The 110,036-nt window shown below is 43.2% G+C and overlaps 3 protein-coding genes across 4 annotated transcripts; 1 reads left to right on the top strand and 2 right to left on the bottom strand.

The window, feature by feature from the left end:
• Positions 1 to 12,091: 12,091 nt before the first annotated feature.
• LOC110125170 (uncharacterized) lies at positions 12,092 to 15,464 on the bottom strand. Of its 2 annotated transcripts, XM_070464225.1 has the most exons (3): positions 15,390 to 15,464; positions 13,451 to 13,550; positions 12,092 to 12,701 (listed from the first exon to the last, which is right to left on the bottom strand). In XM_070464225.1, exons 1-3 carry the CDS (start codon positions 15,433 to 15,435, stop codon positions 12,584 to 12,586), a joined length of 264 nt encoding a protein of 87 aa, XP_070320326.1. In that variant the 5' UTR covers positions 15,436 to 15,464; the 3' UTR covers positions 12,092 to 12,583. The 2 variants fall into 2 exon arrangements, 1 of the variants encoding a protein (XP_070320326.1); XR_011486517.1 differs by lacking the exon at positions 15,390 to 15,464 and having other exon boundaries at positions 13,451 to 14,243.
• Positions 15,465 to 31,882: 16,418 nt separating this feature from the next.
• Positions 31,883 to 68,362, bottom strand: PLAC1 (placenta enriched 1). The gene is made up of 2 exons (XM_020874063.2): positions 68,236 to 68,362; positions 31,883 to 32,620 (listed from the first exon to the last, which is right to left on the bottom strand). The coding sequence occupies exon 2, from the start codon at positions 32,560 to 32,562 to the stop codon at positions 32,011 to 32,013; it is 552 nt and encodes a 183-aa protein (XP_020729722.1). The 5' UTR covers positions 32,563 to 32,620; positions 68,236 to 68,362; the 3' UTR covers positions 31,883 to 32,010.
• LOC139034044 (SAP domain-containing ribonucleoprotein) lies at positions 34,068 to 35,005 on the top strand. Its single transcript, XM_070464236.1, has one exon. The coding sequence runs from the start codon at positions 34,099 to 34,101 to the stop codon at positions 34,729 to 34,731; it is 633 nt and encodes a 210-aa protein (XP_070320337.1). The 5' UTR covers positions 34,068 to 34,098; the 3' UTR covers positions 34,732 to 35,005.
• Positions 68,363 to 110,036: the final 41,674 nt, after the last annotated feature.

Here is a 110,036-nt window from a genome sequence, read left to right as displayed (position 1 = left end):
TTTTCATTCTGGTGTCTTCAAATGGAGACTATTTTAATTTGCATTCCCTCAAAAGCAGAGGCTCAGAAAAAAAATTGAGAGCAGGTAGTTTATTTGGGTGTTGATCTCGGGAAGTTGGAATGAGGGAGCTAAGAGAGTGACACAGGGCAAGAGGAGAAGCCAATATAACCAAGTGTTACTGAGGTCACCCTTGTGGGAAACATGAGTTTTATTCCACCCAGGGCCTCCCTAGAAGCTTTCAGAGACCTTCCAGAATTGACCACTGAAGAACAGGAAGCTACAGCCTTTAAACACCAGCTCCCATCTCCCTGTTGGGTGAGGGTAAAGCCTTATTAACCCTGGGGTGTTAATTGACCACACTTACAAGCTACTTTTATAAGTAGCTCCTACAGCCTCCTAGTCCACTGGGGCTGCTATAACAAAATACCACAAACTGAGGGGCTTTTCAAAAATGGACATTCTTTGCTCACCATTCTAAGGGGCTGGGAAGTGCAGCATCATGGTGTCTGCCTCCTGATTCATAGACTGGCCTCTTCCCACTGTGTCCTCAGCTGGCAGAAGGGGGAAGGACTCTTTCTCCAGCCTCTTCCAAGAGGTTTAGTTCAGTTGCTCAGTCGTGTCCAACTCTTTGCGACCCCAAGGACTGCAGCATGCCAGGCTTCCCTGCCCATCACCAACTCCCAGAACTTGCTCAAACTCATGTCCATCGAGTTGGTGATGCCATCCAACCATCTCATCCTCTGTCGTCCCCTTCTCCTCCTGCCCTCAATCTTTTCCAGCATCAGGGTCTTTTCCAATGAGTCGGTTCTTCGCATCAGGTGGCTAAAGTATTGGAGCTTCAGCTTCAGCATCAGTCCTTCTGATGAATATTCAGGACTGATTTCCTTTAGGATGGACTGGTTTGATCTCTTTGCAGTCCAAGGGACTTTCAAGAGTCTTCTCCAACACTACAGTTCGAAAGCATCAATTCTTCGGTGCTCAGCTTTCTTTATGAGGTTACTACTCCCATTCCTGAGGACAGCTTCACCCTCAGGACCTAATCGCCTCCTACCCTGACCTAATCAGCCCCATTCCCCAATACCATCACCTTGAAGGTTAGGTTTCAACGTATAAATTTTCAGGAGTGGAGACATAAACATTCACACCGTAACACACACAGCATTAGAGAAGGCCTTGGAGCTGAAAGCAAAGAGAGACATAATACTCTCTGAAGGTCAAATGACGCCAATATGAGGTGAGTCTGATCTACAAAACAGTGCACTTACGCAGCTGAAATCAGAGGTGCCCCAAGGGGAAGGGACAAGAGGTACCAGAGGTGTCTACTACATAGAATAAAATCCCACCTGCTGTCTAAAGGACATAAGCCCAGTTGCCAGCATTCTGGAAGATCAGTTGGAAAGACGGGTTTGGGTGATTGTAATATAGTTCTCATTCGTTTGGACTTTCAGTTAATCCTTTCCATTTTGGTTTGGTGAATATCTCCCGTTCTCAGTTGTGTCAAGTGTTACCAAGGGCAGATCTTCTAGAATTCACCCCTACCCCCCATATTGATGCCTTCCTTAACCCCCTTGGGCCAAGATTCCCCACATGTGTCAGGTTACCCCTCCGAATGGATGTGTGCTTACAGGTCGGCAGCGCTGCACTGAGGTTTGTGTCCTGGGGGAGGTCGCAGACAGAGCTTCCAGTTCCAGTGTCCCACGTCCCCGTCCAAGTACCGTCCAAGTACCAAAGAGCATCGGGGGCGGAAGCTTAAACACCCTTGGGCGCTCCTCAGGCAGCCTTGGGTCCTGGTGGTTGACCCTGGGGGAGCTGGGAGGCTGGACCTTTCGCCCCCAGACTCCACCGCCAGGTATACTGGAGTGATACAAGCGGGCCCATCCCCGAGTCTTCTGGGAGGGAGTCCATCAGAGTCGTGGGGCAGAGCACATCCCCACCATTATTGGGGGAGGTGGGGACCCCCCGGGCGCCTGCAGGATGTCCCAGCAGGTCCAACGCCTTGTGGTTAATTCTGACCTGTCCAGAGTCTGATCTCTTACTGGAGGTCTAGAGACACTCTCCCACGATGTGCTGTGCCAGAGGGGCTCCCCCGCTGCCGGGACCCCGGGAATAAAACCGGGAAGACTCTTAACTGTGGGTGACTCTGCTGCTGAGCCCTTGAAGAATGTGGCTAGCTGCCAGAATTAACGTCTGTATGAGTTTGATTACTCATAAAAGCATATAACTCATATAAGTAGACTCATACAATATTTGTCCTTTTGTGTCTGGCTTGTTTCACTTAGCATAATGGCTTCAAGGTTCATCCATGTTGTAGCCTGTGTTAGAATTTCCTTTCTTTTAAAGGCTGAACAGTGGCTTAGTCACTAAGTCATGTCTGACTCTTTGCGACCCCATGGACTGTAGCCCACCAGTCTCCTCTGTCCATGAGATTTTCCAGGCAAGAATACTGGAGTGGGTTGCCATTTCCTTCTCCAGGGGATCTTCCCAACCCAGGGATTGAACCTGCATCTCCTGCATTACAGGCAGATTCTTTGCCAACTGAGCTACCAGAGAAGCCCAAATAATATTCCATTAAAGGCTGAATAATATTCTATTATATGGATATATCACATTTTCTTTAGGCATCTGTAGATGGATATTTGTATTCTGTACACGTTTTGGCTATTATGAATAATGCTGCTATGAACACAGACTGGTGTACACATATCTATTTGAATCTCTGCTTTCTTTTATATATATATGCAGAGGTGGAATTGCTGGATAACATGGTAATTCTATGTTTAATTTTGAGGAACTGCCAGGTGGTTGTCCACAGCAGCTGTACCATTTTATAAGAAATGCACAAGGGTTCCAATTTCTCCATATCCTTGCCAACACTAATTATTTTGTTTTTTTTTCCACAGTAGCCATCCTAATGGGTGTGACATACATTTATTTTTTAAGTATAATTTGATTTCACTATGGTAAACACATGAAATTAAAAGACATTAGATCCTTGGAAGGAAAGCTATGACAAATCTAGACAACATATTAAAAAGCAGAGACATCACTTTGTTGACAAAGGTCCGTATAGTCAAAGCTATTGTTTTTCCAGTAGTCATCTATGGATGTGAGAGTTGGACTGTAAAGAAGAATGAGCACTGAAGAATTGATGCCTTCGAATTGTGGTACTGGAGAAGACTCTTGAGAGTCCCTTGGACAACAAGGAGATCAAACCAGTCAATCCTAAAGGAAATCAACCCTGAATATTCATTGGAAGGACTGATGCTGAAGCTGAAGCTCCAATACTTTGGCCACCTGATGCAAAGAGCTGACTCATTGGAAAAGACCCTGATGCTGGGAAAGATTGAAGGCAAAAGGAGAAGGGGGCAGCAGAGGATGAGATGGTTAGATAGCATCACTGACTCAATGGACATGAGTTTGAGCAAACTCTGGGAGATAGTGAAGGACAGGGAAGCCTGGCGTGCTGCAGTCCATGGGGTCACAAAGAATCGGACATGACTTAGCGACTGAACAGCAACAACAATAGCAACATGGTAAACACAAAACCATTTCTGCTTGCCATAAAAAAAGAAGCTAAAAACAATCATAGTACTAAATTTAAAAAAATTCCTCTTTACTGTCTAACCATTCTGTCACCTACCCCTAGCTGTGCTCACAGGTTACTGAACCAGGAATGCAGCAGTGTGGGTTTCCCTCTTCCTCTCACCCCTGGGTCCTTCCCCATCCTCACATTTGGTCCTAGAGCTGAACAGTGCGCCAGACTTATGCTACCAGAATTGATAAATCAATATTGCCAAGCGGGAGTACCCTGCTTATGGGTTGCTAGAGAACAAACCACCCCAAAACTTAGTCTCTTAAGACAATGAAAATCATTGATTTTGCTCAGGAATCTGCAGTTTGGCAGAGATGACTTGTGATATCCAGGGACTTGGCTGGGGTGACCTAAACTGCTGGAACAATTAGGGGTAGCCTTGGCATCTCTTTCTCTCCTTATTGGAGTCTCGGGGCCTCTGCATGGCATCTCTTCACATGGTTTCTCCAGAGTAACCAGAGCATGCTCCTCAGAGCAACTGGACTCATACGTGGAAGCACAAGGCTCCAAGAGGCCCAGGTGGAAGCTGCAAGGCCACTTCTGCCACCCGGGGCAGCAAGGCACTGAGGGTAGCCCAGATTTGAGGGGAGAGGACATACACCTCACATCCCAGTGGGAGCCATGTGTCAAAGAATTAGTGGCCCTCTTTAATCCATCCAAGGGAGAAATGTTTGTCTCACAGCGCCTCTACACCAAAGCCAGTGAGTATGGCGCAGTGGCAAAATGATGCTGTAACCCTGGGGAGACAGAGGTAGAGAGGGAGATGGGAGGGTGACGGGGTGAGGCTGTTTTTTTCTTTTTTGGTTGCCCCTGGGAGGCAGATTCTCACAAGCTAAGAGCTGAAAAGAATCATCAAGCAGCAGTTTGCCCCATCTGCTGGATTTCTGGTGAGTTCATGTTTGCCTTTGAACTCTTTCTGCTTCTGGACTGAGTTCCAGTGCCTTTTCAGTCTTCGTGGGGTGTAACAGCACTATTTTATATACCCATGGCATGAAATAAATAAGGCAATACCAGGATGTTGTGACAGGCTGGACTGTGGCTTTAATGCTTCATGTGCTTGAGCAAGTGTGGGAACCAGATGCAGCCTAGCAGGCAAGTCTCTCTGGAGCTTTATAAGGAGCATGTTGAGTTCCAAGTAACCAGAGCACAGAATTGCAATATAAGGCTGCTTTGATTTTATAAGTATTTTGTCTTATATCAGGAGCCCTTTCAACTTGGCTGTGACAACAGCTCCTTTGGTGCCCTCCAGACAAGTAGGTAACAGTGTATTTTATAACAAGATACTTTTGAAAGTGGGACGATGCTGCTGATGATTATGGCAATAACATAGGCTGAAACCAGGGCTGTCCCAGGAAAAGGATTTCAGATCATTACCCCTCAGTCATCTCCACAATCAGTCTCATCAACTAACTGGGGTGGAGCACCCTCTCTGTGCCCTCTCAGGCACAGGGCTAGGCTCTGTGGAGGGAAGTAGCATAGGGGAGCCTGGCTCTGGTCTTCAGACAGCTTCCTACTGAATTGTAGGAGGATCACCTGAAAAAAAAAAAAGCCACCTCTGCTATGAGCAAGTGCACGGATACGAGAGTGGCAGGAGCCCAAAGGAGGTTCTACCTGGGTGGGGCAGTCAAAGGAGTCTTCTAGAGAATGAAGCACTTGGGATGGATCTTAGGTGGGTGGGTTGGGGCAGGGAGAGTTAGCCTAGATGGCAGCTCCTGTGGGCCTTCCCTTCAGCTACTACGTTCTGGTCAGTGGTATCTGCACTTCACGTGCAGACAGCTGTCATTGTACTGCACATGGGCAAAGGGCAGGAAAATGGAACAGACCAGGGAAGCCAGAGCCACACAACCAGAGGAAGTGGGGGTGGTGGGAGGGCCAGACGAACTGGGCCTGAAACACTTCCTGGATGCATTTTATTTTCCTTTGAAGTTGACTTTCATTGCAGGAACCATGACATTCTCTTCATGCAAGTGTCTCAAAAATGGAGCAAATTGGAGCCCCAGCCATTCCAGTCTTTTCATAGTCACTGCTTCCAACCAAACCCTGCAGTGAAAGATCACATGAGTCCCCTGCTCAAGAAATTTCAGCCTCCTTTGTTTATAGTATAGACTCTCTCTCTCTGGTCCTTATCCTTAGCATGTACATTCTTCCGCAATCTGTTGCAAGTGACAGAAGCACAGCTCAATCTAGAATGTAGATTCCATGAGAGCATTGTTTACTGCTCTATGTCCAGGCCCTAGGTTGGTGCCTGGCACCTAGAAGGTGCTCAGGAAGGATTTTCCTAACAAATCAAATGAAACCAGCTTAAACAAAAAAGGAACAGACCAAAAGTGCTCCCAACCTGGGCTCGGACTAAAGTTAGGTCACTTGCCTCCCTCCCCTACCCCACTGCTCCTCCCCTTTCTGCTGTGTCTCTAAGTGTTTCTAGGTGCATGCTGCTCATTCTGTCCTGCTGAAGATGGACTTCCTCCCAGTGATGGACATGGAAGAGCAAGGTGGGTGAGGGCATAGCCACATACAGCCCCAAGCTTAGAAACTGCAAGAAAGACTCCCCATTTCAGGATTAACCCACCCTTACCCCCACCAATCAGAGAAGTATTCTCATTGATGAGGCTGGGGTCACATGAGATTTTTAGAGTGTAATTGATGTTTATGTAAAGGGACATGGGGTACTATGGGACTGGCCTGACCTGGGTCCTGTGCCTGACATGGGGCTCTAGCAGTTTCCTAGGGTGAGCAGCAGTCACCTTAAAGGGCAGAGCAGGGCAGCTGTTAGCAGAAGTCAAGGATCCTGGAACTGGCAGGAAAAACAAGTAGAAAGCCAAATGTCTAGCGACAAATGCATAAATCCTCCCTCAGGATATGACTGGGATGGAAGATGTGGGGCAGCCCACGGGGGCCTGCGACAAACTTGAAATGATTTTGAGATCTCAGTTTTATCTTCCTGAATCTGTACTTAACAGAAAAACAGTGCTTTAAATGACCCACTTGAATCAAGTCTTTCTCTTGGAAGTGTGTCATCTGTATTCCTTGGCTTTTTGCACCCCTTGAGACAATGTCTTTATCCCCTCTAGGGTCTGCATAGCCCACGTTGAGAATCTGGACTTGACCTTAGTGATTTCCTCCAGACCTGCCTCCTGACTGCCCTAGTGCCGCAGCACGCCCACCCTGCCTGTGCCTGCGCCGGGTCATTGTCCCCACCTAGAGTGTCCTCACGTGCCTCTCTGCCTCTTCTGGCTCCATCTACCTTTGCAGATGTTCATCAAGCCCCACATCCTATCTAGCATCTTCCTGAGTCCCTCTCTGTCCTTTAGACGCAATAAATTACAGTGGAAAGAGCCTGGAAGATCAAGGTTCAAGTTCTAACGTCACTACCAATTCTTTGCAAGTTGCGACCTCTCTGCAAGTTATTTCCTCTCTCTCAGCAACTAGGTTTCCTCTTCTGTAAAATGAGGGATTGCACTGACCCTGCTAGCAAAGGGCAGCTCCCAGCTCCTGTGCCGGCCCCCTGCCCCCCACCGCCCTGCCCCTCTTGGCACATTCCCAACTAGGAGTACTCTCTTTAGTGGCCAAATTCTAGGACACTTCATTGGTTCAGAAAATCAGGAGTTGGGGTTTTTTTCTCTGGTAATGAAGAGTTTATGGTCAGTGCTTATGCTAAGAGTTTTCTCTCTCCTTCCCCCACTCCCCACCTCTCTCTCTCTCTCTCTCAGCTGTAAAGGAAAGCTTCCACTGAGGAAGGGGGCCCTCCCACACCCTTCTCCCATTCCATGCTCTGGATCTAGGCGAAAAGGAAGATGCTGGATAATTCAGCTGAGCAAAGCAGATTCTCCATATGGTCTGCCCTGTCTCAGAAGGTCAGAGCCACAGCTCTGTACCCAGTGGCAGACAGAGGACAGGATTGGTGTGTTCAAGGGCACTCTGGCTTAGTATCACATTCACCCGCTTCTCTCCTGTCCTCTCCTCCCCGCAAAAGTAAGTAGCACAGGGCTAGGTATCCTGAAAATGTGCTCAGATTGCTAAAACGCGGCAGAGAAAAGTGCGTATGAAAGATTAAAGAGGAGCACAACCATTTACGCAAAAGGACATGTTTGGTTATATGACAATTGTCCTTAAGCAGAAAAAGGGCATGGCACCAGGAAATTGGAAGGCTGTCCTCAAAGTCTTATTTTGAAAGTAATGTCTAATAATATGGACTTGCTACAGGGTGTGAATGATTCTTTGAGGGGAAACAATTTCCCCAGAGTGCTTCTTAAAGGATGGGGGTGGAGCCTAGTCCTCTTCTGATAAAGTGTCTCTGTTCAAATCAGTGCAACTGAGGAGTGTTCGACTCTGGGTGGCTGTCTTGTCAGGCTGTGAGCCTGATGTATCTCCAAATGCCTCTGTCTGTCTGTCTCTCTTTTTTAAATTCTAGCTGCAGTCCTCATGCTTGACCTTGGGTAGGTTATTTTGATTCCTATTTTTTTAATTATTTATTTTTTACAATGTTATTAGTTTCTACTGTACAACAATGTGAATCAGCTATAAGTATATATATCTCCCTCCCTCTAGAGCCTCACTCTCACCACCCCCCATCCTACCCCTCTAGGTCTCTGTCTCTCCTAAAAGGACAGGGAAAGCTTAAATTTCGGGTGGCACATGTGTTTTTCACCACCAGGGTCGCTATGAAGTGCAGCAGAATTATGGGGGGATGCAGGGGGTTTATCTGCATCTGCAAAAAGTTAGCTAAGTGGAATTAGACTTTCTGTAAGGTGTTTTCCTGACTCAGGCCTGTCCCAAGCTGGCCAATGTGTCTTGAGGCCCTGGGCAACAATCCAAGTCCCGCCAGCCTCAATTGCTCATGGGGAACAGCAGTCTGTTTCAACTTTCTATGCTTCTTAAAGTGTTACTCTGATTAGACAGGAAGATAGCAGTCTGGTTAGCCCTATTACTATTATTACTCTGTCATGGTTATATTTTAAAATTATACTTTCTCTTTCCTTTGCCAAGAGTAAATGATAACATACATTTGCAACACATAGCCAACCAAAGCTGTGTAGGTTTTGCTCAGACAGGTTTGAAAATGTATTCTAGGCCCATTGCTGCCCAAATAGGAAGTCTTCCCCCATCCCCGGGTCAAAGGACCATGGTTTTTTTTTTTTAAATAAGTACAAACTCTTTAAAAACATAAAATAAGTTTTATTATCGCTATAAAAGTAATGAATCTTGTTGTTTATACAAGTATTACTTGGAAAATACATAAAACTATAAAGAGAAAGACAGATATCATCTATAATACTAAAACCAAGAAATAACTACTATTAAATTTGGGTATATTTCTTTCTAGCCTTTTTTCTAAATACTGATACAAAACTATGGATGCAAAATGTTCCCAATATACTTATATTAAATATTCAGGAACATATTGCAAAAATAATTTTGCATCTTACTTTTATCACTTTATGATATCATAACCCACAGATAACCATGATATAATTTTTGGTTTCTTCCTGCCAGTCTTTTATCTGTATATTGATACAAAACCATGCATGCAAAATGCTCCCAATATATTTATACTGCATATTAGGAACACATCGCAAAAATAGTTTAGCATCTTTCTTTGATGGACTTTTGGTATCCGTCCTCCTAGCCTTCTTTCCATATAATAATATGACTATTGATACAAAACTATGAATGCAAAATGTTCCCAATACATTTAGATTACATATTAGGAACACATCGCAAAAATAGTTTAGCATCTTTCTTTGAACACTTTTTATACCACAGTTCATAGATAACCACTTTTAAAGTTTTGATACATTTCCTCCCAGCCTTTAATCTGTATATTGAAACAAAACTACATACAGAATGCCCCCTGTATGCTCAGATTGCATAGATGGGAAAGGTGCGAAAATTTGCTCATTTCTTTTATTGCTAAATACTTCAGCAGGAGCATATTCTCTTGCCACATATTAGAGGCACCATCTTTTATTTACCCAATTCTTTTTCATTGGTCATCAAGATGTTTCTAATTTCTATTCTTAAAAATACTGAAATGAGGGACTTCCCTGGCAGTCCAGTGGTTAAGACTCCACGCTTCCAATGCAGGGGGTGCAGGTTCCATCCCTGGTCAGGGAACTAAGATCCCACATGCAGCATGGCGTGGACAAAAAAAAAAAAAAGTACTGAAATAAGCATCTTTTATGTATTCTTCTTCTGTGAGTTTTTGTTCATGGAGTTTTTATGCCTTTTCTTGACAACGTATATCAACAACATACTAAGGATGACCCTGTGTCTGTAGCGCTTATGGTTCGTGTTTTTTCAGTTGTTCGCTTGAGCATAAATTCTTTAACATTCTAGCATGAATATAAAATCTTATGCCTTAAATGAATGGCAATTCATTACAAGGAACTTAAAACAACAACTAAAGACACAAAGGCTGACTCCCCCCACCTCCCATTAAACTGTAAAGTACAGCTTGTCCCATTCCTTCCACCTCAGCAACCTCTTTCTTCCTCGCTCAAAACCCACTTTTTGATCTTTTCATCAACGGGTCTTGTAATACTTACCAGTTGTATTGCTGTGAAGATGAGCGGCTCCCAGACCTTTCAGTTATCAATCTGTCACAAGTGCACAGTGGTATCTCGTGACATGATGATCCCCGAGATGTCTGAGGTCTGTGCATCCTTGACTCAAAACTGCTGTATCGTCTGTGACCCCTAAAGACTTTTTAGAGAATTATGTTTGACAATGTAACAAAAAACACAGTATAACAAAAAACACATGGAAAAGCAGAGAAAGAACTTCGGCTGGAATCCCACCATCTTAAGCAACAAGTATGTTTGTTTTGATGTTCTTTCCAGTTTCTGCTCCTACATAGACCCCCCCTTGTCAATTGTGGTGTCCACATGATTCTATGTCTGTGATTTCTAAAACTTGATATCATAAGTGTTTTCCAGGTTTCAACACAGTCTTTAAAATTATTATTTGAAATGGCTCAAAGAGGTTCCACTGAGCGAGTGACTACATTAAGTTAACTCTTATGGTTGGACATTCCATCTCTTTAAGATTAATTTGGTTGAATCTTTAGAAAGTATCCAATAAAGGTCAGAGACTTTAAATGATTTTCAATCACACTTTTTTTTGGCTTGTGCGTACTTATGTGTATACACCCAGGTTATTTATTGTCACTATTTAGCCATCCAGGGGCCAATCTTGGGCCTCAAGCAGGAATTGTCCAGGGCAGAGGGAAAAGCTCATCAGACAACTAATCAGTTTCACCTCTAATTTTTCTAAACAAGCAAATTCAACTCCATTTCCTGCTCTAGTCACTACTGTGTAGTTGGTTCTGATTAACAGGTAATGAAACAAGACGGACAACATGAGCTCATGAGGAAGAGGCCCCAGACTAGCCTCAGACCCCCATAAAAGCCTCAATCTCCATAAGCCCCAGGCTTCTTGGCAGCAATTGCTTTTCTTGATGTTTTATCCTATCTATTTCTTGGGGTTGTTGCAAGTAGAAAATATGAAAACTTTTGAAAAAGCATGTAAAAGCACAATTTTTTTTTAAAAAACAGGAAAAATGTTAGGATTATTGTGTTTCTGATTATTGCAGTTTTTGTGGCCAGGACTTTAAAATGTCTGGCCTTGGGACAACAGTCTGGTTTGGAGGGCAGGTCAGGATGGGTTAGGGGACAGGTGAGGGAGCTGCTTTGAGAGAGGCATGCTTCAAAGACTTCGGACCTCATGGACACTGCTCTGTTCTCAGCTCCTTGACTAACAGCAGCGGCCAAGCCAGGGCCGCTGACCCCCACTGGCTGCTCAGACTCTAGAGCTCACTGGCCTAAGTGCAGCACTCCAAGGCTGAGCAGCTGCCTGGAAATGGAGGTCTTGTCAGGGCTCCTCCCCAATGGTTTAATTTACTATCCCTACAGGGGTCTATGTCTTTTTAAACTTGCCAAAGAGATCACTTTTGGAGCAGGGGAGGGAGGTAAGGCTGTAGGTAGGTGAGATATTATGAAAGAGCTAGCAGATTTTTGTTCATTTACTGAGCAGTAACTAATGGGAAGGATGACTGGGGTGTAGAATAGCAGGGAGATACACATTTGCTATAATTGGTGCATAGATCGATTTTCTTTTAGGAGTAATGTAATCATTCTAAACACAAATGCATATCAAGTTTTAGGGTTATGAGGATAAGTTACACTGTAGGCCAATGGGAAAACAGGTCTCTAAAAATTTACTCCAACTTGGATATAGCCCCCAACTCTAGTCTTTAATTCCTATTTATAAACTTTCATTGATTTTCAAAAAAATGCTTTTTGGACCTATTTTTATTTCCATCTTGTGCAGTTTCTCAGGAAAGTTGCCTAGAAGTTAGCTCACACCTGTGTAGGATGACTTTTTCTCCAAGTGTTGCCCTGAGCCTGTTCCAGGATTGGGTGAACAAACCCAGTCCCTTGCTGCCCCATCTGCCTTGATGATTTGATTGGTATCGTGTTTTTAAAACAATCAGCAAAATCATTTGCACTGCAGAGTCCTTAGTAGGTCTTTTTAATTGGACAGTTATTCATATTAATAAAAATCAAAAGCAGCATACAATCATTTAATGTCCCAGCACTGGAGTATATCCAACTGTTTTCCTCTTTGGGGTTCCACTTTAGTCACTGTCTGTATGCATGCATAAATTTTTACATAGTTGCAACCACTGCTTTTTTTTTTGTAGCTGTGGTTATTGGCATCTAGTTTTCCAAGTAACATTGACACACATCTGTTCAAATCAATTGACGTTCCCATCATGACTGACTCATTTGGCGGGGAAAACAAGTTTACATGCCAATTGGAACAAAGAAGCATGGGTATCAGGGAGCAGCAGGGAGAAAGAAATGGTGGGAGAGGGTTATTTTGACTTACAGATCATAAAACATTTTCCAATAACATTTTTAAAGGATGTATAATATTACACTGAGTGATTGATTATATTTTATCCCATGTTGTGGGACATTTGGGTGGTTTTCAATACCTAGTGAGTTTAGAATGCATATAAATTACAGGATTTGAGAGATGACTGTATTTTCTTGAAACAGAAGTCTTCTGTGTCCAGATCCGGGCCAAGAGTGTTGATGCAGTGTTCCTTTGTTGGAAAAAAAGTCATTACTGCTAACTGGAAATGCTGGATGCCTTCAAAAAATATCCTTGTGATTAAAATAGTTTAAGTTATGTTCAGTTCTAGCTTATAAATGTAACCTATATATCTTGTCCCACAACTTACAGAAATGTGGAATTTTAAATTTAGAGCCTGACTAAACTTTTCCTAGTTTATGGGCCACATCTGTCTAATAAACTTAATACAAGGCTGTGTGCACGCAGCTTCCTAACAAATAACATGTGCTGGGAAAAGATGAGAAAACAATGGAAAGGTGCCTCCTTGAAGGTGGTAACATTGAATCAATTGATCTGCTGACTATAAGTGGATTCCTTTCACACTCCCACACATTATGATGCATATTTAGCAACGTTGAAAAACAATTTGAATGAATACCTTAGAGAGTTAAAGAGAATTTATAGTCTGGAACGAATTGCCATCTTCTTAATTGACACGGAAATGTTTGGCTAAAATATTGCTTTATTCACATTTTTGTCCTTGGAGGAAAATCTAGGCACACTGCAACTTCGACTGTGTGAATAATGGTGTAAGATGACTGCTTTAAGTCAGAAAAAGGGCACTACGCAGTCCGAAGGCTGTGTGGACGCCCTCAAGCTCGATGCCTCTTGGGGGCCTGGGGCCAAGGGCCACAGCGCATCTGGAAGGCAATGCCCCCAATCCGGATCGTGGCTCCCACCCTCCGCCACTTGCAGTCCCCAACCGGCCGGGTCTCTCACCTGGGTCTCGCTGGAGGGAGCCGGAGGGCGCGGGCACGGTCCTCCCGTGGGATGGGCGCTGGCTGCTGCCAGGCCTCCTTCTGGCTCGAGGGGACCCGTCCTGCGCAGGGAGAGAGGGAGAAGATGAGAGGCGCGGGGGCAGTCTCGAGGTGCCTTTCCCACCCTAAGCGCAAAGCCAGGCGGGAGCGGGAACCTGTTCGCCGTTCAGGCCTCGGGATTGCGGGCCTGCGGGGCCCTGGGCCGGCCGCGAGCCAACTCTCAGGGTTCGTGGTCCGGGATCGAGGCCGGGGCGGGACAGCGGCGGCCGTGGGGAGCCGGGTTGGCCCCAAGCAGCCGGCTGGCGGCGCCCCCGGAGCCCGAGGGTCCTCGGCGGCCGGAAGGGCCCCGACCCGCCCGCGCCGGCCTCAGCGCAAGGGAGTCTGGGAGAGCGCGCGTGGGGGCGGCGGGAGCCTGAGCCCCGGCTGGGGCTGCCTGGAACCCCGGGCTCCCCAAACCCGACCTCCTCCTGCTCCTCCTCCAGGGGTCCCACTCCCGGCCCCCAGGAAGACAGTTCCAGGCAGCCCGTACAGACCAGAGGGGTTTTCACGTCTTTGGTTTCTTTTAGGATGACAGAAAGCGTGGCAAAGATTCCACACCTCTCTCTGTCTTTGCCAAGAGTCCTTGACCTGCCCATGCGCTGGATCAAACCAAAAACCTAAAGTGATTTTCACAGGCAAAGTGTGACCTCAGCCAGAGAATGAGTCTTCTCTTTTCTAGGCCGGCTCTCAAGCTCCTAGCCTAGACTGGGGGGGGGGGGGGGGGGGGGGGCCCGCAGAGTTCGGGGTGGAGAAGGCTTTCGAGGCCCACTGGCAACAGTGCCCAGAGTTCGGCAGGCACAGAGGGCCCCAGAGTCGACAGCTCAGGGGCTGCCATTTTCTCAGGAGCTGTCCAGCCAGTGCCCTGCCGGCGGGCCAATCCCTTGTGGGCGACCGCGGTGGCCTTGGGGCAGCGCCTCCAGAGTGGAATTCTGGTACCCGATTTTGGGAGATAGGGCAAGAAGCAGCTTGAAACGCTGAGCCTCATTCCATAGCCACCCCCTCGGGTAACCTCGCTCCCTGCAGGCCTCAGAACACTCAGGTCAGCGCCTGTCCACGAGGCAGCCTGGGATTCACCGGCGGGCCAGGCCCTGCGCCTCGCCAGATCTCGACAGAAGCTCCCCTCAACAGAGACAGGGAGAAGAGTGGGGAAGGTGTCGAGAAGGGGCCAGAAACACTCTCTTTCCTGGACTTCAGTGTCCCTTCCACATGCAGGACGTGAGTCATTTACCAGGAGCTGCACTGCGGCCTGGCGACTGCTTGCAATGGGTCACCTTAAGGCTTCCCCTTATTTCTTTTCCAACTACTCCCCTCCTCGCTGCCCCACATCATTTAGTTGCTGAGACTTGAAGGTAGTCTTTCTTCGTTTTTTGTCCCGTGAGTGGTAGCCTAGGTGATCAGGAGGGTTCTCCGCCCCCCCCCCCCCCCCCATCCTCGTTTAAATTTTACCCGGACAGGGAAAGGAGTGCTAAAATGCAGTTTCTTTCACATCGATTCAAAGGCGGGCAAAGGTTGGAGCGAGGACAAACGCGCCTCACCCGGGTCTCGCTGCCGGAGCAGACAAGGCGGGCACCGGACTAGGACTTACCTGGTGGGTGCGCTCGTGCAGGAGTCCCAGCCTTGCCCGGGCAGCAGAAACAATACTCCAGATCACCGATCGCCCACTGCAGTACTGTTCCCGCTGCTAGGGCACGGCTGAGTGTTTGCACAGCAACCCCTTTCTCGGTGCTCGCGTGGCCCCGACCATCCCCAGCCCCCAGCCCCCCGGGCGAGCAGTAGCGCTCTCCTTGGATTCTGTCGGAGCCTCGTGGGAGATGAAAGGGCCGAGAGAAGAGGAAGAGGGATGCAAGCCTCCGCTCACCTACCTGTTCCAGAGCTGGCCTGAGGAGCCGGTGCTCCGCGGGAACGCATGCACGTCTAGCAAAACCCCACCTTCCTACTTCCTCGCAAGGGGGTATAGCAGCGCCTCACGTTTTGAACCATTTAAAGCACTTCAAAACATGAATTGCTGCTGCATCCCCTCGGAGTCAACGAAGGAGGATCGCTCTGGGGTACCTGCAGGTGGAGAAAGACAAGGTGACTGGAAGGAAGACCCCCCGCCCGCCCGACGGCGAGGAATAAAGCAAAACGTCAGTCCAAATCGACATACTTTTTAGAAATTTGATTTCCAGGATCAGCAGGTGGAGTGAAGAATGTTACTCGATTTCTTCTTTTTTTCCCTCAGAGGATGAATCTTGGAAAAGTGTAGTGGTGAAAGGCAGAGGGCTGAGGGAGAGAGGAATTAGGGTGGGAAAGAATCTTACTTCTGAAGGAAAGAATAGTAAGAAAAGAAATTGAGGCAGTTTGGCAACATCTGGATCACTCTTGCCTGCTTCAAAGTCTTCCTGAAACTTCTTCCTGGTGTATGTTATAAATAAGCCTCACTCAGTGTCCCCACTAAAAAAACAATAATTTTTCGTTTATTGACTTAAAAAAGATCACCAAAATGTCTCGTGGCTTCAGCTGATTTTAACATATATGATGGTTGGGAAATACAGATCCATCCCTAGAAGCATGAGATGTCCTCTTGAACTCACCAGTGCTTCCTTATTACAACAAACACCCTGCCTTGACTTCTCTTTAAAGGTATTAAAGAATGAGCGATAACTGTTCTGAGATGAAATATCTGGATGTTTACATATGAAACTAACTCAAACTTATTCATAAATAATTTGTCCCTTTTAATATCAGCTATCAAAACACAAGTCAAAAAGTTTAAATACTTGATGTCAGATCAGTCCTTCTTGTCTCAAGCAGTTCCCCAGAAATGCTTTCCCGTTCTGAAATGGCCGGCACTGTGCATACTCCCTAATGATTAACTCATTACATACCGCTTTTTCCTTTTTAAAACGGACACACATTAGCAATAAGTTACACGCATCCTTTCCCACAGTGTTTAAACGGAATAGTCAAGTAGAAGGAAATAAATCTGTAACTCTCAATCACAAACCTGTAAGTTAAAACAACACAACTAGTACAAAATGCTAATGGTTTTGAAAGTTAAAATACGTTTTGATACAAGTAATAGACACGACAAGTATTCACGTCTGTTGAGTGTTTTGGTTCATTTAAAATTTACATCGGTTTTTTAAAACAAGTATAATGGATGCTGTGTCCTGTTTATTAGATGATAAAACGTTCAGAGTATTCAGTGAGACTAATTACAAAATTCATAACACCAGACTGAGAACCAGTGTTACCAAACGCACTACTTATGGTAAACTAATTTATTAATAACTCGTTCCCTAAATTGGGACATACATTTAAGTGTCTGTAAATTCCATCTTGTTTTGGCTATGCTATTTACAAACAACTCTCACTTTTGGGATTAATGGAGATAAACGTCCTTGGATGGCCTTAAAAAGAAAGAAAAAAAAAAACATGTTTAGCAAATGTACAGTTTTACTTTAAAACTCCACAACCTTCTCCCAATGAAATATTTATGCCCCACACAAATATGAGAACCCTCACATCAGATATTAAAGTCATCCCTCATTTAACATTTCCTTAGTTGACTACTTAGAAAAACAAAAGTTCATTCGAAATAGCAATGGTGTCAAAGGCGAAGGTCCCTTCCAGATTGCTCTGCCAGCTCACTGGAATCGAATTCATTTGTACCTGTCATTTAACCCATTTTTTCTCTCCCAGTGACAGTACAACGACTTACATTCCTAAAAAGCCACTTCACTCCCCTAGTTTATGGATTTCCCCTTAGATTAAAGTTTACTTACGAAAAGAGATTACAAAGAGGCGTCTTGTCACTTCAGAAGAGAGTCAGTCGCTGATACAATAGACAAAGAATCGATACTTTCGAGTTGCCCATGGCCCCACCCACCCCTTCTGAACTGAACTGTGTTGGGCCAAATCATTTAAGAGCCAAAGAACGCGCCTCTTCCACTGTTCATATTTTACAACGTTTTGTCTTAACTTTGCAGATGCCTTCTTCCCCCCCCCCCCCCCACCACAAACACCATGTACCTTCCCTTGGCTCATTCATGCCGACTTTCCCAACGTCCTGTTTCCTACAGGGAAAACTAAACAACCTTGAAAGTTTTAGTTGGGAAAAGACAGTGCAAAACTAATCACCCATTTATTTCCAAGACATATTTTACGGCTTACAAATAATAGCCACGAAAAATTCATGTACAGTCCGTCAAACCCAGTGGATCCCGACTCTAGCGAGGCTGACAAGTGGTCACAGCCCCTTACTCGATTTTCTCCCCCCACCCCTCCATCTTAGCTTTTTCCAGCCCGTTTCCTAAGAATTCTCCCAGCCCACTCATGTGTCTGTTTCGTCCGCACCCCGGCCCCCCAACATGCTTTACAATCCCAAAGCAGAACATAACTTTTTCAGCGTGGTAACTCGCTTTTTTTTTCAGTCTGGCGTAACCAACGTGATTAAAGGGAGAAATACCAGCCAACAAGTCCCTTTTAAAAAAATCGCATGTCACCTCTCGATCCACTCGAAAATGGCGCCGAAATCGAAGAATTTCTTAAATTTCATTGTCAGCTTTTTGCAAAGGTTTCTGGGATTTTCCTGCGAAGCTGCTTCGCCGCGTCTGAGAGCTAGCGAACGAGCAAGCAAGCAAAAGAGAGAGGAATGGAGGGGGTGCGGAGGGGTGAGACAGACAGCGAGAGAGCGGGGCCCGGGAGGGGAGCGGGGTCGGGGCTTGAGGTGGGCGAGGGCGCGGGGAGCGAGGGACCGGGTCCCGAGCCATAGGGACCGGAGCCGGGCGCGGAGAGGCGGGAGCCCGGGGCCGGGGTTCAGGGTGGCGGCGCGGGAGGGCGCGCTCCTGCGTTGGCTGCAGCCGAAGCTCGGAGAGCGGCGTGGCGGAGGCGGAGCGGAGCGGAGCGCGGGACCGGAGCCGCGCGCACCCTGGGAGGCAAGCTGGGCGGCCGGCGGAGAGCCTCCAGCAGCGGCTCTAGAAAAAGCCGGCTCCGGGGGCGTGGCCACGCGGCGCCCACGCCCCCCCCTTCGGCGCGCAGCTCCCGGCCCGGGGGCGGAAAGGGGGAGGGGAGGTGGGGAGGGCTGGGGGGGGGCGGTGTGTGTGTGTGTGTGTGTGTGTGTGTGTGTGTGTGTGTGTCGGCTCTCCACGCCTCAACCTTGGCCCGCAGCCGGGATGGGGCCGAGAAGGGCACGGGGCATCCAGTAGAGCCGCTACAGAGTCGAAGAGCCGGGGTTCAGGGAGAAAAAAGAATGGGACACGGCAAAGCCACGGGCACAGGGTCGCGCGGCGCGCACCCAGATGTGCAGGACGGACGCCACCCCGCGCCCACTGGTCCCCTCGCGGTACCCCCTGAGCTGCCCGTAGGGAGCGAGGTGACTGAGCAACGCCCCTGGCGCTGTGCCGGCTGGGGGTGCCTGACTTGTTGGGAGAGGAAACGGGGGGGGGGGGGGTGCTTCGGGCCGCGTGAGCGTAGCGCTTTACCCAAGAGTTTGAGGCCAGCCCAGTGGGGACTCCCCTGCCCACGCCACCCCTCCAAGCCCTCGGGGAGAGCGGCCCCGGGGCGGGCCCCGTACTTGCAGGCCGTCCGCTGGGGGCACGGAGCCCGGAGGATGGAACAACTGTCTGCACACGTCCCGGTCCAAGAAGGGGAAACAGTTTTAGGACTGACCCGGGGCAACAGGAGGGAAATGAGCCCTTATTGTAAATGCTAACGGCTGTTAGGGACGGAGAGTTGATTTTCTTCGGTGAGAATAGTGAGAATAGTATTGAAGGTAAGTAGGAGGATGCACTTAGAAGATGAAGGCTGGAGTGGAGAGGTGAAATGTCACCGTGTCTGCAGTTTTCAGATGATACAGCCTACACACGCACACATTGTGCCAGACAGAGGAAGCGAGTGTTATAGTGTGTTAAGTTGTTACATCCAGGTGGGGGATAAGTGGACGTTTGTTGTACTGTTCTTTCAACTTTCCTGTCTACTTGCAAAATGTCATAATAAAAAATTTGCGAGAACTCGCTCTCCTCGTTAAAAAAAAAACAAAACAAAACAGCGCCTGAATGCTGTCTAGGAAAAGGAGCGCGACTCCTTTCTCCCTCCCTGTCCCGGGTGGGACAAATCTGTCAGCACACAGGGCTCAGACCAGCGAGTTCTGGACGGGAAGGGCAATGGGTAGCGCTGGCCGGCAGCGGCCACCGCCCGGGACACGGGACGCAGGCCCGGAGGCACCTGGGGGCCTCGGGGCAGGTGGGCGGCCGGGGGCACAGCGGAGGAGCTGCCGAGCGCGCCGGTCTGGGCAGGGGGCTCCGCGGGCGACTCAGCCAGGCCGGGTGCGACTCCGACTCGCTGGGCTCAGCTCTGCCCAGCCGCCCGCGCGGCGGACGGACTAGAAAACGGATGCCGCGGAGAGCTGGAGCCGCGCGCCTGACGCCGCTGCCGCGGCCCGGGTCCCCCACGTTCACCGAGGGTGGCCAGGGCTGTAGCGGCCTGCGCCCTGCGCTCGGGGTGGTGGGGAATCGCGCGCTGCACTGGAAAAAAAATCAGGTGCTGAAAAAAAAAGAGCAACACATACACCACACACACACACACACACACACACACACACACACACGAAATCAGTATACAAAAATAAAACCAAGGATTCTGCCTTACTCGGCGCTCAAGTTTCTTGAGCTACTTAACTCTCGCATGCATTTTCCTGAGGTTTCTGGAGCGCCGATGTCAACTCTTTAATTTCTTTGCAAGGGCGATCTCGCAGACCCGAGGCGCTGCAAGTGCTGCGCGGCCTGTCCCTTGCCTCTGCGGCTGTTTTCTTTATTTTTTTAGAGGTGGGGGGCGGGAGGGAGAGTAGACTCTTCCAGGGTTTGCAAAACTATTTTCAAAAATTAACCAAAAAGATTTTACAGGCCGAGGTTTGATTTTCAGGAAAGGTTTTAAGACTGCAGTGACGTGTAAGGGTTTGGTGGGTGCTAAGAAGTTATTTCTAAACGATAATTTCCCTCTGAAAGTTTTCAGAATGCTTCGTGGACAGGGCTGAAAGTTTGTCGGGCTGTCAGACGTGACTGAACAAGCTTCTAAATCCTCAGATAGATCATTTAAAAAGCTCCAGTGTCCTTGGGGTGAAGACTTTTTCTGGGCTTTTAAGGCTCGGCTTCGTGGGTAATTTGCTTGGGTTGATCTAACTGCGCGCAAGCGTGTATTCCCCTCCTTGGATTAGCAGAAGGGCAGACGATTCCAGCACTATAAGATAAAAGTGGAGTTTGTGGCACGTCCTCCAAAGGGGGGAAAAAAAGCAAGTTTCCTTTATTAAGCTCTTCTTGCTACATCAGCAAATTAGAGAGCCAGTTGAATATTGATGAATGCTTTGAGGGTGAGTAATATGGCTACAGGCCGCAGAAAGTGAGGGCGGGCAAGCTAAGTATTTACTCAAGTGAACAATCTTCGAGTATTTTTCAAATATGATGTCTTAAGGATTTCCTTAGGTTTTCTTAGGACCTCTGAAACAAACCCTGATTCTGCAAATGGCTTCTTATTTTAGTAGGCCCTTCCCAACCTCACAAAACAGAAGTTGCTCTAAGAGTCGCTTAGAAACTCAGCCTGGCATTAAAACCCAGCCGCAGCCCACCAACCCCCCGATGTCAAGGAGGGAACTTCTCGCTGGGCAACCTGGGACCCCCAAATGAAGTGGACACCATTCTTTTTTTTTTTTTTTTTTTTGGTCGTTTCTGAAATTCAGCTTCAAAGCAGGTATTTTCAGGAAAATAGCACATATTTTTTTTCCTCTCTGAAACGTTCAGAAATTACCTTGATAAGAAATAATTCTAGTCAGCCGTGGGAGGAGAGTTTTAAAAAAGCTTTGAAGGTTCTGAAGGTGCAGCTGAGGAAAATAAATTAGCCCTAGACTGGAGAAATTCAGCAAGGAAGTAACCCATAACAAGGTATTTAGAAGAATTTTTGGAAAGTGTTTTCTGAAAAGCAATTGCAAATAAATCTTTGGAATTAGATACTAGGAAAAGGAGTTGAATTGAAAATCTTTTTTACACTGTAAACAAAATGTCTAGAAGTTAGCATTTTCATTTTAACTAGAAGTGTCTTTTATGATTATGTTTTTCACGAAGGCCTTGAGTTAGGGGAACAATATTTTCCTTATGTTGTAAATATCCAGAAGTCTTCAGAGAGATAAAATCAGGATAGAGTTACAGATTTAACAGAAAGAAAACAACTGGAATTGTGTTATGAAGCTTCTACTGTGTTATTTGTAAAAGCTTTTTTTTTTCAGGGTTCAAGAAAAGGCTAGTAGTGAGCAGAAATTATAGACTCATGCCTGCCCTACTGTCAGATTTAACAAAAAAGATAGTGCACCTTAGTTATTTTTATTTTATTTTGAGAAATTGGTTGTGATAAAAAATAGCTCTTTGCAAAACTTAGAACTTTGGGGGGGGGGGGGTGGGTGGGAAATGTCAAATCTTAACTTCTCCCAACCCCATGATCTCACCAGGAAAAAGTAGAATAAATTAGTAAATTTTTCCTTTCTGCCAAGGAGGAGCTTAGTAAGTCCTTGATGGCTGTTGCTTTTGATTTCGAAGTCTCTTTTCAAAGATGCAAAATCACTGCCTTCAATGCTGCTGGGATTTCTTCTTTAAACAGGGCATGTTTTTCTTGTTGGGTGTGCACTATTATTGTCTTAATTATTCCTGGATTTTGGCCCATGAAATCAAAGACTCTCTCAGATGACAGAAATGATCGGATCTTTGCACAAAGGAAGGCCACAGTGGAGGGGTGGAGGGTGACTTCAGTCTCTACACTGTGCTGGCCCTACAGGGTCCTCATCCTGTAAGCCAGCTGGACTCTCCTTTGCACCAGGGTGAGCTCACAGCACAGTATAATGACAGGGGCATGGAGATGAAAGCCCACCTCCTGGACAAGATTTGGTCACTTGCTTTCACCGTAAACATTATGATCAATTTCTAATCTTACACTTCTAGCACTTTCTTTGAGCCTTATTACCTAATTATACAGAAGAAATAAAAACAAAAACTCAGTATAGAGCAATGTCAACATGTCAAATGCAATTGGATTCAGGGAAGCTGAAGTGCATTTGGACAGTTGGTTACTCCTTTTATATCAAAAAAATTTCTTTTAAAGCTCCAAATTGGCCAGCACCAAGGAGGTGCTGTCAAAAGCACAGAGCTCCCCAATTCGGAACAACTTCACTTTTAGGATCTTGCTACTCCTGGGGGAAAATAATATCTCGCTGGGCAGAGATAGGAGGAGGGGACAGGAAAGTGAACAGTGCTAAGGGATGCTATCTTTGTTTGAAACCAAGATGTATTTTCCAAACCATGAAATATTTGTTGAAATAGGAAAGGAAGGAAAGTCAGTGTGTATAACTGAAGCATTAATATTAAAGCTATTAATGCCAAAATATCCAGAACTTCTTCTTCTTGTGTCCATAACATAGCTGTTTGCATTAAAAAAATATTTAAAAGACTTAATATGTAGAGTTTCTAGGACTGGTGGGAAATGTCATTTCTTTTACCTCTTGTCTCTTAAAATAATTCTTGGGTTTAAAATCAGGTGGGATTTCACAGTAGCTAATGATCAGGGTGAGCTCCATCCATTGGCAGGAAATGGAGCTGGAGATTTGGGTCCAGTTTTCCATTTTAGCATGTGCCCTAAACCCAGGGCTTCAGCAGCTTCCTTAGCTCAGCGTCCCCAAGGAATGCTTAGGCCTCAGGCAAGGAAAGAGGAGGGAGGCAGAGAATAAGGGCAAGGACAAAAAAGAGAAAGGAGGAAGGTGGAGGAAGGTGAAAGAAGAAAAAGAAAATCAAGTCCTTCCCCTCATTCCTTCTCTGTCTTCTAATGCAAACCCTTAACTTGCCACCCCTAGGTCACCAAGGTAGCCTTCTCAGGCTCCCTGTTCATCTCCCAGCTTAGTTTGGCCCCTCTCACTCTAGTTCCTTAAGTTCAACTCTAAAAACACAATTCTGATCATATTGATCCTTGGCACTAAAAAATCACACAACCAAAGTGTAGTCCTTGAATGTGGCCTTCAAGGCTGTCTCCAGCCTGGCTCTGATCTGCCCCTCTAGTTGTACCCCTCCACCCTCCAGCCACAGCTTCCTTTTTATCCTTCCATGCAGGAGATTTTTGCTCTTCTCATTTCCTCATCCCTCAAGGCTCAGCCCAAATGCCATCTCCTCCCTGAAGCCTTCTCAGATGATCTCAGGTTGGAGTTAACTGCCTCTGGCCTGTCCCGTCACAGCACATTAATAAAGCTAGTCATTCTAAGTCTCTTCCTAGCAGATAGGAAGCCCCTAGAAGGTAAGGACATGCCCATCTATGGATCTCTTCTCAGAACTTTGCACAATTCCTTGTGTCAGTTGGTGTCCAATGCAGATTTTCAAATACATGCTACCTGAGAAGGGAAAAGAGATGGAGGGAGTGAGGGGAATGTCGTGTTGTGTCGGTGGTGAAGCTTGTGGCCAATATCCTCAACAGTTGGCTTAGGTGCCCTTTGGTACCCTTGGTGCCAAGGATTGTCTAACCCAAAGCCAACATGGTTGCTTAACAAGTTGGTCTGATATTGACATTTGAAACTCATCCCCTTTAGTAATATGGAATTAGTTTATTTTAAATTAGCTACTCAGGACTAGAAACCCTCTCCTGAAAAACTACCTCCATCATTTGATTTATTCTTATTTTTTATTTTTTTGTCTGTGAGGCACAGTGTATGGGATCTTAGTTCCCTGACCAGGGATCAAACCCATGTTCCCTGCATTGGAAGTGTGGAATCTTAACCCCTGGCCCACCAGGGTAGTCCCCCACCATCATTTCATACTTTTAAGTTTCAAGCTGATTTTTGAAGGGAAATTGCAATTTGAATGGAATGGGGAAAACAGTATGTTCAGGGACCTGCAGATAGAGAAGAGTAAAAGGGGAGAGACTCAGAAAAACAGAGGCTATCTTGTGGGGAATTAGTTGGAGGTTGAACTGGACAAATAACGTCTGCCCCTCCAGGACAAATAGATTAGAGGGGTGTGGAAGTAAGCAGAGAAGTCTTGATTTAATTATGGGACCTGAGGAGTCTTTGAAGGGCCTTGAGGAGTGTGATGTAATGAAAACTGTTTGCAATAGATTCATTGGGCTTACCTGGTAACTCTACAAACTAAAACTGTGATAAACCTAGGACGATCAGAACCATTGGAATATCCTCGTCTTCATGCACACAGGAGTGAGTTTTCTTACTGGAGAAGAGAGCAGATGGAAAAATACTGCTTCATATATGCCTACTGTGTATCAGGTGATGTGCTAGACTTTTTTCCCCCAGCAGCTTTTCTTTTTCGTCCTCTCCCTACCCCCCTTCCTTCCCTTTTCTCTATTTCTCAGACAACTGCATAGGCCCCCACCAAAATATACACCCCTGCCCCTGACTAGGACTTGACTGGCCTTTAAGGATAATCAATTTCCTGTGACATTAGTCATAAAAATATGTTTTAAAATGCCAGTAAATATCAGGCAAAAAAAAAAATTCACCAAAAGAATACAGAAATTAAAAAAAAAAAGAATACAGAAATTTAACCTCATGTGCTGATTTGATGGAACAGAGGAATGGAAACACACCTTCTGGACTGAGGCTAATCATTTTGGAGTGATGGCAGAGCTTCAAACTGAAGAATGTTTTTTTTCATGGGCAGCTAAAAAATTGCCATTAAATATTTTCAAGAAGTTAAGACAACACTGAAAGCAACTTGGGCAACTTAAATATTCATTGTAGTTTCTGTAACCAAATATCCCAACATATTTGAGCTTAGGTGCTTCAATAGAATCAGAAAAGTGTGATTTCTCTATAGCTTGGTATAGCAAAAATTAAGCAGATGAAATATGAAATGAACATGAGAATTAATTTGTAGCTTGGATCATAAAAACCAGATTTTTGAAGAGATAATTTTATTTTGATTGCAGACTGTAAATTATTATAGGGAGTTAGTGTAGGAATGACATTGAGGCTTACTTTTGGGTCAATTTGTTCCCAACTTGACCCTCTGTTGGTAGTGGGGAGGGCTGAGGTTTCTCTAACCCCAAAGAAACCAGTCTCACTATGGCTTTAGGACTTGGCTTTAGGACTTACTTCTCTTCTCCTCACACTGGCTTTCTTTCAGTATGTTGTCATGTAAATGCAGTTTAGAAAACAGAATAAATATTCTATGGGCATTACTTGGAAAATAAACTTTTAAAGATGTGTATGTATTTAAGTTGTAGAGTTACAACTCAAAAGAATTCTTGCTAGAAAGAAATACGTATTTGGCTAAAAGTCAAAAATTTTGAAGTAACTTTAAAAGGTGAATAATTTACATTAGCCTGGTGTTTATATAATAGGGTGTGTGTGACAAAGTTAAAATAACATTGAAAATAACTTGAGTCATTTAAATATTCCTCCTGGTAACTGTAGAATATAAGTGCTTTTGAAGGGGGGAGTGGTAAGTTTTTAGACAGCTGGCAGGGATTTTTTTGTGTGTTCCTTTACATTTGAAAACTGGTATTAGCATTTAATTCTCTGACTCAGAGCAATTCCCCCTTGCCTGTCAGAGAACATCTACAAATGAAGGCTGACGGAGCTAGGCAGGGAAGGGCAAGCCTGTCATTTCATTTCCGGGAACTTGTTTATGAAGCCTCCTGCAATCCCCCACCTGCTCAGACCCTGTTAGCCCCTCTCAGTTCCTGCTGTTTAATAATTCTGGGAGCTACTCTGATTTCATTGTATTACCCTTCAGATAAGTTACAGGAACTTCATCATTGGCCAAGCCAGATGGTTGTGGATTGGATAGGAACAAAGCAAAAAAAAAAAAAAAGAAAGAAAGAAAGTAGTAATGGGAAGATTGATGGTGGGAAGCATTGTGTTAGTATATATATATATATATATATATATATGTCCCCTGCCTCTCAATTTTGAAGCTGGCTAGTGCTATATATATATATATATATATATATATATATATATATATATAGTGTGTGTGTGTGTGTGTGTGTGTGTGTGTGTGTGTGGCTCAGTCGCTCATTGTGTCCCACGTTTTGCGACCCCAGGGACTGTAGCTTTCCAGGTTCCACTGTCCATGGAATTTTCCAGGCAAGAATACTGGAGTGGGTTGACATTTCCTTCTCGAGGGATATATAAAAAATATGTGCATACACATATATATGACTCAGATTCCCCCATCTCCCCACTCCCACTGAGTTGCATTAGGACATCGTTGGTCTGATCTGAACTAGCATCATCATTTATGTTATTTGATTTACCTTTTACACTTTTCCCCTTTCGCTTTAAATGTCTTCAGCAATGTCGTCTTAGAAAAATAAATAGAAGCTTCCTCTGGAATACTTTTCACCAGTCAGTCGGGCTTGTAATTTGCAGCTGGTAGGACTTATTTTCCCCAGAGAAGGAAAATAGAACCGACAGAGGCAAGGGTACAGCAGTGACTTATCATGTATTTTTCCACACAGGCTGTGTCCTGCCATTGATTGTAAATTGATTATATATATACAGATAAATTGAAGAATGTCTCATTTGTGGAGTTAAGGTCATCACTAGAATGGTCCCCAGTGATCCCACCTCCTGGTGCTCCCACCTTTGTGTAATCCCCTCCCCTCATGTAGGGGCTGGACCTCCAGAGTCACTTCCCTAACAAATAGAACATGGCAGAAGTGGCGAGATGTCACTTCTGAGACTGGGTTACAAAAAGCCTGTGGCTTCCAACTTGGACTCTGTCCCTCCTCTCCTCCCCTCCCCCTTCTCCCACTTCCTATCTTTGTTGTCATTATCATCTTCCATACCATGAGAATACTCAGGCAGCCTATGGAGAGGCTCACAGAGAGGAAATGAGGCCTCCTGCCAACAGCCCCTTGTGTGAGCTTGGAAGTGGAATCTCCAACCCCAGTTGCATCTTGAAATGACAATTTGATGGCATCTCCTCAGAGATCTTGAGTCAGAGGCACTTGGCTACATTGTGCCCAGGTTCTTGATCTGCAGAAACCATGAGAGAATAACTAGTTGTTGTTCTGGGGTAAATTTTTTTGTTTTTTGGCTGCACCAAATGGCCTGTGTGATCTTAGTTCCCTGACCAGGAATTGAGCCCCCTGGATCACCAGGAAAGTCCTGTTTCGGGGTAATTTGTTATTCAGCAAGGACTTCCCAAGTGGCGCTAGTGGTAAAGAACCAATCTGCCAATGCAGGAGACATAGGAGACACGAGTTTGATCCCTGGGTCGGGAAGATCCCCTGGAGGAGGAAATGGCAACTCACTCCAGTATTCTTGCCTGAAGAATCCCATGGACAGAGGAGTCTGGTGGGCTACACAGTCTGTAGAGTCAAAAAGAGTCGGACATGACTGAAGCAACTTGGCATGCATGCACATTGTTCAGCAATAGATAACTAATACAGAAAGTTTTATAATTGTATAATCAGTGTATAAGTTTATAAGCTGAAATCTGATCAAATCATTTGTTTTCTTCTGAAAAAGTTGTAGAAAGTCACAAGACTGAAAGTCTTCTCCATATGTCTCTCTCTGTCTCTGTCTCTCTCCCTGTCCTCTCTTTCTCTCTTTTATGGGAATAAACAACTATAATTACACTTTAAGCAATATATCATAAAGATCAACCATAGGGATTGCAATGCTAATTCGATTTAAAGAAAACAGAGAGAAAGAATTAAAAGATGTTACTTCATAAATTAGGCTTTCTTTAAACATTTGATCTTTGATGATGTATTTCATTTTTTTTGGACAGTGTATTTCTTATAAACATGGTGTGTGTGTGTGCCTCTGTCTGCGTGCGCATGTGTGTGTGTGTGTGTGAACATGCTGTGTTTAGTTTAATGCTTGGTCAGGCTTTCATTCTTGATGGAGGAATGGAGGGATGGGAGTATTGACATGCGGCTCCAAAATGGCCTATTAGTTAAATTTAGGGATAAAAGACTTTTTGCCCTTGACATTTATATATACTTTATACTGTTTTTTTAAAAATCTGGTTTGCTGTTTTATAAATAGTATTATAACACCCTGTTTTCAGGGTATAGGAATTAAAATTTAAGTGTTACTTTGATTCTCCTTCTATCAGTGAAATATTTTAAAATATTTGACAAGCAATTATCATAACATATGGTTTCAAACATTTTTGGCTTTCCCAGAGAGTGAACAGAATGTGAAAATGCTCATTTCTTTTGAGGGCAATAAAGCATTTCTTATTATTATCACAAATATGATTAAAACTATGTGGTAGATTTTTATAAAATCATGTCACTTTAAAGGTGAAATGGACATTACCACAATAAGGGAAGAAAATACCCTTTCAGTGTGGCATGTCAAAAGGTAAATAAATTAGCCAACTCAAAATGTGGTTTTTTCTTAAAGCATTTTTATCTTCCCATCTTTTGAGTGGTTTCTATGCTTATGAACTTCCAGGCCCTTTCTCAGTAACAGTCAGCAAACAGGCTTGAGCACCTACTGAATACCTTCACCAAGTACTACATAAGAGAAAAGCAACACAAACAAACAAACAAATAGGACAGGGTCTCCCATGCTCAAGAAGCCCATGATCAAGCAGAAAAGATCAAACATGGAACTGAAATGGTTGAAGTTTGCTTTTCTTGAGTAATGATGACATGCGCGAGTAAACAAGTGCAGATTACTCTTGAATTCTGAAAAAAATTACACCTAATTATACAGAGATTTTTACCCAGGTAAAATATGATTCTTGATACAATATTGCTTTGCATCTTTGTTCTTGCTATTTCCTTTGCCTAGAATACCTTCGCCCTCCATCTTCACCTGATGAAATTCTCTCTCACTTAAGGCCTAGTTCGAATGCCCCTAATTCCATGAGGCCTAGGCTTATTCCATCTTGACTTATCTGTTGCACTGGAAGAACTAACTCACCCAGGTCTCTGGTCTAGAATCCCATGAGTCACACTTCTTTCATCTCTTGATCACTTCTCTTTGGTATCCTTTGTTGTCTCTATCTCTTTTTTGCAACTGTGCCTTGAAGATTGAATGTTAGGGAGTTTTCATTCTCTGATCCTAATCGCCTAGATTCATGTCATCTTCCCAAGGCTTTATCTCCCAGTAATTACCTCTTATACCCTTTTCTTGAGCTCTAGTTCAAGGAAGCTCAATTTCTTGAACTAATTCCTGGACATGTTCCCTTGGATATCACTATCATCTCCAACTCAACCTGTCCAACCCGGACTCATCTTCACCCCTATCCTCTACCCTCATTCCAGTTTCCTTGCTTAAAGCCAGAACTGACCATGTCTTCTGAGCTTCCAGGGCTCTAAAAGATGACATCTTCTTTGATTCAGTCTCTTCTTTTTCACCTATATCCTGTCAGACAATCAGGGTTTAGCTCCAATCTCATGGCCTCCATGAAGCCTGTCTTTTCTGCTCCAGGGTCTGGAGTCTGTCACACTCCAAATTTGCCTGCACAGCTCAATTTCTCTCTTGATCAGGAATGGGGCTTCTATGGACATTTAACTGTTTCATAGGCTAAAATGAATGAAGTCTTGTTGTTCTTCACTTGAAATCATTCTCATTTTCATCTCTTCCTACACCTTCTCCTGTTTGTTCTTCTCATGTCCTGTCACCTAACTTACAGCCCTAACCCACTACGTGTCTTCCCATCAACAGTGCACTTAATTGCCCTGTGCCAGTTCTTAGGCTCATAAAGGATGCCCCTTGTCCTACTTTCTGCTTAGCCAACTCCTCCTTATCTTCTAAGAGTGAGATCACTGCCGGTCTCAACCAGGAAATCTTCCTGGATCTTTCAACCCAACTGGAAGCTTCTCCTCTCTGGGAGGGAGTGTTAAGTGTAGGGGAGGAAAATGCATTTCGGAGCTAGTCCAACCTGGGTTTGAATCCCAGTGATGTTACATATTAACTGTCTAGCCTCAATTTCTCTGAGACTCAGGTTCCTCATCTAGAAAACAGAGAAAATAATTTTTATCTTGCAGAGCAGTTGGGAGGATTAGATAAGGTCATGTGTATAATGTATCAGGCATATGGTAACAACTGTTATTAGCAAGTAGGTCTTGAGTGTCCTCCAAGGCTGATACATTGCACAGCCCCAGGGGGTGTCTCCACAAATACTGTCCCTTGAGGTTGTCAAGTGCACATGTAGTCCAGGCCTACTATATCTAGTACTGACAGTTTGCTATGTTATTTATAGGTGTTTTAGTGTTTAATAATCCATAAACTTCTGAAGAAAGGATGGGGAAGGGCAGTCCTCATTCTCTTGTACACAGCCTTGTTTATTGCTACTTTTCTACCCCATTTCTCACCGCTGTCAACTGCCCTCCACTCCAATTGCATTGGATTAAACTAATTGTAGTTTCTCTGATGGCCACATCCCTGATCCTCAGGCCTCTGAACAGGCCCATTCTCTGGGCTAGAATAGTTTCTAGCTCCTTAGGCTTGTTTACTTGTCTTCTCCTGATTTGACAGTGTTAGTCTTGTTCACCAATGCATACTGTTTTACCAATGCATGTTCAGCATCTAACATAATACCCAGAACATAGGATGAGGGTGTTGTTTGTTGAATGAACACATTGTTTTCAGGGATTGTTACCTAGTTTTCCTCAAGAAGGGGCAGGAGATTTTTAAGTGAACAGCTGTGTTTCTTCGATGGCCATGACTACGATATACTGGGTATTTTTCCCCCCTCCCTAATTTGTATGTTGAAATCCTAACCCCCAATATAATAGTTTTAGGATGTGGGGCCCTTGGAAGGTAATTAGGTCATGAGAATTGAGTCTTCATGAATGGGATAAGTGCACTTATAAAAGAGACCCAGAGAACTCACTGTTGAATAAACTGATGTACCTTCCCTTTGCAAGTCTTTGAGAACAGTAATGGATAGCCAGGCTTGGCTGAAAAATTTCTGATCACATAAGTTGGGCAACTTTTCAGAGTACTATCGGTCCGTGAGTGAGTATAAGATCTACGCCTTGGCCTCAGGAGTTTACCTTCTAGTTGGTGGGATGTGAGTTGAGTGATTCCTAGAACCACTGGTGGTTTATAAATCACTAGTATGAATTTTGCCTTCCATGGACAAAAAGTGATACAGAAAAGTGATAGATCAAATTAAGAAGGTATGTGGCTAAGTGCTAAGTTGGGTGGTGTAGAGTTTCAGGGACATGCGTAGACAGACGGAGGGATTCATTGGGGGCCCTTAAAGGAGAGAGAAGTCATCTTAGAGAAAGGACCAGGCACTCATATTTGTAAAGCACTTAGATGAGTGTCTGGTGCATAGTAAAAGCTTTGTGTTTATGAAACACAAGTAAAAGTAAAAGTAAAAGTATGTGTTTATGAAATAAAAATGCCCAACTGATATTTCTATGCCAGCAGGATTTTATTTTTTGCCTAAGAATATACAAAAAAACTTTTCTAAAAAGCTCATTCATGAAATCACCATGAGTTGCTCTTTCTCAAAAGCACACATGGGAGGGTCATAAGAGCTTCTATTTGTCTGCTTGGTGATGTGGGGCTCGGCTCTGCCCTCTTTCATTGTAGACACAACGCAGACAATAGCAGTTGGGCCTTTGGCTGGACTGTGACAAGGTGAACACTTCATAGCATGTCTCGCCATTTTGGGTTGTGATCTCTCCATTGGGGGTCAAGTTCCTGGAACAGGGCGTTGTGAGCCATGGGGAACATATCGGGGCAGTGCATGACACTGGAATCACATACTTAGATGAGGTATGCTTGGAAGTGTAGTATATCTCGGTGCTGTAGAGAACCGTGTCCTGAGAGATAGCCTTGGCCCTGATACCACATTCTGTCACACGGTAGGTGAATTGGTAGGCATATGGCTGAACATGGTTGGCAGGGCAACCCAGGCCCAAGTGTAGCTCATGGAAATGCACATATACGTCGTTGTTCAACATGAAGGGGTGTACCGTGACCATGAACCAGTCTGTGGAGCACAGTACAGTCACTGGATTTTGTCCTAAACAGGCTGAAAACACAGAGGTGAGGATGATCAGCCCTCTTATCAGCTCGAAAACTTTCATTCTGGTAGCTTCTCAGGTAACGACTCTCAGGAAACAGGAAGCTATCCCGTGAGGAGTTCTAGAACACACAAAAACACAAAAGATAAATCATTGTATTTCTCATGGTAAGTTCAAACATGACCATTTAAAAAAAACAAAAGGCCAGGGACTTCCTTGGTGGTCCAGTGGTTAAGATTCCTTGCGTCCACTGCAGGGGACATGGGTTCAATTCCTGGTCCAGGAACTAAGATTCCATATGCTATGCAGTGCAGCCAAAAAAAAAAAAAAAAAAAAAAAAAAGAGGCCGTTCTTAAAGCATTGGAAAAAAAAGTGAAGAGAGTAGAACTTAAATGTTTTCACTGAAAAGAAAAAAAGCTAAGCATGTGAGCTGAGGGATATGTTTAATTAATTCAATAGGGGGAATTCTTTCACAGCATAAATGTATGTCAGATCAACATGTTGTATACTTTAAACCTCTGCCAATTTTATTTGTTTATTATATCTCAATAAAACTGAAAAAAAAGAAACAAAGGAAAATATTGTTGTGAGAGAGAACTGAATTTTTATTTCATTGTTGGAACTCTTGGGTTTCTAAATAACTATGATAATTTCTTTAAATAACTTTACCATGTTGTTTTGGTATAAAACACAACTCCCTCACATATACAATGAAAGTCTACACCGATTAGGAGTAGCATTCCTTTGTGTGCAACCCCAACAAAAAAGAAAACAAAACTGTTTTCATGCCAAACATTAAATAAGGTGACAGAAAATAACAGTTTAATTCAAGCTGACAGCACTTTCCTCCTGAAGGCCCGAATGTCCTCCCCTATACCATACTAATGAACTCTTCTCTATTGCCTTCTTTTGGTTAGCAACAAATTTAATTAAATGAAAACCCAGCAAGAAATTGTGGTTTATTTCCAACAAACAAGTGAGTGGCTCACTTAAAGTGATCAAATGAATGCTTTAAAAATGCCAGCAGTAGCATCATAGGCCATTAAAACCAACAGATTCCCTAATATATTCCTCAGGACACCTTGTAAAATAGTGAAATTGCAGAAATAAAAACATAATGGTTTATTTTGACATTTCCCTGTCCATATTACACATGCAAACTATGCAAAAGTCCCATATTGAAGAAAACAAGTCATGGGTTTGCACTTTACACATTGATTGTCAAGGCATCTCTTAAGGTGTTCTCTGTGGCCATGGCTTGCACCTCATGGAGTCATATGCTTTGCTTGACATTCTTTTATTTCACTGGTCTTTTAAATTTATTTTCTTTTTCAATAGGAAGCTTTCTAGCCATTTCCCAGTCCTATTGCTTTTACCTCCTAAAGAGTGACAGGCAGAGTAATAAAAAAGAGTCACGCTAAGAACAAGTGTCTAAAGCACTGCTTCAGAAGGGGTACACATGAAGAAAGTAGGAAGGAACAGGAATATCATCACATATTGTTCAACTCAGCTTTCATTTTAAAAGTGAAAATAGAATAAATCAAATAGAAAAGTGCCTAAAGAGCGGGTGGGGGCCTGGCGGAGTGGAGGGGTAGCAAGATGGCGACTGAGACGGTGGAGCTTCATAAGCTGAAGCTTGCTGAACTAAAGCAGGAGTGCCTTGCTCGTGGTTTGGAGACCAAGGGAATAAAACAAGATCTCATCAACAGGCTCCAGGCATATCTTGAAGAGCATGCTGAAGAGGAGGCAAATGAAGAAGATGTACTGGGAGATGAAACAGAGGAAGAAGAACCAAAGCCCTTAGAACTGCCTGTCAAAGAGGAAGAGCCTCCTGAAAAAACTGTTGATGTGGCAGCAGAGAAAAAAGTGGTAAAAATTACATCTGAAATACCACAGACTGAGAGGATGCAGAAGAGAGCTGAACGATTCAATGTACCTGTGAGTTTGGAGAGTAAGAAAGCTGCCCGGGCAGCTAGATTTGGGATTTCTCCAGTTCCATCAAAAGGTCTGTCGTCTGATACCAAGCCTATGGTTAACCTGGATAAGCTAAAAGAAAGAGCTCAAAGGTTTGGTTTGAATGTCTCTTCAATCTCCAGAAAGTCGGAGGATGACGAAAAGCTGAAAAAGAGGAAGGAGCGATTTGGGATTGTCACAAGTTCAGCTGGAACAGGAACCACAGAGGATACAGAGGCAAAGAAGAGGAAAAGAGCAGAGCGCTTTGGAATTGCCTGATGAAAAGCTTGTGATGCTTTCTGTTCTCCAGTGGTTTCCACCTCTTTGACTCTTCCTGGTCACCTGTATACCTAAATGCACAGTTATGTGCCTAGGTCCTGCCTTGCAGTGAGGGAGCATGTACCCCAGGTACATCTGTGAACTCCAGCAGCAGTTTGACTTATTGCAGTTCCAACTTTAAGGTTTTTGTTGTTGTGTTGTTGTTTTTTAATTATTATTTTGCTTGTTAATAAAAAAAATAGAAAAAAGAAAAAAAAAAAAAAAAAAAAGAAAAGTGCCTAAAATTTCAAAGGAAATGTCTATGCAGGGTTTTACTTTTGTTCCTTGATGAGTTAAGTAATCCTTGAGTAAATGAACTCATTTGATATATTGAGTGTCTACTATGTGCCCAGCACTGTGCTAAATAAAAAGCATCCTAAGACAGTTCTTTCTTCCCCTCTTTCTCAGTTGCTAAAATGCAGCTCTTTCTCTTCCTTTGTTACTGATGAATTTGCTGTTTTCTTTAATGGCAGAGGAGCCCACTATCCAGGTGCTGTGGCCTGGATGAAAAGTTTTGTTTTCATGTCAGCACTTGATCTGACTGGTGCCGCTGTCTTTCCCTCCCTTGTTACTGACTCCTTATTCTCTTGAGGATATTGAGGCGTAAAGAGAAGCCTGAGAGATTTACCTGGCTCCTTCCTTTCCTCTTTGTTCTGAAATGTCTCTCTTAAGGCTACTTTTTGGTTTGTTTTTCACAAAGCAAAAAAGGAAAAAAAAGAAAAAATCAACCAAGAACAACAGCAGCAACAAAGCGAACACTCAACCTTCTTACCCTCCAAAAAACCAACCAAACAAAATACAGTGATGATGACCACAGCAACAACAAAAACCAAGTCAATTCTGATGCCAGCTGCTCCTGGATAATGACTCAGCAGCTAAATAAACAAGCTACTTGCTCCAGAATGATGTGTATTTGCTGAGGTTGCTTCTGGAAGCTGAAGTCATCACTCCATCACTGCTGCACTATTGTCTGGGTCTCAGGAAGATCACCTTCTCCTGAGCTCGCTTTAGGAGTGTCCTTCTCTCTCTCTCTCCCCCTCTTTCCTCCTTCCTTCATGTCGTCTCACAGTCTGGACCTATTTGCCCTGAGCAAAAACCTCCCTTTTAAGCACTTCCTGGAATAGGTCAGGGAAACAATCCTTCCACTCTAGTTTTGTTGTTCAAACCCCCAAAACTGAGACCAAGTTTAAGGCTGTGTTCTCATCCAGGGAGTTAGCCATCCACTTCTTCTCCTTCCCTTGAACATCTTTTCTATCTTCCCTTCTCCTCCTTCTCATGGTTAATCCAAAGAGAATTATAAAAAGCCCAGATTGTCTGAGAAACATTACAGTTGCCCCCAACCAATCATTTTAGACTACCTCACTCTCACCCCCAATATTAACTTTTTGAATTACGTTCATTGAATCAGTCTTGAAGGAAGGGGTTTAGTAAACATCACTGAGTTTGGGAGTTTATTTAGCATAGGACAGAATTTGTTTCCTCTGATTTTCTTGTAACCACAAGATTGCCACAAGATTGGAACAATAAATGTGTGTGACAACATAGTTTGGGCTCAGATAAAACTGAAAAATGAAGTTAGTGGGACCTATGTTTAAGACTGCATCTCTAGGGACTTCCCTGGTGGTCCAGAGGTTAAGACTGTGCCTCCAATGCAGCGGGTGCTGGTCCGATCCCTAGTTGGGGAACTAAGATCCCATAAGCTGTGTTTGACCAAAGGAAAAAAAGTGGCTGCATCCCTAAGGTGAGAGAGAGGAGTTGGGACATCACGAGAGAGCAGAAGGCACTTGCTAATGAAATTGCTAAGGCTTAGCTTAATGCCGCTCTTGGGGAGTTGCTCCGTTTTGCTGAGCACAGGTCATCAGAAGTGGGCAGCCTCCCTTCCCTAATGCCTGCAATTCCCAGGGAAGTTAGAGGGTGTGTGTGTGGGAGTGTGGGTGTGAGTTAAGGGATGGTTATAACTCATTCACAACACAGTGTGAATTCATCAAGTCAGCAGCCCTTTCTAACATCCAGCTGAGATGTGCTGGTAGAATGGGATCTTGGACTTGACTGGGGAGGGAGAGGGTGGGCTTTGATTACAGGGTGAGGGGGAGCAGAGGAAAAAGAGGGTTAAAGGGCTAAAGATGGGAAGGGGGTGAGAGAAGAGAGGGCTGTGCGGGGATGCCAAATGAGAGCTATTTTTAGCCATAGTTGGGTCTGTGCACAGCATCGCAGAAGCTGAGGGAGTTGAGATTTGGGGAAGGAATAACTGCAGAGAGAGGAGTGCTCATCCTGGCTTCTTAGAGGAGGTTGGACTGTTAGAAAAACTGCAAATTATCCCTGTGACATCCCAGAATCTATGAGCTTCGATGCATTTGTATAACCAAACAGGGCTCAGCTATTGGTACCTGCAGTCCTGAACTGAACTATAGAGAGGCCAGCAAATCCAGAGCTGCTAATGACACGTGGATGCAAAATGTTTGCTTTCCTTGCAGCTATAGAGTACAGTAGCTTTCTGTTTTTCTAAATGTGGTTTATGCATACACAGTTTCCATCAGTCCTTTCAAAAGAGTTTTCCTTCTTTCCCCTTTTAAAAAAATTCCCTAATAAGCCTAAATCTTAATACATCTTTTACATTAAAAAAAAAAAAAACATGAAACGTTTCATTCTGGGAATATGAACTCTATTTCTTAATGTCTTACAAGAAAGAGATTGAATGTTGGTCTAAACACAGAGCGTTTTTAATCTCAGGGTAAAGAAGATACTTTTTAAGAGAGACAAAAGCTGAAGTCCAACTTAGTCTTGTGATGTTGGTGAGCGAATGGAGATGTATAACACAAATCTCCTTGAAAGCAGACAGGACTTTTGCCTCCCCATCGCCTCTGATGTCGTTAAAGACACATATGAACTCTTTGCATGGGGAATGGGGAGGGGAATTAGCTAAACATTTCCACATCTGGTTTGAGAACAGTTTGGAAAAAGAATTCACTCCATAGGCTCCTGGAAGCTTTTGGGGTCGACAGTTATTTATTTTTAAAATTCAGTATACTCATGACAGCAGAGTTATCACTTGTATATTGTTTTCCCAGAATCTTGTTGTCAAAACAAAAGGAAACAGAGGGGAAAAGGAAACTCCAAGGCAGTATGCAATTATCTCAGGGAAATATAACTGTCAGGGCATTGATTTGCAGCAAAGTTTGTTCACGCTCTTGCAGCTTATTTGAAGAAAAATGAATCTGAGTTGGAATAAAAATCCTTCTAAAAAATAAAAACATAAGAATCCTAACACTCTGTGGACCCTTTAGTTTAGAAATTCAAATAGTTACATGTTGACTTTGCCCAGCCAACTATCTCAAAGCTTGGGAGCCTTTTAAAATTGAGGCCCACTTTTAAAAAATTACTTGGTTTGCTGCTCTCAAAGAAAGTGAGCATTGTGATTATATTAATGATGCTGAAGATACATTAAGGTGAGTTAGAAAATTAAATTACTGCTTTTGTAGAATTTACATTCATTCTAAAGAAATCTGGGCCCAGTTTCGTTTTCTAGCCTCACGAAGCAAGCTGTTAAAGTAACCACACATTATTCATTGTTTGGTGAGGAAGAAGAATTATGAACTGCTAATGCTTAACAATGTCCATTCTCTCAACCGAGGAAAACACCTTGACTCAACCCTAGGAAAGATTTCATTCAAATTAAACTAATCATTAAAAGTGTTTTTTTTTCCCTCTGATTCTAAAGGTGGAAACGGTGGAGGGAAAAAACTGTAGAAAAATTGGGAGATATAGAAAAAAAAGAAAGCATTTTTTGATCTAAAAATAATCATTGTTAAATTTTTAGTTTCTATACTTTTAGTTTTGGGGGGAGCAGAAAAGTCTATATAAATATATATGATCCAAAGTTGTTTCTGGAAAAAAAAAGGCAAGGCTTTTTGAAAGCTGTTTTTAATTTTTGACATTGAATTTGAAGGCAATCAAAGCATTATTTTTGTTTGGGCCATCTGGTTTTGTTCTTATAATCTGTTAAGCTATCAAGCATAGTTTAAATGTCATGGTTCATCTCATGCACAAATAAAGGTTGCGAAATAAGTAAGAATCCAAGCTCCTTGTAAGAGAGAGAAGTTTTCGCTGGGTCATAAATTTGGTTACTAAAAGGTGAGGAGTCTGATGTGAAATCAAGTCATAATAAACCTATGAAACAAGGGTAAACCTACCCTGACTGAACATAAGCATTTCCAAATAAATATAGAAAGCTGTACTTTGGTGGAAACGGCAAATATCAGGTTATGGGAACTCGCTCCCTTTCGTGAAGAGAAGCTGAGTTAGTTCAGTTTTTAAAGTCGAACGAAGGGATGTATTTCATAATTTCCATAAAATGTAAGGAAAATCCCAAATGCGTGCCCCTAATCCAGTTTATGTGTTAATTTAATAATTTATTTGAGTTTGATTTTTCAGAAAATGACACCCTTTGCCACAAAGCCCCAGAGTCCCTTCTCATTTCAAAAGACAAGGTAAGTTTGTGTCTGGGCAGAGGTTGCAAGTCCGCAGCAGCATAGCCGCCTTTTTAACCCATTAGTCATCTCTGGAAGGCTGCCCAAACCAGAGAAAGGCTCCTTCGCCCAAGATGACTTCCGGGTGTTACCATCAGAAGGCAGGGGACTGAATCAGACGCTCCTTCAAGGGCTTCACTACCTCTTTGATACACCTGTGTCAATAAACAAGGGCTCTAGATGGCTTTCAAAAATGGTCAGGCACATTCCTCTCTCCCTTTCAAAATTGGGATTTTTGGGTACAGGTTTTCTTAAAGTGAGGTGCACGTCTACGGCCCCAGCTGAGGGATGGCTTAAGTCCAAATCAAACCACAGTTGACTACAGACGGTTTGGCTGATTTTTACCTGACTTGACTAATATGTGGCTCTCCCAAACCCAAAGCTACCTTGTGTATGCCCCCACCCAGAATGTGGCCACTTGGTCCATGTGTGTACACCCTGACTGAGGCCATTCACCATCCCTTGGCTCCCGAGAGGGAGAAAGGGTTTAGAAAAGGTTTCTTTGGTAGGAAAGCTGTTGCCCATTGTTAGGGAGCCTATAGCTTGGGAGGCTTGCCTGCATATTGGAATAGGTTAAGAGGCATTGCCCTGAGGCCAGGACATTGTGAGAAAAGCAAATCCTTCTCTCCCTCTCTCTTTCTCTCACACACATATACAGGCACACACAGATGGACAAATGGACAAATACACAGACACACACATTAAGAAGAAAGGAAAACCCAAATCTATTTCCTGCTGTTGCCATGATCCTTACTATTTTTTTCCCATCCCTTAAACCTTGGGCTGTAAATTCCTTAGGGAGCTGAGTCTTGATCTACTATAGTGTCTGGTACATGGTAAATACTCAGTACATAGTTATTGAATAAAAGAATGAAGGACCACCAGAAATTACCATCTTCCCCTGTGCCTCCTTATCCAGCCCCTAAAGGCCTGAACCTTGCTACTGGCTAAATCTCTCCTCCACTCATTCCCCAAACTCCTCATTGAAGTCCTGGGGCAACACTGAAAATTTTCTTGGTAGAAAGTGTGGGGCCCACATCAAGAGTCCTGTCCACTTACCCACCTGCCTATCTTCTGAGCTCACTGATGCCAAGGGCTGTATGTTGGCCCAGGCCAACTGTACCCACTGCCCTCTCAATTAGCTCCTAGCCAGTCACTTCAAACGGAGCCAGCACTCCATGCACAAACTCCCCAACCCGGGTCACTGTCCTCCTTCCTGCTATTAAGCAACCAAGCAACAAGTATCAGCATGCCTAGACGTAATGGGAGATTCACAGGCTACCCCCACTCTGATGGTATCAGATAAGTGAATGAAGTCAACCTCTACACAGAAGATAGGTGCAACTTTCTCTGGTCTGGCTTTACATGGGAGGAGAGAAGAAATTCTTAAGACCACCCAGACCAAGTCAGGCAACTGAGAGACCCAGTATCACCAGAACTGAAAGTCCCAGGTCCACAAGGTACTGAAGAGTGCTGGGTGCCTAGAAGGGGCTTCCTGGAACCACTGGGTTGACTGACGCCAGTGGACACAGATCTCCTAAGTCGCCCATGGATGGATTCCCTTAGCTACAAGGAGGAACCAAAACATGGGCTGGATGTCTGTTCCTCCTTATAGCTCATCTACATGTCCACTGTTAGTTCTGAGCACAGAGGTGGAAATCAAAAAGCACCAGAGGTTCCTGAAAAATCAGAGGCAAGATGGATTAAGTCTCCCCTAGCGCAAGCTGACCCTTGGCTCACTCTGGGCCAGACTCGCTCAATCCACTCCACCAACTCTAGACTGAGAGAGATCCAGGCCAACACCAGGTTTTGTTTCAGTGCCCCCAGCCTGAGTGCGCCCCTAGAATGCTTTGAAGTTGACCCCATCTCCACATGTGCTATTGTATTTCACTGGTAGCTATCACTCTCCACCTCTGCCATCTGTAACTTTTATATAACAAAAATTTGACTTCTGGTATGATAGGTCCTTATCCCAGAAATGTTGAAAAACTTAAGGCAGAGTGTTGGCTTGGTACCTTCTCTATGCAATTAGTCTTTCATTAAAATAGATACATGATATGTTGAACCTGTGTTCATCATCTGTCTATTCTAATGTATATATATTTAAAAGTAAATATATAACATAAATAATGTTAGGCTAACCTGTTACATTATTATATCTGATAATATATAATACTATTATAATAATAATAATGTGGTATATAATACTATTAAAATATATATTAACAACAAAAAGAGGAGGGTCTCTACTCCTGAAAATCTATCTTCCCCTTAACTAAGAACAAAGGCCTCCTTTCTGAAAGATTTCTCAAGGGCCAAGCTGTTGAACTTACATCATTTACCTAAAAATGTATATTTGTGTATATATATACACATATACATGTATTCATATGTTGAAGTCCTCACCCCCAGTACCCCAGAATGTAACCTTATTTGGAAATAGGGTCTTTATAGAGTTAATGAAATTAAAAAGAGATCATTAGGGTGGGCTCTAATCCAATATGACTGATGCTCTTACTAAAAGGGGAAATTTGGACACACAGGGAAGATGATGTGAAGTCACAGGGAGAAGACAGACACGTGACTGGAGCGATGCATTTACAAGCCAAAGAAGGCCCAGGATTTTCATCAAACATCAGAAACTAGAAGAGGCAATGAAGGATCCTCTCCTAGAGCCATCAGAGAGACAGCATGGCCCTGATGACATTTTGATCTTGGACTTCTAGCTTCCAGAACTGTGAGAGAATGTATTTCTGTTGTTTTAAGCCTCCCAGTTTGGGCTACTTTGTACAGCAGCCTTAGGAAACTAATAAATATATTTTTCCAACAAATTGAACAGACACACATGCCTCCTTCCTGAGATAAGAGTTTAAAAGGATGAACGTTCTGACTCTTTGTCTTGTTACAACATTAAATTCCCCTTGGGATTAGGAAGATGATAACTAACCAGGATTGGAGACAGGAAGTTATAAAGAAAGGAGCCTGTCTAAAGGTACTGTCTAAAGCTGCTGGTGGTACTGGATGCCTGCAAGAGAGTGGAAGGAGGGAGGGAGATTTTAGTGTAACATCAGGAAGGCTTTTTCTAACTTTAAAAGTTGTCCAAAAATGCACAGAGAAGTCTGTTGTAGAACTAAGCTTCCTTGGTTCTCTGCAGGCCTTCTGGTAGAGTCTGGGTGGTCACTTGTCAGTATGGCTGGAGAGGGAATTCCTGTCCTATGTGGGAGGTTAGATTACAGTGTCTTGAAGGCTCTATCACCAAATGCCACATGTGTGTTCCCATGTGTGTGTTGGTAATATATGATCATAATTCATAATGTGTTTATAATCATGTATTATAATGTGGTCATAATTAGTGCATATATTATGAATACAGGCAGGAGAGAATACACACACACATACACACACACACACACACACAGAGTATGCAGTTATTTACATACATCTTCCTGATATATACAGGACTACACAATACAGCCTCACAGGGACCTGAGTCTTCAGCCAGGTTTTTGTTGTGACTGGCCCTTGCTGATATTGGTGGCAGTGACAAGGATAAGGTGCCAGGGGAGAAGGGAGGGTGGGTCACAATGTAGCCATCAGAATGGGGCTTACTGTCTAGCTCTAAATGATGGGGGGCTGACTTGACCTTTTCAAGCAGCACAACTTCTGAAAGTCTCACACTGGGGGTTCTCTTTACAAACTTCCTGCACTGAATGGAACGGTTGGGGCTCTGCTCCTTGGAACTAGCGTCATAGCTACAGGGCAAGTGCTCAAAAGTCTAAATATTCTCTATTCAACTGAAAGGAGTGGGGGGAACAACAACCCCCCCTCCCGACTCTTTTTGTGCTTCTTTGCAATGTTCTAAGCAATTACAGAATCCTAGGATTTTTGGAAGTTTGTTTCAATATATATGAGTCACATATGGCAATAAATCTCTGCTTTTTTCTTTAATTTGGCTATCTCTTCTGTGTATAGAGACACCCCTCCCGTAGAGTGTGTTCTCTCGTTATCTCCGTTGATCCTTGCAGCAATCCTGTAAGGTCCTCAAAAGCAAACATCACATGTTAAAACTGTGGAAATGGGGGCCCAGAAGGGTGGAGACTCTAGGCGTTGGGCCTTCCAGGAGCCTGCCTGATTTCTCTTTGCCTTTACGCCAGATACAAAATTGGAAGATACTATAGTGAGCAAATCATTGTGGCAAGGAAGGGAAAGTCCTGCAGTGACTTGACCTATGGACCACTGCTTCAAGATACGTAGCGAACTCTGCGTCAGTGCTGGCGGCCGGGTTGTTTAGGAGAGGGAGAAGAATTGACCCTCAAACTCAGCCAAGGGAGCAGAGCAAACAAAAGGAACAGAGGGCCTCTGGGAGCAACTTCCCACAGCTGTGAAAAGCTGAGAGAAGCTCTAAGAGGGCAAATGGCAGTGAGGGGCAGAGACCGAACTTTCCAGAATAGCCTCAGGTTTGAAAATGACAGAGGAAGAACAGAGTATTCACAGGCTGAAGATGGCAGACCTGTTAGACAGTGGCTGAACGTGTCATTTGTGTTTTCACTGTCACTTTTTAAAGTTTTCTTTGTATTCCTAAGTTATGGGAACAAGGAAACTGAGTCCACCCAAGGCTGTTCATCTGGTGGAGAAACTAAAATTCCTCTGAAGAAGGAAGGAAGGAAACAAACATTTACTGAGACACTGTGCTAAGAGGCTTTACTTGCAGTATCTCACTGAATCCTCACAGCAACCCCGTGTGGGAGGTACTCTTAGTAATGGCCCCATTTTACAGAAAAAGAAGTTGAGGCTCAGATACATTAGGGAACTCACTAAAGACACAAAGCTAGTAAGTGACAAAAACAGGATTGGAAGCATCTGCCATAAGCATGGAGCTTCCAGAGTTTTCTCTCTAGTATTTGCCAGTGCTAGGAAAATAATACAGGGCAGGTGTCTGACAAAGAGGACATTACAAAAAGAGGCATAGATTATTTATGGGGTGATGACAGATGGGAAGGTGAGGAAATTAATAGCTTTTCAAACAGAGGGAATTGAGAAAAAAAACAATAAATGAGAGACAGAAATTCAGAAGTGCTCAGAGAAGATAATTCGAGGTCACTGATCACTTCTTGTAGTTTTGACTTCTTAAGACCAAGCTGTCATTCCTGATTTCAATGGAACACATTTATTCCATGAGCTGCATGGTGACCCAGAGTATAATGTAGCTTAGGGCATGCTGTATATTCAGGGCTTCCCCATCTATTTTTGACAAGGGAAATGGGCATAACTTCTGTACAAAGCCACCAAATATGGCAACCCCAACTCTGAAGAATGGCCTGCAAGCTCAAGCCTCAAGATCTCTATGACTGGATAAAAGGTACCGCGCTTTCTCAAACTCTTGCATTTGTTACAGAAGTGGGGAATCACATGGTCCTGCTTCCACCCCGAGGACAGAGATTGTGTCTCTTTCTGATTTCATCATGTCTTTAAAAGGAATGCTGGGGTATGTTTACCAGGCCTGGATGTTTGTGAAGCTATGCGCCGGGCTTGGATGGGAGGGGGAAGGGAACAGACCGCTGAAAGGGACTTCACATTGGCTCCATGTTCTAAATAACTTGCTGGGCAGCCCCAGTGTCCTCATAAACGTTGAGCTTCCAGAAACATTTTAGTACTCACTTTAAAAAAAGCCCACGTGGTGAGCGTTAAGAAAGCAGTGGGGCTGGGATGTTCTTGGTTCCTGGTCAAAGGCACTAGCTTGAGATGTTGGAGAAAGGAACTGAGCTGATTTCCCCTAATACTACCATCTGGCATTCTCTCAGACTCCTCATGAAGAATCTTACATTGTTTGAGCCATGCACTAGCTCACAGTAAGAACAGAACAACTGTGGCCCCCAGCTGTTAGAAATCAAGACAGCGCTATTAAAACCAGCAGGGCCGACCCAGCAGTAGAGCCTGGCCATTTTGCATGGAAGGCGACCCTCTCCTAAACCCGGGGATTAGTGTGTTCACGTTGGGACAGTCACTGAAGCAGGTGTTCATTCTCTGGGTGGTTCAGAGTTATTTTTCTGACTGCCTAGAGGTAGAGGCTGAAATAGAGTAAGTCCTCAAAGGGCACGACCCCATCCAGGGGATTGGGAGATAAGGGAGATATTCCTTGTTCTTTGCTCCCTTGGAAAATGGAAAGACAAACTCTTGGCACAAAATGGCAGCTGCCCTGGTGTTTGTGCTATAAAACCAGGGGGAAGGAGCAGATGAAAGAAATAGGAAGGATTGTCCTTCTCAAGGTATATGGTCATTTAGGACACATCACTAGCAATGTATGTTTAAATTCTGAATCTCTAATTAAGCAACACTTTCGAAAGGGCCACCTTATCATTGTTTATAAAATAAACTGATTTTCAGGAAGGGGGATTTTCCCCTTCATTTGAGAGATTTTGCTGGTGAGGGATCATCAAACTAGGAGGCACTTTTTAAAAAATCAAGTTTTAAGTAGTATTTGTTATTTCTAAATATAAGAATTTATGGTTTTACTTTGTCTTCTGAAGATTCCATGAGCTTATCTATAAAGGTGACTAAAAATTTGGTGCTAGTAATGTCCTGGTTATGATTCCTCCTATATGGATACATGCTTGGGATGTCTAGGCTGATTGGGTATTGGGAATAATAAGTGGTCTTGGGGAGGAGATTATAGAGGAGACAGTGACGTAGCTCACTTACAGGACAGAAATGGGTGAGATTTATATGGACAGGGAAAGGGTGAGAAGAAAGTCTGAGGAAAGACTCATCAAAATAATATCATAGAGGGCTCAAGGCAAGATGATACTCTAGCAGCTAAGTGGCTTTGTTGTGTCAGAGAAACCTGGTATAAAACTGTGCTCAGTTTTTACATGCTGAGTAACCCTGGGCTTACTAAGTGTTGCTTTCCTCATTTGTCACTCCTCTAAGTGTTGCTTTCCTCATTTGTAAAATAAGGATAGTAACAACAACAACAATACTTTCTAGGGTTGTTGTGAGGAGTAAATGAAACCAAAGAGTGTAAAAGTGCTTAGTATAGTTCCTGACATATAAGTGCTCAATAAATGGGAGCTATTATTAAAAACCATTCCCTTTTTTTTTTTTTTTTTTGGCCGTGGCACAAGGTTTGTAGGATTTTAGTCTCCTGACTAGGGATTCAACCCAGGTCCACAGCAGTGAAAGCGCTGAGTCTTAGCCACTAGACCACCAGGGAGTCCTCTAAAATCATGATTCTTGAATACAAAAACTAAAGTAAACTAGGCAAAGAAACAGGGCTCATGGAAGCTTTTAGAAGTTCCTAAACTACTTCCCTGGTGGCTCAGGTGGTAAAGAATCTGCCTGTAATGCAGGAGACCTGGGTTCAGTCCCTGGGTCGGGAAGATCCCCTGGAGAAGGAAATGGCAACCCACTCCAGTATTCTTGCCTGGAGAATTCCATGGACAGAGGAGTCTGGAAGCTACAGTCCATGGGGTCTCAAAGAGTCGGACATGACTGAGCGACTAATACTATACTTTCAAACTATTTTAATGCTGATGTCTAAGCCACATTCTGAGTTTTTTAAAGGCCTGGGCATTGGAAATAGACCTAAGCTTGAACTGGGGCTATGTTGCTTCCTAGCTGGGTGACCTTGAGCAAGTCACTTCCCCCTCCTGGCCTTAGTTTCCTCATAAAGAAACAGGCCCAGGTATAATAACTACCTCTTGGGTTGGAGGCTTGAATGAGGTAGGAGAGACGGCACAACCAGAGCCTAGCACAGAGAAAGTGCCTGATAAACGAGACCTAGAGCCTGGGCTTGGGCAGACAGCCTGGCTGTGGGTTTCCTTTCACTCCCACTTCCCTCCACCCCCTTGTGAGTCCCAGCTGGACTCTCATCAATCTGCCACTCTCCCTAGGGGGTTGCTGGAAATTCCTGGCAAGGATGTCTCCAACAGGGATGAATTTTGGATATTCCTCCATCCACCCCTGTTACCACTTGAATTATGGGGAGAGAGAGAAGGAGAGAAGACCTATTGAGAGGGAGAGGAGAAAACAAGCGTCTTCTGTACACTCCTGCCCTGGCGAGCCCAGGCTTATGCCTGAAATAGGTGTTCGGTAAATACTTGAGGAATGTATGTACAAATGAATGAAAAAAAAGAGGCGGTGGGCAGGCATCCGGGAAGGCGGAGACAGAAATGAGATTTGTGGCAACCTTTTCCTGATGATGCACCCGCAACATCTCTTAATCGCAGGGGCCTGCCCAGTCAGGGGACCAAGGCCAACCCTAATCTTCTCCTTCCTCAGGCACAGGTTACCAGCAAATACCCATCACACCCCCTCCAAGACAACAGGCAGAAGTGTGGTGGTGGATTGAAGCTCTCCACTTCGGGTTCAGAGCACCCGAATATCTCAGCTGTGTAAGAAAACAGCTTAATTTCCTTGTTCATACAGGGATGTGCAGATAGAATCTCATTCAGCATTGTGAGATCTCTTCTTGTCCTGAGGATGAGCAGTTGGGGGGCCAGATGACCCATCTGCCAGCCACTTCCATGTCTCATACACAAGCAGCCTGACTACCAGGTTTTGCTGTGAACAATGTGCAAGTGAGTGAGGACACCTGTACACACAGGCGGACCATCCGAGCATCGTATGTGCATGACGACCGTGCAAGGCACTGAGGTGGAGGATCATGCTTTTTACCGGTGATGTCCTAAAACCTTCTGTGCCATGGTTTCTCAGTGCCTTTCATAAGCTCAACTTCTGTTCTGACATTTGTTTCAAATAAAGTTTCCTTCCATAAAAATACCACTTAAGGACACACATGCAGGAATGTGCATTTGGCCTTTCCTGGGTGTGAAATATTTTATTTGATGTGCTGATTTTCAAACTACATTGCTGGAAAATTAATATACACTTAATTGCCTGGGTGGCAACCTCTCACTACAGAAGCAACAGTGATTTGATCCTGAATCCTTGATTCTCGACCTCTTGCTGCCTGGGACTCCCAGCCTCAATGTCACACCCAGTCTCCTGTTGCCCACAAATTCTGCTAATGACACATAGAAACAGGCTCAACATCTTGAAAAGAGAAAAAACCCACCACCACCAACAAGGATCTGGAAAAAGAGTGTGAGGATTCCATCCTACGTGATTGAAAATTTTAAAAATATTTTAAAGAGAACCATTAAGCCAGGCCTTTCTAAGCCAGGAAACTTTTGATTGGTTCCACATTCACATCATCTCTGGCTCGATTTGGTTCTTGGGGTTTGACTCAGCAAGCTTTTGTATTATCTCATTCCACATATGCTGAGGGTGAGGGGTATCTCTAAGTTGCCCTTTTATAGTTAAAAAAAATATATATATATATAAGTGAAAATCAGAGCTGACTTCCACTGTGGGCAATTCCAGCTAATGGATCAGCATATGAGCCCTAGGCAGTATGTGGAGAGGACCCCGAGGTAGGGGTAATTTTGGCCTGGTGGCAGCTGGCTGGGCAGCTGGGAGTGAGCAGCTGCAGGAGGGGACTGCTTCCACAGAGGGTAGAATTTAAAGTTGGACTTCTGTGCAGAACTGTTCAAGTTGACCTGACCCTGGGTCGAATTCTATCCCTCAGTGTACGTTACCAGCTTATGCTTTGACGTGAGATGAACAGCGGTGGGGAAGTGAGCCAGGGCCATAACAAGGACCCTTGCCTACTTCTGGAGTCACAGCATTACTGGGGAGATTTCAGGTCCTGAAGGTGGCAATTCTTATGTGATCTCCTTCCTCTCAATGCGATGTTTGGGTGGAGCTTCGCCAACAGGGTTCTCATTTAAAGTTTAGAATGTCCTTTCATAACTGTTGGAAAGGAGGTTTGCATATATAGAGAGTATCTAGGATTTGCCCACTTCTGTTTAAAAAAACAAAGACCCTTTTTGACTGTAAATTCTGTGCTCTGTAAATAAGTTTTGGGTCCAAGAAGACCAGAGACACACATTTTCATACCCCGCTGCCCACCCTGCTTCTGGAGCCCACAGCCACCAGAGGGGGAGGCATCTGCCTGGGAGGGGGCCACAAATGGATCCAAATAGACATATTTAGTTAGTCAACAAGCTCATCATCTTCTGAATTTTTAAAATTCACCGTAAGCAAATATAAGTGCAGGCTCCCTTTGAAAAAATGTATAGCATTTCCCTCAGAGCAACTCAGTAACTGCAGGAAGGCGAGAACCACATTCCATCCAGGTGTGCAAGACTGAACACCTGTGGGTTTGGGAACAAAGTCTTAGCTGCTCAACCTGAGGGGCCACGGCTAGAAAGGCAGAGTGTCTGGGCAAAGAGACACTGGCTGTCAGACCCCTTCTTTCCAGTAGAATCCAAGGTCATCTGGCCATTGGTTCTGTATCACTTCTCCTTCTCCTCCACACCTCTAACATTGACTGTGTGCTCACAATATGCCCAACACCCCACTAAGGGCCCTCTGAGCCTTCCTAAGTTTCCTTTCTCTCTCACTTGATTTGTGTGCTACTTACAATGGCCCCTGCCTGGCACATCAGCTTATTTATGAGACCCACTAGGTTTCAAGGTAGCAGGTGGGGGTAGGGAAGGGGATAGATATTAATATCAATGTGGTTGTCCTTTCCGTCCCCCTGCTTAACCTCCAAACTAGAAAAAGGAGCAAGTTTCATGCAGAATAAATCAAATGTCAACACATTTCTTGGTTTTCTGAACTGGTAACATTTCCCCCTGCTTAAAAAATGTGGTCAGGCCTAGAGATAAGCCCAATGTATAGTTCTGATACCTGTATTCTCAGAGAATGCTGAATAAGGTCCGTATACAAAAAATATGCTCCTAGGAAAGTGTTGTAAAACGTCCTTGAGTAGATTTTCATGGATTATGATTTGATTAGCCATTCCCAGTTCAAGCTATTTTGCTGAAAACCACTCTCATTGGAAAACTTGGTAATATTTGTATCTTGCCTGATTTTTTCTATAGGCATCTGCCCTGTTCTGTGTGTACCAGAATTAGATCCTCTTGGCAGGGGACACTGAGGTGATTTCAGGAAACTGTGTGTGTTTGGTGATTGCCAGTTGCTGATGGGTAAAGGACCACTTCTGAATCCAAACAAAAGCCTGGGCCAGGTATGGGGAGGGGCATTATGAGAAAACAGTCAACTTGAGTACGACAGGCAAGGGGAGAATCCTCAAGGATATAGAAAGCTCAAGCTGGAGGAAGGGAGTAGAAACTCGGGATGAAATCAGTCAAGAGCAGTAGAAAGCAAAAGGGCACCTTGGGAAATAGTTGACTTAGTCGGGGGCCCAGGGAACCAAGTTAATTCCAGCCCTGCAGGCATGGGAATGAGAGAGGGTTGAGCAACCGCTCTGGTGTCAGGTGGCCATGAGGAGAGCAGTGTTCATTGTAACTTGGGAATTGCATGTGAAATTCAGCCAGCAAGGACCTTGTTTCCCCTAAGGGACTGGGGGTTGGAGGGAGCCTGGGTGGCCTGGGGCTGGATCACGGTATATTGAGAAGAAAAGGCAAGTTTATGAGTTAAAGGCTAAACAGGTTGGACCTGTCCTTGAAATGCACTGACGTGGAACATCTGCACCCCCCTTCCAATTCCTCCCACTGGAAAAATCTGGCTTCCTTGCTGACTGGTGGGAAGGGGGGCTCCTATGTGAGTAACAGGGAATGGAAACTTGGAGAAGCATGGGAAGCAGTATTTGGGCTCTATGGTCAAAGTTTAAAGGAGACTCTTCTCAAATCTTTTGTGCTCACTTGACTTAACTCAGATATTCCCATGAGGGAAATAAATAAAGGTAATAGAAACCATAATTTTTGATCTCTAACAGTCCTTATGTAGCCTGGGCAGGCACTCTAACCTAGCACTGGTTCCTGTTGGGTGATTTGGAGAGATCCTTGGTGGGTGGAAAGAAGCCTCCTAGAGGTGGACACATTTTCATACATAGCATCTGCAGGGCCTGGATTCCATGAAAAGAATGTACAACGGCTCCCCAAACTCAACAGGTAGGAAGCCTGTGCTTTATTATCATTAGCCCATGGACTTGAATAGTGCTTTTTACTCCAGAGTATCTCCATATCTATTCAGTCTATTCAGTGTGACTTCCCAGGTGGCACTAGTGGTAAAGAACCCACCTGCCAATGCAGGAGATGTAAGAGACATGGGTTCGATCCCTGGGTCAGGAAGATCCCCTGGAGAAGGAAATGGCAACCCACTCCAGTATTCTTGCTTGGAGAATTCCATGGACAGAGGAACCTGGCAGGCTACATGGGGTCTATTGGGTCACAAAGTCAGACATGACTGAAGCGACTTAGCACAGCACACAATGTGACATGGGGGATAAGTAGTGTTTTTCTTATTTTCATAATAGAGAAAATAAATAAAAATCAAAGTTTATTTTTCTTAAAATGGTTTTCAGTAACTATGTTTAATTCAATGAGAGTCTTGCTACCCTCTCCCTCTTCATTCATCTAACAAATATGTACCGAGCACCTTTTAGTAACACTAGTGTCTTAGATGCTTGCATGCATGCATGATAAGTCACTTCATTTGGGTCCAACTCTTTGCGACCCTATGGACCATAGCCAGCAAGGCCTCTCTGTCCACGGGATTCTGCAAGCAAGAATACTGGAGTGGTTTGCCATGCTCTTCTCCAGAGGATATTCCTGACCCAGGGATCGAACTGCATCTCTTATGTCTCCTGCATTGGAGGCAGGTTCTTTACCACTAGCACCACCTGGGAAGCCCTGTTAGATGCTTGGGAATATATAAAAATGAACTAAGACAAGGTTCCAACATTCATTCCAGTTACAATCCCAAATAGGAGACATGTGATAAACTCACATGTCATTATCTAACACTTAATAGTTAGCTTCAAAAACTTGTAACTAAAATTGTGATAAATGACATCAAGGCCAGATTCAAGTGCGGTGAGAGTGTGTAACACAAGGATCTAACCTAGTCTTGGGGTCTGGCTTAAGGCCTCCCTGAAGAAGGGCCATTTCCACACCAGTTCTCAGACTCTGAACTGGGGCTGCAGATGGGGAGATAGTGAGCACATGTCAACAGAATGACCAAGACCAAAGCCACAGAGCTGCAGCACAGGTCAGCACAAGCCACCCCCTACAACTCTTATCAGGTTTATCTTCCTGTCTTCCCTACTATTCTTTCCCCTAAGCTGCCACCAGCCATTACTTTCTCCCCTCCTTTGAATTCAGCTTAGGTGGGTCTCTATCTTTCATCTTTGAAAATGAGGCAACAGAGATAAGAATCCGATAACATGAAAAGCCCAACATCTTGCTTATGTATATGCGCGCATGAGTGTGTGTCATGTACATGTGGAAAGATAACAATAATATTTAAGAAACATTGCTTTAGGGATCTCCCTGGCTGACCGGTGATTAAGAATCTGCTTGCCAATGCAGGGGACATGGGTTCGATCCCTGGTCTGGGAAGATTCCACATGCTGTGGGGCAACTAAACCTGTGCACCACAACTACTGAGCCTGTGATCTAGAAAATTGGAGCTGCAGCTACTGAAGCCTGCATGCCCTAAAGCCCATGCTCTGCAACAAGAGAAGCCACCACAATGAGAAGCCTGTGCACTGCAACTAGAGAGTAGCCCCTGCTCGCCACAACTAGAGAAAGCTCATTGATGTATGGCAAAAACCATCACAATATTGTAAAATAATTATCCTCCAATTAAAATAAATTAATTAATTGAAAAAAAGAAAGCCCATGCACAGCAACAAAGACCCAGTGCAGCCATAAATAAATAAATAAAATATATTACTTTAGAAACTACCATTCCTCATACACTGCCACAAAATTGAAATCTTCAGGGTGCTTCTTTTTATCAATTTATCTTTTGACTCTTAGGGAACTGAATCTAGAATGTTTGCAATTGGGGTGGTGGGGCATGGGGACTACAGAGTGAGGGGTGGAGATCTTGATGCAAACAGTTTTGCCACTCAGGATAATACCCTTGAGGTCCATCCAAGTTGTTGTCCATTCCTTTTCGTCACACCCAGAGTTTGCCTAACTGTTCATCTATCAAAGGACATTTTGGTTGTTTTCAGTTTGGGGACATTACAGGGAAAGCTATAAGCTGTGAACATTAATGTACAAGGCTTTGTAGGGGGCATTAGTTTTCACTTCTCTGGCATAAATGTGCAGGAGTGTGATTTCTGGGTCCTATGATAATTGCATGCTTAGTTTTATAGGAAACTGCCAAACTATTTTCCAGAGTGGCTGCAGCATTTCACTTTCCCACCCACAATATCAGAGAGTTCTGGTTTTTCTACATTCTCGCCAGCATTTGGAATTGTCACTGCTTTTTATTCAATTGTTCTAATAGGTGTATAGTATTAATAACATCTCATTGTCTAAGTTTGCATTTCCCTAATGCTTAATGTTTGTGAACATCTTGTGTATTTATCATCTGTATTTCCTCTTTGGTGAAATGTGTCTTTATGCCCCTTACCCATTTTCTGGTTGAATTGTCTGCTTTCTTCACTGTTGAGTTTTTAAAAAGTTCTTCATATAGTCTAGATATGAGTCATTTATCAGATGCATGGTTTACACATATTTTCTCCCATTTTATAGGTTGTCTTTTCATCCTCTTTAACAGGACCTTTCATGGAGCAAAAGTTTTAAATTTTGATCAGGTTCAATTTATTGGTTTTTTGTTTTTTGTATGGTAATTTTGATGTCAAGTCTATGCACTTTTCCACTAGTCCTAGGTCCTGAAGATTTGCTGTTTGTTTTTAAAAATTTTAGTTTTACATGTAAGTCTGTGATACTTTCTGACTTAATTTTTGTATGTTATGAGACTTAGGATGAGGTTTTTGATGAATAATTTTATGTGTCAACTTGGCTAGGCCATGGTGCCCAGAGATTTGGTAAAACAGCTGAATGTTTCTGTGAAGGTATTTTTATTTTTAGGAAAGATTAACATTCAATTCAGTAGACTATAAGGCAGATTACCCTTCAAAATATAGGTGGGCTTGATCCAATCAGTCAAAGGCCTTAAGAAAAAGATTGACCTACCCCAAGGAAGAGACAGTTTTTTAGAAGACTACCTTCAGATAGTCTACCTGCAGATAGACTACCTGCAATATCAACTCTTCCCTGGGTCTCCAGCCTGCTGGCCTGACTTGCAGATTTGGACTTGCCAGTATCCACAATTGCATGAGCCAATTTCTTAAAATAAACATCTCTCTCTCTTTCTTTCTGTATATATTTAAAGTACAAATGGAATTCAAAGAAGGAAAGGTGGGTAGTCTTTTCAATAAAAGGTGCTGGAGAAATTGGATGTATGTATATACACATACATACATACATATGTATATATACACATTCTCACATTTTTTCTATACACACACAGTCTCTACATGAACACACACAGTTTATTGGCTATGTTTCGCTAAAGAACTCTAATACAAGGTTCTCTTATTTTGCCCATAGATATCCAATTTCTCCAGCACCGTTTATTGAAAATGCCATCTTTCCTTCATTGAATTGCATTTATAGTAAAAAAAAATCAGTTGAGCATAATTATGTGAGTGTATTCTGGATTCTATTCAGATCTGTTGGTCTATATATCCTCCTGCCAATGCCACAGGCTTAAAAAATATTTATTTGGTTGTGCTGGGCCTTAGTTGTGGCATATGGGATCTAGTTCCCTGACCAGGAATCGAACCCAGGCCCCCTGCATTGGGAGCTCAGAGTCTTAGCCACTGGACCACCAGAGAAGTCCCCACCATAGTCTTGATTACTATAGATACATAGTAGGGCAACTGATTCTTTCCTTTTTTTTTCTTTTTTCATAATTGTTTTAGCTATTCTAGTTCATTTGACTTTTTGTATAAATTTTACACAAAATTCTACAAAAGTCTTGTTGAGATTTTTATTAGGAACTACCAATTTGTATATTAGGAGCTACCAACTTGATTAGGAACTACCAGCTGAAGAACTATGGATGGATTTTCGGGACATTGTACAGGAGGCAGTGATCAAGCCCATCCCCAAGAAAACAAAATGCAAAAAGGCAAAATGGTTGCCTGAGAAGGCCTTACAAATAGCTGAGAAAAGAAGAGAAGTGAAAGGCAAAGGAGAAAGGGGAAGATATACCCATTTGAATGCAGAGTTCCAAAGAATAGCAAGGAGAGATAAGAAAGCCTTTCTCAGTGATCAGTGCAAAGAAATAGAGGAAAACAATAGAATGGGAAAGACTAGAGATCTCTTCAAGAAAATTAGAGACACCAAGGGAATATTTCATGCAAAGATGGGCACAATAAAGGACAGAAACTGTATGGACCTAAACAGAAGCAGAAGATATTAAGAAGAGGTGGCAAGAATACACAGAAGAACTATACAAAAAAGATCTTAATGATCCAGATAATCATGATGGTGTGATCACTCACCTAGAGCCAGACATCCTGGAATGCAAAGTCAAGTGGGCCTTAGGAAGCATCACTATGAACAAAGCTAGTGGAGGTGACAGAATTCCAGTTGAGCTATTTCAAATCCTGAAAGATGATGCTGTGAAAGTGCTGCACTCAATATGCCAGCAAATTTGGAAAACTCAGCAATGGCCATAGGACTGGAAAAGGTCAGTTTTCATTCCAAATCCCAAAGAAAGGCAATGCCAAAGAATGTTCAAACTATCGCACAATTGCACTCATCTCACACACTAACAAAGTAATGCTCAAAATTCTCCAAGCCAGTCTTCAACAGTATGTGAACCGTGAACTTCCAGATGTTCAAGCTGGTTTTAGAAAAGGCAGAGGAACCAGAGATCAAATTGCCAACATCCGTTGGATCATTAAAAACCAAGAGAGTTCCAGAAAAACATCTATTTCTGCTTTACTGACTATGTCAAAGCCTTTGACTGTGTGGATCACAACAAACTGGAAAATTCTTCAAGAGATGGGACTACCAGACCACCTTACCTACCTGCCATGAAATCTGTATGCAGGTCAAGAAGCAACAGTTAAAACCAGATATGGAACAATGGACTGGTTCAAAATTGGGAAAGGAGTATGTCAAGGTTGTATATTGTCACCCTGCTTATTTAACTTATACGCAGAGTACATCATGAGAAATGCTGGGCTGGATGAAGCACAAACTGGAATCAAGATTGCTGGGAGAAATATCAGTAACCTCAGATATGCAGATGACACCACCCTTATGGCAGAAAGCAAAGAAGAACTGAAGAACCTCTTGATGAAAGTGAAAAGGAGAGTGAAAAAGCTGGCTTAAAACTCAACATTCAAAAAACTAAGATCATGGCATCTGGTCCCATCACATGGCATGGCAAATAGATGATGGGGAAAATGGAAACAGTGACAGACTATTTTTTTTTTGGGGCTCCAAAATCACTGCAGATGGTGACTGCAGCCATGAAATTAAAAGACGCTTGCTCCTTGGAAGAAAAGCTATGACCAACCTAGACAGCATATTAAAAAGCAGAGACATTACTTTGCCGACAAAGGTCCATCTAGTCAAAGCTATGGTTTTTCCAGTAGTCATGTATGGATGTGAGAGTTGGACTATAAAGAAAGCTGAGTGCTGAAGAATTGATGCTTTTGAACTGTGGTGTTGGAGAAAACTCTTGAGAGTCCCTTGGACTGCAAGGAGATCCAACCAGTCCATCCTAAAGGAAGTCAGTCTTGAATATTCATTGGAAGGACTGATGCTGAAGCTGAAACTCCAATACTTTGGTCATCTGATGTGAAGAACTGACTCATTTGAAAAGACCCTGATGCTGGAAAAGATTGAAGGCGGGAGGAGAAGGGGACAACAGAGGATGAGATGGTTGGATGGCCATCACCAACTCAATGGACATGAGTTTGGGTAAACTCCAGGAGTTGGTGATGGACAGGGAGGCCTGGTGTGCTGCGGTTCATGGGGTCACAAAGAGTCGGACATGACTGAGTGACTGAACTGAACTGAACCAACTTGTATATCATTTTGAGGAGAACTGACATATTTATTATGTTGAGTCTTCATATCCAGGAACATGGCATGTCTTTCCATTTATTTAGATCTTCTTTAATTTCTTTTTCTTTTTTTTTTTTTGGCTATGCCATGAGCAGCTTGTGGGATCTTAGTTCCTCTGTCAGTGATTGAACCTAGGCCCCTGGCTGTGAGAGCATGGCATCCTAACCACTGGACTGCCAGGGAATTCCCTTCTTCTTTGTTTTCTTTCATTAGCATTTTGTAGTTTTCAGCATATAAGTCTTACGCGTATTTGTTAGGTATATGTCGAAGTCTTTTTGTTTTTGAGCAATTTAAAGTGGTATTATATTTTTTATTTTGGTGCCCATGTTTCATTGTCAGTATACAGAAACATAATAGATTTTTAATGTTTATTCAGTGACCTTGCTGAACTCACTTATTAGTTTTAAGAGTTTAAAAAATAGATTCCTGGACTTCCCTGGTGGTCCAGTGGTTAAGAATCTGCCTGCCAATGCAGGGGACACAGGTTCAATCCCTGGTCCAGGAAGATCCCACATGTCTTGGGGCAACTAAGCCCATATGCCACAACTACTGAGCCCATATGGCACAACTACTAAGTCTGAATGCCCTAGGGCCCGTGCTCCACAACAAGAGAAGCCATCACAATGAGAAGCCCACGTACCACAACTAGAGTAGCCTCTGCTCACCACAATTAGAGTAAGCCTGTACACAACAGTGAATATCCAATGAAGCCAAAAAATAAAGAAGATTCCTAAAATATGACATACATGAACTTATCTTGAAACAGACTCACAGATATAGAGAACAGACTTGTGGTTGCCAAGGGGGAGGGGTGGGGGAGGGAAGGATTGGGAGTTTAGGATTAGCAGATGTAAACTATTATATAGAGAATGAATAAACTATAAGGTCCTACTGTATATAGCACAGGAAACTATATTCAATATCCTGTGATAAATGGAAAAGAATACTATATATATATATATATATAACTGACTCACTTTGCTGTATAGCAGAAATTAACACTGTAAATCAACTATACTTCAATAAAATGAACTAAAAAATAGATTCCTTGAGATTATCTATGTAGATTATCGTGCCACCTGCAAATAGAAAGTTTCATTTCTTCCTTTCAAATCTATATGTCTTTTCTTTTCTGTCATTATTGTACTAACTAGAATTTCTAGCACTATGACAAAAAAGAATAGTAGAAATGGATCTGATCTTAGGGTGAAAGCATTCAGTTTTCCACCCTTAAATATAATATTAGTTGTAGGGCTTTTTTTGGTAGGTACCCTTTAGCAAGTTAAGGAAGTTTCCTTCTATTCCTTGCTTGCTGAGAGATTTTGTCATGATTGGATGTTGAATTCTGTCAAATGTCTTTTCTGCACCAGCAGATATGCTCACGTGATTTTTCTTCTCTTGGCCTGTTAATATGATGGTTTGTATTCATTGGTTTTTAATGTTGAACCACACTTGGATACTTGTCACTGTCCCACAAGATGGTGGAGTAGAAGGACGTGTGCTCATCTTCTCCTGTGAGAACTCCAAAATTGCAACTAACTGCTGAACAACCATTGACAGGAGAATGATGGATCCCAGAAAAAGATACCCCACATCCAAGGGCAAATAAGAAGCCCCAACAAGATAGTGAAAGGAAGAGTGAAAGTTGCTCAGTTATATCCAACTCTTTGCAACCCCATGAACTATACAGTCCATGGAATTCTCCAGGCCAGAATACTGGAGTGGATAGCCTTTCTCTTTTCCAGGGGATCTTCCCAACCCAGGGATCGAACCCAGGTCTTCTCCATTGCAGGCAGATTCTTTACCATCTGAGCCACAAGGGAAAGCCCAAGAATACTGGAGTGGGTAGCCTATCCCTTCTCCAGTAGATCTTCCCAAGCCAGGAATCAAACCGGGGTCTCCCATGTTGCAGGCAGATTCTTTGTCAACTGAGCTATCAGGGAAGCCACTGGTAGGAGGGGCAAAATTGTGTTTAGAATCAAACCCCATACCCACCAGAGATGCTCAGAGGGCTCAAACAAAACCTTGTGCACACCAGGACCCAGGGGAAGGAGCAGTGACCCCACAAGAGACTGAGCCAGACCTGCCTTTGAGTGTTTAAGTGTCTCCTGCAGGAGGTACGGGTCAGCAGTGGCCTGCCACAGGGACAGGGGCTCTGGCTGCAGCAGACCTGGGAGGCACAGCATGTGAGCCCCACCATAGAGCCACTGAGCAGACAACCCACAAACTGGAGAACAATTATACCAAAGAAGTTCTTGCACTGTTGTGAAAGTTCTAGGGCCCACAACAGATTTCCCAACCTGGGGATCCAGCAAAGGGACTGAGGAACCCCCAGGGAATTTGACTTTGAAGGCCAGTGGGATTTGATTACAGAACTTCCACAGGACTGGGGAAACAGACTCTTGGAGGGCACAAACAAAATCTTGTGCACACCAGGACCCAGGAGAAAGGAGCAGTGACCCCACAAGAGACTGAGCCAGACTTGCCTGTGAGTGTCCAGGAGTACAGCCATGAAATTAAAAGATGCTTGCTCCTTGGAAGAAAAGCTATGACCAACCTAGACAGCATATTAAAAAGCAGAGACATTACTTTGCCGACAAAGGTCCATCTAGTCAAAGCTATGGTTTTTCCAGTAGTCATGTATGGATGTGAGAGTTGGACCATAAAGAAAGCTGAGCGCTGAAGAATTGATGCTTTTGAACTGTGGTGTTGGAGAAGACTCTTGAGAGTCCTTTGGACTGCAAGGAGATCAAACCAGTCAATCCTAAAGGAAATCAGTCCTTAATATTCATTGGAAGGACTGATGCTGAAGCTCCAATACTTTGGCCACTGATGTGAAGAACCAACTTATTGGAAAGGACCCTGATGCTGGGAAAGATTGAAGGCAGGAGGAGGAGGGGCCAACAGAGGATGAGATGGTTGGATGGCATCACCAACTCAATGAACATGGGTTTGGGCAAGCTCTGGGTGTCCATGTGCTGCAGTCCATGGGGTCACAAAGAGTCGGACACGACTGAGTGACAGAACTGAACTGAACTGGAGACTTGTAATGAACCCTACTTGGTCATGGCATATAGTTCCTTTATATTGCTGAATTCTACTTGCTAATATTTTGCTAAAGGTTTTTGCATCTATATTCATGAGGGATATTGGTCTGTAGTTTTCTTGTACAGTCTCTAGGTGGTTTTGGTATCAAAGTAAGCTAACTTCATAAAATTAATAGGGAAATGTTCCCACTACTTCTGTTTTCTGGAAGAGATAATGTAGAGTTGCTGATACTTTAAATATTTGGTAAAATTATCTGGTGAAATCATCTGGAACTAGAGAGTTCTTTGTTGGGAGTTTTAAAATTATGCAGCTAATTTCCTTAACAGTTATAGGGCTTTGAACTCTATTTACATTGGGTGACTTGTGGTAGTTTGTGTTTTTCAAGGAATTGGTCCATTGCATTTAAGTTTTAAAATACAAGTGTGTAGAGTTGTTCATGGTATTACCTTATTGTACACCACCCTTATCTGCAGGATCTGTAGTGATATCTCCTGTTTTGCTCCTGATATTGGTAATTTGCTTCTTCTCTTTTTCCTTTGTCTTGTCTTGCTAGAGATTGTCAAGTCTATTGATCTTTATAAAGGAACAGCTTTTGTTTCATTTATTTTCTTTATTGGTTTCCTTTATTCAATTTCATTGATTTCTGCTCCTTATGATTTCCTTCCTTTTGCTTGCTTTGTGCTTATTTTGCTCTTCTTTGATAGACGCATACTTTCTTTTTATTAATGCTTGCATGATATATCTCTTTACATCCTTTTACTTTCGGCTTCTCTATATCATTATATTTGAAGTAAGTTTCTAGTAGAATGCATATAATTGGGTCATATTTTTCTTATCCACTCCACCAATCTTTGTCTTCGAATTGATATACTTAGACCATTTATACTTATTGCAATTTTTTTATAAATTAGAATCTAAATCTGCCATTTTAGTTTTTGTTTTCTGCCTTTTATTCCTCAGATTTCTTTTTATGCCTTCCTGTAGGTTACTTGAATATTTTTTGGACTATCATTTTGGTTTATCTGTCATGGTTTTGAGTGTATATCTTTGTATATATTTTTAGTGGTTCCTTTAGGTATTTTATATATATGTATATATATATATATATATATATATACACACATATACATACACATATACATATATATATATATATACATATACATATATATATATAGAAGGAAAGTCTACTGGATTTCTTCATGTTTTTGCTTATTGTGTTCTTTCTTCCTTATATTCCAAGAGTCCTTCTTTTATTATTTTCTTTCTGTTTGGAGAAGTTCTTCTAGCTATTCTTTTAGGGTAGGTGTGATGGTGACAAATTCTCTTAAGTTTTCTTCATCTGAGAATGTCTCCATTTCCCTTTCATTCCTGATGGACATTTTTGAGAGATGTAGGATTCTGCATTAGCAGTCCTTTTCTTTTAGTGCTTGAAAAATGTGCCAATTCCTTATTAGAACATTGTCTCCTTGTACTTTTCTTTTGGCCTTCAAGACTTTCTTTGTTTTAAGTTTTCAGAAGTTTGACTATGATGGGTCTTAGTGTGAATTTCTTTGCATCTATCCTGCTTAGGGTTCTTTCAGCTCTTTTAATATGTAGGTTTATATTTTTTCTCAAACTTGGAAACTTTGAGATTTTATTGTTTCAAATGGTCTTCAGCCCCTTTATCTTTCTTCCCTCTTTCTGAGATTCCAGTGATACGAATGTTATATCTTTTGTTATAGTCCCATAAGTTCCTGAGGCTCTTTTCATTTTTTTCCAGTTCTCACTGTGTAATTTCTATTGTTATACCTCCAAGTTCATTAATTCTTTCATTTGTCTGCTCTATTCTGTTGAGCTCATCCACTGAGTTTTTAATTTCTAAATTTTTCATTTGGTTCTTATTTGTATCTTTGTATTTGTTTGCTGAGATGTTATATTTCTTTGCTGAGACTTTCTAGTCTTTTCATTTGTTTTAAGCATTTTCATAATTGTTCACTGAAGCATTTTTATGGTAGCTGCTTCAAAATCTTTGTCAGATAACTGTAACATCTCTTATCTTGATTTGGGCATCTGTTGATTCTTTTTTTTTTTCATTCAATTTGAGATCTTCTTTGGTCTTGGTATAATGAATGATTTTCAGTTGAATACTGTTCATTTCGGGTATCATGTAATGAGGCTCTTATTTAAGCCTTTTGTTTTTCCTGTTTGAAGAAGTTTCCCCTACTCTGGCAGGGAAAAGAGAGTTGCTACCTTGTTACTGCCACATTGGGGTAGAAGTTCAGGCTCTCCACTCATCATTCATTGGCATGGGTGTGTGTGGAAGTCATAGTTTTTCCTGTGGTGTTTGGCTACAGTAGAGTAGTACTTGTCTGAAAGTTGCCTACTTTGCTAAGCTGCCCCTTTCTTGGTCCTTTGGCTAAAGAGAGCAGGCTTTCTTGTTTGTTTGCTCCCACTTGGTTTTTTCTTAACTGCTGGTGTCTCCAGCATCCAGTCTGGAATCAATGAGGCAAAAAGAAAATACAGGGAACTCACCATCACATCATTCATTGGTTACTGAGGTCCTTAGCCACTCTGTCTTCTTCTTTCCACCTTTCTCGGTCCTCTTATATTTGTTTTATATATAACACCCAGGGTTTTTAGCTGTATTTAGTGACAAAAATAGGGACAAGTACATCTATTCCAGCTTCTTTTCTTGGAGGCAGAAATCCCCATTTGATGCTTTGAACCACGCATCTCTTATTAGCTAAATCTCTTCACTTATCCCTGAAGGTGTGGTGTTAAAAAGTCAGTTTGATATGCGTTCTTCATTGAGTGAGTGGATCATGCTCGTGTAGCCTGTGAGATATTGAGGCAGATCCATAGATTAAGCCATCCCCAGAGTTCTCCAGCTGCTAAGCTGGTGACAGATCCTTTAAATCTGTTCTGCTCTTGAATAAACAAGTCTTCAGTATGTGCCCAGAGCTGCAACGGGTGTTTAAGAGGTTATGGAGAAAGCCGTAGCCTTCACTCTCAGGATGTTTAATGTCTAATTGAGGAGAAAAGACAAATGAATTCTCCATCTCAGGACTTGGCATATAGTAGACACTCAATACTTGCTTGATGCTAGGATGAGTGCTGCTGAACAAATGTTAACTGTCCCTGAATGACAGGTGCTAAAATAATTGTGTGTTGCAGACTAGAATTGCTGTCTGAGCCAGAAGACAGGCAGTGGTGTGGTTTGGGAGTAGTCAAGAAGGAGGTAGAGGTTGGGTTGTTTTGTAGGTTGGGTTGGATATAGAAGTATTTTTTTATTGAGGTATAATTGACATATAACATTATATTAGTTTCAGGTATACTGCATAGTGATTCAATATTTGCATACATTGTGAAGTGATCACTGCAATAAGTCTAGTTAACATCTGTCACCATACATAGTTACAACATTTTTTTTTCTTGTGATGAGAATTTTTAAGATCTACTTTTTAGCAACTTGCAAATATAATAATATGGCTTTATTAATTATAGTGTCCATGCTGTACATCACATTCCCATGACTTACTTATTTTGTAACTGGAAGTTTGTGCCTTTTTGAAGGTATTTTTTTGAAGGAAAAATGGACAGGACTTGTGACTGTTTATGTTGGGGGTGGGGCATGAAAGAGTAAAAAACCAGAGTTTGGTTCAGGTCCTGGGTCACTGGGAGCCAAGCAGAGGACTATGTTTGATCTTGGACCTGATTAGCTTAAGTTGTTAGCAAAAGATCCAAGCACAACTGCACAGTATTTGGACTATCTGGAACTGAGGGACAAGACTATATTAGAAAAACTCATCTTTCTACCTGAGAGTCTCCAGAAGATGTAGGCCCTAGCTCCAGCTTTGCAGCCAAAAAAACCTATGTAATTCAAGGCAATTTACAACGCCTCCCTGGGCTTTGATTTCCTCATCTGTAAAGTGGAGTGAATTACTAGGTGGTTTTAATGAGATAACATTTGATCAGCAACCAGCACAGTATCTTGGATTTGGAAAGAACTCTGTACTTGTTGGAATACTTTCCTTCTAGCTGTAAAGCTCTAGGATTCTGAGATTTCTTTGAAATGTGAAGAGTACTTACTGTATCTGCCTTCTACGGCTGAGTTTTCACTTAGTAGCTTTTTTCCCAGCAGAGCCCACCCGTTTCTATTATGGAAAGGTCAGAATGTGAGGGAGGGAAGGTTGTACATGTTGTGACTCAATCTTCTCAGACTTGCTAAATTTTGAGCATTTGCAGTTTTCATGCTTGAATCAGAAAAGCCTCCATTTTGGCTGACTCCAGCCCTCCACTCTGGGGAGTACAATGGGCAGGTAGCCATTAGTACACAGGAAGGGAGGGCTTTGTGATATCTTAAAGCTATTGGATTTTATTTATTTCCAGTTTGCTCAACATTTGTTCCACAGATCTGGACAGTTTTAAAATGGGTGGGGATGGGGAGAGAGAAGATGAAACCTAACTAGGCTGAGAGAGAAGGATGAACAGTTTTGTCTTTCAATATCAAACTGAGGCTCTTAATAAAACTCAAAAAGACTTGTAGGCATAATTTTGTTTTTATGAAAACATGACTTTCTACATGGCATCTGAAGGGTAGACTCTGGTTTGAGAAATTGTTTCACATTTTGTGACTAGGATAGCATTTTTTTCTTTCCAATTAAAAAGATATTTTTCAGGCTGTAAAGTAATACAAGCTCATTGTAGAGAATTTGGAAGTTACAAATATCAGAATATGAAAATAATTCATAATTCTACTATTAGAATCATTGTTAATATTTTATTTATTTCCTTTCTGTCTTCTTTCTTTTTGCATGTGTGCACAGACACACACATGCAGGAGATCATACTGTATGTTCATCTGTATCCTCCCTTTCTCCACTTAATTTAGGTTGTGAGCATTTTCTCATGTTGTTATAGACTCTCTTAAACATGATTTTAAATAACTACATAGCATTTATAGTATAAATGTTACTACATAAGATTTTATAATATAGACATTGAAGTTGATTTCACTTTTTCTCTATTTTTTCACTCTTTCTCTATTTTAAATGATACTACAATGAGTTTCCTAGTATTTATATCTTTTGTGCATTTCTGTTTTTTTTTAGGATAAGTCCTTAGAAAGAGAGTTACTGGGTGAAAGGACAAGAACACCATTAAGGCTTTGGCACATTTTGGCAAATGACCCTGTGAGAAAGTTGTACCAATTTGCATGCCCAGTAGTGTTTGAGAATGCCTGACCCACTACATTGATACAGAATACTTCACCATATGTGTGAATGACAATATTTTGGATCATTTCCATTCAAAAGGCATTTACTGAGCACCTATTATGTGTAGTATACCAGGCTAGGTATGAGACTCACCCCCCATTATGCAGTGTAAGTGCTACACAGATAACACACATACAAAGATGGTTAAAAGTACAAGTAAGTGTAGTCACATATAAATATCTGTGGCCAGGGTTGATGTCATTCAGCCTTCAAATAGCTACTTTTTGAGGAAAGACACTGTGCTAGCAAATTTTCAAACAGAATTGCAATCTCATACATGCTTAAAAAAAAAAAAAAAAGAAATGCACTAATGTGAACCTTGCAAACAACAGGGGTTGAGTTGTAATCATTTACACTGTATTTCCTGATGTAAATTAAGGTCAGAATGGAGAGGAATATGACAAATCCACAAAAAAGCAAAAAAAAAAAAAAAACCTATTTGGGTGAAAGGACAATTTCTGCTTTTGTCAATTCCCTTTAGAAAGTTAACCTGTTAGTTATCAGAGAAGGGGGACACAGAACACACAGAAACACACTCCTTCTGGCAGCTGGGGATAATTTGTCAGTCTCCTTTGAAATGTGGCTTTGTGCTCACTGGTGAAGGCAGCTGGAACAGCAAAAGCATGACAGACAAAAGCTGAAATCCACATGAAGAAAGGTCTTTTTCCCCAGAATTACTGCCTGAGTTAGTAATGGTCAGAACAGAAAGTACATGTATATGTTCCCAGCAACAAGCATGTCCAGAGCTAGAGAAGGCCCCGATACTACAGGAGCCACTGAGAATTGTAGTAGCCCTGAATGGGGCTGCTGGATAGCCTTTAAACAAGCCCTCTCAGCCACATGAAAAATTATACCCTCAAATGTAATCCATTTAAAACAGAGATGAAATGAATGAAAGTATCATGTTTTAAAACCTAGTCAAAAGCATTTACTATTCTGAAAAGGAAGACCCACTTAATATATAGTGGATACTGTCTAGAGATATAGAAATAGAGGTTTTAGTATATGATTTCAAGTTAAAAGGTAACCAATGGAATTCACTAAAAATAATGCTATCCAACTGGAAACTACGCAAATGTCTTTCAACTGGAATGAGTACACTGGTACATTCAAGTGATGGAATACTACTCAGCAATGAAAACAATGAACTACTGAGACATAAATCTCAAAGTAATTAAAATGAGTGAAAGAAGCAGTGTAAAAAGATCACACATTTCTATGACATTCTGGAAAAGGCAAAAGTATAGGAACATAAAACAGATCAGTGGTTACCAGGGGTTGGGAGTGAAGGATGGGGTTGATTACAAAGGTCAGCATAAGGAAGTTTTGGGGGTGATATATATTGATTGTGATGGTAGTTATATGACTTTTTGTATTTGTCTAAACTCATAGAACTGTATAACCCAAATAGGAAATTTTAGTGAATACTATTTTAAAAGGTGAATTTAAAAACCTCATAAAGATAATACTATCAAACATGGGGAGGTGGAGAAAGAAAGGAGGTTAAGAGTAATGCTAAATTCATAGTTTTTACAGCAAGGAGTCAATAGATAAGGCTCCAACTGGATAAATTAAGAAGTAGGAGTAGAGACATATTTAGAAATATTGAAATAACCACCAGATGAATTGAAAACAGAATCTCTTAAAAATGGTTGCTTCTGAGGAGTGATACTAGGGGTAGGGCAGAAAACTTTTTTTTTTTAAATTACAAGCATTCTTATATTACTTGATTTTTAAAAATCATTCTCATGTATTACTTTGATTTAGAAATAAATACAGTGGAAAATGCACTGGACTGGGAATCATGAAACCTGATCGCTAACCTTCAGTCAGCACTAATTGAGCAACTCCCTTCTCTTTGAGTCTTGGTTTCTATTGATATATCCATAATATAAAGGGGTTGAACTAGATGACCTTTAAGATCCCTTTCGGACCTAAAAGAATTTATAACTTCAGGTGACTGGCATACCTACAACAATTCTTTATTGAACCCAAAGCTAAGAAACAGACATTCTTATTTTTAAACCTGGAAGGGACTTAGTCATCAAATTAAAGACTCTTTTTAACCACTGAAGAAAGCAAGACACAGATTTGTTAAAAAAGACCCACTTGGAATGACAGTTTATTGGCACAGAGCTAGGACTGGAGCTTAGGTCTCCACCCGAACTCTTGCCATTGCACCACCCAGCTTCTACTGGGTCTAATGGAATTATTCCCAGGCACCAAGGCTGGGAGAAATTCCCGGAGATGACACCAGGCATGAAACTCATATGCTTACATGGTTCCACTGGCCTGGGAAATGAGTCAGAATTTTGGAAGTGGTCCCTGACATAAGCATGGATGATGCAGTACCATAGGCATCCCCAAGTTGATTAAGGCTATGTCGGAGCCCAATCTGAGGACTCCACTTACTAATAACTGGAGAATCGACCACCTAAGACAGCTCCTGCCAGCCCACTCACTTTCTTTTTTGTGCAATAGGAATCCCACCACTCAGAAATACCACCCTTTTCATTCTGATTTAAAACAATATTTTTCTCATTGGTCTTTTATCTCTACAGCCTCTAAGCGCATAACATATTTCGCCGAAATCTATGAAGTATGATAGATACGTCCACTTGGAAACATATATCAGCCATCATCAAATTAAAACAATACCTGGGTATGGTTTAGTAATCCTCCTAGAAAGCGAGTTGAAACAGATCCCAGACTTTGACCACACCACCTCCTTAGGAAAGACCTTCCACGTTGGCTAGCAAGCTAGCTGTGAGCATGTGCGTTGTGCCAAGTGTCTTGCCCACCCCCCCCCCTTCGCCTGAGCCTGAAGGCTCACTGGCCCCTCATCGCACAAGGTCTGAGATTTAGAGAATAAGGACACCATTATGTGGGGCTATCATTCTTCCCCGGTGGAAACAACGCTGCCCTTTGTAAGCTCCCAGCAAACTTCAAAGGGTGTGGCTATCTCTCTGTGCTCCCAGGGAAGCCTCCTTGGGAAACATCGCTCACAGTGTCCTTCTAGTACCAGAATCTTCTTCAGCTGATAAGTGAGTTACAGAAGGAATTTTTAGACTACTCCCCCACAGCCTGTTGGTGCTCTATGTACCTTAGAAACAAGATTGTGTTTTTTTTAGTCTTCCTCCCTTGGAAAACACTTGTTTGCCAACTTTTGTGCCCCCCTCCACTCCTGAATCAGGGCTCCCACTCAAGTCTGGCTGTCTGCCCAGTTCTGAATCTTGCCTTACCTACTGCCTGGCGTTTACTTCACAACAGCTGGCCCAGGGATCTTGAGTACTTAGCCTCAGCTGCCAGCTTAGGGAAGGAGAGGCCCCTGGAGTTGAGCCTATGACAAAGACAGCACTTGTTCCCACACCAGTATTCTCAATGTCAACAGCAGTGACAGGCTTGGTGAGAACTCCACAAGCCCAGGGATGTTTAGACATCCAGCTTTCAGACTGGCTTCGACTCTCCCCACAATGCTCTGAGGTGACTAGAAACCAGTAAAAAGATTCTCACTTTACAGTGTGGAAAGGCAAACACCTGGACACTAGGGATTTACCCAAGGGAACGACGATCATAGTGTTCAAAACAAAAACCAGGATACCCGGTGATGACAAACACTGGTTTCTGTGATTTGCCAATTTGTTGATGTGAAAAGTGCTGTAACCTGGCTTGCTTGTCACTAAGTGAGATTGTGTGTGCCACCCAAAGTGATGGAAAGGAGGTTGATGTGAGAGTTCATGCCCTGTGGTTCATGCCCTGTGGCAGGATGGCAAAGAGAGGCTCTATCCAAGACCATCTGTCCTGGGGCACTGCATGGCATTCCTGCCTTCCTTCCACCAACAAATGTTGACTGTAGTGGAAACAAGGAATCCTAACCACCTGAGCACCAGGGAAGTCCCAATATGTATGTATGTGTGTGTGTATATATATACATATATATATATACACATATACATACTGTGTGTATATATTTATACATGCATACATACATATATCTTCTGGTGGCACAACCAGTAAAGAATTTGCCTGCAGTGCAGGAGACCTGGGTTCAATCCTGGAGTCGGGAAGATCCCCTGGAAAAGGAAATGGCAACCCACTCTGGTATTCTTGCCTGGAGAAATCCCATGGACAGAGGAGCCTGTTGGGTTACAGTCCATGGGGTCTCAAAGAGTTGGACACGACTGAGCAACTAACTTTTTTCTTTCTCTATTTTTGTAATGATATCCTTGCATATCTAGAAAACCTGAGATGTGAGTGAATTATAATTTTACATCAAAAGTTAATGAGAGTTCAGTAGAGTAGTTAAATGTATAGTGAACATGCAGAAATAAAAAACTTCCTTATACACCAGCAATAACCAGTTAGAAAATATGCAAAAAAGACACAAGTCATAACAAGAGGTGTGCATGGGAATATTACCCAGTTCAAAGAGCTGGGTGTCTCCTCTAAACAATTCTAGGACACCCAGGCCTAGAAGCAGTGCCATGGTGACAGTTTCCCAGGCCTATTAGCCTCTGGCCTTGGCCTTGGCCTTCTCCCTCTCAGGGCTCAAGCCCAGTTCAGGGGCTGCCTGTCTAGCTCCAGGTGGTCCTATCAACTTCCTTGTTCTCTCCCCAGTCAAGATACAATTGCTCCCATAGCAGACTAGTTTGCACAAATGGTTCCCAGCCTCTCTCATAGACAATTTTATGTATCTTTCTCCTCCCAAAGCCACTTTTGCTTCTTGAAGTGAAGTGAAGTGAAGTCCCTCAGTCGTGTCCGACTCTTTGGGACCCCATGGACTGTAGCCTATCGTGCTCCTCCATCCATGGGATTTTCCAGGCAAGAGTACTGGAGTGGGCTGCCATTTCCTTCTCCATTGCTTCTTGAACCACATATTAATTCTCTTAAAGAGTACCTGCTTGAAATTTGCAGGGAGGAGAATTCTGAGCAATTTTCCCAGGGAATATTTGTTTGGTCATTAAGATTGTGGGTTCAAGTATGGAGATTCCTTTAAAAAAACTAGGAATAAAAGTACCATGTGATTCAACAATCTCACTACTAGGCAAATACCCCAAGGAAACCATAATTGAAAAGGACACACGTACCCTAATGTTGCAGCACTACTTACAATAGCTAGGACATGGAAACAACCTAGACGTCCATCGACAGATGAATGGATAAAGAAGTTGTGGGACATATACACAATGGAATATTACTCAGCCATGAAAAGGAACATATTTGAGTCAGTTGTAGTGAGTTAGATGAACTTGATGTTGCTGCTGCTGCTAAGTCACTTCAGTCGTGTCCAACTCTGTGTGACCCCATAGACGGCAGCCCACCAGGCTCCCCCGTCCCTGGGATTCTCCAGGCAAGAACACTGGAGTGGGTTGCCATTTCCTTCTCCAATGCATGAAAGTGAAAAGTGAAAGTGAAGTTGCTCAGTTGTGTCCGACTCTTAGCAACCCCATGGACCGCAGCCCACCAGGCTCCTCCGTCCATGGGATTTTCCAGGCAAGAGTACTGGAGTGGGGTGCCATTGCCTTCTCTGTAGATGAACTTAGAGCCTATTATAGAGTGAAGTAAGTCAGAAAGAGAAAAACAAATATCATATATTAACACATATATATGGAATCTAGAAAAATGGTACTGATGAACCTATTTGCAAGGCAGCAAAGGAGATGACATAAATAACAGACTTTTGGACACAAAAGTCTTCCCCCCTTTTTGGGGGAAGGAGAGGGTGGGATGAATTGAGAGAGTAGCATTGAAACATATATATTACCATATGTAAAATAGATAGTGGGAATTTGCTATATGACACAGGGAACTCAAATCTGGTGCTCTGTGACAACTTAGAGGGGTGGGATGGGATGGGAGGTGGAAGGGAGTTTCATGAGGGAGGGGACATAGGTACACACATGGCTGATTCATATTAATGTATGGCAGAAACCAGCACAATATTGTAAAGCTATTACTCTTCAATTAAAAATAAAATAAATAAAGCAAATTAGATCTTCAAAAAAAAAAAAAAAAAAGAAAAGATTACAGGTTCAAATCCCACCTCTCCACTTACTAGGAGCCTTTAGTCAAATCCCTTCAGCTCTCTATCACTTTCCTCATCTACAAAATGGGGGATAAGTGATCCTAAAAGTGATCTTCACTTTTAGGGATATGGTGAAGCTTAAATGAGTTTATGTATGTAAAGGGTTTAGTAGAGTCAGGCATATGGGAAGATCTCAATATGTGGGAGCTGCTGTCACCACTAAAACAAGAATAGTTTGTCAACAATGAAAATCAAAGGTTTCATCTCTTGTAAGCTACAGACTGCTAGCTGCAATTAAATAGGGTTTCCAGACCCCTAGAGAAGAAAATGGCAACCCACACCAATATTTTTGCCTGGGAAATCCCATGGACAGAGAAGTGTGGTGGGCTACAGTCCAAGAGGTTGCAAAAAGAGTCAGACGCAAATTAGCGACTAACCAACAACAAACAAGACCCCTATCTTCCATTCAAGAAAGTTTCAAAAATATCAGTCTTAGTTTCAGCCTGGGACCCCCAAACACAACTGCCTAGGACCACTCAGAGTACACAGGCTCAGATATTAAACTAAGAACTTACCACCTAAATGGACAGACAGAAGTCACCCACATGAAACAACCAGTTTCAGTGAGAACCAGTGACAAACTCTCAGGCGCATGCATATAAGGAAATATATCTATATAGAAACATGCATAAGGAAATACATGATCTCCCCACAATGCTCCCTAAGCCCTCAGGCCACAGGGCTCTATTTATCCAGCAAAGGTAATTCAAACACCACAAAGTCATTTTTATATTCCTTTAAAGTTTGTAAAAACAAGATTCTCTTCTTCCCTTGATCATGAATGTATGGCACCTTCACCTACCCCGCTGAGGAGCTGAACCCGGAATGAATCCAGTCGCTGTCGGCAGCCTTGATCAAGTGCACGGCCCCTGCCCTCTGGGGGTTTCTGGGGCTGATCCAGGCTTGGCCTCTCAGGCACGCAAGGCAGGTAGAAGCAGTGCTTCAGAGCTCCAGCCAATGTGATGCTTGGAGGGGGTCAACGCTCACCACTCCTCACCCAGTGTCCAGAGCAGGAGTGAAGAACTGCCTCACAGCCCTGGGTTTTCTCAACTGAGGGAAGTGTTCAAATCTGAGGAAGAAAATCTCAGGACAACCCAGGGAACTGAATCCCGAGCCCCCTTTGCAGACCTTGCTTCTGTACCTTTCACACTGAAATGTCAACAAAATTGTTTCACCGCTGAACTAGGGCCTTGACCAATCTCTGCAGGCTGACAGAGGTGTCTTTCCATTACAGAAGTTTCACAAGACCTGTTACATTAAGTATTAATAGAAACCTGGGCAAAGGCTGAAGAGGGGGACTGCCTAGGGGTTTTGTCACTCTACCCTTCAAAGCCTTTCAGGACACAGGGTGCTACCCTGCACATAACCTAAGGGAGTTACATTCCTTCCCTTTTTTCCTTTCCTTTGCTTTTCTTTACCCCTTCCTTCCTTCCTCCTTCCCTCCCTCCCTCTCTTCTTTCTTTTGATAGCGTGCAATTTAGCTAATTCTTCTAAAATTTCATTTCCCTCATATCTGAAATGTGGAGAATAACTCAAAAGACTGTTGTGAAGATAAAACAGGATAATGACTTTAAATTGTTTAGTAATACGTTGTACTTAGCAAGCCTTCAATACACATTGACTACTATTATTATTACTGGTTAATCCTCATATATTTCATCTCAGTAAATTACCATAGCTTAGTATTAATTTCAGAAAGTGTAAGTTTTATACAGTTCCCATGTATCACAAGAAAAGACAACTGGAAACATTTGGCTTTTTCCCCCCTCCCCCGCATTTTTTTTTTTTTTTACTTTTTAAAGCTATTTAAACAAACATTTTCGATAGAATTTCTGAATTGGTTCATCCTACGTTCAAAAAGGCACTTCAGGGAGGGTCTAAGTCAAGGCGCTCTCTGCATGTCCTTTGGTAAAGAATCATTTCGCAACATGACGAATCACCTCTTGGTTTCTCTCTTTCGCAAGTGATTTTGCTGATTGTCTTAGAGCCAGGCAGCCACGTGCTCCTGCATGAAGGAGGCATGCTGATGAAATATAACTTTCTCATGCCAGAGAAATATAAAGACCCCAAATCAGTTTGCTCCATACAGAGAGTAAAGGCTCCAGAGACCAGCACACTCTCCCTTGCATCGTTCACCTTCCTGGGTTTCTGTGGCTTCATCCCAGCCCAGACTCTAACCATTTAAGTTTGGATTCTCATTCCTGGCTCCCAGCTGGACACTTTGACTCCATTCCCTCATTTTGCCCCTCTGCTGCCACAGTTAGCTGCTCCGGATGCCTTCTGTTTTCATTTGGGCAGCTGGGTGTGGTCTCCAGAACCTCTTTACCCAAAACTCTTTTCAAAGCAGCACCCTGGCTCATCACCGTGTTTGAGCTCCTCCCTTCTCCTGCAGGCTCTTCCCAGCTTCTCAGCTCTTGCTTATCTGCCTCCCAGCCTTTACTTCTTGCCTCTGCCTCTCTGAACAGCCCCAAACCTGCCTCCTTGAGGAAGGCTTTCTGGTGTCCTGCAACTGACTTAGGACTTCCTGTCTTTAAAGACTTACTGCCCTCAATTGGATGAGAGCGTCCAGTGTTCAGTTAGACTCCCTTGTGTTTTTTCCTTTTATGGAATTCTAGACACCCCAATGTAGGTAAGCCTTTCCACATGCCCAGCCCTGTGCTATACTCATTTATAGACTCAATACTCACAAACTAATACTCATCACTATTTCTTGCTAACACACTCATTTTTGTTTGTTTGTTTTGTGCAAAACACTGCATTTTGACCAAGTCCTCAAAACTCCCAGACTTGCTTATATTATTGCTGTAATAAATGGCATCTCCAACATCTGTCCTGACCTCATCCAGATGTCTTGAGGCTCAGATAGGAAGAAGGGTGGGAAAACCCTGTGGACACTATAATTGCTGCTGGGCCAAAGCACTGAATGAAGGTTTTGAGCTGATTTGACTGAAACTGAACCAATTGCTCCAGCCTCCTATACTCACTGCCTGAATCTCTACACAGAACTCCATTCAATAATCAAATGTGGTATCAGGGCTCCTTAGCAGCTTTTGGCAGAGGACAAGGGCTGAACAGGCCAAACCCTATATTTTGACAAGATGACAATGGTACAATGGGTTTTGTTTCTATGCTCCTGAATGGGTCACTGAGCATGGCCCCAGGCAGCAAGGTGGGCCCTAGAGTGATCCATGTCCTCATGTCCTCCAAAAAAGAGCTTTGAATCTTCATAAAGACTTGAAGATCCAAACAACAACAACACCCAGGTGTGGATATGACTGGTGATAGAAGTCCAATGCTGTAAAGAGCAATATTGCATAGGAACCTGGAATGTTAGGTCCATGAATCAAGGCAAATTGGAAGTGGTCAAACAGGAGATGGCAAGAGTGAACATCGACATTCTAGGAATCAGCAAACTAAGATGGACTGGAATGGGTGAATTTAACTCAGATGACCATTATATCTACTACTGTGGGCAAGAATCCCTTAGAAGAAATGGAGTAGCCATCATCTTCAACAAGAGTCCAAAATGCAGTACTTGGAAGCAATCTCAAAAAATGAAAGAATGATCTCTGTTTCCAAGGAAAACCATTCAATATCACAGTAATCCAAGACTATGCCCCGAACAGTAATGCTGAAGAAGCTGAAGTTGACGGTTCTATGAAGACCTACAAGACTTTCTAGAACTAACATCCCCCCAAAATGTCCTTTTCATTATAGGGGACTGGAATGCAAAAGTAGGAAGTCAAGAAACACCTGGAGTAACAGGCAAATTTGGCCTTGGAGTACAGAATGAAGCAGGGCAAAGGCTAATAGAGTTCTGCCAAGAGAACGCACTGGTCATAGCAAACACCTTCTTCCAACAACACAAGAGACGACTCTACACATGGACATCACCAGATGGTCAACACCAAAATCAGATTGATTATATTCTTTGCAGCCAAAGATGGAGAAGCTCTATACAGTCAGCAAAAACAAGACTGGGAGCTGACTGTGGCTCAGATCATGAACTCCTTATTGCCAAATTCAGACTTAAATTGAAGAAAGTGGGGAAAACCACTAGACCATTCAGGTATGACCTAAATCAAATCCCTTATGACTATACAGTGGAAGTGAGAAATAGATTTAAGGGACTAGATCTGATAGACAGAGTGCCTGATGAACTATGGACAGAGGTTCGTGACATTGTACAGGAGACAGGGAGCAAGATCATCCCCAAGAAAAAGAAATGCAAAAAAGCAAAATGGCTGTCTGAGGAGGCCTTACAAATAGCTGTGAAAAGAAGAGAAGTGAAAGGCAAAGGAAAAAAGGAAAGATATACCCATTTGAATGCAGAGTATCCAAAGAATAGCAAGGAGAGATAAGAAAGCCTTCCTCAGTGATCAGTACAAAGAAATAGAGAAAAACAATAGAATGGGAAAGACTAGAGATCTCTTCAAGAAAATTAGACACACCAATGGAATATTTCATGCAAAGATGGGCTCAATAAAGGACAGAAATGGTAGGGACCTAACAGAAGTAGAAGATATTAAGAAGAGGTGACAAGAATACACAGAAGAACTATACAAAAAAGATCTTAATGACCCAGATAACCATGATGGTGTGTTCACTCACCTAGAGCCAGACATCCTGGAATTCGAAGTCAAGTGGGCCTTAGGAAGTATCATTATGAACAAAGCTAGTGGACGTGATGGAATTCCAGTTCAGCTATTTCAAATCATAAGAGTTTATGCTGTAAAAGTGCTACACTCAATATGCCAGCAAATTTGGAAAACTCAGCAGTGGCCACAGGACTGGAAAAGTTCAGTTTTCATTCCAATCCCAAAGAAAGGCAATGTCAAAGAATGCTCAAACTACCGCACAACTGCACTCATCTCACATGCTAGCAAAATAATGCTCAAAATTCTCCAAGCCAGGCTTCAACAGTACATGAACCATGAATTTCCAGATGTTCAAGCTGGATTTAGGAAAGGCAGAGAAACCAGAGATCAAATTGCCAACATCCGTTGGATCATTGAAAAAGCAAGAGAGTTCCAGAAAAACATCTACTTCTGCTTTATTGACTATGCCAAAGCCTTTAACTGTGTGGATCATAACAAATTGTGGAAAATTCTTCAAGAGATGGGAATACCAGACCACCTTACCTGCCTTCTGAGAAATCTGTATGCAGATCAGAAATCAATAGTTAGAACTGGATATGGAACAACAGACTGATTCCAAATTGAGAATGTATGTCAAGGCTGTATATTGTCACCCTGCTTATTTAACTTATATGCAGAATACATCATGAGAAATGCTGGGATGGATGAAGCACAAGCTGGAATCAAGATTGCTGGGAGAGAAATATCAATAACCTCAGATATATGCAGATGACACCACCCTTATGGCAGAAAGCAAAGAAGAACTAAAGAGCCTCTTGATGAAAGTAAAAGAGGAGAGTGAAAAAACTGGCTTAAAACTCAACATTCATAAAACTAAGATCATGGCATCTGATCCCATCACTTCATGGCAAATAGATGGGGAAAAATGGAAACAGTGAGAGACTTTATTTTTTTGGGTTCCAAAATCACTGCAGATGGTGACTGCAGCCATGAAATTAAAAGACGCTTGCTCCTTGGAAGAAAAGCTATGACCAACCTAGACAGCATATTAAAAAGCAGAGACATTACTTTGTCAACAAAGGTCCGTCTAGTCAAAGCTATGGTTTTTCCAGTAGTCATGTATGGATGTGAGAGTTGGACTGTAAAGAAAGCTGAGCACCGAAGAATTGATGCTTTTGAACTGTGGTGTTGGAGAAGACTCTTGAGAGTCCCTTGGACTGCAAGGAGATCCAACCAGTCCATCCTAAAGGAAATCAGTCCTGAATATTTATTGGAAGGACTGATGTTGAAGCTGAAACTCCAATACTTTGGCCACCTGATGCGAAGAACTGACTCATTTGGAAAGATCCTGATGCTGGGAAAGATTGAAGGTGGGAGGAGAAGGGGTCGACAGAGGATAAGATGGTTGGATGTCATCATGGACTCAATGGACATGAGTTTGAGTAAACTCCGGGAGTTGGTGATGGACAGGGAGGCCTGGCGTGCTGCAGCCCATGGGGTCGCAGAGAGTCAGACATGACTGAGTGACTGAACTGAACTGAATTGGTCTGAAAGACTTGGTCTTCTGGCATAGATACTGTTGGCATTGTTATTTATTGAGCACTTACTATATGTCAAGCACATTACATCACTTACAGTCCTCAGGCAACCATGATACTACCCCCATCCGTTGGCTGAGGAAACTGAGGCTCAGATAGATTAAGTGACTTGCTCACAATCAGAACTATCAGACTCCAAAGCTCAAAATGTGAAGCATGAATGTCTGCCTTATAGGCTGCACTCTGGGATTGAGAACTGAAGACAAGTACTGGGTGGGCCAAAAAGTTCATTCAGGTCTTTTGTACCATCTTATGGAGAAACTCAAATGAAGTTTTTAGCCCACTCAATGACTGGAAATGTTATCAGGTACCTTATTCCAGTCTACAACAAGCACCATTGACATCCTATTAGTGTGGCCATTACCCTGCATATAGGTCAGGGAGAAGATTAAACCTGGCAGCATGTCCCATGGGTGCTCATCCTTCAGAGGTCACACAAGGGAAGAGAATCTGACCATGGACATTGACATAGATGAAGTCACATTCCTAATAAATTGCAGTTGAAGTTGCATGATTCATAACACAATTACATTTCCACTTTCCTCTAAGCCCATCATTCTTAACCTTTTTGAGGGTAGAGCCCTTTGAGAATCTGAGAAAAACTTCTCTTCTCAGAAATATGTATAAACACAAAGACACAATTTTGCAGATAGTTTCAGAAAAAATGCAACTTTCTCTATCTCCTTCGAGAACTACAGATAGTTTCAGAAAAAATGCAACTTTCTCTATCTCCTTCGAGAACTACAGACCCCAAGTTAAAAACTCCTCCTTTAAGCAAACCTAATTCTATATTTTAAAAAGTGATAAACTCAGAAACAATGATTCTTTTAAATCACATACCAACCTAGGGCACAAAAACCAGGATGTGCTTTGTGAAAATTTTGCTTTCATATAACATTTTAGGAACATGGCTGATGGCCTCCATGAGGTGCATTTGCAATCAACATCTCTGTGTTCCCATAGAAATGCAGTCAGAAACATCAGTGGCACAGACAGCCATCATTAGAACTGGCCAGAAGCCAGAGCTAGAAACTACATAGAGTCGTAGTAAGTTCTTTTGTCACTGGAAGCTGGGCAGCTGCTCAGCAGAGAGAAGTGTCTTCATCGGATGGGGATTGGACTCATAACCTGAATAGCCCCATTCAGGATATGTCAAAGGTTCTAAGACCCACATAAACCTGGAGAAGTTTCAGACCACAAGTCCACTCCCGCTCAGCTGCTAATGGCTTCGTGAGAGGTACCTGATGGGGGTGAACTAAGTATATATTGGCTCGCTCACCTGAAGCCAGAGTCAACCTCCTTATACTGGCCCAAGTTGTTGCAAATAGCAACCGTTAGTTCTCTGCCAACCAGAGGCCCCATTGTTCTTTTACAAAAATATCAGATAATCCCAGCCCAAGTCATTCCAAGGCCATTTCCCCCTGGCCTCTTGTGTTTTGAGTGGACAGGTCTTAACTGTGATCTTGAATATCATTGTTGGTCATGGACAGATATTTCTTCTTCTGCACCCACCTCCAGTGTTTGAGCCCTCATACAAAGTGTGCTTAGTTACAAGGCATTGATCCAGTAGCACTTTCTCCTTTAAAACCCTTTCTTTGAAAATAAGAGGGTGTGTAGTATTGGGCTGGCCAAAAACTTTGTTTGGGTTTTCCATATGTGCCTATGGGGAAAAAAAATCCGAATGAACTTTTTGGCCAGCCCAATGTTTGAGGGTGCACTAGATCTGGAGCCTAGTTCCTTCATGTATTCCTTCCCACCTCTCTGAGCCTCACCTCCCTCTATCAGATACATAATCTTTACTCTGCTTCTCTCACAGGCGTCTTGTGAGATTCAAATAAGATAGTGGGTATATACTTACTTCATTAACTGTAAAGTGTTAGACAAGCAGAATAATTCATAACTATTTCATTGAAGTTTCAAACCAACTCTGTGGGCTGCACAGATTCTTATTGTCCTGTCTTAAATTCTTGACTCTTTTGCCCTCTCCCTCCCTTTCATTCACTGAATATTTAGAGGCTGGATTATTACCAGGCACAATGTGTAGCTCAAGTAACTGCTTACAGAATCAGAAACAGGCTTAGAAAAGTGAAATTACACTTCCAAGCTCACACTGCTAGGTGTACAAGGAACTGGGACACCCTCCTTCTCCCCCTTCCCCTCCTCCAAGACCACATTGGCTGACCCAGAACACTCCCCTTCATTGGAATAAGAAATTGTTACTCACTTCTGAAAAATAAATCCTCTACCCTCTTAGAGACCCGTAAGGCAGTTGGTCCTGTTTTCTCCTTGTGACTAAGTGGGTGGGGATAGGGGGCATGGGGAGAGGGTGAGACAGGCCCCTTGGACTTGACTCCTCTGTGTGGGAACGTTTGTCATGGTCGATGGCTTTTGGAACATGGCTGCGTGTTCCCTCTCCCTCTCTCCCAGCCCCCCTTTTCTAATTTGCAAGTTATAAAAGTGTGTCGACCCCAAACACACCAGGTGTCTCCAACTTTCTAATTGAGCAAGGCAGACTCCTTTCCAGCCAAGAGCCTTGAAATATTTATCCGCATTTTAGTTTCACTGAATTAATGCCTTAAGCTGGTGAGCAATCCAACTGAAGTCAATGTTCGTTTCCTAAAGTTGTCCAATGTATGTGTGGTATTCAGACCTGAAAATGATGACTCGACTCCAGATTGCAAACTCCCCCGAGTGCACCCTGGAGATGGAAGGCAGCCCACATTGCTTTCTGATCAGTCAGCAGAAATGATCCTCTCAAGTTCAAGGTGGGCTCAGGATTGAAGCTGCCTTGAGATAAAGCAGATCAGGCCCATTCACCCCTGGGGGAAGGCCTCCACGCAGGGGGATGTGAAAGGGCCCTCTAGTCAGGGAAGACATCTGCTCCCCTTGGCTTTGGGCTGTACCAGTTGGCAGATGAAGCTCTGTGCAAATGCTGGCCAGACCAAAATGGTGCCGAGACAGCCACAGTGTTGTTTAGCAGAAAAGAAAGGAAACATCTGTAAACCCTGCCTTGGTGTTGAGCAGGGACAGCCTGTGGCTTTCCTCATGGGCCCACGGTGGGCCAGCTCCTGACTGATCAGAATGGTTCCCTGAAACAAATGCATTCGAAAGATATTTTCCATCCCCCTTACCCCCCCAACAGGAAATTCTTGTGTTTAGTCATCCTTACTACATGGGCTGAGTCAGCAAGCTCTGCTTTAACCACAGCTGCTTTCAAATAGTAAGCTAAGAAGACCAGCTAGCCGGGTGAGGAGGCTTGGCTGAAACACTTGGACAGCCGGAGCTTCAAAATCAGATGGATACATGGGTGGACTGGCAAGTTGTGCCCTGCTCATTACCTTTGAGTCCTTCTGGGTGGGCCTCAATTACTTTTTAGTATGTTGGTACTACAGAACCAGAGAGTCTCTTGGATTGCAAGATCAAACCAGTCAATCCTAAAGGAAATCAATCCTGAATATTCATTGGAAGGACTGATGCTGAAGCTGAAGCTCCAATACTTTGGCCACCTGATGCAAAGAGCTGACTCATTAGAAAAGACCCTGATGCTGAGAAAGATTGAAGGCAGGAGGAGAAGGGGATGACAGAGGATGAGATGGTTGGATGGCATCACTGACTCAATGGACATGAGTTTGAGCAAGCTCCAGGAGATGGTGAAGGACAGGGAAGCCTGGTGTGCTGCAGTCCATGGGGTGGCAAAGAGTCAGACACAACTTAGCAACTGAACATGGAGAAGGCAATGGCACCCCACTCCAGTACTCTTGCCTGGAGAATCCCATGGACGGAGGAGCCTGGTAGGCTGCAGTCCATGGGGTCGTGAAGAGTTGGACATGACTGAGCGACTTCACTTTCACTTTTCACTTTCATGCATTGGAGAAGGAAATGGCAACCCACTCCAGTGTTCTTGCCTGGAGAATCCCAGGGATGGCGGAGCCTGGTGGGCTGCCGTCTATGGGGTCGCACAGAGTCGGCCACGACTGAAGCGACTTAGCAGCAGCAGCAGCAGCAGCAGCAGCAGCAGCAATTGAACAACAATGGCATGGTGCAATGGCCTAAGCTTTTGGCCTAGGATTTAAATCCTGGGTCTGCTAATAATTAGCTCTCTGACTATAGGGCAATTGTCCCCTCTCTTTGGATCTTAGCATTCTCATTCTTATAATCAAGCCTTGGATAAAATGACCTCTAAGGGCTTTTCCTGCTTGGATGGTCTATAACAATCCAGGACAGATGGCCGGCTACTCTTTGCGCAATTTACCAGGGAAAGACACTATATAACCTGTTTTGGGAATCTAGCCCAGTATTTTATCCATCTGTGGTAAAAATCTCTTCCCTGGGTCTAACCACAATCTGTTTTCTCTTGTTTGGACCTCTGTGGACATGGAGTACCCCCAGGGAACATTCTTTTCTAAAGATGCTTTGTCAACTCTAAGAGCCTTCAAGTCAGAGTTCTGTTAAGTCCTCCACAAACTGGGGAGACAATTGCTTAGTTTAAATGACCACACTTTCCCTCTCATGGAATAGATTCCCACCCTTTTTTGGGGTCATTATCACTGACTTGTGAATCTAGAGAGACTAAGACTGGGGTACATGAACTATCCAGTGGGCAGTTAGCTCTGCGGATGGAAGAAATTCACCTCATCCAGGGCAGACACCTCATAAAAGGTGACCTAGACCCCAGAGACACATGACACATGAGAAAGGATAGCTCTGTGTAATGTGACCCTTGCCACTCCTGGCTCCATACCTGGACATGGACACCCAATAATGAAAATGATTGGCATTTACTGAACTTAATAGTGTTCAATGAACAATGTGTTGTACGTTGTTCTAGGCACTTTAACATGCTCATCTAATCTTATTTAATCCTCTCAACAGTACGATTATTAACCATATTTTACAGACTGGGAAACTGAGCCACAAAGAGTTTCATTAGCTGGCTCAAGGTTAAGTAGCTGCTATTCTAACCCATGGGGCTTCCTGGGTGGCTCAGTGGTAAAGAACCTGCCTGTGATGCAGAAGATGCAGGAGATGCCACAGGTTTGATCCCTGGGTTGGGAAGATCCCCTGGAGGAGGGCATGGCAACCCACTCCAGTATTCTTGCCTTGAAGAATCCCATGGACAGAGGAGCCTGGCAGGCTACAGTTCCATAGGGTCACACAGAGTTGGACATGACTAAAGCAACTGAGCACACAGACACAGATTCTAATCCAGGACTGCTAGCTTTGGGGTCTGCCCTGAGCCATTACACTTCTGAGTGGGACAAGCACCATGAGAGGACTAAGCTGGTAACTATGTTTCTGGCTCTTGTGAGGGCTGCCCACCCCACCTTCCTCATATGCCTGCATCCCTTGTCAGTCACAGGGGCTCGCCCTGGCTTCCATGGCATTCTGTGTCCCTTCTACAGAGAATAAAGCTTTCTCAGGCAGTGATGCCAAATGTTGACTTTATGACACTGGAAATGGGTTGTGTTTCCCTCTTACAAGGGTCACAGAGGGAAAGAACACTATAGAAAGTGGATATCCCCAAACTACAAAAAGTACTGGAAAATGGCCACATTGCTCTGTGCTGGTAAGACCATTAGATTTGTCAAGTGTCAGAGTTTGGGAAGAACTGACAGCTTGTCTGGTCAAAGTCCTTCATATTATAGGTAAGGAAGCCAAAGCTGAGAGAGTGGGATTAGACTCACAGGGACTGAGGGTTAGAGGGTTCTTCAAAGGTTGGGAAAGTGACAGAAATGACAGAGTTGGCCTAGTTTGTAATTCCTCTTTGAATCAACCCTCCAAGGGAATCAGAAGGAGGGATTCACCCACAATAGAGTCACTTCTTCCTGTGTGCTGCCCCAACCCCTTGGCATAATGGGGATTCCATGCAGTGTGGGCTTCAAATGCAGTGAGACATCATGCCACTGCCACATTCAGTTGGCCATGGTCCACAGCTAAATCATAATGTCCCCATTACCTGTCTTAACACCAGACCTGCTTACAAAATGGTTCTCATAGTGACAATTACAAACAACTTTGGGGAAAACCACTTCTGTTGAAAAAAACAGGTGATCAAAGAGTTTAGAGTGATGATTGTGATTCAAGGATCCCTCTCAAAGCTTATCATAATGAGAGCTCAAGAGAACTAGCTTACTTTTCCGTATTGAATATGCAGACATTATTGAAATATTTTTCAGGCCAAAAGGCTTGTAAAGTATTATTTTAAAATGAATTTTACGGCCATATAAAATTTCACTGATCCTAACCGGGAGTCAATGTGGAAAAACAGAAAGGACCTGAGGCTTTGTCTTTGGTTAAGCCGCCCAGGAATTGGCCCGAGGGAATGGTATCTTAATAGCTGTTTTCAAAGAAATAGTAGATCTTCCATTCCCCAGTGTTAACCCACAATGTACTTTCCAGTTTCTTCCTCGTAAACTCAAAAAAGAAAAAAAAAAGTACCAGAGTTTAAAAATAAAAGGTACAAAATTGGAGATTTGGCCTAATTTGCCTGCTACTGAATTTTATGTATGGTAAAACCTTATGAAGTGTCTTGTCTCCTAGGTGCAACTATAGCTACACTGGAACAGATCATCCAAAGACCCACATCATGCTTTGGGCTATAGGCTATTACTGCTTACTGACTTTCCCACGTGGTAAAGTTGGCCACACACCATCTTATAAATAACCAAATGAACTCCCCTTCATTTTATAGGGTAGCTAAAGCCTGATTACCTTTCACAATCAGCCAACTTCCTAATTCATCCCAGGTTGCAGTTGGGCTTTGGAAGCATGGAGGAGCTTTGGTTCAGGAGGGAAGACTGAGGGTGGGAGAGGGACAGGGGCACATGTGGATATGTACATGGCACACAGAGTCACTTTTGAAGATTTCTTATAGGTATTCAGTACTTCTAAGCTAGGGGAAAAAAAAACCAGGCCTTTGTAGTGTTAGGGGATGACATTTCATTGCAAAAATAAATGATTTGGTCATTACCATTTCATGGTTGCTGGCAACCACCCTCCTCTGCTTTCTAACAATTTCCATTTTAGGCACTGACAGGCCCTTCAAAGTGATTCAGCCAAATATCCACCCAAAGTTGCGTATTTGGCAGTTTCATACTTGAGAAATCTGGGGCCTCTGGGCAAAAATGTCAGAAAGGGCTCCCTCCTTCTTTGTCAGTTGCAAAACAAACAGATCACCATACACAGTCACTGGGGCTCCTTGGGCAGCCATGCCGGAGGGAAGGGAAGGAGCGGAAGTTGTTGGCAGGGGCTGCCTCCTTGGCTCCGGCTCTTGCTCTCACTCCCCATTGCTGCTTGTGCTTTTCCTGAAGGCCAGAGCTGCCTCAATCCATCGTTAACCCTAACCAAGGTGAGGCTCAGTGTTTTGGCAAGCAGGCATTCCCCGCCCATGGCAAGCAATGAGCAGAGATGGAAATCATGGACATGATTCTCTGAAGTCGGGGAGACTAGGAATCCTTTGGAAGCTCACCATATCGAACTGGCTGAACCTCCAAGCAGCCTGTCACCATGGATCCTCACTGGGTAACTTCTAGGTTGGTCTCTGGAACTCACTTGGGTCCTGGAGCCACCACAAGGCCTAGAGCACTTTGGTTTGTCCAGAGAGGGAGCAGCTCCCAGGTAGCCTCCTGCCTGCCTAGCAATTCTATGGGTCTGATTGCACAGAGTCTTTTCACATGTTTCCCTCAGCCTTAAAGGCTCTCTGCCTGGCTCTTTTAGCCACTCAGGACTCGGTCTAAACTCTAGGTTACCTTGGCGAGACCATCCTGACTCCTCAGGCTGGGCCCCATTTGAATGTTCTCTTTCCAGACACATGCACCCCAATGTTCATCGCAGCACTGTTTATAATAGCCAGGACATGGAAGCAACCTAGATGCCCATCAGCAGACAAATGGATAAGAAAGCTGTGGTATATATACACAATGGAATATTACTCAGCCATTAAAAAGAATACATTTGAATCAGTTCTAATGAGATGGATGAAACTGGAGCCCATTATACAGAGTGAAGTAAGCCAGAAAGATAAATACCAATACAGTATACTAATGCATATATATGGAATTTAGAAAGATGGTAACAATAACCCTATATGCAAGACAGAAAAAGAGACACAGACTTTTGGACTCTATGGGAGAAGGCAAGGGTGGGATGATCTGAGAGAACAGCATCAAAACATGTATATTATCAAGTGTGAAACAGATTGCCAGTCCAGGTTGGATGCATGAGACAAGTGCTTGGGGCTGGTGCACTGGGATGACCCAGAGGGATGGGATGGGGAGGGATGTGGGAGGGGGGTTCAGGATGGGGAACACATGTAAATCCATGGCTGACTCATGTCAATGTATGGCAAAAACCACTACAATATTGTAAAGTAATTAGCAAAAAAAAAAAATTTGAATGTTCTCTTTCCGAGAATCGATTTTTTTTCCTGCTTACAGCACTTGTGACTGTTTATAATTATGGATTTATTTGTGTGTTTGCTTGCTTAATGCTTATCTATCCTCTGACACAATAAGCTCCATGAAGGCAGAGGCCACCTTCATTTTGTTCAGTGCTGTACTTCCCAAATGCCTGCCACAGTTCCTGGCACATAGTAGATGCTCAGTAAATACATGTTGCATGAATGAGTAGAATGCTGGGATTCTGCTCACTAGTCCATTTGGTGGAAATTTAAAAAAGCACACCTATTGTCTTCATGCACAGGTCTCTTGCTAAAACTTCTTACATTTGACCACTTGTCTCTCTGGGGAGAGACAACTAGCTATCTCTCAGCTACCTCCTTTCCCTGTCCGCTCCTCCATTTTTGTTGGCCCATGATGCCCACAATCAGGTAGCTTTTTGGTCAGAGGCTGGGGATTTGCAGGTGGAACTGACTCTAATAGCAGTGTAACAAAATGTCACCTGGGAACCAGACTATGATGCTTAATAATAATACTTGTGTTTACCCTCCCTTCCCTATGGGTGCTACTTTTATTTTTTTAAATTTTTTCCCCAATTATTTTTATTAGTTGGAGGCTAATTACTTTACAATATTGTAGTGGTTTTTTGCCATACTAACGCATATATATGGAATTTAGAAAGATGGTAACGATAACCCTAGTTTCACACGCTAGTAAAGTAATGCTCAAAATTCTCCAAGCCAGGCTTTCAGCAATACATGAACTGAGAACTTCCAGATGTTCAAGCTGGTTTTAGAAAAGGCAGAGGAACCAGAGATCAAATTGCCAATATCTGCTGGATCATCGAAAAAGCAAGAGAGTTCCAGAAAAACATCTATTTCTGCTTTATTGACTACGCCAAAGCCTTTGACTGTGTGGATCACAATAAACTGTGGAAAATTCTGAAAGAGATGGGAATACCAGACCACCTGACCTGCCTCTTGAGAAACTTGTATGCAGGTCAGGAAGCAACAGTTAGAACTGGACATGGAACAACAGACTGGTTCCAAATAGGAAAAGGAGTACATCAAGGCTGTATATTGTCACCCTGCTTCTTTAACTTATATGCAGAGTACATCATGAGAAACGCTGGGCTGGATGAAGCACAAGCTGGAATCAAGATTGCCAGGAGAAATATCAATAACCTCAGATATGCAGATGACACCACCCTTATGGCAGAAATTGAAGAGGAACTAAAAAGCCTCTTGATGAAAGTGAAAGAGGAGAGTGAAAAAATTGGCTTAAATCTCAACATTCAGAAAACTAAGATCATGGCATCTTGTCCCATCACCTCATGGGAAATAGATGGGGAGACAGTGGAAACAGTGTCAGACTTTATTTTTTTGGGCTCCAAAATCACTGCAGATGGTGACTGCAGCCATGAAATTAAAAGACGCTTACTCCTTGGAAGGAAAGTTATGACCAACCTAGATAGCACATTAAAAAGCAGAGACATTACTTTGCCAACAAAGGTCTGTTTGGTCAAGGCTATGGTTTTTCCAGTGGTCATGTATGGAATGTGAGAGTTGGACTGTGAAGAAAGCTGAGCGCTGAAAAATGGTTACTTTTGAACTGTGGTGTTGGAGAAGACTCTTGAGAGTCCCTTGGACTGCAAGGAGATCCAGCCAGTCCATCCTGAAGGAGATCATTCCTGGGTGTTCATTGGAAGGACTGATGCTGAAGCTGAAACTCCAATACTTTGGCCACCTACATGCGAAGAGTTGACTCATTGGAAAAGACCCTGATGCTGGGAGGGATTGGGGGCAGGAGGAGAAGGGGACGACAGAGGATGAGATGGCTGGATGGCATCACCGACTCGATGGGCATGAGTTTGAGTAAACTCCGGGAGTTGGTGATGGACAGGGAGGCCTGGCGTGCTGCGATTCATGGGGTCGCAAAGAGTCAGACACGACTGAGTGACTGAACTGAACTGAACTGAACTGAAGAGATGAGTTACCAGATTTCCAATATTTGAAAATGATTCCCAAAAGGTTGCCTTTGGTTCCTTTTTTACCTGTCACTAGATGTGACAATATGGAGGTTTATTTGTTTTAGAAAGGAATGGAAGGCCCTGTGCTTTTTGATTATATGATTGAATGGTGACCAATCCATTTATTTCTGCTGTAATATATCATTCCCTAATGGTACCAAGAAAGGTTTTCCCTTATCCCTAGTTTAAAATATTAATCATCTCAATGCTGAAAATCTTTTCAAAAAAGTCTATCACAATTTCAGATGTGTTTCTTTTAGCCTGGAAATTCTATTGCTTGGAATTGATGCCACATATATACTAGGATGCAAAGATGTATGCACATCCAGAGGGTTCACTGAAACTGTTAGTAATAGTGGTGCTCCCATAGAATGGAACCCTGAGCAGTCACCAAAAGGGTAAGACAGATCTACATGTATGGTCACGGAGAGATCTCCAGGATGTCCTAAAGGAAACCAGCAAAGTTCGGTGCAATAGGATCCCTTATGTCTTTAGAGTCTGTCAGTTCCTCCTCCCTGTCATTTCAACAAGTCTTTGCTTTTCATCTCCTCTTATTGGTTTAGGCTCCTAACCCCAGGGCTTCTCTTTCCAGTTCATCTTGCCCACCAACTGGAATGAGTGTTCTAGAACATCACTTTTGTCAGCTCTCTACTGCCAGAGGGAGAGTCCCAAGAAACCAAGCCCTTATGATGACAGAGGCAGGATGGTGGAGTGTTTCCATGCTCTGGAATGAAGGGAGACCTGGATTTGAGGGTAGGTTCCACCACTGACTAGCTGTGTGACTTAGGGCAAATGAATCAACCTCTCTGAGCCTCAGTTTTCTCATCCGAAAAGTAGTGACAGGGTGGTTGTGAGAATGAAATGAGCAAATCATGTGAAGAGCTCAGCATGGTGCCTGGCACATAGTAAGCACTCAATAGATGGTAGCTGTTATTATTATTACACCAAAAATTGGTTTATTTGAAGTTTTCTGAGAAATGCTTTGTAACTTTGTAACACCTTTCAGGTGGAGAAGGTTTGTGCATTTCCTTCCTCTTTACTGGGCATCTAGTACTCAAGGAGCCTGGTGGGTTACAGTCCATGGAGTCACAAGGAGTTGGACACAACTAACACTAATACTCACTGTGTATAGTAAGGCTGCCTTTTGTCCATTTTTTCTGATACGCACTACAAAGGCTGCCCCTCTCGTATTCTAGAATCTGGAGGACATGTTTAAGTCCTTTGAATCCATGGCCTCTGGAGTTTCTCTATAAACTTTGATCATCTGACATCCCTTCTATGCCTTCATTTTCCCTAGCTATTTTGCTCTAATATTTCCTGCCTGGCCTCGTAGGGCAGCCTCTCAGTGCTTTTGCCCCTTCCTTGGCTTCTTTAAGACTTTCTTTATGGTCGCCTGTTTTGTTTCTCTTCCTTGGGATCAGGTGACTGTTTTACACCACACAAATTCTTTAAAACCAAAAGGGCTGTTAGCTGTTGCTATGGAATGAAAGGGCATGCCAATTCTGTTTTTTTTCCCCTTGTAGAATGCTAATTTTATGCTGTTATTGTGAAAGGGCAGTCATGCTTTTATATTCCATTTTGACTTCTGCCTCTTTCAGCTGGGCTCCCAGAGCGGAGTCATGTCTCAGCTCTGCCTGGGTTTCATTTCACTGTTGACCTTGGGCACATCAAAGACACTCCTGTACCTGTCTCCTCGTCAGTGAGCTGAGAGTGCTGGATCATGGTTCCTAGTGTGTCTGCCAGCTCAGATATGAAGTTCTTCTACAGTGTGGATGGGGTCCTGAAGGCAGTGAACAAGGCTGAAGTTCTTACATTAATCCCCATGTCAGTGACTGGGCTGAGATGGTTCAAGTTGAAGTTAGCTCTTCTAAGATCCCAGGTTTGAAAATTTTTCTATTGTATATTAAATGTCAAAAGAATTGGGTTTTCCTTTCCTCCAGGCCTCACTTTAGAGCAGCAAGCTCTAAGCCACACTTATGCTGAGAAGAACTGAACACACTGACCTCTGGTTAGATCTGATTGCAAAGGACATTTCTCTCATCAACACCTCTGTTCCCAGGATTGCCATCCTCCTATGCTTACATCCCTTGATATTTTCCAGGTGAATGCTGAATGGTTGATTATTTGCCCAGATGATTTTAGCATGCCCTCACTTGGATTTTGCCTCTAAAGTCTTTTTATTGAGAATTTTTATATTAAACATACACTAAGTCTCAAGCTTGATTTTAACTGATCCCACATGAAGGAATGATTTTCAACTCATAACACATGAGGAACATCTGTTCTGCTTATTTGCATTCAGGCGGTACCATTATTATTATTATAGAAGACGACTGTCGAGTATCAATATTTGTCTCATTCAGTTCCATTGAACTTTCCAGAGTGCCACTCCCATTGGTGGAGCTTTGAAACATACATCTTGGAGTCTAGAAAACAGTGGGACAACACCTATTTTCCTTTCCCTTTTCTCCAGCTTTGGTTAGTGTACTTGAGTCAGGCCCTGACTATCTCTTACATACGTGATTGGGCATGGGAGTCTGTGTCAAATGCAGCCAGAGTCCTGTTCAAAAGTCCAGACATCAGGTGCACAGCCTTTGAGGCTGCCTCGTGAAGGCCACCCAAGACCTTTGTTTACAGTAACCCGATCATCAGTCCCAGGGGAAGCTTGATTGAGCTGAGTTATACCTCTCTGAAGCCTCCAGATGGGTCATGAAGGAGAAAGTCTTTGAACCACAGGTTCTCGTCTTTGATGTCAGGGCACTCTGGTGTCTGACAATCAATTAGTATTTGTTTCTAATAATCAAATACCAAAGCTTGCATCTGATTTACTTAAGAAAATAAACTCAAGCAGATTCAAGAGTTTCTTTATAAATAACTGTCACTAACATTCCCATATGCTATCATGAGTAGGAGAGAAAGGGGTAGGGTCATATTCTGAGAAAACTCTGGGTATACCCAAGGGCATGTGAACATAAGGGGCGCTCATGCCAGGCTCCTATCCCTGGCAGCACAAGGATATTTTAACAAGGGCCTCATGAGATTATTCCCTTGCCTATGGAGTCTTAAAGGCAAGCAAGATGGGGCAGGCAGCACATACCACAAAGGCAGTAGGCTGGTTCTAACTAAGTAGATTGGCTCAAAGTCGGGCTAAATTCATGATGAATAATGGGAGGACTTAAGTTGGAATCTTAACTTTAATCTACTAGTATGACCTTGCCTAAGTCACTTAATTTCTCTGTGCCCCAGATTACTCACCTTTAAAATGGGACATTACTATTACCTACTTCAGGAAGTTGTGAGGATTACACAGGATGGTGCAAATAAATCACCCAGCGTGTGACTTGAGTGAGCTAAGTACTGTATTCCAAAAAACATAGCAGCTGCTGCTACCTGGCATGCATCTGAGGTTGAAGTCTCATGCCTGTTATAGCAACTAGCACATGGAGGTACTAAAAAAATGATGGCTTGACACAAAGGGCCACATATTCTATGAGTCCACTTGTATGAAATATCCAGAATAGGTAAGTCCATAGAGACAGAAAGCAGATTAGTGGTTTCCAGGAGCTGGGGGTGGGGGGATGGGGAGTGACTACTTACTTAGTGGGTATGGGGTCTCCTTTGGGGGTCATGAAAATGTTCCAGAACTAGACCGAGATGATGATTGCACAACATCGTGAATGCACTCAATGCCACTGAATCGTGCACTTTAAAATGGTTACATTTTCTGTTATTTGTATTCTACCACAAAAAATTCACTGGCTTGGATTTAGCACTTTCCTCTCTTTTGTGGGTCTCTGATTCCCAGACAGCTCTGAGCCAGCACACACACGGAGGCTGATCATCAGTACCTGCTTCTACTCCATGGCAGGCTGGAGGCACGGCTCTGATGTGCACACAGTCTAGGCAGACACCCTGCAAGGTGCTGGGCCCTTGCACTCATCTCATGCCAGCTGGTGGGTCTGGTGGCTCTGTTGGTCTTGCCTGCCCCTGACCTGAGCCCATGTAAGAGAAGTAAGAACAGTAGGAAAGGTGCCAACAAGAACCAGAGGATTAGGCTGAGGCCCAGCAGAAATAGTGGTGTCCAACTCAAAGCCAACTGTTTCTCAGTCAGGCCACTCAAAACTGAGCAACCCTGGTGGGAGCCATTGGCAATTCTGCTTTCGGAAAAGGCCACTGTCCACATGGCTGTGGGGAGCCCAAGGGGGTCATGGGATTATTAAGCCTGCACTGTACCGTCCTTGAGCAGTCATCCAATGCTCTGAATGCCAAGATCCTTGAGCTACTACCAGGAATGTCCCTGGAGTGAGTTCATCTGGGGGGGATTGAGGGACCAGTTCCAATTCGGGGTCTAGAGGGTGACCGGTTGCATTTGAGATTTGTTACCCAATAAAAATCTCTGCTAAGGCCCAGGACTGAAATAACTCAGCTGGGCTCTGGACTCAGCAGGGACCATTCATTAGCTAACACTTCTCATCTGTGATAGTTACAGACAGGTTTTTTTCATGCCCCCCAAAATGGGCTTCAACGTTGCAGCTGGCAGACAGCTGTGGCCTCACAGTGTTTACATTACCCAGACGAATGCAGTCTGTGTAGGAGACACAGAATGAATCTGATTTAGCTTTTGGAAAATGGGATTTTAAAAAGTTCCGTGGTTTTCTCTTGCCCCTCCCTTCCTGGACTGCAGAAAGACTGAGGTGGAACGAAACAGGCACAGCTAGGAAAAGAGGACTCTTGTTTCTCAGGCTGACGCTTTTCTTTGTTTGGGACTTTGTTTGACACCTCCAGGTGGTGGGGGCTGAGTTGAGACCGTAGGATTAAGATGACCAAAAGTCAGGCCATCACTCTGCAGCATAGTCTTATTGGGTCAGCACGAGCTCCTTGGGGACTCAGCACAGCCGGCACAGAGACAGCTGGGCAAAGTCCCCTCAGCGATGGTCTAGTCCCCTTCATTCTAACTGTGAAAAGAACAGAAGACCAGGGTCTCTATAAACAGCTGGATCCATGACCAATTGCCCACAGAATGGGAGCAGGGGCTGGTTAATACTACGGGGGTCTGTAGGACCTACCACACCACCTCATGAGGAAACTACTCCAGTTCAACTCGACAGCCATTTTGTTTTATTTTCTCCGTCATTGTTAAGATTTCCTAGTCCTGTGCATTCTTCCTTTGAAATGCATCTGACATCCTCCCTTCTCAGTTACCATTGTTACTGCTTGGGGTCAGGGCCATATTTCCTCATGTCTACGCTAAACAAATCTCCTCTCTCCAGCATTCTCCTGATGGCTCTTCCAAATATCTAGCCTTGTGTCCCAGCCTATCTTGTCCAGTTCCCATCTCATTCCATCAAGAAACATTTCCTGAGTGCTGACCATGGGTTAAACTCTTTGCTGGGCCTTAGGGAAAAACACATCAACCAGACATAAGCTCTTCCCACAAGAAAATCAGCTTGAAGGGGAGAACTCTAAGGAAGCAGGGAATCACAGGAAAGTGTGAAAGTGTTAGGATAGGGCCCAGGGGATTATGGGAGCCCAGAGGAGCACACTTCAACCAGTGTTGAGGGGAGGGTGAAGCGAAGACATCCCTGACCTGGTTTTCATTTGGCCACTCACCTCCTCAAAACCCTACATTGCTGTCATAACCTGTCTCCAACTTTCTTTGTCAATCAAATATGCCATGACTCCCTTAAAAGAAATCTATTCCAGAAAGGCTGGTCCCCTGACTGTTATTCAACATATATAAACTCTGCTACCTCCACAGCTTTGCCCCTGCCCTTGGCTATGATTTGTCTTATTTGGGGCTGGATGGCTCCTGTTGGACTGTTGTGTCTTTCCCTTCCCCTCAGCAATAGCACAGTGCCTGGCACACAGTGTCTGATGACTGGTGACTTACTAAGCACACTTTCTTTTCACTAGGGTACTAATCTGACTCTCACAAGCAGGATACATTATTTGACCTCTATTAAACAGGGCTATCAGAAAAATCTGTGAATGCAGATGAAGGGGTTTAGAAAACTGCTGATAAGTTTTGGTCACACTGTCCCCAACTTTGTCCTGACCTCCTAGAAAAGAGAATGCTATCGATAATCAAGTGGAGATTAGCAGTTTGAAGAGCTTCAGTAGGCGTAGAGTTGGATATATTTTCTATTCTGATTTAAATATTTAGCCTGATTTGTTTTGGGCTTCATTTTTTTTTGTTTTGGTCCCAGGCCTGTTGGTCAGGGCTAATTTGTACAGCTGCTTTTTCGTTTGGTTTCTTCCAAGAAAGCGAGAGGAAATAAGGTTGCCAGAAAATTTGCAGTTACCAAGGTTTTCCTAAGATGAATATTATTTTTCTCTTCTAATACTGCCAAATACAGTATAAAGAGAAGCATGTGATCATTCCACAAATTTAGCTGCACCAGGGGTCAAATCCTGTACTCTATCCACATCCTGATGTTGGGAGACCTATACTGCACATTTCCTGACCCGCTCTTTAGTCAACCACATTTCCAGACTTGAACTATATTTCCAAAATTGTAAATTCGCCCTGATTTTGAGCTTGGATTCACAGACTTGACTCCTCCAGGATTTCAGCAGGAAGGGTCTGAGGGGCTGCTTTGGGTAGGACAGGGACAAATGAGGCAGTGGAGAAGCTGGGCAGGAGAAAGAGCACTGGAGAAGGAGTCTGGAGTGTCCGGTTCTGGTTCCTACTCTGCCACTGACTGAATGTGTGGCCTGGGCAAATCACTTCCCCCTTTTGAGCATCTCCATGGGGAGGGTTGGAGTGGATAAGCTCCAGAGTTCTTTCCTGTCCAATATTATTGGATCCTGTGACTTTGTGATGGATGCTACTATAAAGGCTAAGAAGAAAATGCCAAAAAAAAAAAAAAAAAAAAGAAAAGAAAATGCCAAGGCCTTGTGGGTATTAACAAGGCTTCTCTCCCCCTATCCCCAACCAGGTCTGCCCTTAGGAGGCATTTGCCAAAGCTGGTGCTTGGGCAACCTGAGAAGACTGAGAAGAATGGTCTGGAAGAAGGCACCCATGTTTTTACTAAAGGAATGCCAAGTCTAGCCTGGATAGCTCGTACTGTGTCCTGCCTAGGCTTGGTGGCTACTTTTAAAAACAGCTTTACTGAGATATGATTCACATACCATACTATTCATCCATGTACAATGTATCGTTAACTGATTTTTTAGTATAGTCACAGAATTATACAAACATCACCACAATCAGTTTTAGAACATTTTCAACAGCCCCTGATACAAGAAGCCCTGTAACCTTTAGTTGTCACTCCCCATCTCAAATGCCCTACCCTGTCCAGTCCTAGCCAACCACTAATATTTATGTTTCTATGGATTAACCTGTTCTGGATATTTTAGAGACATGAAATCATAGGATGTAGTCTTTTGTGTCTGGCTTCTTTCACTTAGCAAAATGTTTTCAAGGTTCATCTGTGTAGTAGCATGTGTCTATCCTTCATTAGTTTTATGGCTGAATAATATTCCATTGTAAGGATATACCACATTTTGTTTATCTATTCATCAGTTGATGGACATTTGAATGATTTCCACTTCTTGGTTATTATGCAAAGTCCAATACTATTGGACTGCTCTGAACCTTCATGTACAAGTTTTTGTGTAGACATTTGTTATCAATTCTCTTGGGTATATAATATACTTAGGAGTAGAACTGTTGGGTCATATGGTGACTCTCTGTTTAATTGCTTGAGAATTCCCGGACTGTTCTGCAAAGTGGCTGTACCATTTTACAATCCCACCAGCTGTGTATGAGGGCTCCAATTTCTGGAGGCTACTTTTTAATCTTGACCTATTGGTAGAGAATACATTCCAACACAGATGGCCCTGGGATAGTTAGACCATGTAATGTTAAGCTTTCAAGGGGATAATTCTAATAAGCAAGTCACCTCCACTTTGTTATTATGGTAGTTGGATCCTAGGAGAAGATGACTTGGGGGAAGCCATTGTTGGCCTTTGAAATCTATAGGAATTCAGTGGAAACACTTCCAGGATATCTGATAGAATGACTTGTAATAAGACACCATGGGTTTGCAGTGGGCTTATATCAGTTTTAACCCTTTAAAGTATACTTTCTGTGTTAGATCATTTTGGGGGTAGAGGGAGTTGAGGGACTTTTGGTCTATCTGCCTACTCAGTTTCAGTGTCAACCTGTCTTACCTGGGAGTTGGGGCAGGAACAAAATAAGTCAAACAGGAGCCCAGTGCTTTAGGTGGGATGAAGATATGCACTGGTTTGCCCAGGATGGTCCCAGTTTACACCTGGTATCCCAGTATTATGAATAGCACTGTGCTTCACCCTCGAAAGTGTGACAATAAGCTGTATGTCACCTCAGGTTTAGACCACAAACATGTAATGCCCAGAATCACATTGAGAGCTATAAAGGCTAGAATTTCACATCTTGATGAGCTTCTATCTCACAGCGATGAAGAAAGGATCTCTCAATAGCCTGAAGGTAGGCTCCAAAATGACAGAGTGAGCCAGGACTGTACACAATAAAAAACAAATGCTGATGAGCTTCAAAGTGTAAAAAAGTGCATTTTGGAGGAGGGGTGGGATATTTGGTGGGAATGGAAGTTAATACAGTGGAGGTGTCCATGGATGAGGTGAAGCTTAAAGAGAACCTTGAATGAGGTATAGGATGTGGGTGCTCCAAGTTCCCTGACAGACCAAGGTCCCGAAGAGCCTTCATCCTTGTTCTAATTAAAAGGCGCCGTGCTCCCTTGTGCTTGGGCAGACAATTCACATGACCTCCCAGCTCATTTGGCAGCACTTGGGAGAAATCTGGCCTTGCAATCAGACTAAATGATGTGTTACCCTACACTTAATCTCCACCATCCATCAAAATCCAGAGGCCTTGGCCTCAGCCCTCGACAAGAGGCCCACAGTACCTGGGTAGGATTTCATCCAGGGAATGAATGCAAAGCCCCTAATTCTCCATCCATCTCAGCCCTCTGTAAACAGTTAAAGACTGCAGCCAACAGCAAAAGAACTGCCAACCCAAATGAAAGCAGTGAGTCAGCAAAATAAAGACAGATGGCAATGGATTAACTGTAGCATAGGCGGCAAGAAGCAGACCCTTCTTCATTCTGATCAGATTGCCTCCCCTCAATTCTGGGCGACCCAGTGCTCACACACAGCCCTCCTGAGTTATGCTGGGGGTGAGAGAAAACGTTTGCTGCACACAGGGTGAGAACACTGCTTCAATCCACTGTCTCCAGGTGGTCCAGGCAGGGGGCAGGGGATAGAGAGGACAGGACACATGGGAAGAAACCTCTTTACTTCCTTTGTCACAGGGCCATTTCCTGAGCTCACCTCATGTTCAAGTATTCTGCCCCTTAACCGTGCTTCTTGCACCAAATAGTCCAGTTGTGGAAACACCATCACTATCACCATAACTTGTCCTGCTCTTGCCAATCTGTTTAATCAAGCTCAAAGTTTGGAGAAGTAAAAGGTTGAAACTTGGTTTAAAAATAATGTTTGCAATTGTGTGTGAATTTTTCTTATCCATGTGTATGATTATGAATCCCTAGCACTGTGCTTCCTAGAACACAGGAAGTGCTCAATAAATGTTTGTTGAGCGAAAGAATAGAGGAATGAGAGCATTGACACAAAATGTGGCCTGGAGACAAAAAACAAGACAGGGCATCCCTGAAGTGAGATCCTTTGTGTAAATATCTTTTTTTATGTAATCAAGAAATCAGTCAATAAGCATTTCCTAGCACTGCCTCAACCAGGTACCCAATACTTTGCGCTCCCCCATCCCCTTAGCTACACCAACATTTTCTCAAGACTTTCTGCAAAAGGCCGTCTTCTTAAACTGACCTATGTCTTCTTTCACCTAGCATAATGTTTTCAAGATTCATCCAAGTTGTAGCATGTATCAAAACCTCATTCCTTTTTATGGCTGAATGATATTATGTTGTATGGATACATCACACTTTTAAAATTCATTCATCGATTGATGGACTTTGGGTTGTTTTCACCTTTTAGTGATCATGAGTAGTGAGGCCAAAGCCTCTGAATATGTGTGTACATGTACTAGTTTGAATCCTTGATCCCAGTTCTTTTCAGTGTATACCTAGGAGTGGAGTTGTGGGGTCATGTGGTAACTTTGTTACTAAAAAGGTAATGTTTAACTTTTTGAGGAGCCACCAAACTGTTTTTCTGCTCTATTATTTTAATACCTTCAAGGATGAGTAAACACAACAATAAAAGTGACCAATTCAAAGTCACCAGCATCTGTGAAGCCGACCTAAGGATCTCTGGGTTTTTGGCCCATGATTCTGGGGGCTGCCTCAGGATTCTAAAGTATTGGCACTAATGTTGACACCTAATCCTCTTTCCTTTCATCATTCCTCCTCTCCTTCTTTCATTCCTTCGTTCATTCATTTAACAAATATTACTTGAATGCCTATCATCTTTGAAGCAGTGTTCTAGATATTGGGGGTACAGAGATAAAAGACATGCAGTTCCTGTCTTTGAGGTCAATGAAAATGCTGAGGAGATGTGGCATGTTCAAGTCAAGGTGCCATGTGTCATAGCCAGGAGAGTTCCAAATGCAGACACAGTGTCCCATATAGACACCAGCCTAGAAGCTCCTCAAGGGCATAACTGTGTTCTGTTCTTTGCTACATTCCTAGAGCCTAAAATGGTGCCTGGAACACACGTGCTGTCAACAAAACAACCTCAGAAAGGTCTGAAGTAGCCTGCCTGGCAACATTAGCCCATCACCTTTTCTCAGCACCCCAGGCCCCACATTGTGCCCTGTGGGCCATCTCTGTTCATTGAATTCTATCTTTGATAGGTGGCACAGAGTGGGTGTACTTTGAGTCCTGCTTCCTCTGACTTCCCTTCAATTTCAGAATGAGTTCTCTTTCAAAAATGTCTGTATATTTTTAGTTTCGTGATTCCTTCTTCAAAGAGGAACCCAGATTATGCAAGGAAGTGAGACCATCTTTCTCAGGGAGTAAATTCACGGTGAGCAGGAACACACTCTATCACCGCTTTGATTTTTGTTTCTAGAAATCGTCTTCTATCAGACTGTAGCTTAGGGTGGAAGTGGAGGCTGAGAGGTGGGCAAGAGCTGGCTCTCAAGCTCATGGTATTCCATGATTTTGGTATGCATCTCTTTCAGTTCGGCCTATGTTCTGCTTTCTTTGGACCTGACTGTTAACCACAGAAGTTTCCAGAAGAAAACCTAGGGCAGCATGCACAGATGTTGCCAATTTCATAAACTACTACTTCAGTGCATATTCTAGAAACATCTCCTGGACACAAATAATTTAAAAACTGCAAGGAGGGAATTGAGGGGAAAGAAGAAAAAGAGGGAAAGGTATTTCAAATTAGATTGGAAACAAGAAAATGGAAGTGTGGGATGATTCCGTCCCCCCCCCGCCCCATACTCACTGCAGAGAAGGAAAGGGCCCCTGTGCAGGAAAGCTGCTTTTAAATGGAAAAGCCCTGGGGCAGCCTGTAGACCTTTAACTTCAGTTAGCCTCAACTCCTTTAATGGGTAACTCTTGGCCTTGTCTCCTTTGGGGTTAACCTTCTATATCCATGCTGGAATGCAGGACTGAAAGGGGAGGGTGGGGGGTGGGAGGGAAGACTCCTTTCTAGGTGATGACCATTTGAATTACACATTTGAAGGTTTTTGATTCTTCAAAAATCAAGAAAGGAAGTTCTATCAAAATTAATTGTTTTTCTTTTTTTAATACCTGAAAGGGTAGGTTAAATATGTGCAGGGGATGAAGATGTACAAACCTCTAATTATAAAATAAATAAGCCATGGGGAGGTAACATATATCATCAGCATAAGGAATATAGTCAATAACATTCTAATAACTTGGTATGGGGCTGAGAGTAGACTTATTGTGGTGATCATTTAATAATGCATGGAAATGTCAAATCACTATGCAGTACATCTGAAACTAACAGAACATTGTACATCAATTATATTTCAATAAAAACAAAGATCCCAGACCTCATGTACCAGACTGGTGGGAACCTCTCTGTTAGATCTGCCTACCAACTCATGGAGTGCTACCTCCAATAAAACTTCCGTTTGAATTCCTACCAGGGAAGCCAAGTACTGTGTTAGGCACTTTGAGGTACAATTATGAACCAGACACGGTCCCTGCCCTCAAGGAATTTACAATCTAATGGGGAGAGACATAAGCAGACAGTTAATTATAATGTAGAATGATGAGTGCTGGAAGTTTCTGGGGGAGGACAGAGGATGAGCATTTAAATCATGCTGGAGGGTCAGGGAAGGTTTCTTGAAAGAAATGATGCATAAACTGAAGAATGAGTAGGAGTTAGCCAAGTGAAAGGGAAGGAGGAAAGATAGTCCAGACAGATGGGCTTTATAGGAATAAGGCTTGCTAATAGAGATTAAAGCAAAAATTTACAAAATACACAATCACAAAAAATGGAAAGTTGATCTATACAAACAAAAGCTGGCTCTTTGAAAACACCATTAAAATAGGCAACGCTAGCAAGTTTGTTAAAAAAAAAAAATAAACCACTCAGGAGTAAAAAAAAGACAGAGGGAGAGGGAAAGAAAAAAAGAGGGGGAAAGAAGAAAGAGAACTACATTTCAAATGCATTAAAAACTGTAGGAAAATTTAAATATTCTTAGTAATTTTGTCAGTCTTGGTATATGTATAAAGTTATAAATAATTGGCATTTCATATTAATATTTATGCCAATAAATTTGGAACCTAGATCAAATGGATTGTTTTCTAGGGGAATATAAATGACCAAACTTGGTTTGAGAAGAAGGTGAAAATCGGACTATGCCAATAAACTAGAGAAGAAATTGAAATAGAATAAAAAATGCAAAAAAAAAAAAAAAAGCACACACCTCAACCTTCTTGACACACAAAGATTTTAAAGGTAAATTGTACCAAACCTTGATGGGACAACCTCTTATTAATCAAACAAACTGCTTCAGAACATTGAAAAAGATGAAAAGCTTCCAATTTATTTCCCCAAACTATTATTATAGTAAGTCGCTTGCTCAGTTGTGTCTGACTCTTTGTGACCCCATGGACTATACAGTCCATGGAATTCTCTAGGCCAGAATACTGGAGTGGGTAGCCTTTCCCTTCTCCAGGGGATCTTCCCAACCCAGGGATCGAACCCAGGTCTCCTGCATTGCAGGTGGATTCTTTACCAGCTGAGCCACAAGGGAAGCCCAAGAATACTGGAGTGGGTAGCCTATCCCTTCTCCAGTGGATCTTCCCAACCCAGGAATCAAACTGGGGTCTCCTGCATTGCAGGTGGATTCTTTACCAACTGAGCTATCAGGGAAGCCCAACTATTATACGAATACCAAATTGTACAAAGACAGAAAAATGACACCATACAAAAGCCCTAAATAAATTATTAGCAAATAAAATCCTGCACTTTTGAAAAAGAAGAATATAATAGAATCAATTAGGGTTTAATCCCAGAAATGCAAGGTTGGTTCACATTTGAAATAATATCAATGTAATTCATTATATTTGCGTATTAAAGGAAAAAGAAAGATATGATCATTTCAATAGATACAGCAAGAATATTTGACAAACACAGCACTCATTTGCTCTTAGAAAGCTCTAAGAAAACTAGAAATAAAAGGAAACTTTAATTTGATAAAGACTATCTATGGGAAATCTACAGAAAATTCCTTTCTTACAGAGGTAACTAACATAGCAGAGTTATTCAAAACAGTCTCTGAAGCTAGAGTGGAGGTTTGACTCTCTGTTCTGCCACTTACTAACTGTGTGACCTGGGGTAAGCTACTTACCTTCTCTGTGCTTCAGTTTCCTCATCTATAAAATGGAAATAATAATAATACCTATCTCATAACTTTGTTCAGTTCAGTTCAATCACTCAGTCATGCCCGACTATTTGAAACCCCATGGACAGCTTGCCAGGCTTCCCTGTCCTTCACTATCTGCCGGAGTTTGTGCAAACTCATGTCAATTGAGTTGGTGATGCCATCCAACCATCTCATCCTTTGTCATCCCCTTCCTCCTCCTGCCTTCAATCTTTCCCAGCATCAGGGTCTTTTCTAATGAGTTGGCTGTTTGCATCAGTCACTATTTTCTGCTAGACATTTCTATTTGCAAGTGTCACCATCATCTCAAATTGAACATTGAACATTGAATCCATTTCCTTTCCTCCATTCCTGCTTTTCCTTTTGACTCCCATTTTCCTGTCAATGGCACTGCCACTTTCCAAGTCATCTAGACTCAAAACTTTGGAACTCTTTTGGTCTCTTCCTTCTCTTTAATTTCCCATATTCATTTACCAACTCTATCCTGTTAACCCCCTCCCGATATTTTCAAATGTTTTGTAGTCTCACTCTCATGACTCTAGTCCAAGTCCTCATGAACACAACCTGATAGAGTAAATATCCCTCAGTCCCTGCCTAAGTCACCAAGCACACCTCCAGGCCGACCTTACTCTAAGCCCACTGTCTTCAAATCATCCTTTTGCTTCAGCGTCTCTGCTGGCTCCTCACTTCCTGTTATATCCAGTCTATCTCCTCTGCTTGGTTGTCAAGGCTTGTCACCATCTAGCTGCACCTAACTTAACAAAGTTTATTTTTCCCTAGTCCTTTAATGTGTATCCTCTGCTTTGGTAAGACCATTATCCTCAGCATCCTCACACACCTCCTTTATTTTTAAATTCAGTGACTTTGTTTAATTCCATGCCTTGTATTGTTCTGACTCTCTTCTCCATGTGTCTCCAAACCACCCATTCTTCAATGATCAGCTTAAATAGTGCCTGAATGATGCCATTTGTTAAACACTTAACTGTGTGCTGGGTACTGTGTTCATTTAATCTCAGCAACTTAATGTGATAGCTGTTTATTAATTTTCATCCCATTTTACAGATAGGGTATTGTGATTTGTTCAAAGTTTCCATTGCTAGTAATGGTGGATCTGGAATGCAAAGCCCTGTTGATTGCACAACCCCAGAGCTTATGCTTTTAACCACCTCCTCTGTTCTGACTCTTTGAGATGTCTCCCCTGGCTGCATCAACTCTCCCTAACATTCACTGTTTTGTCTGATATACTCTGTTGTCTAGGGTGTACAAGTTCAGCTCCCAGCAAACTGTAAGTTCCTGGAAGTCAGGGTCCACATCTCATACTTCTCTGTGCCTCCACAATCGGCACTTGATCAATTGGTAAAGTTTGATCAAATATAGCTAGCATCCAGTCTTCAAGAAAGAAGGTTTGAGTAGCTTGAGGATAACACAAGCCCTCCCCATTCAAAAGCCTGTGCTCTAGAAAGGGAGGGGAGGGATAGAATTAGTAAATTTTTTGAGATTGCCCCCCTGCCCCATCATATCACCCCTGATGATCAGGAATCTCTATGCCTAGTTTAGTTTAATGTTGCAGGAAAAATCTCCCCTTTACATAAGGATTAGGCTGGGCCAGGTTTTGTTAGCATGTGAAAATGGAGCCAAATCTGTCAAGTTACAATTGTGCAAAATGTGAATCCTGGGCATCTTCCAAAAGTGAGCCCAGGGAAAACTAATAGTTGTCCTACCTACCTCACAGGGTCCTGGCAAGAATCAAGTGAGATAATGGATATGAGCACAGTTTGGAAAGTAGCAATGAAAACAGCTTGCTGCTTGAGCCTGGAGCAGAGCAAGCAGAACTCTTTAGTGATATCAAGGCCATGGCCAGGTGAAGGGTGGGGGCGCTTCAGAAATTCTTGGACTCACCATTTCCCAAAGGCTGAACAGCCTTGCTTTCCGGCAATTCTTGGGAAAATCCACTTTATCATGAGGCTCCTTCAGCTCCATGTGAATTTATCCTTGACTTCCCTTTTCCTTTTTCTAATTACACTTACTCAGCTAGTCCACAATACTCTGGGGGCTTCTGAAAGATAAGCTAACTTTCCCTCCTTTTGGTGCATTGAAAAGACAGCATTTTGCTAGTGGTTTACATTTAGCTTTCAAACCTCTCTCCAAGGTCAAGAGCAAGTGATGAGGGGAAAGCACACTCAGGTTGCTATCTCCTGTGGATCATCTATATATGATAGCAGCCATTGGATGTTACTAAATAAATAAGGAATGCTTCTCTGTTTCCCCTGGAGAGACCAAATTCCCCCAAATTCAAGTGTTGGAAGCCTCAAGAGAATTTAGGAGTCTAGGTTGGAATAAAGTTGGAGGTAAAAGAAGAGACTTTTGTAAGAGACAAAGTTTGGGTTCAAAGGATTCTGATTCTGAAAGTGAGGGACTTTTGGGGGGAGCCAGGGGAGAGTGAGCTCAGCTTGGCCAGAGAAGAGGAGAAAGCGCCGACTGTGCAGGGACTGTAGCCAAAGGGCTCTGGATGGAGAATAGACCTGGCTTGCAGAGGTAGCCAAAGGTATTCTGACCAGGGAATTAAGCAAGATTTATCACCTAAGTTGGCCTAGACTGAACAGAGCTTGGCTTTGAGTCTGTTTTATGTGTTGGGCATGCATTCATCCCTCCCTCCTGTAAGAGCCTTCAGATATAGAGCCATCACTCTCAGGGAAATGGGGACAAGGGGAGTTTGTCAGGAGTGGGGACAGAACCTGAGAAACCAAGCTGTGGAAGTACCCCTGAAGCCTCTGAAGGCAGCCTTACAGGCAGGAAATAGCAGCCTCCACTCCCTCCCAAGCTCCTGGGCCACTGGCTACCCTATCGGATTTGAACAGCACACACCCGGCAGACTTGGCAGCTGACCAGGAAGCTCAGTGCTGTATCCCATCCTGTGAACTCCTAGGTCCCAGCTTCCATGTACCATATACCATTTCTCCACGTTTAGATTCTAGAACACTGATCCCTATGAGCTGAGCTGTGGCACTGAGCTATGGGAACACTGTGTGTGTGTGCGTGTGTGCGTGTGCGTGTGCGTGTGTGTGCGTGTGCGTGTGTGTGTGCGTGTGTGTGTGTGCGTGTGTGTGTGCGTGTGCGTGTGTGTGCATGTGCGTGTGTGTGTGTGTGTGTGTGCGTGTGTGTGTGTATGTTGAGGGGTTTCCGAGTGGCCCCAGCCTCAGCCTCTCTGACTGCAGGCTTCAGAGGGTGCTTGTGCCTGTGCCTGTGAACTTTGCTCGACTGTGACTGCTGGAGGGAGAGAGATGAGAGTAGGCTCCCGCTGGTTCTGTCCCACACTCCCCGTTATGATAGGCAGTGAAGCAAATCATTTGGGCAATTGCCTGACCTTAATGGGATAGAAAGGGCTCCTCTCTTGCCTGCAAGGAACATCCAAGTATGTGCTTACTGTTTAGTTTTCCTGGAAAAATAATTTCTCTGGCAAGCTCAGGAGGGTGAATTTGCCTTCAGAAAAGAATTGTGTCACATCCATAACCCCTGCGGCCCCCTCATGCATTTCCACGGCTGAAAAACTTGCATTCAGTGGGAGAGCAACCCAAACATCTGCTAAGAACAGTTTTTAGCTTTTACATAAAGAAAACTGTGCTGTGTAAAGAAAAAATAGAGATCCACGATCGGGCAGCAATTGGTAACCCAGTAGTCCACTGACACGTAGAGCTTTTGGACGGAGAATGCAAGATATAAAATAGGTGGATTATAGGAGTACCCCTCCTTCTCGGAATTCTGCCCTTTGTACATCCATCCCTTTGTATCTGAAAGACCTTTAGAAGAAGCTTCTGGAGTCACATGCTGAAGAGTAGAGTATGTCCAGAAGGGATCCCAGTCGAAACCAGATCCAACGCTAATAGTTGTCTCTTCAGTGGAGTTGGGGATCCTTGGGATGGGACAGGATTGCTGGGAATAGCAGGAGGAGGAAGCCTGAGTGACAAAAAAGGGACCAGGAGAGGAAAGGGGAGATGGGGCATGGCTCACTCTGGATATCGCAGATGGAAAGGGCCTCATAGCCCATCTACACCAGTGTGTTCAAAATTTTTTTTTAAACATTGGAATCCTTTGTTCAAACACAGAACCAAAAAATGAATACAAGTGGGGCTGCTGTGGTTAAAGTGGGGTGAGGGCCCTGGGGCTCCGTTTCCTTAGCTTCTCTTTCTCTTGCTGAAGCTAAGAGAAAAGGGAGGTAGAACCACACCCTGTTGGATAGTGAGAACTGATTGTTCAACAAAAACTGTTGATTCAAAAAAAGTTGATTTGTTGAATACAGTCATTGCTAAAAATTAAATTAGGTCTATCAGCAATTACGTTATATTCAAGATAAGACTGATAAATACTGAATACTCATCACTTCCAAATTATCTTGCTACACTTCACTATTATCTGTGCTCTTGATTTACATCTGTTGTGTCTATGTGGTAGAAACACCCTATGGTAGTGCACAGGTGGACATCTCATCCCAACTCTTTTTTAAAAATTAAAAAAAATAATTGGGGCCACATTGCACCTCATGTAGGATCTTAGTTTCCTGACCAGGGGTCAAACCCATGATCCCTGCAGTGGGAGCTCAGAGTCTAACCACTGGGCTGCTAGGGAAGTCCCTCTTTAAGACTGTGTTCCATGACAACATACTGAGAGCTTGAAATTGGCCTTGGTGGGGTGTTTACACCATGTGAAAGTGTGGAAATCAGCAAATGCTATAAATCAGCATCCTTCTCTCCCTTCTCTCCTAACTGAGAGGGCCAATTGTTAAACTTTTTACCAGTGGACCACTGACTACACTGTCAGGCCTCACTTCTCCAGAAGCTAACCTTATAGCAACCTCAGTCTTGAAGAGTGTGCTTTAGCACTCAGGAGGGGAAGAGGAAAGGCAGTCAAGTGATGGTATCACAAACATAGACCTTTACTCTGTGGAAGAGACAAGCCACTACACGGCCCCAGTCCATGCGGATATGTGTTAAATAATGTGGCAGATGAGAAGCAGCCTGGGGATAACAGCATGGACTGATATCTGACCCTGGGAAGTCCCAGGGTCACAATCTTGAGTCTTCTACTTTAAGGGAAAATGCAACCCAGCTTATTCCTAAGACCTTCAAAGATCCTCCTAAGACCATCAAAGACCCTTATTCCAAAAACCCTCCCTGCCTCACAGCCCAGCACAGTTCAGCAAGTGGCCCTGTTGATCGTTATGACTCTCTCTAAAGGGGCTAAATCACAGGCAGAACAAGCCACAAAGAAGCTCCAGGTCTGTGGTGTCTCCCAGTGTCCAGAGCATCTAGCACAGTATTTGGCATATAGAAGGCCCTTAATAATGATTTATTGAAAGAAGGAACCGATTTTTCAAAGCCAATCCCTCGTCTCTTTCCCACGATTTCTCCTTTACTGCCCCCCACCCCCCAATCATCTCTGTCCTTCCTCTTCTCTCTCTTCTGGGCCTGATCACTTTACTTCCAGTTTCTCGTCCCCTCTTCTCTGTCCCCTCTTTTCCTCTGTCCTCTTCATTACCTCAGACTGCCAGTTGTCACCCACTTTCCCCTCCTCACCCACCCAAACACCCATCCTGCAAAGTCCTGCTTGAGGCCCTGCAGACTGGAGGCAGTCCCCGCCAAACCCAAAGTGCCTTTTAGTGGAAAAGTCCCTTTGTCCACAGTCTTTACAAAAGGAAACTCAGTCATCTAGAGCCAAACACTTCCCTTTTCTCATTTCTCAATTTATACTGGCACATAGGTGTGTATTCTCCAAGTGCCTCTGCTGTTCCCAAAGCACCTTGTATGCCTTTAATATCCTCACAACCTCATTTGCCACATCTAGAGTTTATAGCATTGCTGGAGACGCGGCTGAATGTATTTCCTGATTTTAATTAAGCCTTTTTGGATTACAGTGACCCAGATGCAACCATCTAGCCAGCTTAGGCAGACTCCAAAAGAAGCCTAGGCTGGAACTTCTGGGTGAAATTCACTCTGCAGACAAGTTGAATCGATCTGGAGAGACAAGTTAAAAGTAAGTTTGATTTAAGAAAAGTAATCTGATGGATTCTAGCACAGTAGCTGACTTCTAGAAGCTCTGTTACTGAATAGATGGGCAGTGCTGGCCCCATGACTTGACCTCTCTGGGCCTCACTTTCCATATCTGTAAAATGGGGGCAATGAGAATACCCACCTCACAGGGTTTTGGTGAGGATGAATTAAATGATACATCTAATATGCTTACTCTAGCACTTGGCACAGAATATGTGCCTTTAAAAGTGTGTTGGGGGGTACTTCTCCGGTGGTCCAGTGCTTAGGAATCCACCCGCCAATGGAGGAGACACAAGTTTGATTCCTGGTCTGGAAAGATCTCACATGTTGCAGGCCAACTAAGCCCACACGCCACAACTACTGGGCCCCCGTGCTGCAACTACTGAAGCCTGTGCACCCTAGAGCCTGTGCTCCCCAACAGGAGAGGTCACCCCAATGAGAAGCCCGTGCACCACAGCTAGAGAGTAGCTCCTGCTTGCTGCAACTGGAGAAAAAAGCCTGGATGCAGCAACGAAGACCCAGCCCAGACAAATTTTTTTTTTTTTAAAGTGTGTGTGTGGTGGGAGGATAATGAAAAAATTTTTTAAAAATTCAGAACTGTGGAGTTCTTAAGAGGCATAGCAGAGTTGGAGTAAATTGTTTTTTTTTTTTGTTTTTTGTTTTTTGTTTTCCTGAACTAACTTTTTTTTTTTATTAGTTGGAGGCTAATTACTTTACATCATTACAGTAGTTTTTGTCATACATTGAAATGAATTAGCCATGGATTTAAGTAAATTGTTTTGTAAGGTCCTTGAGGGCTGATCCCTCAGCCATGAGGCCCCTGCCACTGCCCCCTTGCCACTGCAGTCTGTGCCACTGAACTATGGGGCATGAGGAAGCGTCTGGGGTTAGCAGGCTCACAAAAGATGTGGGAAGCGCACACACTTGGCATGGTCATGGTAACCACACAGTTAGGGAATTGGAGACTGTGTGATGGTTTCCCAGTGTCCCAGTCAATAGGGCCCATGTGTGCCTGTGGGGCCATATCAGACCGTCTTGGCCCAGGTCCCTCATGCACTTCCTGACTTTGCCTCTCCCTGGGCCCCACACCTCACTTCCCTCATTTCCAAAGGGTCTACCAGGACCAGGTGGGCTGGCCCTGGGCCCTCTAGGCTTCCTTTTCTACCACCTGCCCACTGTCCAACCTCACACCCAAGACCAGACCCAGTTCTACCTTCCCTTCCCCATTTTGTTTTTTTACTTTAAGTGAAAAGCTGATCTTAAAAGATTGAGGATCCTGCCTGTACCTCCAAGACACTGGATTTAGAGAAGACAGGGTGACTTCAGTGCTTGACACTGAAATCTGAACCTTTCAGGCAGTGTGACAAATCAAGGGCCCCTCTGGCAATTGGGGTCCCTTACATGATGTGGAGGCCTGGCTGCCTCCTCTACTTAGTCCCACCTCAGGCGGTGATTTAGATAAATGGCTGGGGTTTCCAGGACTCCTGAAGGGACTTATTGGGGGTCAGCGCCAGGCTATATGGGTCTCTGGGCCCTCCAGGCCCCACAGAGCTCAGGCTCTTGTCTCAGGATTGTTCTTGAAATACTGTGATTGAGTCTCCTTGGACTGCTTTTAGTAGGGGTTCAATTCCACAGATCTTAAAAAAAAGTCATTTCTTAGAAATTCAAGTCCATATCAGGAATGATAATGGGATGGCTGCCTCCCAAGGTTTGCAAGCTGTTCAGGATTTAGCTGGAAAAAAAAAAAGAAAAGAAAGAAAGAAAAAGAGAAAAAAGAAAGGAATCCAGTCCCTTTTTGTTAATAGTGCCAATGCTTTCATTTTTCAGGCAATTTCAGTTCAATCCCAGATCTGGTTTCTGGAGTCACAT

The sequence above is a fragment of the Odocoileus virginianus genome, unplaced genomic scaffold (assembly GCF_023699985.2).
Source record: "Odocoileus virginianus isolate 20LAN1187 ecotype Illinois unplaced genomic scaffold, Ovbor_1.2 Unplaced_Contig_21, whole genome shotgun sequence".
NCBI lineage: Eukaryota > Metazoa > Chordata > Mammalia > Artiodactyla > Cervidae > Odocoileus > Odocoileus virginianus.
Note: the sequence above shows the minus strand (reverse complement) of the source record. Positions and strands in the feature narration are given on the sequence as shown.

Bases quoted from the DNA above. Each gene is read 5' to 3' on its own strand.
- LOC110125170 (XM_070464225.1), bottom strand. From the start codon at position 15,435: ATGCGTTCCCGCGGAGCACCGGCTCCTCAGGCCAGCTCTGGAACAG. The intron at 13,551-15,389 runs GTAGGTGAGCGG...CTCCCTGCGCAG, and splicing joins TCAGGCCAGCTCTGGAACAG to GACGGGTCCCCTCGAGCCAG. The intron at 12,702-13,450 runs GTGAGAGACCCG...TTTCCAACAAAG, and splicing joins CTCCCTCCAGCGAGACCCAG to GAACACTGCATCAACACTCT.
- LOC139034044 (XM_070464236.1), top strand. From the start codon at position 34,099: ATGGCGACTGAGACGGTGGAGCTTCATAAGCTGAAGCTTGCTGAACTA.
- PLAC1 (XM_020874063.2), bottom strand. From the start codon at position 32,562: ATGAAAGTTTTCGAGCTGATAAGAGGGCTGATCATCCTCACCTCTGTG.